At 39.9% G+C, this 144,179-nt stretch overlaps 1 pseudogene across 1 annotated transcript; it reads right to left on the bottom strand.

Annotated features, from left to right (window-relative positions):
• Window positions 1–63,048: 63,048 nt before the first annotated feature.
• On the bottom strand, window positions 63,049–132,538 carry LOC106145573 (syntaxin-18-like; annotated as a pseudogene). Its single transcript, XR_013432907.1, has 8 exons — window positions 132,493–132,538; window positions 119,197–119,264; window positions 102,930–103,045; window positions 101,118–101,195; window positions 100,886–100,954; window positions 89,038–89,153; window positions 85,027–85,115; window positions 63,049–67,825 (listed from the first exon to the last, which is right to left on the bottom strand). The product of XR_013432907.1 is annotated as a syntaxin-18-like (transcript).
• Window positions 132,539–144,179: the final 11,641 nt, after the last annotated feature.

Genomic DNA, 144,179 nt, shown 5'->3' with positions numbered 1-144,179 from the left:
TTCTCTCTCCCTTTCTCCCACCCCACTCGTCTCTGTTTAATGTTAATCTTTTTCTCATGCTCTTCTTCCCTTTTCTGATCTTAGTTGCTCTCTTTATATCAAAGAAGACATTTGGCATTTTTTTTTTAAAAATGGCTAGCTTCACTTAGCATTATCTTCTCTAATGCCATCCATTTCCCTGCAAAATCCATGATTTTGTCATTTTTTAGTGCTGTGTAATACTCCATTGTGTATAAATGCCACAGTTTTTTAATCCATTCATCTATTGAAGGGCATCTAGGTTGATTCCAAAGTCTAGCTATTGTGAATTGTGCTGCTATGATCATTGATGTGGCAGTATCCCTATAGTATGCTCTTTTTAGGTCCTCAGGGAATAGACTGAGAAGGGCGATAGCTTGGTCAAATGGTGGTTCCATTCCCAGCTTTCCTAGGAATCTTCATACTGCTTTTCATATTGGCCGCACCAATTTGCAGTCCCACCAGCAATGTACAAGTGTACCCTTTTCCCCACATCCTCGCCAGCACTTATTGTTACTTAACTTCATAATGGCTGCCAATCTTACTGGAGTGAGATGGTATCTTAGAGTGGTTTTGATTTGCATTTCTCTGACTGCTAGAGATGGTGAGCATTTTTTTATATACTTATTGATTGATTGTATGTCCTCCTCTGAGAAGTGTCTGTTCAGGTCCTTGTCCCATTTGTTGATAGGGTTGTTTGTTATCTTATTGTTTAATTTTTTGAGTTCTTTGTATATTCTGGATATTAGGGCTCTATCTGAAGTGTGAGGAGTAAAAATTTGTTCCCAGGATGTAGGTTCCCTGTTTACCTCTCTTATTGTTTCGCTTGCTTAGAAAAAACTTTTTAGTTTAAGTAAGTCCCATTTGTTTATTCTTGTATATAACTCTTGGGCTATGGGCATCCTATTAAGGAATTTGGAGCCCGACCCCACAATATGTAGATCGGAGTCAACTTTTTCTTCTATCAGGTGCAGAGTCTCTGATTTGATATCTAGCTCCTTGATCCATTTTGAATTAACTTTTGTGCATGGCGAGAGAAAGGGGTTCAGCTTCATTTTGTTGCATATGGATTTCCATTTTTCCCAGCACCATTTGTTGAAGATGCTATCTTTTCTTCATTGCATGCTTTTAGCACCTTTATCAAATATAAGAAAGTTATAATTTTGTGGATTGGTCTCTGTGTTCTCTATTCTGTACCATTGGTCCACCTGCCTGTTTTGGTACCAGTACAATGCTGTTTTTGTTACTATTGATCTGTAATATAGTTTGAAATTTGGTATGGCTATACCGCCTGATTCACACTTCCTGCTTAGAATTGCTTTTGTTATTCTGGGTCTTTTGTTTTTCCATATGAATTTCATGATAGCTTTATCTATTTCTACAAGAAATGCCGTTGGGATTTTGATTGGCATTGCGTTGAACCTGTAGAGAACTTTAGGTAATATTGCCATTTTGATGATGTTGATTCTGCCTATCCATGAACAGGGTACATTTTTCCATCTTCTAAGATCTTCTTCTATCTCTCTCTTTAGGGTTAAAGCAGATACAATTAAAAAAGCACTAGCAAATTTGAAAATTCAAAAAATAAAAAAATATATCAATTATATAGTATGTAATTGCAAATATAGGCATATATAATGATTTCTCGCTTTATGGAAATACACTCTGGAACATTTATCCTAAAAATCTTCTGCAATTTTCCAATTCTCTGAGTGCAATGACAGAATCTAGATGGTATAGACTAGTACATGGCTAAGATATTTGCTAGATCCATGGTTGTACATAAAGTCAACTGCTGACCAAAATACCATGATGCCACATGATTGATTTTATGAAGTAAAATCAATCAGGGTAAATCTCATAATAATATAGATGGTGGAACTACAGAAAACACCATCAACAAAACTCTTAAAACATGCTAGGATATTGGGAAAAGAGTGTGATAATAAAATGCTATTTTATCCCTTCACTCATAAAACATAACAACATATTTTGACATATTAAATGCAGAATATAAGTTATTAATAAATAATACTGAAATATATAAGAAAGAACAAAGCCCAAAAGTTTATATACAAACGATAGGGTGCACACCTGAAATATCTACTATTCTGGAGTCTAAGGCATGAAGTTCAAAATTTAAGGCCAACTGAAGTAATTGAGCAAACCCCATCTGGAAATAAAATTTAAAACAGAGCTGAGAATATGCTCAGCATTAAGACACTTTGGTTGAATTCCTAATATCATAAAAGAAAAAAATAGTTTTTTTTCAAAATTATATAATATAATAGACTTAAAATTATGAATTACAAAATATTAATAAAAAATGTATTCATCAAAATGATTACATTAAAAGCTGCAAAACTGACAAGGGAAAAAAACCCTAATTTCCTTACATATAATCAAATGCTTATAAGAAGAACAAATAAAACAGATTGCAAAAGAAAAACAAGAAATTATTGAAGAGTCACATTAAAAAGTATATATGTAAGTGTTCAATAATCATAAAAACTAAAAATCTTTAGAAATTAGATAACATTGAATAAAATCACATCATATAGATGAATTAAATAGTATTGATGAATATGTAGAATAAATGCATTCACAAAAAAGGAAAATAATAATTTAAGCTTTTATTATCCATTTGCAGAAAATATTTTGTAAATCATATGTATATGACACACCCACACAGTAATCAAAGACTAAAATTACAGCAACTGTACATGAGAATACAGCCACATTCTTCCAGAGTTGAAACCAAGGGGCATGGCTAAAGAGGAAGAAATAATTACTAAATTTTTTAAAATGTAAATTCTAGGAGCTAGAATATTTGTTGATATATTATATCCAGTTTGACAAATACAATAAAATACCATGTATATTTTATGCTGATGTCACATGAATGTTGCATTTCATATGCAAGTATGTTTACAAAAGAATATGCAGTATTTGAGAAAATAAAAATACAGAAAAGAACATAAAAGACTCAAATATTCAACATATTTACAAAGGATAAAACTATTATACAAATGATCACTTTTCTCAAGGTACCCTTTAATAAAAACTGGTCATAATTTTACCATTCTTTACTTTTTGTTAAAGAATAAATCAAAGCAACAACTTCTAAAATTTTCCTGGAAAGTTGACTGTATATAAAATTAGACAAGAACTCTCTCATATATAAGAGCAAATGTACTAGTGATCATTACCTGACAATAATGCATGTTAAAATATTACAACAGTGTAGTAATTTTAAGATAAAGAAATCACAATACAGAAAACTACTTAGGGCAATTTATATGTATGCAAATATCTTTTTACTGATAATTATTATAAGTGTATAAATCAAAACATATCAATAAAATATTTAATGTAAGTGAATGCTACAATCCAACCTCAAGGTAGATGTTAGAATAAAAGGCATAGATTACAAAAGCGACTTGTATGCAGAATGTGTGTGACACTGGAATTATAAAGAAGCATCCACCAAACATCAGATATAAAGAGAGATAATTTTAAATAATAAAATAAAAATAAATAAAAGCATAATATAAGCCTCCCTCCATTTATGGATACACCAAATAAATACATACTCCTGTTTTGAGTTCATCTAAAACCCATAAAGGATTTAGAGGCACACAAATTGGAAAATTGAAAATAAAAATATCGAGCAAGACATAAGTAGAGGGGCTGTGGATGTGGCTCAAGCAGTAGCGCGCTAGCCTGGCATGCGTGCAGCCCGGGTTCAATCCTCAGCACCACATACAAACAAAGATGTTGTGTCTGCCAAAAACTAAAAAAATAAATATTAAAAACTCTCTCTCCTCTCTCACTCTTTTAAAAAAAACCTCTCTCTCTCTTTCTCTCTCTCTTTAAAAAAAAAGACATAAGTAGAATGCACTTGAAGATTTTTCTAATTTGAGCAATATGCAAAATTACTGAAACAAAATGCCCAAATCCAGGGTTAATATAAATAAAGGAAGATTGATTTGGGTTTGAAATATATTATTTAACTCTAAATTGCCTGTAGTTTAAATGCTAATTTATCTGTACACACAGAGGAAGAAATAAGATATACATGAGTATTTGCTCCAGGAAGGAAAAAAAAATAAGTGGTTTTCTATGGCCATGCAAGATCCAGTGGCTTTATTCCATTAGATCAGAGTGAAAGAGGTGTTAAATCTTAAGGGAACCCCTTAATCCCTTAGAGGAATTTACCAACATTTTCTAAAAATGCAAATAGCTGTTGCTGACAGTTGAACTTTTATCTAGACATTACCAAAATATTAAAAGAGGAATACAGATCACAACTGAAAGCCAAAGTGGCAGTTTAGCACTTCTTGAGCGCTCTCACCCAGCTCACTTTACTAATAACATCAGACCTAACCCATTCTTTCTGTAAGCAATTTCTCCCGATATTAGCTTTTTCCACTCAATGGACTACACCTGAAACCTCAAAGCATTGAAAGCACTGGTAACTGTGCAGGTGCAAATCTCCCTAGCACAAAAAGAAGTGTTTTCACATTGGTGTGCAAACATTGTAATGGGCTAAAATCTTGATTATTAGTGAAGAAAAATGGTTACAATCACAGATGCCTCTTTATTTCTAAAATAGGTGTATATCAATTTTTTTTTTCCAGTGAGCATAAGGCACCCTGGAATCTAAAAAGCTTGCATCAGAATTTTAGTTCACCATCCAACTATAAGATCTTCTGCATGAGCACAGCTGTTAGAATGGCTACTCTCAAAAAGTGGAAAAGTAAGTAGTACTCCAATTATATGAATATGGAAGAAAGAAACACTGTACTAGACTATAAAATTAGTGAAGACATTTTTAATAAAATGGAAGATGAGAGTTCTATAAGTTATTTCTTGAGAAACTAAGCTCTCTACATTTATACTGCTCTTGAACAAGAAAAGCCCCAAGTACTGGTCTGGACTTATGAGAGACATTAGATATTCCAGCTGTGGCATCCTCATATTACATAGTTCTGAAACACAGTTCCAGGAAAATACCAGAGTATGGAATGAGAATGCTCTCATACACATTTCACAAATGAGCATAAAGACATTCTGACAGGTTGTCTGCCTTTGGAGACACAAAGGAAGAATAGAAACACATGATTTTTCCAAGATCAAGTGATTCTTCTTTACTTTTCAATTATGTAAAATGCTTATAAACAACAAAAAAATTATTTTTCTACAATACTGGGGATTTGAAAGAGCAGCATGTTAATTCTGGGCTACATACCCAGCCATGTTTTAAAATTATGAGACAGGTTTTTCTAATTGTCTAATTAGTCTACCTAAGTTCCTGATGTTTACCTTGAAATTGCAATCTTAATGACTTAGCCCACTTGAGTCTCTGGAATTAATATGCATGTATAATTGCACCCAGAGAGATAAAAATACTTTAAAGTCTCATCCAGTTTTTGGTCTAACAATTGAAAATACCATGTTCATTTCAAATATAATATGGGTAAAATAACTGATAATACTGCAAAAATGTAACTGATAATACTGGAAAAGGGGGAAGTTGTCATTGAACAGAAAGCTAAAATTTTATCTATACAAGCAACTCACAATACAGAGGCATAAATTTAAAATCACACTCTGCAACTGTCTGAAGATAAAAAAAAAAATTTAAAAGTACCAGGTATGTAGCAAAGTGGTACAGTACCTCTGGCTAAATCCACAATACCACAATCTCCAAAAAGAAGGAGAATGAATTAAGGAGAAAAAAAAATGAGATACCTATATAGTGTCTCACCCTGCTCCTGGAGGAAAAAACATATGGATTTGTGATTATGATGATCTCCTCACTCCAGAATCCACAACACAATCTGAGAAGATTTGGAAATATTGCCACAAATGTTCTCACATAGAATTTAAGATAGGGGCTGAAGATATTCTATAGGATACTATAGGACTTCCACTGTCTACTGTTAATATATGATCCAGTTGACTGGCCAGTGGAAATTCATGGCTGACCTTTCTCAGAAAAAGACACAGAAATGCAGAAACCAAAGATTACACCAGGGATTCTAGCAAACCATTGCCAGTTCACACCATATTCAGTGAAGCCAGTTTCAACCTGACTCACCATCCAGTCTCAGGATTTCACTGCACACTCAACATTTACTCTATTTTTAAAAACCACATGTACTCTCTATAAATCACAAAGTACCTATACAAGAGAAAAAAAATCATGTTCACTGAACACAAGTGATGAAGCCTAGAAGTGGATACCCACTCTGCCAGACTTGACACCAGATGGTCAAAACTTGCTTCTCTTTACTGAATATGTGTAGATTGGGCAATGCTTATATAAGGGGTCCTGATTCGACACAACTTATGTCTTCATATGCTCAATCTGAACCTAGTAAGTTTTTTGAGAATCAGGAGATAACCTCAAATTCAGAAATAAATGATGTCACAATTGTAAGGTCTTGTCTGTATATTTATTTATGTATGTATGTATGTATGTATTTATTTATTTATTTTGAGGATCTGGGAATTGAAATCCAGATCCTCAGGCTGCATCGAATATATGGCAAGGTATCCTTGGAGAAGTAAAATCCAGCCAACCCAGAAAAGCATTTGCATTTAAACTTGCATATTAGGCCTTTTGAGTGTGTAGATTATATATGAAAATATATTATTTATGGATGGAAATAATACAGTGACAATCTTGTAAAATTTCAGTTAACTTCTCTTGTATGGAAACAGATTGAACATTAAAATTATATGAGGTGGAAAGATAATTATTTTTTTAGAATTCATATAAAAATAGTAAAATTGAATTTTATAGTATAACCCATAATTTCCACTATGTGAAATTATGGGTTATACTATAACATATTACCATTATGTATTCAAAGTATTACTAATAAAGTATATGTATTTTTGGAACAGCACCCTCAAAACTATGTCAAGACTCCAGAAAATCTCAGTTCACAGAACGATATTTGAGAGTTATGCTTATCCTGAGTTCAGGAAGATGAAGGACATAATCACTTCTTTTTATTCTACAGGTGAATGATACATTTATTTTTTTACCAAGATTTCTCCTGAGATATAAAAAACTAGAGATAAACTGCCCTGAGTCAGGGCAAGGAGATTTCACCAGAAAGTGTATGGTGTGTGTGTGTGTGTGTGTGTGTGTGTGTGTGTGTGTGTGTGTGTGTATGTTTGTAATATATATATATTTCCCCAGATCCAAAGATTTTAGTCTATTATTTAAATTGACTAATAGAATATTCTTATTTTTATTACATGGCCTTAGACCCAATGGCCTGTCTATAATATTTTCTTTTTCTTTCTAGGATGAAATCCCCTCAAGAAAGTGAGCTTGAAATGAAGATGAATTGTGTTGCTATCAAGATGTCATACACCTGTAATCCCAGGTAGGGGATTTGAAATTTTGCTTCTTTAAGAATACTACTAAAGCACAAGAAATAGAAACAAGAGTCACTAGGTGGGATGAATTCAAACTGAAAATATTCTTCTCAGCAAAAAAAAAAAAAAAAGGTGAGGCGAAAAGTGATAGCAGAGATAGCAGCAAATTTTTATCACATGCACATCAAGTAGAAACCTAATTTCCAGGATATATAAAGAATTTAAAAAACTTAATACTAAAAAAACAAATTTGCTAATCATTAAATGAAATGGACTAAGGAACTGAAGAGACACAATTTTTAGAAGATAAACAATCAATAAATCATTAAAAAAATGTTCAACATCTCTAGCAATTAAAGAATTGCAAATCAAAACTACTCCAAAATTTAATCTTACTCCAATCAGAATGGCAGTTATTAAAAATACAAGCAAAAATATATGTTGGTGAGGATGTGAGGAAAAAGCCCCATTGTAACAATGTTGGTAGGACCCTAAATTTGTGACACCAATCTGGAAAAGAATAAGGAGATTCCTAAGAAAACTTGGAAAGAAACCAAAATTTACCCAGCTACCCAACTCCTCAGTTTAGACCAACCAGAGCTAAAAACCGCATAATACAGAGGCATATCCACATCAATGTTCATAGCAAAACAATTCACAATAGGTAAACTACAGAACCAATCTATATGTTCTTCAATAGATGAATGGATAAAGAAAGTATGGTCTATTTACACAGTGGAATAATACTGAGCATTAATAGAGAATAAAATTATGGAATTGGAAAGTAAATGGATGGAGTTGGAGAATATCATGTTAAGGCAAGTAAGCCAATCCTCCTAAACCAAAGACCTAAGGTTTTCTCTGCTAAGTGGATGGTGATCCACAACCACAACGAGGGAAGTGGGAGGTAGCATGGAAGAAATGAAGAAAGTTTGAATAAGACAAAGGGGAGTGAGGTGATGGGAGATGGTATAGATGGCGGAATGAGATGAAAATCTTGTTGTACACAAAGTAGAGTTACATGGGTTTTGTAACTATACTTTCTGTACAACAAGAGAAATAAAAGTTTGTGCTCCATTTGTGTACTATGAAGTGAAATGTATTCTGCTCTATTAGCAAGTTAGAACAAATTAATAAAATTAATTGATTTTTAAAAATTCAGGAAAGAGACTTGCATTTCCCTAGATCTATATATAAACATACATGAGGAGATTATATATATCATGAACATATTTAGTGTATATAATTTATAAACAAATTTTTTCATATTTATATCAATTTTTTAAAGAAATGACAACAGAAGCATTACAATTCTTATTTCTTGTATAGAACACAATTTTTCATATCTCTGGTTGTATATAAAGTATGGTGATACAACTTTGTGTCTTTGTACATGTACTTTTGATTATGGTTTGTATCACCTTCCACCATTCTTGCAAATCCCGTATCCCTTTTCTTTTCCTCCCATCCCTCTTCTTTATTGAGAATCCATCTATTTCTCTCATGCTCCCCCTCCCTACCCCATTATGAGTCAGCCTCCTCATATTTGGCATTTTTCTTTGAATTGGCTAACATCACTTAGCATTATCTTCTCCAATGCTATCCATTTACCTGCAAATGCCAGACATGATTATATACCTAGAAGACTCAAATATCTCCACCAGAAAACTTCTAGATCTCATAAATAAATTTTGCAAAGTAGCAGGATATAAAATCATCATTCATAAATCAAAGGCATTTCTGTATATCAGTGAAAAATCTTCTGAGAAAGAAATGAAGAAAACTACCCCATTTACAATAACTTCAAAAAAAAGAGTCTTGGGAATCAAGTTAATGAAAGAGGTGAAGGGTCTATACAAGAAAAACTACAGAAACCTAAAGAAGAAAAATCAAAAAAGACCTTAAAAGATGGAAAGATCTACTTTGCTCATCAATAGGCACAATTAATATTATCAAAATGACAGTACTACCAAAGCACTATACATATTTACTGCAATTCTGATCAAAATCCTAATGGGATTCCTCATAGAAATAGAAAAAGCAACAATGAAATTTATCTGGAAAAATAAAAGAGATCAAGAATAGCTAAAGTAACCCTTAGCAGAAAGAGTGAAGCAGGTGGCATCAGTATACCAGACCTTAAACCATACTACAGAGCAGTGGTAACAAAAACAGCCTTGCATTTGAAAAAAAAATACTGCAGATGAATGGTACAGAATACAGGTCACAGAGACTAACCCACAAAATTATAATTATTATATATTAGACAAAGGTGTCAAAACATGCACTGGAGAAAAGATAGCCTCTTCAACAAACCACCATCTCTCACGATGCACAAAACTCAACTCCAAGTGTATCAAGAACCTAGGAATTAACCCAGATACTCTGTGTCTAATGGAATAAAATACAGGCTCTAATCTTCATCATGTGGGATTAGGCCCCAATTTCTTTAATAAGACACTGATAGAACAAGAATTAAGACAAATAATCAATAAATGGGATAGAATCATACTAAAAAGTTTACTCTCAGCAAAAGAAACAATCTGTGAGGTGAAGACAAAGCCTATATTTTAGGAGGAATATTTTACCCCTCACATATCAGACAGAGCACTAATCTCTAGGGTACATAAAGAACTCAAAAGACTAAGCAAATAATACTAATAGTAATGATGATGATGATGATGATGATGATGATGATGATGATGATGATGATAAACCAATCAAGAAATGGGCCAAGGATCTGAACAGAGTTTTTAGAAGAGAATATACAATTAATCAACATTTTTTTAAATATATATGATTGGTTATGGCCCTCCCTTTTCAGTACCAAGAACACTTCTGGTTCAGTTTCTAAGGAGGGGAAACACGAGCAAGTATTATTCTCAACTCTCCTTTATAAATTGTAAAATACAATTATCTATGTCATTTTCTAAACATAGCTGGACATCGGAAATATAGGTTTAGAGCAGAGAACATTTTTATTAGAAATGCAGTGTAAAAGAAAGAAAAAAAACATAATTATTTGTACCACATTGAACCACAAGAGAAATGGAACCTGGAATTAAGAAAAGAAAGATTCAAACTTTTATACTTTGGAATGTGGATTACATGGATGCCTAAAGTGAAAAGGTTATTACAAGCTTTTGAAAGAAAATTTATGTGAGTGGCAGATAACGGTTAACCAAATAAAATCTGCAGTGTATTCCAGGGGCTTTGTCAGCTGTGCACTACAGAATATACAGGTATTTATAGCCTCATGAAGAGCATTATTCATCTGTGCCCTCTATAATTATTCCCATAGTACAGATGAAAAAACATGGGTATCTGGATACTAAATGGCAATTCAGCAGCCCAAAGAAAACTACCCAGAGACAGAACTGTATGGAATTTCTTCAAAGACCATCAATGTATTGTCAGCTCCTGACACAGGGATGTCAGTCTGGGGAAATATTATTTTCTCTGCATTTTGAAGAGAGTGCATTGAGAATATATTTCAGGGACAACATAAATACTTTTTTCTCTTTCATATTAAGAAACTCTTCAGAAACAGAGCTCACAAGACAGATTTCTTAGAAGGGTAAATGACTCGAGATAAAAAAAAAAAAAAAAAAACAAACCTCAGTGGCCCTGAGTGATTCAGTAAGGAAATAAATCTAAAAGGCTTATAAAAACTAAAAAGCAAAAAAGTAACTATTTCTAAAATTAAACATGTTCATTAGTTGCTATCTCCACAACATTTCATAAGGTAAACAACAAATTATGTATGAATATTTCTAGGATTGGCCAAATTTGTTCTATATGATTTTATATTAAATTCCAAAGTCTGCATAATAGAATTCATAATTCACTGCCAAAAATATTACAGAAAAAATTTTTTAAGGCGTGTATGTTTAGTAAATATCATTTAACAATTTTATTATCATATGATATTAAAGAAATTTATTTATTTTCCTGCAGCCATAGTGTAGAGAAATTTCTTATTTATTTTTCCTGTAGTAATTAACAAAGATAAGCCCTAGAATCCACTTTAAATAATCTACCCTTACAATTATACAAGAAACCTATAATAAATGATGAGTAAAAAAAAAGTCAATTTTAAAAAATAATTTAAAAGTTTTTATTTATTTGAAATCAATCTCTAGCTGCATTTTTGAATCCTTTTCTCATATTTTAAGCCAAAATTATATAAAAGACAGAAGTTTGAACTTCAAATTTATAAATCAGATGTTTCTTAACTATAAAAATTCAAAATCTTCAGAAATTTAAGAAACAAAAAATAAAAACCCATCATGAGAAAAATTAAGTAATATTGATGAACATTTAAAAAAATTAATAATCATTAACTCAAAAGGAGTTTAAATTAGTATCTATTTGTGGAAACTATTTTGCTATTGAATATACATGATACTCCCCATCACAGAGACTTACTGAAATTAGAGCATATGTGATCATGATAACATGTAAGTATGCAATGGTACTCATCCAAACACTTGAAGCCCAAGGGCATGGCTCAATACAATATACATCTTGGAAGATATAAATAATAATCTGTAGGAAAAATGGTCCCTTGGGATAGTCACATGTCATAATATATCCAGTTTAAAAAAGAGCATAAAACACTGTGTATAAATTTTACATAGGTGCCTTATGCAAGTGGTATTTCACATGTGTACATTTTTAGAAACAAAATATGTAGAACTTATGAGAAAATAAAACTCACAAAAAGCACATAAAAGACTGAATTATACATCCCATGTAAATAATAAAACTCATCATTACAAAGGTTATGATTTTCCCCCAAATTAACCGACAATATATCTCACCAAAACTTCTAGGTACAAATATGAATATATCACAGTGAAGTCTACTTTTATGTGTATTCTATAAAGCATTAATTCAAAAAACTATATATAAATATATGATAGAAGAAAATAGGAGAATAGGGAAAGGGGAACTACTGGATACTGAAGAGGAGCAAATTATATTTCATGTTTTATGGTTATGTCAAAATAAACCTTACTATTAAATACAAGAATAATGCAATAATAAAAAAATCATCAAGCTTTAAATAAAGTAAGAAACCAAAGCATAAATTTTTAAAATTTATCTACAAAGTTATATGTAACTTTAGCCAAAAACCTTTTCAATTATAAGAGCAAAAAAAAGAACTTATCATGGTCTACTATTCATATATGGTGTGAAATTATAATATTGCAATAATAAAAAAATTACAATATAAATAAGATCCCCATATGAATACATATGTATGTAAAAACAGTGTGCTTTATTGCAATAGCAAATACTAGATAAATCAAACCATAACAAAAATAATCTCAGCAACTTAGCTAGGGCCTTTCTCAAAATAAATGTAAACCTGCTAGGGCTGTTTACTGATGAAGAGTCCTTGCTTCCCCAATGCTGAAGTATAACACCAGAGTAGTGCACCAGGTACATTTAGAGTGGAAAGTAAAAGCTTTATTAAAGGACAGTAGAAAGAACTTCTTCCCAGAAGAAAAAGGGGACCAAAGAGGTAAAATCCATGAAAGGGATTTTTTTAAAACTACGGTCTTTTTAGCTTTTTTATACCTAAAGTCTTCCTTCAGCTATCCCACATTCCTGTCACATTTCTGTCCTTTGTTCTGTTATCTTGCAGTGTTGGAATGTAGGTGGGAAGACCCAAAGTGTGGAGGACAGGTGGGCTGAAGGAGTAATCTGGGCTGGAAAGGCTTTTGGATTAGCATCACCATGATAGCTGTGAGCTGCTTCATTAAAATTTCCTAGGGATGGGCTCAGGGCCTTGGGGACATTTTCAATTCCTGTTATCCTGGACTCCCTTCTCAATATGGTGTTCATTCTTGATTTTACTGGATATTAGACCGAATTTGCCTAACTGCACTAACTACCTATCTATAAATCTGGCTTCAATACCAAGGATATGGCTAAGTAGTACAGTATCTCTGAGTTCACCTAACTTTAACAAAATAATAATAATGAACAAATTAAAAATAAAAGAATCTCAAAATAAAAATTAGCTAGCTCAAAAGGAAATTAGGTACCTCAAACTGACAGTTCTTCTCCTGCAGGAAAATGGACCTTGGAGATTTGATTTTGATAATTATTCCACCTTTCAATCTCCAGCATCTGGTAAGACACTGGGATGCAGAAACACACCTGCTACATAGTATTTTATGCAGATTTTGAGAATTCCCTTTGAGTATAAGGAAGGCAGCAAAGAGTCTCTGCCACTGACATGTTCCCCATCTGGTTGGAGGAGTTAAGCCTGCAGACTCCAGAGACTGCCCAGAGTCCCAATCTGCTAGCTCCTGTTTTCAACACAGCCAGTCTTGTGGTTTCAATAGTCTTTCTTCACCAGCCTCCCTTGCTAGGCCAATGCACACTCACCATTTCCTGGTTCTCAGAAGTAGGGCTACTTGGGATCCTCAGTTTCTGCAAAGCAGAACAACATGTGACTCTGAAGAGTGAGACTACAGATGGCAATAATGGAGGACTCAGGAGATAAGAAGTGAAAAGCCCATCCTCCCTGATGACACACGATTGGACAATTCCCACAAAATGCTCTTGATTGGAAAAGGCTTCAGATCATGAACATTGAATCTGAGAGAAGTGAACAATTTTTTGAGTGACAGGGAATATTATCCAATCCAGGCATGAATAAAGGCTAGAATCTCAGGTCTTTGAGTGCTGTTTTTTTTTGATCTGAGAAATGTACCCCAGAGTCTCAGGCTGCTGTGATTTTAAGGCAAGGTTATTTCCCATAAGTGGGAACTAACCCAACCAACAGAAAATTTTCATTTAAACTTACATATAAAGTAATTTGAGTTTATGGGTTATATATGCTTGCATATTATTCAGGATTTAATATAAAATAATGACAATAATTATCAAATTTTATATATTTATTTTTTGATCTCTGTTTTTTTTAGGTGACAGGTTGAACTTTGAACTGAGAGGAAAACCCCTAAAGAAAAAGTGCCCAATAAAAACAACACAAAAGTAGATGGGATTGTGGCTGAGCAGCAGAGTGCTCACCTCCCATGTGTAAGATCCTGGGTTCGATCCTCAGTACTACATAAAAATAGATAAATAAAATAAAGGTATTGTGTCCAGCTACAGCTAAAAAGAACATAAAAAACATAAGGTAAAAGTGAAAACCAGCCTCTACCTCAGAGCAAAGACTGTCCAAAGAAGGGGGCATGACTCTTATCCTTGGAAAGACACACCCGAGCACTCCTAGGCTCATACCCACCCTGCTGAGTTGTTTATCTACAAATAACAGGAAAGATCTGCTGTGCCTGGTGTCCCTGACTCAGTCAGGCTAGGTGGGGATTCATAGCAACCCCCTAGCATCCACCAATCAGCATGAGACAGGGAAAATTCCTGGGATTCCAAATGACACTTCCAGTAGTAGTTTATGGTGGTTGATAACATTTTGGGAAACCATATAGTGCAGAATATACCCCCCTCATGGCCAAAGCCAATCTGTTCAAATGAATCCCCATCTTGTACTAACCAATCATCCTTACCCAACTTGTTCCCACCAGTGAATGTGCTAATCATATTATAGAGTTGTCTATGATTTTCCCAAGGTATGTGATGATTTGCTAAGAGATGCTATAATGTATGTGGGGTACCTGCCTTCCCCAAAGAGTTATAAAACTTCTGAAAACTCTGGGCTCAGGTCCTCTAAGCCACCAGTTGCTATGTGTGTGGAGGACTGACCTAGCTTGCAATAAAAACCTTTTTGGTTCTAACATTGATCTTGGTCTCTGGTGGTCTTTGGGGGTCCTTCATTTGAGCATAACAATCTCTCCTGAAATCCATGGGAAAAGAAATCAGCACTCCAGTTCTCTAGGACTGTAGGTTTATAGCACAAAACTCAGTCAGGCTAGGTGGGGATCAATAGCAACCCCCTAGCCTCCACCAATCAGCATGAGACAGGGAAAATTCCTGGGATTCCAAATGACACTTCCAGTAGTAGTTTATGGTGGTTGATAAAATTTTGGGAAACCATATAGTGCAGAATATCCTCCCCTCATGGCCTAAGCCAATCTGTTCAAATGAATCCCCATCTTGTACTAACCAATCATCCTTACCAAACTTGTTCCCACCAGTGAATTTGCTAATCATGTTTTAGAGTTTTTTATGATTTTCCCAAGGTGTGTGATGATTTTCTAAGAGATGCTATAATGTATGTGGGGTACCTACCTTCCCAAAAGAATTATAAAACTGCTGAAAACCCTCGGCTCAGGTCCTCTAAGCCACCAGTTGCTATGTGTGTGGAGGACTGACCTAGCTTGCAATAAAAACCTCTTTGGTCCTTACATTGATCTTGGTCTCTGGTGGTCTTTTGGGGGTCCTCCATTTGAGCATAACAATCTCTCCTGAAACCCATGAAAAAAGAATTCAGCACTCCAGTTCCCTATGACTGTAGGTTTATAGCACAAAATGTTACAAAAGGGGGGTGACTTGAGAACTTACACGAACAACAGGATTTTCACAAGCATAATACAAAGACATGTAGTAGGTTAATGGTCAAAATGGTTTAGCACTTAGGGAGCAAATTTAGATCACAACATCAGAATGTATGATGCACCACTAAAGTTTCAGAGTGAGTTGTTATTTGGTCAGGGAAAGCCAGAATTTATGAGTCATCACTAAAGATTCAGGGAGAGTTGTTATCTCATCAGGGAAAACCAGACATGGGTGAGTTCAAGGCACTGCTAGGGATTTCAAGCAAGTTTACAAATCACAGTAATTTATAATGAAGCAGAAATCAACTTTTCATGCCTTTATGATGAGATGACTCCAAGTCCTAAAAGGAAATTAGGCTGGATTTTTTACTTGCTATGGCCATAGCTTTTAAAATATGTGTTGCATACTTTAACAAGTATGATAATTAAATTGTTAATATTAATTACTACTAATTTTTTAAAAGAATGAATAAAATAGGAAATTAGATATTTGTTATTAAATGCATAAAAATTTTGATTAATATATTGATAATATAAACATGGAAAATATTGAAAATGATAAAAAGACATTTAATATAAGGGATTCAATATTATAAGTCCTTCATGTTCAGTGTGTCAGTGCTTCAATAATTTTTTTCATTTTTTTAGGTCACTTGAATTACACTTCTGCAAATGTTTGTTAGGTATACAAATTTAAGATTTTCTATTTTGTAAAGTAGAAAAATGGCAGATTTGAGCTCCTGTCAGGATTTTAAAACTTGTAAGCCATGTGGGGCATCTTAGCACTTTTTTTTTCATATTTGCACATAGTCCAATTCTAGAGAAGAATGAGTTGGAGACATAGTCTACTCTTCTGAGCAAAATAGAAATTGCCTTAGAATATTTCTAAAGCTTTTAACTTTTCTAACATTTCAGAATTTTTGGTGATTTAAAAAAAATATTTATTTTAAGAAATGAATTGTTTGAAATTAATTATTTATCTTTCCTGCATTATTTTTCACTTTCATCGATTTTTTTAGGAGAACTAACAGAACAGAATTCCAAAAGTTTTCCATGTAAATTTAAAAGTATGTTTCTAATAATCAAGATAGAAAGCAGAAGCAAAACATTATCTAGTTTGGTGGTTCTGCCTCAAAATAGATAGTTACTTATTTATTTCTGCTATTATTCACTAGGTTCCTAAGGTTGCAGAAATCACCAACCAACACAGAGAAAAGTCTTTTTAGTTTTTTTTCTCACAACCAATTCAAGCTAAAATATATTAGTATCACAGTAGTTTCATACCACAATGTGTTTCTAAATAATAAAATATGTATACATAAACATATAAATAAATATAAAATAAAATATAATATTAGATAGATTATTTTTTCCTGAATAATCATTTTGTACATATTTCCCTTTAGACACAGTTCTGGAACAAAGTGTCACAAATAAGACATAAATCCTACATTGCTACACAGAGTAATTAAAGAACATACTAAGAGCTTGGTATAAAACTTGCCATAGAGACATAAATAACTAGAGAACATTTTAGATAATTATACCTAAGTGCTAAGCAGCAAATTCATAGTCTTTAAGTATATGAAGAGACAAGTTATCATAGCAAATTTTATAACTCAGTTGCTGCTAATATAGAGAGATAGAGAGATTTATTAAGAGATGGTTTTATGCAGATTTTTGGTTTAAAAAGGGAAAGATCAGATAATGTAGGTGATTTAAACATGAGCAATAATATTTTTCTGCATTCAGTACCTTTTTTGCAGATATATGAATTATAATTAATTCTAATTATAATTAATTCTAACCAGTAAAATGCAGAAATAGTGTAAAGATTATTCACTAGGAGTAAAATTACTTAAAAAGAGAACCAAAACTTCCATTCCTGTCCAAATGTTTATTCCTGACAAAAAGACTGCTTTTTTGAACCATTTTGTAGATAAGATTTTTTGTAATAAATATTTTGGTGATGTTTTCACATATCATTTAATATATTTATGCTTCACATTTTCTCTTTTGTCCTATTTTACTACCTATATACTGAAAGTAAAAATTTCTAAATCCTAAACTTCCTTGATATTTGAGATATCTTTTAATTTTTAAGCTTACATCATTTCTATAATGAATACTGTGCTTTCAGTAAAAGAATGACTATTTGTATGCACCTGGGTCATTTACAGGAGTTTTACTCATCCCCAAAAATGGGGATGACTAAATAGCTCAGCTTGTAGAGTGCTTGCCTTCTAAGCATGAGGCCCTGTGGTCAATCCCCAGTACAGAGAGAGAGAGAGAGAGAGAGAGAGAGAGAGAGAGAGAGAGAGATTAAAATTGCATGTAATTTAAATTCAAGTTAGTCCCACTTTTATTTTTTCCTGCCACACCAGAAGAAAAGAGTTTCCTGAAATGTTTGGAATGTTTCTGTGAGTTATTTATTTATTTATTTTTATTTACTTATTTTTATGTGGTGCTGCGATTGAACCCAGGACCTTGCACATGCTAGGTGGGTGCTTTATCACTGAGCCACAACCCCAGATTGTCTGACCATAAATAAATAAATAAATAAAACAAACAAATTAATAAATACATAAACCCTCAATTGATGACCCATTACAGTTTTTAAAAATCCTTAATTGGGACACATAAACCTCATTTAGGAGAGATTCATTCTTTTTAATGTCACCTAATTTTATTCTGCTTTCTTCTCATGAGAAAATCTCAGAATGATAAATTAAAATCTTTTAAAAATGCTCTCCAGTTCTTGAAGAAAAACATCATAAATAATGCATACCTTTGAAATAAAACATGGGAAAATAATGATCAATAATGCTGAAAGTGGAGTTTTGAGATGAACCAAAATTTCTCAGTTTGCCAATTGAATCTGGGTGCTTGTCTCATAAATTTTGAACAAAAAAAAATCTATTTAAGCAAGAAGAAATAGAACATCCACCATGTGGTATGAGGAAAGGTACAAAAAAAAAAAAACCTCATATTTGTGTACAATCTTAGAAGTTTACAGATAGTTTTGGGCAGAAAATGGAGCATAATGCATTTAGAATAGGCTTTGGAAAAGAAAAGAAATCCTGACTACCATCTGGGTTCACTTTCATTCTTTCTGTGAACCATCCTTTTTCTTCAAATTCAATCAGGAATATCCCCTAGGACAAAGGACTTTGTTGAAGGCTTCAACGCCTTTTACATTTGAAATACACCTTAATGGTGCTCATTAACATCTTTCAGTTAGCCATCAGGTGTGTTTGAGTGAGGCCCATTATCCACATTACATGGTCATTATACTATCTATTCTATTTTATACTTATTCCCTGTGAAAAGAGAACCCTCGATTTGCATATGTGGACAGAGAGCTAGAAAACTAGGGGTTTATTCTGAGACCTATGGAGAGCTAAACTGAAGTTCTGGATTTCAGATTTTTGTTTTGGATTTGAGATACTGCTTTTGCTACATTTAAAAATCCCAGGACTCATGAAGAGAATGAGTTAAAAGCCAGCATCATCAAATTTGTGAGGCCCTAAGAAATTCAAAGGGACCCTGTCTCTAAATAAAAATATTAAAAAAGGGGGTGGGAATGTGAATCAGTGGATGAACACCTCTGGGTTGAATTTCTGGTACCAAAAAAAAAAAACAACAGAACACACACACACACAAAATAATAATTAGAAATAAATAAATAAACAAACAAATAAACCCTCATGAGAACAAGCCCTAAAATTAACAGCTTCTCTCATGCATGAATACAATAAATGGATTTGGAGTTCTCTCTTGATAATTATCTCAGTCTTCACCATGCAATCTGGAGACATGCTGGACTCATAGCACATGGAATCCCACAAAGGGCTTTAGAAAGAAGCTGAAAACACCATACAATTATGGAACAAAATGCCCAGGTTTTCAACTGCTGATCTCAGCCTCACTAGACTAGTCAGAGGGAGGTGAAGGCTAAGCTACCACAGAGAGACCCTCTTGCCACAGACTCTGGAGAGAACCAGGAGGAGTCCCTAGCCATGACTGCCAGTTTCCACCATTGCCACTCCTGTCAGCTTTAAGCCACCTTCCTAAGCAGTCTCAATATAACAAGGCACACTTACCATTTCCTAGCTCTCAGGGTTCTCAGCATTCTCCCTGTGGTTTGTTTTCAGATTCTGCACAGCACAGACACCTGGGCTCTAGATCCAGGACAGAAGCCTACAAAAAAGATTGAAAAAATGGCGGGTTCCAGACACCAAGGGAACAGAAGATTGTGGAAGCCCTCCCCCTCATCCCTGGCTGCCTGAGGATTGGACAGTTCTCAACTAAGTGTCTGACTGGTCAAGGCTTCAGGCACTGCCTCCAACCTGAGCCAAGTGGGCACAGAATCAAAGTCTAAATGACAGGTTGCTCCAATGTCATTGTTAACCGACTACAGATCAGGGCTGAGAATATAGCTTAGTCAGTAGAGTGTTTGTTTTGCTGATATAAGGCCATGGATTCAATCCCCTGCACTACACGCACACACTCTATCCCCCCCCCAAAAAAAAAGATTAAGTAAAGGACTTTGGGGACTAGGGTTTTGGATCATTGGTAGAGAACTTTCCTAGCATGCATGAGGTACTGGGTTGAATATGAAGCACAGCATTAAAAAGCCACCCAAGAGGGGGATGTGGCTCAAGCAGTAGCACACTCTCTGGCATGTGGGCGGCCCAGGTTTGATCCTCAGCACCACATACAAACAAAGAAGTTGTGTCCGCCAAAAACTAAAAATAAATATTAAAAAAAAGCCAACGAACAAACTACTAATGATACTGTGTCCATCTACAACAAAAAGTATTCAAGAAAAAAAAAGACTGTGTATTGGACTTGTGCACCCTCACTGCAGAACTCATACACACTTTTTATAAATAATATATACATATATGTCTTCAGACAATGTATAAATTTCTCCTGGGATGTCTTTTCAAGTAACTTATATTACAGGTATGCTTCACAACCTGAAATCCTCTTCACTTCACTTCTTCTTCTTCTTCTTCTTCTTCTTCTTATTATTATTATTATTATTATTATTATTATTATTATTATTATTAGCCTGTTAATTGCATTAAATGCCTCTGTATGGGGTTCTTTTAAGGAAAAGTTTTCTTCCAATAATAGGACCTAGCCCAGAGAGAAATGTATTGACACTTATAATTGTTTATAAAGTTATAGCAATTTGTGAATAAATATGTATATATTTTTTATGAAAATGATATCACAATTACTTTAATATATATTTTTTAAAATTTTTCTATTCTTTGTCTCATAAAAACAACAGTTTGAACTTTACGCTCTTTAGCAATGTTCTTATATCCCTTCCCCCAAAAAAGTGACTCACAAATATAATTCAAATTATTGAGACTCATAAATTTTTGATCTTTTATTTTAACTAGTAAAGTCTAAAGATTTTCTTTTTATTTTCACCTTTAAATGAAGTACACTTTTATAGCTTTTTTGTTGTTTAATTGACCTTTAATATTATGCAATTTTTACCCTCATTCTGATCACTTTGGACTATTGATATTTTCATGGAGGGGAACTCAAAGTGGTCATGCACAAGGTAGGAATGGATATAGTATGATAAGATTGGTGATTGCTGAGTATGTAGATTTAGCTATACAAAATAAGTATTGGTGGATGATATGGGGATAGAGAGAAAAAGAGCAATGAAAAAAAGAAGAAAAACTTGAACAGTAGAGGGGTTCACATGCCACAAGTCTACAATGATAGCGTGAATATAGAGGGTAGTGTTCTTGGAAGCAGCAATAAAATTTGAGGGAAAGAAAATGGTAATTTTTTGCACAGTTCCCAAGTGAGAGAGCCAGGTGAATGGGTTCTGTGTTCAACTCTTCCCACCTAGGAGTGGAATTTATAGTTCATAAGGTATGTCTCAGTAAGTAGTAAAACATCATTTCTATGTACCTTTACACTTTTTTATGGCTACAAGTTGACTTTGACAATTCCAGTCACATTACATCTTTGCACTTATTAGCTATTAATTAATTAATTCATTCATTACATTATTTATTTGTTTTTTATTAATTCACCTTTTCTTTAGTTGTCATTGTTTTTACATTACTAGTGATGTAAAAAAGCTAAAATCTAAAAGCTGTGTCAAAACTCCTCTTTTTTCTAATATACACTTTAATAAAGTATTTCTCTCTCACTTTTATATTTTGGAGAGTAGACTAACTTCCCAAGCAGTAGTTAATAACCTAGATGAGTTTTCCAACTAGCTCACTATTACTTTTAAATTATTTACATCCTTGACATTAACAGTGTCACTGATTACTTTTTTAAATTTTTGCAAGATCTCTCTCTCTCTCTCTCTCTCTCTCTCTCTCTCATATGACAAATTGAAATCAGATATGCTTTTTTACTAAGAAATACTCTCAGCCTTTAATAAAATATTCTACAAAGAAAAAGGGTTTCACTGATTTTCTTAGAGCCTCACTAAGTTCTTGAGGCTGGCTGACTTTAATCTAATGTTATAGAAGTATGCATTATATATATATATATGAGAGGGAGAGGGTAGTGTTCATTTGACTCTTTCTCTTTGGGACTGTGCCACAGTTACCTTCTTCTTTCACTTCTACCTTATTTCTGCCTCCAAAGAAGCTACCCTTTCCCCTCATACTATCATTGATCCACCATTGGACTATTTAAATATGAACTCTTGAGCTGGTCATTCTTTCCCTCTTTTCTTCACAGCACTTTTTTCTCTACCTGTACCTATTCCACCATTACTTATTCATGAATACTCACTACTACATACTCAGTATCCACCAATGTCACATCCTGATCCATCTCTGTTCTGCTTTTTCCATGGATCATTTTGAGATACCCTCCACCCATATTTCAATAGTTCAGAGTAAGGTCAGTTAATGGTGTTATATATAAAGGTTTTTAAATGTCATTTACATAACAATAAGCCTATTAAAATTGGGATGTATTTTGTCTTAGGTTAAAAAAGAAAATTTACAGACTGCACTGTTATACTCAATTGTTTAAAATTCATTAATCTCAATAATTTGGAAGAAGTAATTATATAAAAAGGAGAATAAAGAAAAGAACATAATACATATAATTGACAATTGATGGAGTAGAAATTGCTGTTATTTCATCATGAAAACTGTATATATATATGAAATACTCCTCACCAAGCAGCTTAGACCTGTGGAAATTATTGTATGTGTGTACAATGACAGCGTACAAGTATGTGATAGCATAAGACTAGAGCTTTGTCAATACAGTAGAAATCTTTGGCCTAGGAGGAAAGAGGAGGTGATTCAGAAAAATAAAAATAATAAATTTTGAGAAAAAAAATGGTTTCTGGAGCCCAGAAAGATTTTTGGTTTAATTAGAGTACAAAATACCACATAAGTATTATACTGAAGTTACATCTGTTAAATACATCACATGTATAATGGATTTCAAGGAAAATATGTGAAACTTATCACAAACTAAATCAAAATTTACAAAAGCACATAAAATAGCATGTGTGTAAATAAAACTAATCATTATAAAGACAACTATTTTAACTCAATTTAATATATAATATTTTCCTATCAAAATTTTAGCATGTTTTTCTTTGAATACAAGAAAAAAGCTGGACCTGTTGGTGCACAATTGTAATCCCAGTACCTTGGGAGGTGTATTGTGAGCTCAAAGCCAGCATCAGCAAAAGTGAGGCCCTAAGTAACTCAGTGAGATACCGTGTCTAAATGTCATACAAAATATGTTTGGGGATGTGGCTCAATTCCTCTGAGTTTAATTCCAAGTACCAAATAAAAGAAAAAAAAAGAAAGGACCAAAAAACTTATCTTAGAAATAAAATATATGTAAAATACCCCAAAACCTTTAATAAAAAAAATAATATACTTATTGTTATGAGACACATTTAATGTATATTATAAAACTATATTGCAATAATACAGACCAATATATTATAATATAAATCAAATCTGAAATCATATGTAGATCAATAGTATTGTTAAGAGCAATAGAAAGGCATATGTAAAACTGACCATATGAAAAATAACATTAGAAGTGAATGAATGAATCTATCCAACATAAAGTTAGAATTGGGACACAGAGGCAAAGTTCACTGTTAGAGTGTGTGTGCAGAATGTACAAAATAGTCAGTTCCAAACTTAGCAACACTATAAAAAGCAAATATTAAGAGGGAATAATGTTGAAAATAAAGCAGAATATTAAATGAGACACTCTCCCTCCATCTATAGATAAATTTAAGGAAAAAACTACTGTGAGTATCTCTGGCAAAATCATGAATGAGTAGAGAGATTTAGATACACTGGATATTACTCCAGTCTTAAGAAATGTACCATATTTGGGACAAAATTCCCAATTACCATCATCACCTCTAGTGAACAGAAATGTGAGAGAGGGGTTGAGGATGTAGCTCAGTTTTTAGAGTGCTTGCCTTGTATGCACAAGGTCCTGGGTTCAATCTCTAGCACCACAAAAAAATTTTTTTAAGAAGAAGGAAATATGAAAGAAATGATACAAAAAATGGTGATATCTGAGATCCATAAAATTTTTTACAAGTGCTTCATCAGCTGTGACCAAGACACAAAAATACCCAAATATCAAAGCTGTCAATTTATCTCAAAAAAATCTGCCAGCATATTTTCCCAATTGCTGTTGCTGACAGATGAAGTTCACTCTAGCTTGTATTATAGGTGAAATAGGGAGGAATCCAGTAAACTACTCTTAGCTTGAGAGAGATTTTAGCACTTCCTGAATCCTGCCCCAACCCTGATACACTACTAATAAGGCCAGAACTACCAATTCCTCCTAGAAAAATTTTTTAGTTTTTTTTGTGGGTGTGTGAATGTGTGTATTGAATGTTTCACATTTAACATATTTTGTTTATGTTTCTATGTCCCTGATACACTAGTAATAATGCCAGAACTACCAATTGCTCCTAGAAAGATTTTTGTGTGTGTATGTGTGGATGTGTGTGTCGATGCGTGTACTGAATATCTCAACTTTAACATATTTTATTTACCTTACTATGTCCTGAAGTTTCAAACTCTAGAACAAAAGGTGATTGAGCTTATGTCAATCTCTGTAGATTTTAAACAAATGAATTTACATTCTTTTCCCAGCATTTTTATGAACTATGATACCAAACAGTTGTTCAGAAAGGAGCTTAATAAACAATGATCCCTGGGCTGGGGATGTGGCTCAAGCGGTAGCGTGCTCGCCTGGCAGGCATGCGGCCAGGGTTCAATCCTCAGCACCACATACAAACAACGATGTTGTGTCCACGGAGAAATGGAAAATAAATATTAAAAAATTCTCTCTCTCTCTCTCTCTCTCTCTCTCTCTCTCTCTCTCTCTCTCTTAAAAAAAAACAATGATCCCTGTTTATTCCAACAAATCTGTACAGAATAGTCCTACATTGGCTACTTCATATAAACTTTCCTCAGGGATAAAATGCATAAGTCAAAGAGATTTTCTGTAGCCTGGGCAGTGTTGTTGAAAAGGTCATTATAATAATCTGAAAGAGCTAGGTGTGGTGGCCAATATACTAGAGGCTGGAGAGGCAAGTCAGGAGGATTGTGATTTGAAAGACAGCCTTAACAACATAGAAAGGCTATAAGCAACTTATTGAGAGATTAGTGATATATCACCTGTCTCAAAAAAAAAAAAAAAGGACTGGAAACATAACTCAGTGGTAAGCATCCACGGAGTTCAATTCATAGCACCAAACCACATCAAACTAAACAAATATCTGAAAGATAGTAGGGACTTCAGAGTATAGGTGTATATGCATAGATAAAAATTTTGGTTACAATATAAAGTTAATATAGATACTTTTGAAAAAAAATTTCATGGTTCTTTTTTTAAAGAGAAAGCAAGAGAGAGAGAGGGTGGAGAGAGAGAGAGAGAATTTTAATATTTATTTATTCATTTTAGTTTTCGGCAGACACAACATCTTTTTTTGTACATGGTGCTGAGGATAAAACACAGTGCCACACAAATACCAGGCACACTACCACTTGAGCCACATTCCCAGCCCCTATCATGGTTCTTAAGAGCTCAAAATAAAAATGCCATATAATCCACTAATAATAATTTTTTTGAAGCAGGGTATCATTGTGAATGTCTGTACTCTCAGTGGCTTGGGAGGATGAAACAGGAGGAACTTAAAAACAGCCTCAGAAACTTGGCAATGGCTTAAGTGACTCAATGATATCCTGTCTTATTAAAAAAATAGGGATGTAACACAGTGGTAAAGTGCCTAAATAAGTACAAATAAATAACAATAACAATTCTTGGTTTAAAAAATGCCCTATAACCCAGTAATTATAATTCTGGATAAATATCTAAAGAAATTGGAAAATTTTTGTTAAAGATATTACTTCACTTCCATTTTTATTGTAGGTTAATTCACAGTATCTAATAAAAGGAATCAAATGAAGTGCCTTTTAGATGCAAGGTATTGATGAAAAGGTTTCTTCCAGCTGCAGATCATCCATCTGCTTGCCTTAAAGGCTGCATACTTATAATTCAAACTGCTCCCTAAAAGGCAAGACTCAGATATGGATTCTTCTGAGTATTCCAAGAAATTTTGGTACCTCTGGACAAATTCTGTAAGACTTTTCCAAAACTAAGGAATAGGTAAATTTTGGAGTTTGAAATGTGGACAACATACAGTAAATTCCTCAAGGAGAAATCTTAATTTAGACACTGTGATAAGGTGTCTGGTCTGGGGAAGAAAGAGGAAGTAAAATCAGAGTTTGAGATAAAACTAGACTTTACTTCAGTGATTTATAGGTTATTGATTTAATCCAAACAAATATTGGAAAAGGGTTAAAGCTACTAATTAAAATTTATGTAAAACAGGTATTTAAAAAGTACCAGGAAAGAGCTGAAGGTGTGGCTCAGTTGTACAGTGTTTGCCTAGCATATACGAGGCAATGAGCTTAATTCTCAGCGCCCCATATAAATAAATTCAATATAAATAAATATTAAAAAAAAATACCAGGTAAGGATTTAAGGTCGTTGCTCAGTAGTAGAATTCTTGGCTAGTATGCATGAGGCACTCTGTTTGATACTGGACCCACATTAATAACAATAATAATAATAATAATAATAATAATAATAATAATAATAATAATAATAATAAAGATATTTTGTTTATCCACAACTAAGAAAAAATATTTTAAAAAAGTAAAACAGTGCTATGGCCTGTAACCTTCTAATTATCTGTGTTCTAATTAAGCCCTTGCAATTGAACTTTCTTGTTTTTTAAATTAAAGTCCAGTTCCACATTTATTTCCTGCGGCACCAGGACAAAGCAGTTTGCTTGAGTATTAGGAATGCTTCTAAATGTCACTTTAATAAAGTTGTTTTACATATTTAAAAACTCAGTTAAAAGCAAACTTGGTGGCAGAGGCCATAACCCCTGTGGCACAGAAGAATTATACATGGGTATCATGAGTTCAAAGCTACCATCAGAAAAAGCAAGGCACTAAGCAACTAAGTGAGACCCTCTCTCTAAATAAATACAAAAAAGGACTGGGGATGTATCTCAGTGCCCCTGAGTTAAATACCTGGTACAAAAAAAGAAGAAAAAAAGAAAAAATTCAATTGGGGACAAATATATTAAAGAAAGAAAGAAACAAACAAACAAACAAAAAACCACCTAAATTTTGGACAAATTAACTACACTATGGGCTGGGGATGTGGCTCAAGCGGTAGCGCGCTTTCCTGGCATGCGTGCTGCCCGGGTTCGATCCTCAGCACCACATACAAACAAAGATGTTGTGTCTGTCGAGAACTGAAAAATAAATATTAAAAAAAAACTACACTATTGTGAGGATGGCTTTAGGCCTGGCCTAAAAAAACTCCATATTAAAAACTTCAGTTTGAAACATGTAGCCTCACCAGGCATGCCTAAAGAAGCCTGCAGTATTGCCCTCAGACATAAACAAATCACTTCCCCTCACCTTGATAAACAGAGTGAGGCCTCTGGCAGGTTGTCCTCACCTAATAAGAGGAAAGGGTGAGAAGACCAAGGTGCAGACCACCAGACCAGATGTTTCTGGCCCTAGAGTAAATGATGTCATGGAAAAATCTGGTGGTAACTAACAAGGATTGAAAAAAGGGTAAAAAAGCTGCAAAATTCAGTATAAACAGTAGAGCAAATGAACAGATGTTCAGCCAGCTCAATAAAAAATGCACTTGAGCTGGGGAGGCTGATGAGGACTTGGAATGACATCTCATCACTTCTCATCATTTGTATTATCCTCACCACTCTTAAACTCTACAGCCACACCTTAGTGAGAGGGGGAAAGGTAAAAGATTATGTGATGTTCTTCTCATGTGATGAAAACTTAATTTCAGTGGGGAGAAACCCAATGGGGAAAATAAAACCAAGAGGCAAGATCTCCCACACACCCAAAATATATACTTTCATGACTAAAAATTTTATCAAAATTACTTTAAAATATCATTTAACTTTTGTGCTCTCTGGTCTTATGAGAAAGAAAATTTTACTTTAAACTTCTAAGCAATGTCCTAAGGCATTAATATTTTCCCAGAGAGAAAAACAATATAATGTATTAGTATAATTTAAAAATTTCTAGTATTCATAATAAAAATTAAGAAGGACAGCTTAAATCAATTTAATAACTTAAACTACTATATCTAAAATATTATTATTTTTGAAAATATAAACTGACAAATAAATAAATGTATTTTTCAAGCTTCATCCTAAAATTCATTCTTTTTTTTTTTATTGTTGGTCGTTCAAAACATTACATCTTTCTTAATATATCATGTTTCACAATTTGATTCAGAATGGTTATGAACTTCCATTATTACCCCGTATACAGATTGCTGAATCACATCAGTTACATCAGTTACATTTCCATTGATTTACACATTGCCATTCTAGTGTCTGATGAATTCTGTTCTCTAACCTATCATCTACTATCCCCCCACCCCTCCCCTCCCCTCCCCTCTTCTCTCTCAACCACCTCTACTGTAAAACATTTATTCCACTTGTGTACTTCTTCCCTTACCCCTTACTTCCTCTTGTATGTAATTTTATATAACCCTGAGGATCACCTTCCCTTTCCCTGCAGTTTCCCTTCTCTCTCCCTTTCCCTCCCCCCTCTCATCCCTATTTAATGTTAATCTTCTTCTCCTGCTCTTCGTCCCTACTCTGTCCTTAGTTACTCCCCTTATATCAAAGAAGTCATTTGGCATTTATTTTTTAAGGATTGGCTAGCTTCACTTAGCATAATCTGCTCTAATGCCATCCATTTCCCTCCAAATTCTATGATTTTGTCATTTCTTAATGCAGAGTAATACTCCATTGTGTATAAATGCCACATTTTTTTTATCCATTCATCTATTGAAGGGCATCTAGGTTGGTTCCACAATCTTGCTATCGTGAATTGTGCTGCTATGAACATCAATGCAGCAGTGTCCCTGTAGCATGCTCTTTTTAAGTCTTTAGGGAATAGACCGAGAAGGGGAATAGCTGGGTCAAATGGTGGTTCCATTCCCAGCTTTCCAAGAAATCTCCATACTGCTTTCCAAATTGGCTGCACCATTTTGCAGTCCCACCAACAATGAACAAGTGTACCCTTTTCCCCGCATCCTCTCCAGCACTTGTTGTTGTTGGACTTCATGATGGCTGCCAATCTTACTGGAGTGAGATGGTATCTTAGGGTAGTTTTGATTTGCATTTCTCTGACCGCTAGCTATGGTGAGCATTTTTTCATGTACTTGTTGATTGATTGTATGTCCTCCTCTGAGAAGTGTCTGTTCAGGTCCTTGGCCCATTTGTTGATTGGGTTATTTGTTGTCTTATTGTCTAATTTTTTGAGTTCTTTGTATACTCTGGATATTAGCGCTCTATCTGAAGTGTGTGGAGTAAAGATTTGTTCCCAGAATGTAGGCTCCCTGTTTATCTCTCTTATTGTTTCTTTTGCTGAGAAAAAACTTTTTAGTTTGAGTAAGTCCCATTTGTTGATTCTAGCTGTTAACTCTTGCGCTATGGGTGTCCTATTGAGGAATTTGGAGCCCGACCCCACCTCAACATTGTAAAAGCAATCTATGATAAGCCACAGGCCAGCATCATTCTGAATGGAGAGAAATTGAAGGCATTCCCTCTAAGATCTGGAACAAGACAGGGATGCCCTCTCTCACCACTTCTGTTCAACATAGTTCTCGAAACACTGGCCAGAGCAATTAGACAGATGAAAGAAATTAAAGGCATAAAAATAGGAAAAGAAGAACTTAAATTATCACTATTTGCTGACGACATGATTATATACCTAACAGACCCAAAAGGGTCTACAAAGAAACTATTAGAGCTAATAAATGAATTCAGCAAAGTGTCAGGGTATAAAATCAACACGCATAAATCAAATGCATTCCTGTATATCAGCAACAAATCCTCTGATACGGAAATGAGGACAACTACTCCATTCACAACATCCCCCCAAAAAATAAAATACTTGGGAATCAACCTAACAAAAGAGGTGAAAGATTTATACAATGAAAACTACAGAACCCTAAAGGAAGATATAGAAGAAGACCTTAGAAGATGGAAAAATATACCCTGTTCATGGATAGGCAGAACCAACATCATCAAAATGGTGATACTACCAAAAGTTCTCTATAAGTTCAATGCAATGCCAATCAAAATCCCAACAGCATTTCTTGTAGAAATAGATAAAAGAATCATGAAATTCATATGGAATAATAAAAGACCCAGAATAGCAAAAACAATGCTAAGCAGGAAGTGTGAATCAGGCGGTATATCGATACCAGACCTCAAATTATACTACAGAGCAATAGTAACAAAAACAGCGTGGTACTGGTACCAGAACAGGCGGGTGGACCAATGGTACAGAATAGAGGACACAGTAACCAATTCACAAAACTACAACTATCTTATATTTGATAAAGGGGCTAAAAGCATGCAATGGAGGAAGGATAGCATATTCAACAAATGGTGCTGGGAAAATTGGAAATCCATTTGCATCAAAATGAAACTGAATCCCTTTCTCTCACCATGCACAAAAGTTAACTCAAAATGGATCAAGGAGCTTGATATTAAATCAGAGACACGGCGTCTGATAGAAGAAAAAGTTGGCTATGATCTAAAATTCATTCTTGACCTCTCAGGGATATCTATGTTCACCACAGCTACATTCCATGTTTGAGATCTATAAATACCTTGACCTCAGCAAGATAAAAAAATTGACAACTCAGTTCTGTGTCATAGGTTATGGAATAAACATACCAAACAACATTCTCTCAGGGCCAAAGAACAGGAGAGACTCTGCACTTTGAGAGATAAGCCATCTACAACTCAGAAGTGTACAAAAGTGGAAACTGTTTCTCACAGGATTCTGGGCACAGATCCATTTTAATTTTAGATATAATACTTTAACCAAAAGAGATTGGTATCACTGGAGAGAAGACTCTAGGTCATCAGATCATCAGTAACCCAGTAACTAGAGTCTAAACATTTTTAAAAAATTATTTTGCAGTTTTGTCTTTAGCCTAATGCAGAGTTGTGATTTCATTTTTCTTCTTTAGTATGGGCTACTCTGAGAATATCATCAAACATTAAAGGCATAGAAGTCTACACATATTTCCATATAATTCAATAAAGCCTGTCAAGAGATTAGAGTTCAAATTTAAATTACTAAAATTTAACCAGTACCTATAAGGCACAATATATTTTTCACATAACTTCTGTTCCACATGTGATTGAATCCTGGCATTCAGCCCATGTTTAGTGAATTAGATATCTATCACTGAATAAGAAGAAACCATATAAAATTATTGTCTCAAGTGTGGGCTTATCATCAATTAAGCCTGGGTTCATATGGGATCTATTTACTGCATTAGGTGATAGTTGGTAAGGTTACTAAACTTCAGAGGGAGATATGGTTGCAAAAAAAAGCACCCTTTTTCTCAGTATCAAATAAATTAAGGTGGGCTCATTCTCATTGAGGTGACAGTGTTATGAAAGTAAAAACAAAGTATTCAAAGTGTTTCCTGACTAATACACTTTCATAGTCACAGATTTACATAAGTCACTCATAAAAAATAAGAGCTTAGATCCAAAATTTGGGAAATATACTCTGCACTTTGGCTACAAGAGGAGTAAAAACACATTGTCAATTTTATGTGTACAGATAGGGCTAAAGAATTGCTCATATGTTGACACTCGGTATCATTCTGCTTTTTGTAATGGATGAGGTTTACATAGCTGTTCAGTGTGAAAAAAATATTTGAAAGGTCTCCTGAATATTAAGCAACTTTACTGGAATTCAGGATCAATTCTCTGTGACCCCAAAGCCACAACTCACATCCTCTAGACTACATGAATTATAAATCTTTCATTATTGTTTTAGAAGTTAGATAGTGGCACAAAAAAGCAGAATATTTTTTTGTATCAAGGACTGGACTCAGAACACTTTATCACAAATCACATCTTCAGCCCATTTGTTTTTAAAGACAAGCCAAGTTCTCACTAAGATGCTTAGGCCCCACTGAGTTGCTGAGTCTAGCCGTGAACTTAAAATCCTTTTTCTAATCCTCTTTAGTCACTGAAATTATAGACATGCATTACAATATTGGCTCTTGTTTCCTGGTTTATGAATAGGCAAAATTGAAATGATAAGCAGAGAAGCAGCTGTTAAAATCACCCCTTTATTGATTCTGGCTTCATTCCTAAGGTTTAAATATTGCAACCCATATTTGAATGTATTCTGAAGGTAACATTATCTATTATAGTCAACAGTCTGTTGATCTCCATTTTATCCAGAAAGTTTTTAACTGCTTAAACTTTGATTTAATTTGAAAATGTTACTCAATATGTTTGAACTTCTGGTTTTTCTTCTGGCATTATTAGGATACTAGGTTCAAACCATACAGCCTATGGAAAATTATGGTGTGGTTATAGCTAAAGAGAAGACTATATGATAAATAAAATTTTAAACTCACGAGGATGATGTATTTTTTTTATTTTTATGTAACCTTGGTGAATAAGATACAGAGTAAACAACCAAACATTAAATCTTACAAAGAAGGCTCTAACTCTAGTTAATAAAGAAAAATATCAAATACAAAAAGTTGTGTTGCAAAATCACATAGCACTTGGTTTGTTATCAGCAGCACAGGAATGGGTTTCTGCCATATAATAATATCAAAATGACTTCAATACATATGATATCTTTAGATGCAGTCACACAGCAGTTGATCAATGATAAGTTGTAAGAATGATGAGCTTGTTTAGATACCATCTGGAGATGGCTTTTAGTGATCCTAGACAGGGGGATTGTGTTCTAGTCATATCACAATACAGCATATTTTTTGAGGCCTGAGGATGCAGAGTTCTTACCTCCTTGGTGAAGGTTCATTGTAGAAGACTTCAGGTGTGTAGATTTTTTAATGATGAAACCTGTAAGAGTGAATCATTGGAAAGGCCAAACATGGCTATAGCTACTCTGTTGTTGATTCTTCCAAAAGGTTACTGTTATTTTTATTATGATGATTATTATTAGTATTATTATCATTTATTTAAGTAATTAATATCTTGATTAAGTGTATACATTCATTGTCATAAACATTTTCTTCTGAGTATGTGTTCACTATGTAAAATATTGATCATGCACCTTTGTTTTCTGGCCTATGTATGAAAGGGCCTATGGAATGATGCAGGATTCTGAGGGCTGAATGCTCTGGGCTACCTGGGGGCTATTGTTACCTCTGCATAAGCATGACTACACCATCAACTCTTCCTCACATCTTTCAATTGCTAGAGACCAAAATTTTACATCCTGGGTCTCAACACCCACAGAGCAACTCGCATAGTCTTTATTATATTTGCAGGTGAGAGATATCTCAGTCCTGGTAGATTAATGGAGATTTTTAGGGGAATAGTGGCAACTATGGACATGAAGAAGCATACATCACTTTGTTGCCTCAGTCCAATTACAGTGAACTCCTGTGGAGAGCTGTTACATAGTGGGATTTGTTCCTTGTAAACAGAAATAAGGATTCTGTCTGCACTGTGTGCAAACATAAACCTTGGAAGTTGAACTATCAATGAACTGCTGAAGCCCAGGCCTCAGCCCCGGGCCAAAGAAAAAAGTGGCAGCAGTAGCATAGATGATTTGAAGAAGTAGTCAAATGAGTCATGTGCAGCTGCTCTGGTAATGGGATGAATGGTTTCTATAGATCTGACAGCAAAAACTGATGCAAGTGTATGAGAGACTACCAGAATGAGAAATTGCAAAATAATCAAGAAGTATAGGAATCCAAAGTATATCCAGTAGAGTAAGATCTCTGTATTTTTAAAATACCCATCAACCTTCTCCATTGTGATGATTGAGTCTGGGGAGAAGAAGAAGGATAAAGGCCTTCAAGTCAAGTCAATGGATGATGCATAAAATGAAACGACAGTAGCCAATGGCCCCAGTGAACAACTGGCATGGTCATCCCAGGTATCCAAGTTTACTCCATTTTAACTGTTAAGCAGAACTGGTGGACTTAAAAAATAATTTACCCAGGGGGCAAGAGAGCAAGATTATTATTTTTTGTCTGTAAGAATTAGAGATAAACAGCATTCTCTGTTGCACCTTAAAAATGGAGAGGTTAGCATTGCTCCTTACAGTAGAAGTTGTAAAATGCTCAATGCCATGAGGCATTTAAGGACAAAAAAAAGACCAAGTATGTTAGTACCTGGCCAGGCTTCCAGAGGGCTGTATTTTTAGCAAGTAACCAAGGTCTTAAACAATCATATTCAATCTATGTACTCAAGATCAAAAACATTTATTTGTGAACATGCTCTTACCTCAGTAAAATGTTGTTGATATGCCTTTTTTGTCTGACCTGCATTAAAAAAGTTCTATTTAATAATTTGGGTGGCTGAGGGATAGAAGCTAGAGTTTGGTTATGGGCTATTGCTGCCTTCAAAAGTAGCATGCCTACCATCCCAAAAGTTCCTCACATCTTCATTCAATTGCTTGAGCCCCAAACCTTGCTTTTTTGATATAAGCCCCTGCACAACAGCCACAGATGTGAAATCATTTTTAATTTGAGACTATCACAAATCCTCTGCTTTATTCAAGGGGTATTGTGTTGTTTTGTAGACATACTCCCAGATAAAATTCATATAGTGGATATTTAGTATATTATTTATTTTAGATTACACATATGGCCTTAATGTTATCTCACTCTCACTTTTTTAATGTAGTGTTTCATATTATCCATTTACAAAACTTTTGTGATACAGATACAGTCCTTTTGTTGCAGTTTCCATAGCATCCTGCATTTTCATCATGACTGAAATGAAATATGCCTGTTTTCAAATTTCTCCTGATAAGAAATTTAAAAAATATTGCTTGTTCTTGATTTTTCAATTCAATTTTCAGCAATTTCCCAAGTTTATTTTAATTCCTTGCTATAAGCTTTAGACATTTTTCTTAAACCTATTATCCTCATTGAATAAAAAGTTCATCAGATGTAAAAATTTTGTTTTTCTTTTTTTCATTCTTTCTTTTCTTTTTTTAAGGGAAGAGGAATGAATACTTAACCCAGGGTATTTCTACTAAACCCCTATATCATCAGGCTTTTTAAATTGTATTTTATTTTATTTTTAGTTTTCACACAAAGTCTTGCTTAGTTTCTTAGGGCCCTCTCATATTATTTAGGCTGAATTTGAAATTGTGATTCTTCTGCTTAAATCTCCCAAATTATTAAGATTGCTGACATGAGCCACATATGTGTGTAACCCCTCTCCCCTTTTTGAATAAATGTCACTACTTAAAAATGTCACTACTTAAAAATAATGATGAATCATGGCTTCTAAAGGAGGTAAGTTCTGCCTTTGTGTCAGGCATATTTGATCTTGATATGTACTTAAAAATTGTGGACACACAACACAGCATCTTTGTAAGATCCTGTTTCAAAATAAAGAAAAAGAAAAGAAAAAAATTGAGAATATAGCTCAGGATTATTAATTCTCTCAGTTTAACCACCAGCACTACACTCATATAAACACACTCACACACACACACACACACACACACACACACACACACACACACACACACACTGTACTTGTGGGATTTTGAAAATATTTTTTGACACTGAACAGCTGTATAAACCTCATCTATTACAAAAGGCAGAATTAGTGACATAATATCAATAGTCCTTTAGCCTTATCTGTGTACAGAAATTTGGTAATGTGATTTTACTCCTACTCTAGCCAAATGCAGAATACATTCTACAAACTTTGGGTCAGGGCTCTTCTTTTTTTATGGCTTTTATAAAGTTGTGGCTATGAAAGAGTACTAGTCAATTATCAAGTTAAGAAATATTTTTTAATGTTTTTGCTTTTTCTTTTAGAACACTATCTCCTCAATGAGAACAAGCTCACCTTAATTTATTAAATTCTGAGATATCATGTGAAGAAGATTCAGGGTGTTTTTTTTTTTTTTTTGGCAGCCAGATCACCCTCTGAAGTTCAGTAATCTTAACAGCTAAATATATGCAGCAAAAATATTGCAGATGAATGCAGTTCAATCCAAATGTGAACTAGTAAGTTTTAGAGTGACTTCTTATACATTTATAGACAACAATATACCCACTGGAGGAAAAATGTCAGGTTTTAATTATATGTGGTACCGTGAATATCTGGAAAACAGCAGATATCTTATATAAAGTAGTTTAATTTCTTTTATTTAAGTTCATATCCCCAGCCCTGATCCTTAGTCTTTTAACAATGAAAATGGACCAGCTTGCATTTTGGACTTGATTCTGGGCCCACTTGGCTTAGGTTGGAGGCAGTGCCTGAAGACTTGTCCAATAGTCTCTTAGGTGCCATTCTTTTAATCATTTTGTACGCTTTCTGTCATGGATCAGGAGCCCAAATTTCTGTGATTAGAAGAAGCTGAAAACAAATCACAGGGAGAACTCCGAAAACCTTGAAAGCAAGAAAATGATAAGTGTGCCTTGTTATATTGAGACTGGATAAGTAGGTTGTTTGAAGCTGGCAAGAGTGGCAATGGCGGAAAATGAAAATTGTGGCTAGGGACTTGTTGTGAGGGGGCAACAATTGTGATATATGCAGTACAGGAGAGAAAGAATTTCTATGCACTTCTGCCCCTTTCAATGCTTTATTCATTAAATTACTCAACATAATTTCACTGTATAGTTTCTTAATCAAGAAAACAACAATTCTTAATGCTAGGTACTGCAATAGACATAATCCATTTAGAGCTAACAATTATAAATTAATTCTAAGCCCTGCAAAGCACACGTGTTAATGACAGGCTAATTACAGACATTCCCTCTGCATGCTAAGTTCAAAAGTCTCAAGCATTAGGCTTTATGTCCAGCATATGCACACTCACTCAGACCAGGGTGATCAGGACAAAAACCAAGGCGGAGCTTTCTTGGTGTGGATCAGATGACTGGTTGAGACATGGCTCTTGATATAGCTAAGGTTTAAGATGTTCTTGAATCAAACAGTGCTTCAGTTTAGTGGGGATACCCTTTTCTTACCCTGTTCCACCAATACTTATGTGATGAACACAGAAAAGTACATTTTACAGCCATAGATTGTATCTTGATATCCATTAACCAGCTTTAAAAAAACAAAAACAACAACAACAACAACAAAAAAAAAAAAAAACCTTGTTTTAGGTTACAGGGAGGATTAGTCAAGAGGATGTGGAAAGTTTTGTGGAAAAGTTCATAACAGTTAACCATAAAGGAACTGAAAGCAAATTTTACCTAGTGCTCCTGGGCTGGTAATGTCATTGTTATGTATAAAGAGCAGAATCCCAATGTAATACATTTAAGTGGATATATGGTTGTAAATACTCGCCATTTTAGCAGAATCTTTTATTTATTTTTTCTTGCAGAAGCAAAACCATCCTTGACAGTTGCCCATACTTGTCAATACTGGCTCTTCACTGGTATCCTCAGCAAATCAATGGGCACAAGTTTGAAGGAAAGGAAGGGGATTATATTAGAATTCCAGAGAAGTTATTGAATGTCTCAGATGCACAAATAATGGCTGGGAAAAATTCATGTAAATTAGTCCAGTTTACAGAGTATAGCAGTCAGCAGTGGTTTATAACTGGTAACAATCTTCCTGCTTCCTGGTGAATGCAGATAACTATTATGAAAATGAAATATAGTTTAGTATGTGAAATTCATTCTTAACATTGATTCGAAAATGTCATTGAATTTTCTATTTCTTTTGTTATTACAGGTATTGTCTTTGAGTGTGAAAGATCAGAGTTCACAACTCCTGACTAACAACAATGAAGTCCTCTACAGGATTTATGCTGCTGAGCCTAGAATTGTTCCTCAGAAATCTCTCTGTCTCCTTTGGAATCAGGCTACAGCAAGGTACTTATTAACAACTTTTGAAGATTAGAGTTTAGTCCTTCCACATACCAGCACCATTAAACCTATTTTTTTTGAACTTGATATAGAGGTGGCACTCAGTGACCTAACACCACAGAATAATCTCTACAATAAGACAGAGGAGCATAGGGAATGGTCTAGTATCGTTCAGATGGCAAGCTTAGCCAAGTGATTTTACTGTGTGTAGCACATTTATTTGTTTATTATTGATCCTTTTGTAGGTTGTGACATGAGTCCTGCTCAATTCAGATAACTTTTCTGAAGTCATCAGTTAGCTTGCTGGAAAGGAAGGAAATTCATTATTTGTCTTCCTTTCACCTGGGCTTGTGGTTCAGGAGCTGACACTCTATGTTTAGAGAGAACAGCAGGATTTATAATTCTAGTCCAAACATGTTGGATATATTTTAGGATTAAAGCCAGGTATAGGAATGGGAAGAAAAGCAATTATTTTTTTTCTCTTGACCTAAGGTCACAAGTTTCTGAGTAGTTACTATCACTCAGATCTCAATCAATGGTGCAGGGCCAGGCAATGCTGGCCAAGAAGGTCTAGGATTGTGTATATTATTGAGTTTTAGCCACAAAAGCTAAAATTATAACTAAATTTAATGTCTTTGTTGGGCAACCAACTGTCTGATGAAACAGCAAAATTTTGGTTAGTCTCTTTTTTTTCTGTGAAAAAAACATTTTGAAGTGAAATTCCTATGCCTGAAGGCATATCTCAAACCTAATGCAGATGGTCCCTGGCTTAAGATGTTTCAACTTAGTATTCTTCTATTTTAGAATAGAGCAGAAGTGATATACATTCAGTAGAATTCATACTCAAATTTTGAATTTTGCTCTTTTTCCTTATGGATGGTATGTGGCATGATACTGTCTCATGATGCTGAGCTGCAACACTAAGCCATGGCTCCTGGTCAACTGCATGATTATGAGGGTGCACTGTGTAGCTAAACTATGATATGCAGGAGGTTGTATAGGTTAAGTGCAGTTGTAGCTTGTAATACTGTAGACTTATGATGGGTTTATCAGGAGTTAACCCCATCATATGTCAAGGAGCATCATTACATAGTCTGAAGTCCTCAATGTATAATTAGAAATAAAGGTTTCAAGCCCAAATGAAAAGTCTCAAGCTCAGATCCACAGTTGAGGTTATGAAGTTATATGTCCTTAGAAAAGTCATAGACTCAAGATGCATTAAAAGGGAAGGGAGCATAAACCTGTAATCTCTGGGAATGCAAAATGAGTGAAAATTTATAGAGTGAAGCATTTGAAGGACATTGGAAAACATATATAATTGGCTCCATTTTTTTTAAAAAAAAAAAGATGAGGAAGGAATCTTAGAATAGCATACAAGTAAATTATGTGGTTCAAAATACAAGAACTTATGAAATCATATGGAAGGGCAAGAACTACATATATCATGGCTATGTTATCTCATAGGATTTTAGAGTGATAGAGAAGAGTGGGTCTGTCTTACATTTATAGGCAGGGACTGGTATTACTGTCGGAAGACCAGCTTCTTTGGTACTGAGAATGCTGTGGCAGGTGTAGTTGTATTTAAACTGTTTCTTAAGGTGTCTGGTGGAATTTGTTGGCTCACATCCTGGACAAGATGTTCCCTTTGGTGTTCCTTCTTCAAAACATGGTCTGCTTAGGTCTTGAGTAAAGAACACTTAAGTTCAGCAAGTAATTTTTTCTTCAAAAGACATTTCAACATCTTAAGTACTGACGAAAGAGGAATAGTGACTATTGTGTTTTGTTCCAGTTGGTTGTCTGACAGTCAGTTTTGCAAAGTGGTTGAGGACACTGCAGATTATGTGAAATGTGCCTGTTCACACATGTCTCAGTATGCTGCCTACGCCCAAACCGACAACTTGTCTTCATACAACAAAGCCTTTTTCTCTTCCGGATTTATATGTATATCAGGTCAGTGATAGTGTTTTCAAGTCAATAATTTTAAATAATTGTGAGAATGAAGGTCTGTTTTTCCATAATTTTTCCCCAAAAAAACAATGTCAATTGATATTTAGAAAAAATATTTACTACACTTATTTCTGAGTTCAAATAGTATATATTCGGTTTACTTGTCTTTGTACATTATACAAATGAAATCATATAGTTAATTTTGGCTTTGACTTTTCCCATTCAATATTTTATCTGTGAAAACCATTCATGCTTTACATACGTGGGTTGGTCATTTAAAAAATATTTTCCACATTTTTATTGGTGTATCATAGTAGTACATATTGATGGAGATATTTGTTGTTACATATTTGTATGTGCACACAATTAAACAATATAACTTGACCAATATCACTCCCCAGCACTTTTCTCCTCCTTCCCTCCCTCTCTGCCACTCTATGGTTCTTTAATATATGCAAGATATGAATATCATTATTCATTTCCTGTTGTTTTTCTATTTGTTTTATTCATTAATTCACACAATAGATATTTATGGAGGGCCACTTATACTACAGAAAGAGTAAAAAGTATAGGACTTAGTCCCAACTCCTAAGGAATATATATAACACAGTATAAGAAGCTAGATAGTAAGAAAGGTTATAATTTGCTGGTTTAGAGGACAAGTTCTGTGAGATAGAATGTCAGGATTATTTGAGATAATCTAGTCAAAGAATTTTGTATTTGCAATAGTTAAAAAAAAAAAATAACCCTACCCTTTGGTTGATTTTTATTCTACAGCTTAACCATTTTAAATATGGCAAACACTGTATTAAAAAAATCATCTATCATTATTATCCTATGTACATATAAAATTACATAATTGGTGGGATTCTACATCATGTATAACCAGAAGAATGTGAAATTATATTTCATTATACATGATGTGCCAAAGGACATACTGTCATATATAACTAATTAAAACAAATAGAAATTATTTTAAAAATTATCTATCATTTTCCATATCCAAGCCTTAAATTGTGTTAGTACTTGTCAAACTAATCAATAGAATTATTCTCAACTACTATATTAATTATATGGTTGGAAGTTTGAGAATTCCTTACTGTATATTTCTGTCCCCCATCTTCAGCACTTCTGTGCCTTAATTCACTTTTTAAAAGCTCCACAACTCTTTCTGTGAACAATATGTTTATTCTACAGAGAACTAGGTATAGAGTAATGGTTTAAAATACAAAACCTGAAGCCACAGAATGTCTGGTTTCAAATACTTGATCTGCCATTAGTGAGTGTGAAACCTTGAGTAAATTACATAGTTTCCACATACCTCAATATCCTTCCGATGATGTATGATTATAAATGATATCTACTTAATAAGGTGGGAAATATATTGAATCAGACATTTCTGATATTCTACTTTGATGATGTTTTATCTGTAAATGTAATTGGCATTGAGTTTTTCTGGAGACAGAGTCAAGCAATTAATTACTGTTCTTAGTTCAGTTGCTAAAATATTTCTAATATAATTTGATTTTATATAGCTACAAATTTTCCTTAAAGTATCTTAATTATGAACCTAATTTAGATTCAATAGCAAAAGTTAATAATTTCTTATTCTTTTTAGGGGGTTACCCCAGCCCTATTTTGTGTTTTATTTAGAGAAGATAAGGTCTCACTGAGTTGCTTAGCACCTTGCTGTTGCTGAGGCTGACTTTGAACTCATGATCTTCCTGCCTCAGCCTCCTGAGCCACTGGGATTATAGGCATGCCCACACTCAGCTAGTAATTTCTTATTCTTAGTAATGTCTTTCATAAATTTTATAATTTCTTACTTAATAGATTCTTCTTTGTCCATTACAGTTACAAAATAGGTAAGAAATTCCATTTTACTTTAATGCCAATGAATTTATAAAGCGAAGAAATTTCATAGGCTGATGAAATGAAATTGAAAGGTACAATATTGGAATAAAAATCCTGTCATTTTACATTTCTCCATAGTTATAAAATTCAAGTGTTTTTATGACCCACAAAATTTTCTTGTTTTGTTTCAAATATTGATCATCAAAGCAAAGAGTTTTTAAAATGAAACAGAGAAAGTCATCCTGATTTTATGGAAACTAGCAGAACTATAACATTTTTCCTGGGAGAATTGTTAATAAATATTTCTTTTCTGTAGCTTACTCTAGAAAAAGGCAATATAGATTTGCTGATGTATTTGACAACCAACAAACACCAAAGCATCAGTATCTGCATTTATTACTTTCAAGTTGGAACTAATTTCAGTAATTTGAAATTCTTGGTTTTTCCCCCTTGTCCATGACACATTGTTCTGTAATTTGCATGATCTGTCAATAATGACACTTAAAGTCCTGTCTTTGTGCTTTAATTTTAGCTTCGAAAAGGGGTTTGTGGGAGGAGAAAGCCTATCCTCTGTTGGGCCTCAGGAACCAGAAAAGAGAATGTTATGTTTTATCTATGCTATAATTTGGGTCAGATCCTATTGAATATCCCTCTAAATTTGATAGTAATTAACTAATTATTTTTATGAAATATAGTAATATATAGTTATAAAGGTATTTAACCTTTCCTTGTTTTAATCACAGTAGATCAAAGTTAATATATTTTGTAGCTCTATGCAAAATCAGAACAACCAAAACAATCAATGTGTAAAGTAGGCACAGAGGCCAAAATGCTTAGCAATCCTCAGTTTAGAAAGATGAAAGAGGCATATACCAAGACTTAACCATTTAAACAATGCCAGAAATTTAAACAAGGGTCATTCCTTGAGGTGAGATGGATAGGAAGACAGAATGAGAAAATGAGTGCTGTGTTCCTTGAAATATAGCTTTATGGAACTTAGCCACAAAACAACATGGAAGAAATATAACTTAAAGCCAGCTTCCTATGATTATGCAATATGTTTTCATGTAATTATTCAGGAACTTCAGCATGGTTTGGGCACACATTACTATTTGGATGATAATGTCAAAAAATTTCCTTCATTGTGCCCTGCTTTGATAGTATATTATCAAAGACAGACTTTGGATTGTGTGTGTCCTGATTTTAACATAAGCCCCATCCATAGTCTTATATTCTCAAAGAGAACCTACAGTATTTCATATTTCATGTTTTAATATGAGTGAATATGTGAGGTGCTTTTGATATGCTTGCAGTAAGTCTCCCATGTTTACAGTGGTTTTAAGCAGAGGCAGAGCTGGGCCAGGCCTCATATGTATTTAACTTTTATTTTGTTCTCTTAAGGTAGAGAAATCCTTTAATGCAAATTAAAGCTTTCCTTTTTAATTGACTTAACTTTTACTTACCTTTTTATAGGCTACTAAATATATTATGCTATATATAAATGCCAACACAGTTTCAAGTTCACTGCAAATAACTGTTTATAAAATGCTAAATATAAGGCTTATAGGTTAAGTAAATTAACACAACCCAAAGTCCTTTGAAGCAACATATTTTTTTGTTCAATGCTTATAAAAACTGCAAGAATATTCAGATTGCACTTTTTGTTTTACAAACTAAGATTCTAAAAGTTTTTCCAAAAGAAAAAAATAACATTGCAAAATGTTACATATTTACTTCAAAATTGTTTTTAAAAATAAGATAAAATTTTCTATTAAGTTCTTACAGAAACTAAAGTAGATACTATAAATGTGATGAGTAATATATCAAAACATCTTTATTCTATTAAATGGATAAAATATGCTTAGAATAGAAAAATAATATCCTTAAATAGAAAAAAAAATATGTTTAGAGCTGAAAAAAACTACAGTTGAAGAAGTCAGAAAACATATTTTTAATTCTGACATGGCATACAGATGTTTGGTTGTTACATTTGTATAGGATATTGTTTAGCATGACTTTGGCTGCAAATAATAGAAAACAACTAAAAGGTTAAAACAGATTTAAGGTTCCTGGTTTAATAACTTGATAGTGTCATTAGGAGCCCAGCCTCTTCTCATATTTCTGTTTTGCTTTCCCCAAAAACATTTTTCTCCCCTGAGCCTTGTCCCTACATGGTCTTGAGTTGGTTGCAGTAGTGTAAGCATCACACTAACAACGTCCAGGCGTACCAATGGAGAACACTGTTTTAAAGCAGTGAGATCTTCCCTGAAAGCCACCCACAATGTTTTCCTCTACATCTCTTTGACTGGAATTGTGTTGTGTCAACTTTCATAAGCCAGTCTTTTTATGGAGGAAAATACAGACAGATTTGTAGTGAAACAAGCTCTCAGAGAGCAGTGAGTATCTTTTTGAACATCGCCCAACCCAATCACTGACATACACTAGTTTTCATAGATATTTGTTAAATTAATAAATAAATATTCCTCTTAAATTTAATATTATAATTTTTAATACTTTTTTCTGAAATAGTACATATTCATATTCAAAATAGTTTAACACAGTACTCTCCCTTAGAGCTTTCTGTGATGGGTGAAAATGTTTTATACTGTCCAATACAGTAGCTCCTAGCTACAGGTTGTTGATGAGCCCTTGAAATATGTCTAACACAACTGAGAAGCTGAGTTTTTAAAATTTTTCATGAAAATTTAAATTTAAATAGTCATTTGTGACTAGTGGCTATTGTGTTGAACAGCACAGGTTTAACACCCTGATGATCTGGAGGTGGGTCTCCTTGACAACCTCATCCCTCTGGAATAAATCCTTTCCCTAATACACAGTTGTATGTATTCCATGGTGCTTCATACAATGTTCCTATTAGAAATCTTTTCAGGGTTGACTATTTCCTTTTCCAGACCTTAGCTTATTGGTAGCAGTAACAAAAGGCATTGTACTCATGGAAGAATTGCAGAAATATGGGAATAAGTAGATATGAGTAACAAAAAAGTAGAAAGCATGCCAGGTACTGCCAGCATTAAGTGGGGGAAAGAACAACTAACCTAAAAAGCTGATAACTTATTTAATAATAAAATAATGAGAATTGGGCTGTGTTTGGATTATTTGTAGAGAATGTCAAAATTCATAAATTGATAGATTAGTAGATGATAAATATTTTAACTAAAATCTGTGGCAAAATATACTAATATTTATCATGTGATGGAATAAACTTCTGTTAAATGAAAAGTGTACCCCTTTTGTAAATGATGCTCAAGAACAGAGATGTTTTCTGGATATGCCAGTTTATATGCAAATAATAATATATTTATATACATGAAAACATTAAAATATTATATAGATAAATAAAATATTAAGTCAGGTGTGATAATAGGAAAAGACTAAAGGTAGTCTCTTGAGCTTTTCTTACCTAAATCAAACATTATCTATCTTATCATTAAGGGTAATTTATAATTTACCCTTATTAAGTTTAATTTATCTTCCTTCTCAATTTTGAATCATGCAGCAAAGTCATTTGTGTCAAAGAACTAATTAAATGTTCTTTTCCAAATGAACCAGGATATACTGCCAGGAAAAAAAATAAAGGAAAATTAGTGAGTTGCTTGTTTTTCTATATAATTGTGAAGAGATCAATTTTTAAAACCTATAAAGAGTAAACCTTTAGAAGTACCTGGAGTTGTTATACTTTATTTTGTCTAAAAAGTTTTATCCATGTTTATAACATTTTATACATTGTGATTTGCCTAATTACCTTAATGAATTTTAACAGAAAAAATTCTATGTTTAAAAAAATTAACTTATAAGTTTAAAGTTTATATGCTAAATGTAGTTATTCAACTTCAGGTAAGAAAGTAAATATGTTATTTGCTTAAATTAGTATGCTAGTATATAGTGTTTTAGAAGCTTAAATTACTATATGGTTTTTAGAAACCTGGTATCTAAAGTATTTATTTTTTAAAACCTTATGTAGTTAATATCCTGCCCAATGACAGCTAAGTTTCCTTAGTCTAGAACACAGGCTGCTTAAGGTTTGTAACAATATTCTTCTCTCCTAAATAAATAATGTAGCAAATAATCATGACATATTACAGTTAAGGCTAATAGAATCTAGCCTGATTCCCTGCCCCTGACTTTGGAGCTTGGTCTACCACCAGGTGTCACGTTAGCATTTTAATTGAAGCTCAGGATACTTGGTTAAACATTACTGAGCTTGTCCTATTTAATCCACTAAATTTGTATCATGAAAAGGGAATATGATGAGGAGCCAAATTTTTAGATAAAAAGTCTTGACTAATACGGAAACTTCCTTCTTGTGGGGCTCTTTGTCTACCTGATTGAAATATTTTTACCTTATTGAAATATAAAAGTATATGGGAATATTTCCCCCAAAGGAAATCTGAGAGGCGTTTTTGAACATAAAATGTGTCACAAGACCCCATGTGGGCATTTTGCAGATGCCCAGTCCATTTGTACTAACATGTGATATACTCTGAAAGCTTGCTCATATAGCTTCAGAGAAGATAATGGAAGAAAACAAAATGTTAAATCAGAGATCTGTTTGCCAAGGAAGCATTGACATAATTAAGTGAAGTGCTGCATGCAAAGTATGTTGCAAAACACCATGGGAATGCCAATTGTTGCAATGCTTCAGTAATTCTTAGACAAAATAATCCTTTTGAGGACAAGGCTAGGGTAAAGGATTTAAGTGAAAAGCACATGGTTGCTATAGGCAGCACATTTAAATTTTAAAAGGCAGAAAATATTTTAAAGTATGTATGTATTCTGCTTTTAAAATCTAGCATTAAAAGAAAAATATGTGTCAACCTGCTGACAGTGGACATCATGAAGATAGACTCAGCCCCCTAAAACCTGACCCCTTGCCTCATTTGAATAGCTTCTCCTCAATAAAAGGGGTCAGCATGTGCTCTCTCTCTCTCTCTCTCTCTCTCTCTCTCTCTCTCTCTCCTGTGGACCCTTAAGGTCAGATGAGCCATCACAGCGACCCTGATGAAAAAGAGGAAAAAATATGAGAATTGCAAAGATTGTGGATTAGTGCTGAAGTTCTAATCATCCTCTTGAAATAGTGTAAATAGGTGAATTCAAGTAGACTTAGAGATAATAAGAATAATTTTCTTCATACCACTTAGAAATTTAAATCTTTAAGTTAAAATTCATCCTGGGGATAGAACACATTTTCCCCCTGGTTTTGGAATGCAATAGTGTAAAGTTGACTTTAAAGTTCATAATTACCTTTGGTACAATTATTTACTGTTTCTAGTAGATTAAAAAAAAAAGGTGGAGGGTAATTGCCAAACCTGAGGTTTGGTAGTTTCCTTCACAATTTTATGCCTGAAAATCACCTCTCTAAACATCTCTATTTAGACAAGCCACCCATTCTTAGAAAAAAGATTAGAATTTGATTACTTTTTCTTAAACAGTAAAACTTGATGAATTTAAACATAGAAAACCAAATCCTTTTTAAAATTAATATGCTAAATTCATTATTTCATCAGGGATGCAAACATGTAGATATTTGAAAATTAAAGTCATTCTTTGGGCTTAATTGATATACACAAAGAATTTATACATTAGGTAAAATGTACCTTTTCCCAGGGGTGATGTGTTTTGCTATGAGCCATAGTAACAGATGATAGGCCTATGTGCTAAACTGTCCCAAAGATTTCCACTGTGATACTGTTTGCCTCTTCGTGGATTACAAAACCACACATGGCCTCTTTTGTTTACTCAGGTCTTTGCTTGGTGGTTCTTTCCCACATCTTCTGTGCCAGGTACTCCATGTTTGCAGCTAAACTTCTGACTCACATGGTGGCAGCCAGCTTAGGTACACAGGTAGGAGAGCTCTGGCATGTCTGATTTATATGAGGTGTATGTTTCTTCTGTAATCCTTGGAGTGACTAAATACAGTGAATCTCAACTGAATTGAAATAAGCTCATTTAGTTTTGCAGTAGAAGAGAATGAGGAAGGAGAGCAATATAAGGAAATGAGAAATTAAGGCCTAGAATCTATATTTTGTGAACTTCCCTCAAAGAGAAGTATCTTGATGTCACCTACAAGAAAATGACAAACATCTTATTGTCAACCAATATATTGATAACTTATATATGTTAATGTGAACATATGTTGTTTAATCTGGTGGAATAAAACATAACTCTGTTATAAATTCTTCACCTAGAGGGTGTTAAGATGATATGTACTGGGTTTAGGGGGTATAATTCAGCAGTAGACCATGCTTGCCATGTACATGGTTCTAGCTTTAATCCCCAGCACCATAAATGAATAAACAAGATGATATACACTTTAAAACATTGGCATAAATAAATATTGTTTCATTTGACCTAAGAGAATACAGTTTGAAAAAACAAACTCATTTGAAAAATTGTTCCATTTCTCAAATTATTCATTTTTGTGCAATTTAAAGCATCAGAATGAAAGCACAGTTGAAGACAGAGAAGGCAGATCAAAGGATGAAATTAAATTCCTTTTCTATCCTTGAGTTACAGTGTAGGAAGTATACGTACATGTATATAGCTATAATTCAGTGTGATGTGGGAACACAGCTATTTGCAAACTACTCTGTGAATATCATGGATAAGGACTTAATCCATTCTGTGAAGGTCAAGACATCCACACAGGAGATGATATTTGAATTAGACTCAAATGAGTAACCAACTCATTCACACAGTTTACTGATAAGGGGAAAGAAAGGCATAGACATTTATAAAGACAAAGGGAAATAAACATAATCATTTGTATGAATCTAGCAGGTAAGAATATGCTATGTAACTCTATTACTGAGAGAACTATTCAATAGTATATTTATTTATATATCAATACTATTTTATAAAATTAGGAACTCTCCTTGTCTGAATGGAGGACAGTTCTAGAAGACAGACAAGGCTATGCTTTTTGACTGGGTGCTGGTTATACACAAGGCATCCAGTTTGGGGAAATGTGTTGTACTATTTACTTACAATTTGCTTACTGGTTTTTAGAATGCTAAAGTGTACTTTATTGAACTCTGAACAGAGCCTGAAATTTGAAATGGAAAGTTATCTGGTACATTGGCATTCTGTTGCCTTTTTGGATCCAGGGACCTATTAATTTCATAACTTCATATTTCAGAGAACAATCAGGTGCTAGATTCCAAGTAGAGGGTCCCAGATTGTGTTTTTTAACATACCTGTGAACTACAGAAGATATCAGCTAGGGGGCTTGCATTGAATTTGACAAGGCTATTTATATTACCTCAGTAGCCTGTCTTAGCTCTCTGATCTTGCCTTTCTTCTTGGATGTAGGATCTTAGAAAATCCGCCTTCCATAATTAGAGTTTACTTGGCCTGTATTCACCACCCATTTTGGTGATGTTTTGGCAGCAGAATTTGTACAAGACTTAATTATAGCACTGCAGTATTATAGAAAATTCTTAGGTGTTCTAGCAGACAAATTTGCTCATGTCTAGGGATGTGAAAGACCAGAGTTTATGTGTTGAGGCATTGCCTTCCGATTCACATTGTACTTAGAACTGATTTTAGAGAAAATAATTAGTTGAATGCAGATTTTGAGCATATTTTTAGAATAGACAAAGCAATGTGACATGAAAAAAATCATATAATGTATGACTAGTGTTATGAAATAATTAAAAAATAATTTTCCTATTTTGTTTCTGGGAAACATTGGTATGTGATTGATAGAAAGTATTGTTTTCTTAGCATGCTTTACTTATCTCCTCTGATTTTTAAAAATACCCTCAAAGTCAAAAAGAATAATTATCTCCCTTAAAATATTTTTTATCTAAGGCTTTTAAAAAAATCTTAGACCCTCCAAAATACGAAATGAAATTGATTGCAGGAACTAGGCTCCACTCTTTCTAATGTTAAAGTTGTTCACAACTCCAGTTATAGTATCTTTCCAACAAGGATGTATAGTTTCAGCCTTAGAACTCTCATTTGGGACCCTCCATCAGAGTTATGTCAATATCCTTAGAGTTTAAATTTACTGTAGAGAAGTATTCAAAAATACAGACTTGGTCTGTCGTTCTTGGTAAAAATCTTATGATGTTGACTTCAAATGTCAGAGTTGCACCTATACTCTGTGGACAGGTCTGCCAAGATAATTTGGCTTCAAATATTTAATTGAATTGACTAGTGAATGTGAGGCCATCCTACTTGATACTTAGACCTTCATTTTTCTCAGCACCCTCTTGGAACAAAGAAGTTATGGGCAGGGGGGTGGGGGGCTTCAGATGTTCTCCCATTGTTTTTCTGTACCTGTTGCAGGTACAGTGGTGCTTCATTGCTTGGTCTGTGTCAGTGCTGTGGGGTGCCCAGCAGAGGCAGAGGCCTTACTTGTACAATTCTCTTTCCTCTCCACAGTGGCAGTGGCTGTAACATTCTTGGCTAGGTCAGATGCTTTTACACAGTTTCTAAAACATTCTTAAGTGAACTTGTCTATGTTTAACAAACAGCCATTTGGGGGATCCATAGCTGCCTTCATAAATTGTTTTCCACAGATGAAGCACAATGAAATAGAGCAACTTGAGTTTTTACCCAAGTACTACCTGTCTCAGAGAGAAGAAGTTTGAGAAATCACTCCACATTTTATCCCAGGAAAGGGTAACTTAAGCCCTATTTGGGGGTCACATTTATGGCCATCGGACCTGCCAATGAGTCAAACCAAGTGTTTTGACAGCCTGGTATCTGCCTGGTCTATTCCAGCTTGGTCCATGTGATGTAGCAAGTGACAGAGTGCAAAGTTTTGTGTCCAGCCCAGCTTTTACAACTGTGCCCTATGTCAAGCTCCTTTATGGCTCTCTGAGACTAAGTTTCCACACTGGGAAAGTGAAACACAGTAATGGCTTTGTAGCAGCCTTTAGTGATATTGGTAAACCTGTGCTGGTCACCAAGCAGCAAATGCAGATTCCAGTTCTACAGGCCCCAGGAGGTAGTTCAAATGCACATCTCCAGGTCCCGGGGCTGGGCTGGATCCATCATCCTTTCTGGCACCTAAATGTGGAATTTTTCATAGAATAGTAATTTAAATGGACTTTAATTAACCATTGGCTCATTTTATTTTGTAAGTGAGAATATTGAGGCCCACCATAATACTTCTCCAATCATATATGACTAGAGCTGATATCTATGGTTTATAAATTAATGCTATCAGAAATAACAGGTACAGGAAATGGATGTAGCTATGGACACATTAGAGGTTAGGGACAAGGGCTTCAACTCACTGGTGAGGCAAAGCGAGGCCTGAATCTCAATCCCAGTTCAGCTGCCTTTCCACTGTGACTTGGGACAATTCTATAACCTCTCCATGCTTCAGTTTCTCCTTCTGTCAAGTAGAGTTAAGGGGCTGGGGTTGTGGCTCAGTGGCACAGCACTTGCCTAGCATTTGTGAGGCCCTGAGTTTGATCTTCAGCATCACATATAAATAAATAAAAAATAAAGGTCCATCAACAACTAAAAACATATTTTTAAAATCAACAAATAAACTAGGGTTAAAATACATACATCGCAAAGGTATTGCAAAAATTTAAAATGAGATTTTGTATATGTGTTAGTTTGCTAATGTTGCCATAACCCACTCTCACAAGCCAGAGGAGGTTTAAACTTCTGACACGAATTTGCTCACAGCTCTGGAGGCTAAAAGTCCAAGATCCAGGAACTGGCAGAGTTGATTTCTTCTGAGGGCCATCTCCTCCCTGCATCATTACATGACTATCTTAATCTTCTTATTCTAAGGATACGGTTCATATTGGGTCAGGGTTCACTCTAATGTCCGCATTTAAAAAAAATCTTAATTACCTCCAAAGATAGTCATTTTTGTAAGTGCTGGGGTTGAGTACTTCAACCTATGAATGGGAGTGGGGCATGATTCAGATCCCAAGAATAAATAGCACTAAGGAAGCACAATACACATACATAATATCTGCAATTAACATATTCTGTCTTGTTCCAAAGAGGACAAAATTAGGAGGGAAAAAAACAACAATGATGAAAGCTAATATTCCCCCGAGAGACACTTGCAGACTTGATTATTTTTAGGGCCACACACTTGGCCCGAAGGCTCTGGGAAGCCTCTTCATCTGCACACCCAGTACATGGCCTGTAGGCTGTGTGTGTGGCTTTTGAGCCCTTAAAATGCGGCTCTTGTAAATTGAGATGTGCTGTTGTGACATTAGTAATAGTTTGATATTTTTTACATGTTGAATGGATAAATTTGTTGAAATAGCGTATAGGAGTAAACAAAATATATGATGAATATTAATTTCAACCTTTTAGATTTTTTTTCTCTTTTCATATGACTTCTAGAAAAAAAATTAAATGACATCCATAGCTCAGGGTTTATTTTTCTTGAACAGCACTGCCCTAGAAGGTGGCAAAGGTGGTATTAGTGAGCTATATTAGAATTCTTAAGCTTGGTTCGTCATCACAGATACTTAAGGGAGGAGGGGTGGGGAGATTATCCTAAATACTGATTCCCCAAAAATCCTCCCTTAGAGATTCTATTTCAGTAGGTTTGAGAATCTGCATTTCTGAATATGTGCCAGGCATTGCTAAAATATGCATGTCTTATCTCCCTGAACGCCCACAACCAACCCATGTAAACAAATTAATTTTGCAGATGAAGAAAGAGGGGTTAGGGAAGATTAGGGTATCTGGCCCAAAGCCTGTCACCTAGTAAGTCATGGAACTGGGGCTGATTCCAGAGACCCCTGATTTCACAGCACTTAAGGGGCACCACTAAATTCTAATGACCCTTGAACCCCATAAAATCCAAATCTCCTAATCCAGAGTGCAGGCTCCTGAGCCTAGCTAGCTGCAGTACACATCACCCATAGGCAGAGCTATACTTTTGGTGCTCTGGGCTCTCAAATAGAGGGCCCCTGTCCAGTTCCTACAGGGACATCTCTGGAGAAGGTGTGGAGGTTGGGTCCACACTTGGAATGATCGAATCATATTCTCATGGGGAATCATAAGGAGAGGGGTAGGTGATGATCCTAAGTTCCAATTGTCCAGATGGAAAACTGTGGAAATGAAATTTGCCAAAAATTACGACTGGAACTGGGACTAATTTCCCAGGTATCACCATGGGAAAGAAAGTCCAATGCCTTTTCTCCGCTCCTGATAGTGTTTCATGAACTCCTGTTATCAGTAGCTTCCTATTCTGAAAACAAAACTTCCCATGAAAACCCAAAATACAGCCAGGACTGATGGTGCATGCCTTGAATTCCAGAGACTCCGGAGGCTGAGGCAGTAGGATCTCAAGTTCAAGGCCAACCTCTGCAACCTAGCGAGACCCAATAAATAAATGAATAAAAAGGGATAGGGATGTGGCACAGTGGTTAAGCACCCCTGGGTTCAATCCCAGTACCAAAAAAGAAAAAGAAAAGCCAATATATAAAGAGTGTTACTGGTGCAGGAGTGGGCCGGCTAGATACCTGCCCTCTGATCATCCTGGATCCCCAGGCAGGCATCCTCTAGAGCTCTGCTCTGTAATGCAGTTTGAAGGCCCTAACCACCCTCATTTTTCCACCCATAACATTTTGTGTGTTAGATGCAAGGAGCACCCAGCACGTGCCAGACACTTTCCTATACATGTCCAACAGGCATGAATTCCTTTAATTCCTACAACAGCCCACAGTGCAGTCACCATCTGCATTTGGCATCCATTGGCCAACTGGACAAAAAAAATCTTTGATCTAAACTTCACGTCTTATAGATAAAGAATTAATTCAAAGTGGATCACAGATGCAAATGTGAAATGTTGAACTATGAAGCTTGTAGGGAAGAAATAATAGGGTAAAATCTTCAAACCTTGGTCTAAGGCAAAGAGTTCTTAGACAGGACTCAAAAAGCTTGATCTATAAAAGGGAAAAATTGATAAATTGAATTTCATCAAAATTGAAAACCTCTGCTCAGCAAAAACCTTGTTAAGAAGATGAAAAGACAAGCTGCAGATTGGGGAGGGAGAGTGTCGGCAAACCACCTATGACGAGATTAAGATCTTGAACGTGGCAAATAGGAAAGTCCACCTGCCTGCTGAGGGGCAGGGCATTGCAAGGGGCAGGAGTCCGTGGATGGTTCCTGCAGGAATCTACACAAGAGAGGCTAGTGGCTTGGACTGGACCAAAGAGTCTAGTCCAGAGAGTGTTGGGTCAGGATGCCTTTAACTGTGGAGTCGCAGGATTTCCCATGGCTTGGATGTGGAATGGGGAACATGGTGAAGAATTAGGGATGATTCCAAGTGTTGGGCTTGAACAGCTGGGTCCAGGAGAGGCCATTCACTCGGCTGTGGGAGCATAGGCAGCCAGGGAGGGAAGGAGGGGACATACACGACTGTGAGCTGCTGGGGATGAACCCCCATTCACTGACCACCTTCTCTGCATGTCTCTTGGTCTGACCTCAGATGGCCTAAGCCTTGAACAGGGCTGAGCTCTGTGTTCTCACTGTATCCTTAAAAACTTGACACAGCAGCTTTCACAATGTCTGAGTATTACTTTTACCAAAAATCGCCAGTGCGGCTCCCATGTGAGTGAATGGGCTCAGAGGATGTGACCACTACCCTAGCCCCAACACCTTCACCTACACACCTGTCCTGCATGCTCAGCCCTGTCCTGTCCATCCACCATCCCACCTGTCTCCAACCTCTCCCACAAACAATGGCAGAGTCAATATTGCCCTCAAGAGAGCAATGCCAAGGAACAAGCACACAAGAAGACCCCCGAGCAAAGCAGAAGTCCTGCAGCCAGCCACTCAGGAATGGTGTGGGGAGGAGTCTGGGACCCCTTGCAGAATTCTGCGGCCATGGGGCCTCAAACCAGGCCACTTCTAGCAGGAAATCAGTGGGCAGAAAAGTCGAACCCATGTGACCTTCAGAAAACTCTTTGAATGTAGGCAACTTGGGAAGCAGAAGCTGGGAGAAAAGTGTAGGATAATGGGAACCCACTCCATGCCCATCCAACCCAGTGATGGGTGACAGGCCTGAGTTTCCTTTTGGGACACAGTTCCTGTAATCCTCTTCCTATAATCCTGCTCATGGCTCACACCCCTGCTTGCCCTGAGTCAGGCCCTGTGCTAAGCTTCTCACACATGTTAGCTTATTATACCCATTTCACAGAGGACAGAACTGAGGCTCAGAGCAATTAAATAGCTTGACCTCAGCTACTTGGTTTGGTAGAGCCCAAGAGTCAAATCCAGGCTTCTGTTAAGTAAATAGCTGTTCAGGACAGAGCAAGTCCTGCTCCCTGCTGGGACCTCCCGTCTGCCCTGTGGACTGAGTCCATCACCTACATCCTGACTCCTGAGCATGGGCACCTCTGACCTTCCCCTAGTTGGGACTGCACCCACTGCTTGGAACCTGGTGAGATTCTAGGATGTTAAGTGACTGACCCATGAACATGGCTGAGCCTGGTTTCAAACACAGGTGTCTCTAACTCTAAAACTTGCTGAGTGTGCCAACTTGAAGTTGCTTTCCTGTATCACTTGGCCCTAAGTGGTGGTGGGGGGCTGTGTGTTTTTACCCTGTCTCCCCAAGAGTGAGATGAGTTTCCACTTCCCTCACTTGCTCTTTCTTGTGAGCTGGGGACACCCTGGCTTCAACAGGGTGGGCATGGATGTCTCAATAATTTGGGCAGGACAGAGTGTATCTTATCAGTGCAATTGGGGTCTTCCCCCCGCCAGGGGAGGCAGCATGGTCTGGCAAGTAAACACCACAGCTTCTATGACCAGACCCCTGTCCTTATGCCAGTGGTCACCCACCAGCTATGGGACATGGTGCAATCTGCTCACTCTTGGATCGAAATTCCCTGGTCCATACAACAAAGCAATGAGCGTCCTTTCACACAGGATGGTGTGAAGAGGAATGAACTGGATTTTAAGGTGCCTGAACACTGCCTGGCCAGTGAATTTTCCTTGTTGTTATGTTCTTATCACCATCTGGTCTATTCTATTCAAACCCCTTTGCTGCATAATCCTTCCCTCATCCTCACATCAGGAGGCGGGACTTTCTGCATCTGCTTCTCTTCCCTGCCTTCCCGCTGCCCACCCCCAGCCCAGGGATGCTGGAGAGGAGCTGGGGGTCTCAGGCCTGTGGGCCAGGAGAGCAGAAACCCCGGGGAAGGCTGGTTCTTCATTCCCAACACGAGACAAAGGCCTGAGCTGGCTTTGTATCTAACCAAACTAATTAAGCTGCATGTTAGCTGGGGATAAAGCGTCTTACCGAATAATTAGACTTTTGCTGAGCCAGGATGATAAATTCATTCTTAATGCATTGATAATAAAAAGAGATTTTTCTTTTCTCCCCACCCCACCCCCTGCCGCCTTCTGTTATTTCCCAGAGGCTTGGGGGCTTTCTCTGTGTGGAACACCGCCATCTAGAGGGAATATGGGGAATCACACTCCAGGCAGAAGCAATTTTTTTTTTTTTTAAGGAACATCAGAACTTAACACAATCCACAAGAGGTTCAAAGCAGACACCCTGGGAAGCCAAATGTGTTTACAAAATGACTTCCAGTAGTTACTTATTACCCTGGAAATTGCATCCTTCTGAATGTGTGCTCTGATGCACGCCTCAGTTATTCCGAGACCCCTCTATCAGATGCAGCTTTGGCTCCTGTGAATATCTTATCCTCATTGAAGCAGTTTTGAACATCTACTCTGTGCTAAGTACCATGCTAGCACTATAAGGCATACGGAGAGGAGCAAGGCATGACCCGTCCTTATGATGTTAAGATGCTAAAAAGTAAAAGATGACTTTAAAAATAACATAACTCAGAGTAACCTCGGTGCCTTATGAAGATGCAGATGGTTATCCAGAGAGGGAGCTTGGTGGGATCAGAGGAAGCAAGAAAGGAAGACGTTAACATGTCTACTCTATGGGTCTGGGTATTGTCTCACTTAATGTGCTCCTCACCCCATGAGATTAGATAATGTTCCACATATCCCCCCAAAAAAAAGTGCACAGAGGCTCAGAGAGGTTAAGTTTCTTGCCCAATGCTACCCAGATGAGAGATGAAGAAGCCAGAATTCCAACCCAGACTTGTCTTATTCAAAAGCTTTCTAAAATGCCAGGTTGCCCATTGAAGGAGAAGAAATGGATGAAGAAATTGGTTCTTGAATTATCTCAGTGGTGACAAGTATTTATCCCCAGGAAGTGAATTTGATTTTCTGAAATAATCAAAAAGTCTTTCTAAGCCAAGTCATCCAATGGATAATGGGATTTGAGGATGTATTTTTAAAGTGTGAATTTAAAGCACATTTTTCCCCTAACTCTTGATAAAGTGGCTAAAAAGTATTTCTTGAAGTCTGGCAAATAGCAATGGCAGGCAGAGGGGGTGTGGCTGGCGGAGATGACATTGACAGGACCATCCTATCAGGTGCCTCTGCCCTGTGTGCGTCTAGTTCCAAGGCAAGATCTTTTTTGCAAGTACTGATGGAGGCTCTGCAAACCCTTCATGTTTCCTCCCCAGATCTAAACAGGAGCAGCTCTTCTCTGTTTTAAAAATAAAGAAACGAGTTTGAAATGAGAGGGAACCCATGAGGCAGCTCAGTGAGGCTCAGTGAAGCCAACACACAGGGTGCAGAAGAAACCCAGCCTCCCTACCTCCCTCTACACCCCAGTAGGGGGCGTTGTAGAGCAAGGGAGTTTAACTCCCCATCCTAGGATCTCACGCTGGCACACACACCCCACGGTGGATAAGACAGTCTGTGTAGGAAGAGGTATTCACAGAAAGCTTCTCAAGAGGTGTTGCCAAAGTCCACCTGAGAGGAAAGGAACAGATGGTCACTGACTAGTGACCTCCATAACCCCAAATCTACTACCTGGGAAGACTTTTAATGATGTCACAAAGGCTGCAGATGTTGACCTTTTTTCCGATGTGCACCCAGTCTGGATGCTCATTTTCCATTCCAAGGTAGCAAGCCAGCTGGGGCGGAGCAGTCTGGATGCAGGTGGTGAGATATGGACCCTCTCTGTGCACAAGAGCCAGGTCTCCATGTAATTGTGATTGACCTCAGGCTGCAGCCCAGTTGCTCAATGGACATGCCATGTGAGCTGGGGGTGTAGGGTGGAAGTGGGGGTTTTCCTTACTACCAGAGACTGTACCATAGCAGTCATAGTAAGCCAAAGAGTAAGTCCCTGCAACTTTGCCCTTCAAATCCCAAGATGCTCCCTGTTGCCCATGCTGAGGCACAGAGAAGTTATCATGATGAAGGATGATAATGGTCCTGTGAACCAGTGCAGCATTCATACTGGATCCTTTCCCCATCTGTTCATCCATTGGATAATTCAGGGGGTGGAGTATAGGCAGAATCCCACAGAGGAGGGTGCAATTCATTCTGAGAAACTCCAGGAGTTCAGAAGGATCAGAGGATAGACCCGAGGGAGGTGGTGAGAGATGAGGTCCTACACAGACTGGGTGGTTTATAGACAATCCCTTCCCAAAGGCTCACCTCGGAATAACATCCACAGATACATTTGGAGGTGGGGCACAAACATTCAGTCCATGGTGTCTGCCTTGTAGGAATGGCGGAAGGCCTGAGCCAAGGCACCGACCAAGGGAAAGCACAGATGAGGGAGACGCTGATCTTGGATGAGACCCCTTGTTAGCAGGGCATTATGCTAGGTCACCCCACAGCTTCCTGAGTACTGCTCTTTGGGAGATGCCTCCTGTGGATTTTCTGTCCTTCATTTGGCTATCATCAGGGCCTCTCCCACTAGCTTGGATCCCCATAATCTGAATGTCCATTAATGATCCCTAATGAGTCCGAGGCTCAATATTCATTGATGAAAACATCATTGTACCCAAGAAGAAGTAAAGTGGCTGCCTTGTCAGATGACTGTTCTGTACTGGGGGGAGGGCCCTGAGGATATCCAATCCAGGGATGGTACACGTAGAAGACACAGCTGGTCTCTCCTGTTTCGAATCCAGATGGCACTTCTTTCCTAACAGAATCTTAGTTTTTCTGAGGTTTAGAAATGGAACCAACTAAAATGCTTCTTTCTCCAAACTCCCATTCAATGAGGTGCTTCCATGTCAGACAATTTTAGCCAATGAGGTGTAGAAGTCTGTTAGAAATTCTTGGAAAACGTTTTGTTTCTAGACACAAGTATTCTTCTCTTCTTTCTCCTTCTTTCTTTATTCTCATTCTTCAAAATGGAGGCAGGAGGCTGAGTGGGACAAGTGTGGTCATAAGCAACAAGGACAACAATGACACTGATGGCCCCTTAGTGAGCCCTCCTATCACCATAGATACACCAGAGGCAGACATCACAAGTCAATCCCAGCACTCTTTCCTTAGGAGCCTAGACATTACTGCAGACTCTCCTTCAACCCAGAACTCCAAGAAGTCACTACCGATTGATCAAGATTGGCCTTTGGATAAAATCCATTAGCCATATCTTGTTTTTTTGTTTTGTTTTGTTGTTGTTGTTAGAGCTTTATAGTTATACCCTAAAAAACTCATATATACATGGAAATTGATCTCATTTCATGATCCCCATTTCCCCCTTCCCTCCCTCCTCTCTCCCCTTCTTCTTCCGTTCAATCCTCTATTAATTTATATTTGATTGGTTCTTTATGTTTCCCTATCCTTCTCTCCCCTTTCCTTTATTTTACTCTAGCTTCCATATATGAGGGGAAAAACATTCAACCTTTGAGTTTCTGAGTTTATCTAATTTTACTTAACATGAATATTCTCTATTTCCATCCATTTACCAGCAAATGCCATAATTGTGTTCAGTTTTTATGAACTTCATTATGTGTGTATATACATATATATACATTAAATACATTATAGTTTTTATATATACATATATTTCAAAGTATATTAATTCATTCATCTATTGAGAGGCATCTAGGTTGATCCCATAATTGAGCTCCTGTGAATTGCGCTGCTATAAACATTGATGTAGCTGCATCACTGTGTTGTGCCAATTTTAGACCTTTTGGGAAAATGCCAAGGAGTGGGACAGTTGGGTTCATTAGCCAAACTTTGCCTTGGCCAAACTCAAACTTTGCCTTTACCCACATCTTGAATAAAAATGAGGCCTGGGGAATTAAAAAAAAAAAAAGCAATCCTGAAATAATGAATTAATGTTGTAAGCCAGAGTTGAAAATGGGCTCCTAACTCCTAGCTGCCTGATGCAGTGTGGGGGGTCTGAGTCTGGGAGACGGAGGGCCCCAGTTCTTATCTTGACTCTGCTGCTTCCTCTCTGTGTGACATTGAAAATGCCATTTCACCTCCCCGAGCTTTAGTTTCCTTAACTGTGAGATGGAGATAATGCCGCAGACCTTGCAGACTAATCCTATGGAAAAGGAATTAAATTGTAAGACATTCAGTAGATCTAAGTGAGTCTTTTTATTCCCCTTCTCTTTCCCAATCTGGTGCAATTCCAGAGAGAAAATGGCCAAAGTTAGAGAAGCTTAACGAGAAAGCGAGGAAAGAGATTGGTCTGATTTGCCCAAAATGAATTATATTCATTCCCAACCTGCCATCCTCCTGTATGAATTTGTGACTTTGCCAAAAGAATGAAGAAGCTCACTCCCTGATCAACTTGGCAACAGGCTCCCTGCCTTTGGAGGTTTTAATGAAAATCTTGGTATGAAAAATTGTTAGTAGGAAAGAAACAGCTCACCTCTGTTGCTCTTGCTTTCATTCCAACCACCCCACCTCTAGGATGTAGTTGACCACAAAAGCAGTTAGTTAACCATACACTGAAGAAAAAAGAAAAACAGCCACCAAAAAATAGTTAAACTCTGTCTCATTTTCTGATATATTTTCAACTCTTATGCAGTTTCAACTTATTAGGTACAATTTTTTTAAAGTTCCTTAGCGAAACAGATCATCCAGCAAAACCTTAGGAATTAGAAGCATCTTTCTGCCCATAAACTAAATGGCACTAAGTATGTAACTTACATGTACCCCTCTTCAACGTTCTCATCTGCAGTAGGGAGAGATGACAGCAGCTTCCATTTATTAAGCACTGACTGTGTACAAGGCACTATACTCAACACATTTTATTATTCTTAATTCTATCAAGCCATCTTTACCTCCTGCCAACAATCTCATTAGTTAGTAATTATTATTACATATCTTTCGAACAAAGAGGTTAAATAACTTCAGCAAGACCATACAGCTGAGATTTGAACCGTCATTTTTTCCAAAGGCAAGTCTTCCCATTGAGTGTGATACAGTAACATGCCTAGCTGATCCTTAACTCCACGTTCGTTCTCTTTCCTCTTCCTCTTCTACAGCTCAGGTAGTAGATGCACAAATGTGTAAAAGTGGTTTCTAATGCGAATCCCACCAACTGCTCCCCAATAACCTTTGCTGGGTGTGTGCAGGCAAGCGCCCTCTGCAGGCCTGGGCCAGGAACTCCTGCAAGTTCAACCCTCAGCCAAAGCAGATCCTTGGCACCCCAAGAGATGCTCATGGAAGCTCAATGGGGCCTCATCTTGGGACCAATTTGTACACACAGACACGAGCTCAAAGAACAGGAACACAAAAGGAGAGCGAGAGAAAGGGAAACAAGATATGTCATCTGGACATAGAGTCAAAGAGATGATACCCAGAATTCCAGAAGGCCCTGGAAAGGGCCCCTGAGCAGCATCCCTTATGAAATAACTCACACCATAACTGCCAACCTAAGTTATTAAGGATTTTAACTCTTGTCCTATCCCCAGAGTTGTGTGGGATCAAAGCTCTTAGTTCATTACATAATGAGCAATAAATGTGATTCCTGTCCCATCCCCACTGGTCCCTTGAGCAGGACAAGTCCCTGCTATCCCTCTTGCTGATGTCCTTCAACCCTGGGTGCACAAATCCAACCAAGGCCACAGATGCTCCTCTGTGTCAGAAGGCACTATCCCCTCCAGCCTGCAAGTGCAGAGCCCTGTCAGAGACCTCTCAATTAGTTTCTCTTCTGGAAGACAAGTTCTGCTATCATCCCAGGGGGGAAATTGAAAAACCAACCCTGCAGGTTTCAATCTGAAAAGCATTAATGCTATGAAGTATTTCAATCCTAACCAAGGAAAGTGATAAAGCTGTGAGCACCCAGCAGATGCAGGATGGGGAATTGCCGTCTCCACGGGCCTTGATTACAGAGAATTGGTTCCTGTTCAAGAAGCAGCTGGCGACAGGGGTGAGAGGCAGATTTACAACCTGGAAAATGTGGTGGGGTGCCTGGGAAAGAAATAAGCATCATCAAACAGCAGTCAGAATTGGCAAAGAGTGAACTTCTCCATGCCCAGAATTGTGGTGGGTGCTCTGTTGTCAAAGAATCGTAGTAGTGGTAACAACTACAACAACATCAACAGCAATGAGCTTATATTGAGCCTGGTCCTTGCTGTTGGTGGGATCAGCACTAGAAATCACTTTTACACATTTGTGCATCTACTGCCTGAGCTTTAGAAGAGGAAGTCCAGCGTCTTCCATTTGACTGAGGGAGATGTCGGGGTTCAAGGAAATGAACAGAAATCTGCAGGGATGGAGCTGGGACTCGGGTCTACCCCAGCTCAAAGGGTGGCTTTTAATTAACTCAGCAAATAAAGTCTCCATCACACGTACTTGGGGACAGAGAAAGCAGTCAACTTTGAGGACTCTGCTTCCCGCAGCCCATCACAGAGCTGAGTGAGATGATAGAAGGAGCTGGCCACATGTGGGATCCCTTGAAAAATCCTAGAGAACCAGCTATTCCATTTCTTAAACTCCTACCTAGAGCCTCATGTCGGAGAGTGCTCAGCAATGCCCAGTCTGCTATGGACAGAATATTTTTGTTCCCCACAGAATTCACACGTGGAAGCCCCAATCCCCAATGGGGTGTGTCAAAAGATAAAATGACAACAAACTTAGCTATAGATCCAATTGGCTTTTATTCATTTTCATGAATCAGGGGAAGCCCTCACTCTACAAAAATAGAATAAGAGCTCACATAAATCAATGGCAGGATACTGCGTTTTGAAAGGAAACAGAGTAATAGTGGGAAGACGTCGGTTGGTCAACGTGAGGTTGCTTCATGTTGCTTTTCTGTAAGGGCTGATGTGACACTGACTCAGACTGGAATCTTCTGTTTGGGGGAAAAACTGGCCTGTTTGGGGATCTGTCTGCTTCCTTCAGTATTTAATGTGGCATTTAGCATGGGTGAGTCCTTTCTGGTATGTTGAGACCCAGGGCAGGTGCTCAGTTCAGTCTGACACTGACTCAGACTGGAATCTTCTGTTTGGGGGAAAAACTGGCCTGTTTGGGGATCTGTCTGCTTCCTTCAGTATTTAATGTGGCATTTAGCATGGGTGAGTCCTTTCTGGTATGTTGAGACCCAGGGCAGGTGCTCAGTTCAGAACAATGGCTCCCCTAACTTTGGTATTCGGAGGTGAGCCTTTGAGAGGTAATTAGGGCATAAGGGTGGTGCCCTCAGAAGTGGAATTAGTGCCTAGAAAGAGAAGACGTGGAATCTCCTCCTCTGCTCCCCACCATGTGAAGGCCCAAGAAGGCCATCTGCACACCCAGAAGAGGCCTCTCCAGACAAGGTCTGCCCAGCACCTTGATCCTGGACTTCCAGCCTCCACAACGGTGAGAACTAATCAAGGTTTGTTGGTGAAACTCTCTAGTTTGGGCTAAATTGTTAGAGGAGCCCAGACTATAAACAGAGTCCAAACCCATTATTTGACAGATGAGGAAACTGAGGTCCAGAAGAGAAAGTGAGTTGTCAGAGGCCATCAAGCGAATCAACCACAGGTGTTGGGTGGCAGTGCAGGCCTTCTGTCCTCTAGATGTCACTCTTACTACTGCAACTCATTCTACCCTGTCCTGATCCACCATTTCCCACATTTCATTGTGAGAATTTCACCATTTCCAACAAAGAAAACAGAAACACCTCTCTAATCTGAATTCTCTGCTTTGATAGGGAATCACTTCTTTTCACACTTAAGGCTTTTTCACCCAGGAAAGAGCCACAAATTCTTCATTTCTCTGTGGACAGGCGAAGATGGTACATGCATTGCTGACACCATCTGCAGATGCCTGCGTCTGAACTAAGGGTCCATAAATACAAGAGTCCCAGCCTGAGAAAGAAAGAATACCGACCAGGCGTAGGTGTTCATCTCTGGGTCTCCTGTGCCCGTGGTGAGACCTGGGACAGTAAGCTTTCAACCCATATTTCCAAGGGAAGTGAACGTCAAATAGGCAGGCACTGCTGGCCTCTCTCTACACAGTTTCATCTCCTTGGTCGGAGTGCCATTTCTGGGCTTGTTATGGATTACCAGGAAAAGAGTTGAAAGTGAATTTGTGGTGTAATGGTTCTCTCTTTAAGCATCTTGCTATTGGAGTTCTGAGATTCTAGATCTCTTAGATAATGGAAACAAGAGTTGTGCATTGTGTTTTAAATTAAACTGTTAGAGTCACTTTGTTAAAATGTATATGTAACTTTTTTTTTTTGCAATAAGGAATGCCTTTAGCATGTTCCCACTTCTAAGAGAATCTATGCAGATGTTCCACGCTTTGAGTTAATTGGAACTAAATCAATGAAGCCACAATCCAATGGGTTAATTATCTCCAGACTGGAGAATTAAAATTCACACCTATGGCAAACAAAGTTTACAGACTTAACTAACACAGTTTTCGAAACAAATATTCTAATAAATGCAGTGTCTTAAAAAATAAATATTCATGGCCTTAGAACTTTTTAAGTCTTTCAATAGGTCTCACACTCTTTTTTTTCCTGGTAGTGTATAGAATGAATGGAATCTTTAGGTTAGGAACTAAGTAGAGATTTAAGGAACTAAGTAAAGATTTAAGTTGAATTTTATGAAAATTGGTATGCAGATATACTTTAATCTCTGTCATTATATGTGAGCTGTTTGTCAGTTAATTGATTCAAGGGTGACTTGAATTCTTAAAATTGTGTCAATAACATCTTTAAAGTTTTTCATATTTCTGGCTCAAAAATAAATTGTGACCTCTGATTTCAACTTTTATTAATCTCTTTTTTAATGTGTGTGTGTGTGTGTGTGTGTGTTGCTAAGGATCCAACCCAGAGCCTTGCCCATGCTGGGCAAATATTCTACCACTTACCTAAATCCTCAGCCCTGAACTTTTTCTTTTTATGATACAAACTAATTTTGATAGCTTTGAGGCTTTTTTTATTCCTACACTTATTAGCTGATGTTTAAACATATTTGTATGAAATCTGTCACTATATCACACCCACACACACAAAGCTGAGAAGGTTTTCTCCAAAAATCATAAGGCATGTTTCCAATGGTTTGATTTAAGATAAAGGTCCCAGCATAGTTCAGGAAATATACTTTTGAAAGCCTTGGCAAAGCCACAGAGACAGGAAGGCTAAAACTAAGGTTCATTAGGGTCGAGAGTGAGACCCTTTGAGAGGCTGTGCCTTGCATCATGAGGTATCAGAGATGGTACAAAAAAAAGACAACAAAAAACAAAAAACCAAGAGTTCTCAAACATGGGCCTCGAATCTAGGCACCTGGGCAGATGCTCTGAATCACACTTGCCAATTTGCTACTGAGCTACTTCTCCCATGAACTGCACTGTGCAGCCTGTTCCAGGGGAAAATAGCAGCAAGGATGTTTTCCCATTTAATGATGGCTGATAATTGTCATAAGCAAAACCTCCAGGTCTCCCCGTATGTATGTATATGTCTGTGTCAATGTCTATATTAATTCATCAGCATCAAAATCGACCGACCAATAAAATAAGCTGCCGAGGTGGCACTGGGCCAGAGTGGACTTCAGTACTGGCACCCAGGATGAGCCCAAACAGCTCTCATTTCTTACTGTTTCCACTCCCAAACAGAGAGCATAACTCTCAGCATATAGACTCATGTTTACTCATCTACCATCATTTTTCTTCCAATTTGTCTGAGAACCAATCCCACCATCAAGGTAAGAGAGTTAAACATTAGGCAAAAAAAAAAAAATAGTTCTGCAACTCAGAGTAAAGTGCTACATGACTCATGCAGGACATACTAAGAAAGCCACACACAAATACAAAACAATCCCAGCACCCTGGAGGGTGAAAGGTTGGAGCTTGAACGTTAGAGGGAATTCATTCAAAGAGAGTTGCCCTGGTAGGTATTAGGGTGTTAGCTAAACTGCTCCTTTCCACTTCAGAAGTGGATTCCAGGAGACCACTTGCAGTATAACATACCTCTGGTAATCTCCTGAGCCACCTACAATGGCAGGGACCTAAAGGGTCCCTGCTGAGAGGGTGACTTGCCCCTCTCTAAGCCCCTGTGCTAGGAATAGAAGCCAACATGGCGAGTGTCCCAAGGCCCCCCATGGGGAATACATGGCCCAGCTCCCCTGAGCCATGGACCCACAGGAGGGGACTGCAAAGACCTCACACAGGCACCCAGAAGGAAAGCCCCTTCTAGAAACATCTCCTCCGACTCCAAGTATTACATATTTATCCCATAAAAAAAGATCATGGCAGCACCCGTCAAGCAAAAATGTCCATGTTCTCTATCTTTTGCAAAAATCCGCTGACTTCCCAGAGGGACCAGGAATAATCCAGGCCAGGTAGAAAAATAAAGGACCAGAGCACGAAGCCACTTCCTATTCCAGGCTTCCAGGGGAGCTAGCGGGAAGCCTGACGTTCTGAAAAGTTTAAGAATTACAGGGGACTGGACATTTTATCACTGAAATCACACTATTTTGAGACTTCGCAGTAACCCAAGGACTTTTCATTTCCTGAAAGTGACAGGAAATTGAGATATCATCAATTTATCATGCCTGAGATATCATCTTCGAGTCGACAAAAAGGGTTGATAAAGTAAGTTTGCCAGACAGTCCAGAGAGGAGGGGGAAAAAATAAAGAAAGCTGCTTCACCATCACACCCTGTCAAGTTCCACTCTGTCACCCTCGAGGTAACTTTTGGTCCACAGCTCTTTCTCCGGCAGAGAGCAGGGATGACTGGGCAAGAGTGGGTGCTGACCCCAGTGCTGGCTGATGATAGTTTGATAGATGGGCCATCTTACAGGTCAGCACCAGATGATGTCCAGGAGGAGGGCGCACAAGAAGAAAGCAGAGATCAGGAGCCAGGGAGGGAGCTGGGAAGAGCAGGAGGTCAGGCGTGTGAGTGGATGCAGGGGGGCCAGGGGCTTGTTTTCATGATGTTCTCACGCTGAGGTTCCGAGGGCACTGGCTGCTCCAGCACAGGAGCTTCTGTAAGGAAGGACTCCTCAACTAGCAAAGACTAGAGAAAGGGGAGGAGGGCAGGGCCCAGGAGGAATGTGAATGAAGCAGCAGAAATCTCCTAGTGCTCAAAGCAAGCAAAGTAGTTAAACAAGGAACAGGACGAGGAAGACCAGCAGAGAGGCCTGTGTATGAAGCAAGGCCGGCTGTGCTGTAGCACCAATCCCCAGAAATCTCAGGGTCCTTAGCCATGGCCACAGTGGGCTGGCTGGGATTTCACCTGGGCTGTCCTCACTCTTGGACCGAGCATGAAGGAGCAGCTATGTTTTGGATCATGTTCCGTGACTACCAGCAGAGGGAAGAGAAATTGTCGAATCTTGTGCACTGGCTCCTAAAACTTCTTCCTGGAATTGTCGCATCTCACCTCCAATCACGTTTCTTGAGCCAAAGCAGTTTACTTGGGTGCACTCAAAGGCCTAGAGAGAGAGGAAGAAAAGCCAACCTAGAATGATGGATCTGAAAATGAGGGAGCCCTATTGCAATCCATCCCAGTGCCCAGGAAAGAGAAACAGGTCCTTCTGAAATTGGAACTGGAGAATGTTCCTGGACATAGTGAGGAAGACCTTGAAGATCTGAAAGCCCAGGGTTACAGATGGGAGCTAGCATCCCACAAGGGACCAGCCTGACCTGCCATTCAGGTGACCTGAGCTCAATGAACGGAATGGCCAGAGCCTGGTCCTAAAGCTGTGTTCCTCTCCATTCATCGTTTATTCATCCCCTATATAGGTACTTATTGAACTCATACTATGTTCCAGGCACCATGCTACTGCCTGAAGAGAGACCCATCACCAAGACACGTGATCTTTGACTTCTGAAACATCAGTCAGGAGACTCCTAACCCAAGGTCTCCTCTTGAAGTACGGAAATCAGGTACAGCATGACTGAGGGGGAAAGAGCCCTGGATTTGGAGACAGAAGACCTGATTCTTGCTCTAACTTAATGACATAACATGGGTCAAATTCATTCTCCTCTGTAGGTTTCATTTTCCCATCTTATGCCAGAAACTTGCCATTGCAAAGGATGGTGCCCCGGTCTACCAGCTTAACTAAAACAGAGCACTAAGGAAGAACAGAAAACCCCACAAGAGACCAGAAATCATGAATGATGTTCCTCTCTGTTGTTCCAGCCATGCACTGGAACAATGAGTTGCTGTTGCTCCACCCATCTGCAAACATCTCTCCTCCCCAAGTTTGTATCCAACAATGGCTGTTCCAGTGTGGACCCCTGGACATAGACATCCTCTTCAAGTCCAGTGCTAGCAAATTTCAGAGAGTATGTGTGTCCTGGACTGTCTCATATATCCACTGCTAGTGCCATCAGCTACCAGAGGTGGAGTCTTTTGTCTACTCAGTAAGGACTTTCAGAAAAGTAGATGCAGAATGGGTCTCTAAAATGTGGGGCTGAGGGGGAAGCAACGGGCATCATCTCTTCATGGAGCGACTGCAAAATGATGACAGTCCCATTCTGGTCGTCACAACCCTGCATTCAATGATACTTCGTTTCCGAATTCTGTGTTAGTCAGCTTTTCATCACTATAGAGAAATACCTGAGAAAATCAATTTATAAAGAGAAAATGTTTATTTTGGCTCACAGTTTGGAGCTTCCAGTTCATGATTGGTTGACACTGTTGAGCATGTTCTAAACAGTTGATAACTTTTCTGCCCTACTGTTGCTTTGGTCCTGTGGCCAGGCAGCACGTGATAGCAAGAGCATGTGACACCATCCAGGGAGCAATCAGAGCAGAGGAAGGGACCAAGATCCCACAATCCCTTTTGAGTACACACCCCCATTGACCTAAAGACCTCTCCTTAGGCCCCACCTTTTAAAGGTTCCACCACCTCCCCAAAGCACAGCACTGGGGACGAAGCCTTTGTTCCTTCAGGAGACATTCAAAATGAAAATTGTAGCAGACCCCAAACTACAACTTATTGTAAAAGTGACTTACTGCAGACCATATCAGTCTGTTCTCTAGAATAGCAGCTCCCATGACCCATCCCTTCACCCTTACCCCAATCCTTCCCCATCCAAGGGCCTGGACAAGGGGGTGTAGGCTGCAATCCCGGAGCATGTTCTAAATGGTTGATAACTTTTCCATCCTGTGTGGTCTCCTGAGTCCCCAGGCCCAAGCTGGGGTCAAACCCTCCCAATAAGTCTGTACCTTGGTGGTCCCACATCACCATTCTTCTCTGGCTGGGCCACCCCACAGCCCTCCAGCAGCAGACATGCCATGCTCAGCATCTGCTGTCCCTTGGGTCTGAGTCCTGCTGTGGGCACTTAGGACCTAAGGAGCCACTCATCTCTCCCTGCAGTTTAAGAAGGTTTGTGTTGCTGATGTTGGTAGTGAACCAGGATTCCATGCACACCCCAGGGAATGCTGACTGTCCTCACTCGGCTCCTTCCCATCGCCTGACTCACAGGAAGTTCAGGTCTCAGTGGAACTGACTGCTGGGCCTTGAAATTAGGCTCTGGAAAGGGAGCTGCAGGAAATGGCCCTTGGGCTGGGGAGGTAGCAGGATTTAGGAAAACCATGCTGTCAGCTATAGGGTGGAACCACAAGGGAAGGCAAAGAACAGTGAGCGTGAGGACAGTTAGGGTCGACTGGGCCCGCCTTCCGTCATGTGTAAGTGACCCCATGAGGTCACGAGTCATTTTGAAACCATAAGTTTTTCCCTTGACCATGGCGTCTTTTGAGCCATGGATCAGGTGTGCCACGAATTCTGCAAGCTCGTGTCTTCTATCCCCGGCTGAACGCTCTCTGACAGCTGATTGATCTGTTAGGTGGGCACCAGGCCATGCCATATCAGCAGCATGACCCTGGAGCTTATTGATTCAGCCCGATGCCCAGTCAGAGCGGGCATGGGTTCAGGTTGGGGCCCTGGGGTCCCTGCAGAGCCTCTTTCTTCAGCCAGCACCTGCTCCAAGGTGGCCAGTTCCCCACAGTTGCACCAGCAGATTCAACCCAAATGTAGCTCAGTTGCTTTGGAGTTTTTACCACCTGGATACGGGTACTAAATCCATGCTACAAAATCCCCTCAGCTGTGCCATCTTAGGAGATTCTATCCAAGGGAGAGGGTATGGGTCAGCAAGTGGGTGGCCGGAACCATGTGCAGAGAGGGAAAATGGAGGGAAAGAGGAGATGGAAAGTGAGAATGGACGTGTCCTAAACTACTAACCCAGGATTTAGATCAGACAATGCTAGGTGCACCCTGGCCTCGGGGCACCCAGGCCTCCCTAGGCTGCGATCTAACAGAGTGTGGGTGGATACCTCAGTGGGCCAAACCACTGCCCTGGAACAAAGACCAATAGTAGAGAAGAAACCTGCATCTTGTTCAGGCTCAATGCATAGATGGGTTTGTTACAAAGTAGAGTCCTAGGGATGGGTCCACTTCTAAGTGTGAGGGACACAAGCAAGAGAATGAATGACCACCCACAGACCACAGGTCTAACTAGCCAAGAGGAGAAAGTGGAGCCATCCTCCCAATAAATAAAATATGTCCTCTTCTTTTGATTTAGAAATATATTGTCATAATTACCTATTATTTATCTATATTGATAGATGAAGCAAAATTATATATATGTGTATATACATATATATGAATATATACATTATATATATACAAATGTATGCATATCTCTCTTGCTTTATATATAGATAACATAAAATCTTGCTATGTTTACATACAAATATGTGGTGTATGTGTATATATATGGACAATTCATATATATTATATATAAACACATAACTTGCTTTATATACACATATATAAGTAATCTGGCTTTGGTTTTTATCTGACTGAAAATCAACGAAACATCCAAGATGACTAAGTTCAATGTTTACTGCACATATCTGGGCTTTCTGTTGACAACCCACTGCTGTTCCGATGAGTAATATAGTGAAAACATACATTATTTACAAGTATTACATATTTATCCCGTAAAATTTATGTTTTCCTGTCTTCATGAGAGCACAATCACTAATTGTGTGGTGATAGGCAATATTTTTTTGTATTATATGTGTTTTATTGAAAGCCCTGTCAGATTAGACAGCTTTGCTTGACTCATTGGGATTTTTTTTTAATTCATTGCCATTTGGACAAACAGCTCTGCCGAGACAAGTTGGGACTGGAATTGTCAACCGAGGTATTAAAGCAAGGCCTAGGTTCAAAACAAGACTATAAATTTTATATAAGGGTTCAAACGCTGCAACGGGGCTGTGTAGGGTAATCACGTCTCCGAAAATATTAAAAATGTGAATTTCATGGAAGATTCCTGTCTCATATCCTGCTTTTCATTAGTTTTTAGAGCAAAGTCGGTAACGAATCTGTACCACACTCCACAGATGCTCCACCTACATGTGTACACACACACACTTGAGGGCAAGATAAACTCTGAGTTTTTATTGCCAAAAAAGGCGCTTGGGCTGGGGAGGTCACAAGATTTGGGAGAAAGGTCATGCAACATGGCCTTGGCCTCCACCTGCAATGCTCCTGGTTTTGTGACTACCACCCTCCGTCCTAAGCTCTACCAGAGCCACCCATGTAACCAAAGAGCAAGTGGGCAGATCTGCTCTTTACACAGAATCCACCATTTTCATGGTGTCTGGAAGGAAGGATTTGACGAGGTAATTAATTTCTCTTTCCGCTGGCTGAAGGCCTCTGCAGCTCATCCCCTCCTCTCCCTCGGGGACCGGCAGCCCTGCAGCCCTCATGACCTGGAATTCTACACAGCTCAGTCTGGGGGGACGCAGGGCTCGAGATGGGTGGGAAAGGCCTTTTTCCTGAGAGTGACAGCATTAGCCACCAATGGTCAGTAAGGTTCCACGTTGTTCTGTATCAATGCTGAGCCGCGCATCCGGAGGGCAGAGTACAGAACAGTGTTTCTAGACATTTATTTTTTTGTGCACCATTATCCGTGGGGCCCTGTGAAGTCATGGGTTCCAACACAGGCGGCCTAGGAGCTGTGTGGCCCACCCCTGTAAGAAGTAAGGAGCAGCCCCGAGTCTCTCTGCTATCACCAAGGCCACAGAGGGCAGCATGCATGGGGAGGAGGGCGAGACAGAGCAGGACTAATGACCAGCCATGGGCGGCGTGTCCATCTGTCCTTCAGCAGGAGGGACTGGGGGACACCAGGAGGAACTAGCAAGCCAGAAGATACCTTTACTTCATTCTCATTAGCACAGGGACAGCGGTTCAGCCACAGAGGAGGATCTGCCAGCGGCTCACTGCTTATACCTTTGCTGGGGCTGCGGAAAGGGGAGGGAAAGGCAGGTGGGTTCCAGCCACTGTAGGAACCTCATGGCAGCTTCCTGGAGCTCCTCTTCTGGACTCAGCACGGGAGTCCGCTCCAGGCTCCTTCATGAAGGGCAAGACCTGGAGGCTTGCGATACACAAACACCTGGATTAGAGAAGGAGAACGCCTCCGTATGGCTGTGGTTGGGGACTGAGTGCTTTAATGGATCATCCAGTGCCTTTGGGGGGGTGGTAAGATCTGCCAAGCAATGTGCTGGGCTTGGAGCGTACTGGAAGGTGAACCACGTTGGCCCTCCGAGAGCTTGCTGGAGAGCGGGGGTCAACCACGGGAGGAAGAATAATGATGCAAATAAGGATGTAGAGAGGATGGAAGGAACCAGTGATGCATCAGGGGACAAAGTGTCCGTGGACATCCACAGAGGGCTGAGCCTTGACTCAGGTATCCCAGGAGAGCTCCCAGGGCCCCCGTGTGGTGCAAGGTGGCTCCTTCAGTCTGGTGATGGCTGGTGGGCAGGGCAGGGGGCAGGGCAGCACGTGACCTGAAATATCTGCTCCTGTCTCGCTGAGCACACATGTGAATGGCCAGTCCACCCAGTGGGCAGCTCTGCTTCCCATCCCCCATGTAGTTGAAAATTATCCCCAATCCTCTGCCTGTCGGCATGAACAAGCTTGATCAATGATTAAGATGTAACTTTCCAATGGACCATAGATTTAAGGGGCAGGGCCTATGGAAGGCCTGACCATGGCTCATCAGTGACTCTCCGGAGCCTTTTGTCTGGTGACTGCTTATGTGCTTGATGCCAGCCTTCCTGCCTAGGGTGGCAAAGCCAGCCCTGGCTCTGAGACAGCTGCTGGCAGAGTCAGCTGTGGGCCTTCCAGACACCAGCCCCTCATATGCTGAGTGTGTCCCAAGCTGACTTGATGGGACTGTCAGATCAAGGGGCTGTGGCTTTAGGATTATGAGCTTGAATATAAGACCCCACACGTGGACCAGGGAGGGACCTCTGTCCGACATCAGAGCTCAAAACCACTCTTCATTATCCTGCCAGGTGCACACTTGGGAGCCCCCATAGGAGGGCAGGGCTCACTTTCCTGCAGTGGGACCCAAGAGAGGTTTGGGCGCCCTGGACTGGGGAAGCACCCCCTAGCCCTGACCCTGGCCTGGCCAGCAGGGATTCTGCAAGCTGGGAAAGCTGGCAGACTATCTGAGAACCTCTTTGGGAATCCACAAACTACACTTAGGTAGCAGCCCAGAGGGACCCCAGGAGAAGGACAACAGAATCAGGAAGACGCCATCTCCAGTGGAGCATGCAGTACTCATTTCCTGTGGTGGCAATAATAAATCATCCCAAACCAGGTGGCCTGATGCAACACAGATGAATTCTTTTGCAATTCTGAGGCCAGAATTCTTCCACAGGCCCCACGGGGCTAAAACCAAGATGCGAGCAGCACCCTGCTCCCTGCAGAGGTTTCCCACCCTGGCCCAGGTTTCCGTGGCTGCCACGTTCCTTGGCTTGTGGCCACATCACTCCATGTGTTCTTCATTTTGCCTTCTTTCCTCTGAAGCCTAATCTCCCCCTGCCTTCCTCTGCCTCTCTTCCATAAGGATATGGCAGTAGAATGACACATTACTCTAGATTCCATTATAAAAAGACTGCAGCTTCCATCTCAGAAGCTCTTCCTTGCTCTGTCTTGCTCTCCAGTATCATTTGCTCTGAGGGGAGCAAGGTGCTCTATAGATAAATGTTCTGTGTAGAGAAGAGTTGAGGGTGCTAACAGCCAAGATCAACTTTCTCACCATGTGAGTGAACTAACCCCGAAGTGGATCTGTTAGACTCTCAATGACCACAGCCCCATTCCACATGTTCCCTACACCTTCCTTACAATCCCGAGTCAGAGACTTCTAGTCAAATGGCTGTCAGAAAGTTTGAGATAATGTGTGTTGTTTGATGCTTTTAAGTTTTGGGGGTGATATGTTAGGAAGCAGTAGATGATGAATTTATCAGTATATCAAAAGCAGAAAATGTCATGTAACTTTGTATAAAAAAGCCTTCCCCACTCTACTTATTGCTTTTCTCCTAAAAGAAAAAAAATCTGGCTATATATTAAGAGAGACTGGTATTGATCTGACCTTTTTCTATACAAAATGAGAGCTTTTGGTATGGATACATGTGTGGTTAACATCTTCCACAATCAGCTACTTTAGTCAAAGCAGACAAACTTCATTAGTTTTATGGTAATGAAACAACCATTACTAGAGGTCATTTCTAATGAATTATGAAATTGATAAAAAAAATTACAAGAGGGGATTACCTTAGATTTTCTCCCTTGCTCCCTGGAATTATAAGGTTAAGACCAAGAGAACATGCAGAGAAAAAGAATGAAGAATCTATGAAGTGTCAAAGAGAGGTACTGGAGGCCAGGCTCTATCACCTGCCTGTGAGACCTTGGAACTGTATCCAGCCTGTTAGGCCTTGGCATCTGCACCTGATTATGAAGTTCTACATTGCATGTGAATGAGAGGGTTAAATAAAAACAGGCCTCGTTAAAGTCCTTTGAACTTCCAAAGCTTTAGGACCATCACCCAGGTTGTCTTGGTCCATTCCTTCCCTTAGGGAACCTGGTAGGGGAAAGTGGGTGGAGCCCAGTGGTTCAGTTTGCGGAGAGAATGTATTTACTCAGGCATTCCTAAATGTCCCCTTTTCAAATTACTGTCATACTGTATGAACTCAGCGCATCTGAGTCCAAACCTCACTCTACTACCTAGGTATCTCCATCTAGCTGATTTGCCTGATCAGTTATTATTCTATTATTATTAATAATATAAGTGATTATTAAGAGCTGGGCCTTTCTCCTCTTTGATGATTCTTGGTTTAAACTCTTTCTGAATTAAAGATACAAAAATCCCATAGAATATATGAACCCGAATCAGGATAGGTAGCATTTTTCACTTCAGTAGCTCCTCTCATTTCACTCTATTGCAACCACTGAAAAGGACAATACTAATCACAGCTGCCATTGTAAGATGATCAAGGTAGAGGTGACTTTCTGACATAGAACTCACGCTTTGAGAAACCCTTTGCAAGTGAAAAGTGTTAAACAAAACATATGTGCTCAGTGTTAATTATTGAGATAACTTTAATGGTAGACTATAATTTTTCCATTCTTGTGCTTCTTCCCCTCCCTACTTTTAGTATACATTAGGAAGAAGGAAGCTCAGGAATCTGCAGGTTTCCAGAAAGAGCTGATTAAAATTATCAGGCTGGCCTAACTAGTCATCAAAAACACCCACATAATTAGGATCTATTCATAAATAATTAATTGAGAAACAAATTTATTTATTTGTTTTCATTTCCCTTTGTTTTTGTCTTCCTAGAAATTTGTGTTTCTGTGTGTGTGTGTGTGTGTGTGTGTGTGTGTGTGTGTGTATGTGTGTGTGTTTGTTTTGGTGGAAATCAAACTCAGGGTCTCATCATTTTACTCAAATGCTGTATCACTGAGCTATACTCAGTGGCAAATCACCTTTTTTTTAAAAACAATCTTTGCAAGGGTATTTATTTTTAAAATGACTTTTTCAAATTTCAGCAAATTTTGTAATATGATCTGTATTATGAGCATATTTAGTTATAACTGTTAGATTCATTGATTGTTTAAGATGGTAAAATATTTTAATATGAAATATTTCGAAAACACAGAAAAGTCAAAGAATAAACAAACATTTGTGTTCACACCATCAAGATCCAACAAAGTTACTGCCTTTGTTTCAGATATGTCTATTATTTTCAGAAATTGGTTAGAATCATAATTATAACCAAAGCTTTTCTGATCCCAGTTCCCCATTCTCCCTTTTGCACACTTTGTCCTGAAATTTCTATGTTATAATTTTCATGTATGTCTTATTATTTGTTCTATGCACGTATGTATACAAATTGAATGAAGTTGAATTTCAGAACATCTTTGGTATATTATAGATAAAGGGATTTAAAGACTTGGGGAAATAGAAATCTGGAGTGAGTTTATCATGTAGACTGAAGAAAAAATATACACTTAAAAATTAAATTCTCACTCCCTGTAGAAGACCTTATCTCTGGGCACTAAATTTGGGGGCTTTCTATCCTCACAGTTTTTCAAACTTCAGCGAATTTGAGAAACCAAACAATTCTCAGTGTGCACTGTCAGGGTACCATTTACCTCAATGTGGTTGAAGTTAGCATTAGTCTTACAAGTGAGGGCCTTGGTCCCACAAACCACCCTACTTCAGATGCCAGTCACCAGGCCAGGATGTGACACATGCTTATAAGTCAGGGTTACCCACAATGCCCTTCTATGGCTTATAGAACTCAGGTAAACACTTTTCTTCTGTTTAATTGTTTATTATAAAGGGTCTCACAAATAACATAGATGTTCAGCTGGATGGAAGACTCAAAGGGCAAGATATGGGAGAAGAGCAGAGCTCCCATGCCTTCTCTCAGTGCACACCCTCAAGGCACCTTGAATATTCAGCAATCCAGAGGCTCCCCCAACTCAATAGTTGGGCATTTCTATGGAGGCTTCCTTATGTGAAATAATTGATTAAGTCATCAAGTGATGTTGATGAACTCAGCCTTCAGCCTTGTGCCCTCCCCTGGAGGATACAGACAGGTAAGAGAGAAACTGCCAATTCTGATCACCTGGTTACCTCCCCTGACAACTAGCCTCCCATATAGCTATCCAGGAGCCTTTGGCTCTTAGTCATCTCAATAGCATACAAAAAGAAAACACTTCGGTGATGCCAAGGATTTGAGGAGTTATGTGCCAGGAACAAGGGCCAAGACCAACTATTAGAACAAAAGATTCTTCTAGTGACTCTATCTATGAGGGTATTAGGAGCTCTGTCTCAGAAACTAGGGGCCAAGACTAATATATATTTCTTATTGTAGTTACCCACTTACCCACCCTTGGGTATGCCCAGAGAACACTCTTTTCAGCAGTACATTGAGAAATTTACTTGAAAGGAAAGAGCCAACATCTTCGAAAAGCTTAATATATTTCAGGGCAGTAATGATACTTAGAGATCATTCCTTCAAAATGGGCTCAGTGATTTCCCAATTTTCAGGGACACCTATAGGTGATTATCAGAATAGGCAGCATGACTATAGCACTAACCAAAATAGCTCTACCCACAGATATAACTACTAGCAGTTAATTAATTATGATATTCCTACATATTTGGACTATCATATTTTTTAAAAAAGCAAGAAACTTTTTTGTGAGCAGTCTTAACTTATCAATACAGTAGAGAATCACAACTTACTCAGTTCCAAGAATTGAGTCACTTCACAGACAAGAGATCCTCAATTAAAGGTAGGACAGATAGCCTCAAGAATATCCCCAACACACTACCACAATAAGGACATTTAAGTCTTATTCTTTGAATTCCAGTGAAAGTCATTATCTCTTGTAGCTGTGTATAGAATACGGCAAATAGATTCTTCACAGATGATTAGACTAATTTGGAGCTTAACACAACTTCCCATAGTTCCCATGGCAGGATGGTGTCAGTATGGTCCTGAGAGTGGGTGTGTGGTCCTGAGAAAGTAATAGCTCTATGTTATAAGGCAGAAGGAGTAAGAGTCACTCTTGCAGTAGACTGAGGGGGTTTGTAAACACACCTATGATTAGCTAAGAGGTCTGTGGATGCAAACACTACATTCAACAATGGGAAGCAAACTCACTTTAGCTCTTGGATCTATGGAGTAAGGGCAGTTAGGTATGAACTTCCAAGTGAAAGTTTCTATATTAGCCCCTCCATTTAATAATTACAAAATCAAAATAATATTTCAGAGATCAAATTTGAAAAATTAGAAATATGTCATCTCTCCATTTAACTATGTAACTATGCCACAAAAGATAGATCTTGGGGTGGGGATGTGGCTCAAGTGGTAGTGCACTTGCCTGGCATGTGTGCAGCCTGGGTTCAATCCTCATCGCCACATACAAAGGTGTTGTGTCTGCCAAAAACTAAAAAATAAATACTAAAAAATTATATCTCTCTCCCTCTTTTAAAAAAAGAGATATTACAGAATTATGCAGATTAACATAAATTTAATCACCTATAAGTGGGTGATGTTGCCTTGCACAGTTATTCAAGATATTGTCTCCTGCTAAAAGCCTGGTATGCCACTAGTAAATTTGTCAAATGCCTTTTCTCAAGACCACATAAAAACTTGCTTTATATGTCAGAGAAAGTTTTGGGGGTTCCCTCTATAAACTCAGGGATTTTGACAACTCTGGTTCTTTGTCATAACCAAATTCCAGGAATGTGGATCATCTAACCAGCCCAGCACTGTGATGTTAGGCCACTGTTCTGGTAACATCATTGTAGTTGCATCTGGAGTTAAATGTGTAGGAATATCATTACACTACTACTGAACCCCTGTAAGTTGTCATTCACCATAATAAATATTATACCTTTCATTCAATGTACATTCTCCTTTTCTCTATTTTGTCCCTTTACTTGAAAAAAATTATCTCTGGCCTCACAGTTTGACTCATTTGCCTTGCTTTACAGGATCTGCTCCTTTTTTTCCCTTAAGTTTCTGGTCATTTCTTTTCTACGTCTTTTACTGGTTTGACTCACTCTCCAACACACACACACACACACACACACACACACACACACATACACACACACACACACACAGTATCTCTTTCTCAGTCATTATTCATATCATGTTCACATGGAAGATGCTTTAGTCTCAGGATTCAAGAACATTGCCGGTTAGAAATTTTTTGTAGAATGGGATTCAGTACAAGAAATTATAAGAGTAGATGCCTATAGGACTGCTGGAAGAAAATGTTAGTCTAGAAGATAGTCAGAGTAAAAATTAGAGCGCCCAGCAGGGAAGACAGCAGTGAGAACTCAAGACTGTAGCTGCCCCAGGGAGAAGTAAGTACTGAGCCTTCTGAACTCCATGAAAGGGCCTCCTGTTAGAACAATATATCCTGAAATCACCCAAGGAAAAAATCTGAAAAATTGGATTCCAGCTTTCTTTCCTATGAAACATGACAGAATGAGGTGATAGGCAGGAACACTGGTGAGTTAACAAAAGACAACCCAATTGTCCCTGTGGATCTAAACCCACTACCATAGTAACCTAAGCCTCTAACTTCAAAAAACGAATTATCCTGTCTTGGCCAAAATGTTATCCAATGTGAATCCAAACCAAAATATTACCTCCCAACTCTTCTTCTGTCAATAGGGCTGTGTTGCCCAGAATGTTTATCATACATTTATTTATTTGTTTGTTTGTTTAGGTATAGAAGCTAGAACTTAGAGGGCTTTTCCCCTGAGCTACATCCCTAGCCCTTTTTATTTATTTTTATTTTGAGACAGCATCTGGCTAAGTTGCTCAGGCTGTCCACAAATTTGTAATACTTCTGCATCGGCCTTCTGAGTCGCTGGGATTACAGGGGTGTACCACCACAGCTGTTGTCTTGGACTTTTAAATCTCTGAGTTAAACTTGATTTTTTCTTCTTCATAAACTGCAAGTCTCTGGGTATCCTACTTTGTTGTTTGGCTTCTTCCTTCTCAATAATACTGCCTCCATAACAGTTCAAGTTATGATTATCAATTTAACCTGAGTTAAACCAAAGTGAGTAGTTTACCACAGTGCACGGCACACCGTAAGCTCTCAGGAAGCATGACCACGGGAGGCAGATTCTAGACGTGCACGGTGAGGGGCTAGATACTTCAAAGCCCCTCCACCTGTCTGGTCAAGTTCTAGAGGCTGCTATGGCCCTTTCACTCAGGCACTGGGAAACACGCACACATACACCCTCTTCTACTGTCCCTCTTCGAGCATGTGGCCACGTCCTCTCTCGACACAAGTGGGGACTTCGCCAGTGCAGTGCTGAATGAAAGGCCCAGTCAGCACCACGGGCAGGCTGTGTATATGCCCCAGAAGACGAATTTGGCTACAGTCTCAGGAATACTTACTTCAGTATGAAAGTAAATAAAAGAAGCACGAGAGTCCTAAATGGGTTGTGGGGACAAGTAAGGCCCTCCAGCAGGAGACAGTGGCAGCTGCTGTTCTGGCTCCTGCCAGGGTCTGCCTGCTCCAGACTGTCAGGTCTCCTAGTCAAACGTGCTTTCCTCCAGCCAGACCCCCTTCCCACCTCTGTCTTCTAAGTAGTGAGGCAGCATTCTGCTTCAGGGTCTAGGGAGCTAGGCGACCTTGCGCAGATGGCCTAGGCTCTCTGTAAGACAGGGCTAGCAATACCCTCTCTCTCATGTGGCTACATAAATTCACCTGGACCATGTGCACACAGCAGCACCTGGCACTGTGACAGCCACTGCGTTTCGCTCAGGGTCGGGCAGCCCTCTCAGCAGGGCTCTGCTGAAGGGGTTCTAATCTGGCTTCAAATCCCCAGCTCCACACTGTGGATATATCATTATAGAAATCCTTTTCTAATCTAATCCTTGTCACTATAGTTTTAAAAATATAAATCTCTTCTTCAAAGGCTTTGGGTATAAAATGAGGCTTGAGAAGAATCTGCATGGAAAAGAGCAAGAATAGCCAAGTGAGGACGCTGGGCCTCCTAGATGGCTGTCTGGCCCCTCAGCTCAGAGGCTCATGGCCAGGATGTTTCTCTATGACAAGCCCTTCAACATGTCCCACTCTGCAACCCTCTCCTTAATGCTCACTTGGTGCCCCTCTGAGCCTAGAGCCGGCCTGGGGTCTGTAAGCTGTATAACTCCTATGTCCCTGATGCATGAACGGAGCCTGGCCATGCATGGCAAGCCCTGCCAGCTGGCTGCCTGGGATTTCATGGGACAACACAGGCAACACTCACTAGGGACACTTCTCATGTAGATCCAAGAGACAGAGGTCACTTGTCTTAAACATTCCCAAGAAATATATCAATAAATGTAGGTGGTTTTGCATGAGTTAAATGACAAGAGGAGGACTTCTTGATATAACATTAGAAAACAATTTGGTTCCACTCAGCCTGACCACAGAATACCTGCTAACTAACAAGCTCTTGTATACCTGTATCAAGAGGCAGAAATGAAAATGCACAATGCAAATCATACAAACCGTTCTGCAACATGTAACCATTGCTCCTCTGAGTGAAATAATGAATTATTTTAATATAGTATTGGGTTTAATTCATTCTTTTACCCAGAGGAAAAACTCTGAAAGAGTGACTATGAATTATGACCAGTTTGCTGCACAGCTTTCCAATTTAGAAACCAACAGTAGGGTATGGCTTTCTCTTCATTTTCAGAGTTAAGTTTTTTGATAGAATTTGAGTTAGTCACACTGTAAAAAATGGTACTTAGCTATGAGTCCCAATGAGACAGACATTACCTAGACCTTAGCCTATCTCAGGAGCACTGCCTAACCACTCATAGTGACAAAAACATTACCAAGTCCCAGTGGCTTTAGTCACTGATGCCACCACACTGAAATACTCAGGGCTAGTGGGAAGGGTCCCAGGCCATGTGTTTAGTTGATGACTCAGGACAGGAAGGAGTGGAAGGAGGAACTCCCAGTCACAAGGGAGGAAGGGCCGTGCTGCCCTGGGTGTGTGGCACACGCGGAGCCTGAGTAACATGCCTCTGCCTTCCCACGTGTATCTGATGTGAGGTGGGTGTGTGCTGAGCCGAGACTCAGTGCCCGCTCCTGCCACAGGCTCCTCCAGGTGCCACTGCACCCTGCACTTGCCACGATGCTATGGGGTATCCACTCTGATTGGGCTGAAGGCTGATTTTCTTCCCCAGATTACAAGATTGCAAGTGACAGGGGGGATTCCTAACAGACCCTGTCATCAGAGCCCATGTTCTTTTGTCTCTGTGGGACTGTGGCATCAGGTGAGGGCAGATGGCCTCGCTGCCAGCCTTCCTTGTATCCTTCCACACTGCCAGACGCAGCACACCCCCGGGGGCTTTCCCACCCATGCTGCTCACTGCTGCCTACGGGGCCAATGCAAAGTCCTCTCACAGACAACTATGTGTACCTGGCTCTTTCCTTCACAAAAAACAGCGGTGTATGCAAAGACAGTCCAGCCCAGAACTTACAGCCACCCGAACAATGTGTTCTTTCTTAATGAAGAGCCAGGGCTGCACACCTTTGTCTCCAGGAAAGGGGTGTGGTAAGAGCATGATGTCTGGAGGAACACATCTCATCCTTTCAACTAATTAAATCATTTTATGTAAATTGATGAAAAACTACGAGATTTTAAGAAACTTTGACATCATTTATCTATAAGAAGGGAACATCTCCCTGTCGGCCCACTGTCTGTGTCCCCTTTCTCCTGATTGTCTATGTGAGAAAGCTCAGGCTCCTCTTTTCTCTCTCGTGCCCCACAATCACTAAGGTACCTGTCTCCATTCTCTCCCTTCAGTGCTGCTCCCTGGAGCCCCCATGCCAGCCTGGATGCATGTGCTGCCTCAGTGAGTCCTCACTGCAGTAGTCTCTAGCCACCTCTACACCTTGCATGCCACAAGGCTCCCAAGGCATGTGTCCTACTGGATGCAGTGAGTTAGGCATGTAAAGAAAGTCAGAGGGTAGACTCTGGACCTGGAGTGTTGCTGGAGAGGAAGATGGGAGTCTCATGGCCTCAAGGCGTCTGGGCTACTTTCTTAGCTCACAATTATTTCTGTCTGTACAGGTCAAAAACAGCCTGCTTATAACTGCAAAGAAAGTAGCTCAGGCAAGCCCTGGGAAGGTCACTGTTAACGATCACTGGGATCAGTTTCATTCTTCCAAGGTGAGGTGGATAAGAGTGTGTCATTCCACACCTGTATGAAAGGTGCTCCAAACAACTGAGGTTCAAGTGTTCAAGAGGCAGACACAGACTGGCCATCCCCTGGGTCTCAGCATGTTGGGGGCCCCAGGGGCTGTATGGACTCCTCTGGCAGCCACCCACGGCACTCTGCTGTGCTAGCCATGTGCGGCCCCACGCACCTAGGCCACAGAACCCACCAGGGACACAGTACAGAATGTGCCGGGTTTGGAGGTGAAACTTATGGCCCAGAGCTTGGCTCTGGTGCTCTGCTGGCCCGTGACCCTGGGCAGGGGTCAGGAGCTCTCGTGCCTCCTTTTCTTCATCTGTATTATAGTGGCCATTCCTACTTCATTGATCATAGTGAAGACTGAACGAGACAATGTGTGAAAGGTCTGGCAGATGGGCATTCACAGATATGAATAATCACTTTACATGAGAAGACAGCATGCCAGTAGTTACTACTGAGGAGCCTGTTTTACCTGTTAGAACAGACCATGGCTTTTACACTGTGCTCAATAGAGTCACTTATCTGCCAACAAATGATTCCCAAGATGCTGCCTGCGTGGCACCTGCATGTGGAGAGGAAGAGAAATAAAGTAGAGCACTGGGGTGGGGCTGGGAGCCAGGCCAGGGAGGCTGGTCAGGGAGGCTCTCTGAAGAGATAACCTCGGAGACCTCAGACATGACAGGAGTGAGAGAAAAGGGCCTTCAGGTGGAGCAACCTGTGGGGGTCCAGGCTGGGTGGAGGCCAGGCTGTCCTCGCTGGACAGGCTTTGGCTGCACTGCTCCTCTGCACAGAGACTAGAAATCTAGACTCACTCCCTATTTGTTAGGGCACTTTGGGAAGTCCCTTCCGAATTTTTGCCAAAGGCAGGAGGAGAAGGTGACACCCCACCACCTCTTCATGCCACTATCAAGAGCACTAAGAGGAAAATAGACACTAGAAAGCTCAGAAATCATGAAGGGGCTCTGACTGGCAGACCCTGCTACTGGAGCATGCTGTGTGGGAACTGTGTTCTCCAAGCTGGACAAGGACACTATGACATCAGGGCAACTCCAGGAAGCAGCTGGTAGCACAGGGGGAGGAGCCACAGGCAGACAGTGCTGAGGAGGAGCTGCAGAGCACTGGCCCAACCTCTTAGTGTTCTTCTAAACCCACCCAGAGATGACAAAGGAGAGCAGCCAGCCACAGGGGAATGGTAACCACACGGAGGTGATCTCAGCAATGAGGTGCTACTTAGCTTTCCCCTCATTACCATAGCATCAGTCACTCCAACAATTACAAAGTACCATTGTGGCAATTACAAAAGACCCATTTAATCTAAAGATGATTTTAATGATGGTGAAATAACATCTATTATTAGTAAAGTTATCCCAAGGCAATTTCTTTTTCAATTATGCTACTGCAAATTTAAAACACATGTAAAGCATATCAGGAATTAGGAAATCAAGTGGGAATGCATAAAATATATATTTATATTTTTAAAACTTTGGTACAAATATCATGGAAGGGCATTTAAGATGGCTACTACTCAATGAAATGGTCTTAGGATAACTCATTAAAAATAAATAATGAGGCAGAGAATGGCATTACCATTTGTATTTCTTCTGGGGATAATTCATCTTCACCTTTGCCATCTCTCCAGGTTCCTAATTCAGGCTGTGCTTTGGTCAAAATCTTTTCTGTTAAAAAAACAAAACAAAATAACAACAACAAAGAAAAAGAAAATAGAAGGCCAAATAGTCATGTTAGCATAGTGTCACTGAGGATACAGATGTGTTACAAACAAGAGACTGAATGTTATTTTGCAGCTCTGTCTCTATTTATCCATTGGTCAATATGCAGCAATATTTAGGCCTTAAATTGTGTGGATGTGTGCATGTGTATGTGTGAGGGTGGGGAAGATAGGGACAGTTTCAATATTGCACTGAATTCAACAGTGGCTACAGACTAAATGGACATTCTTCAGAACCAGTTTTTTTTTAGTACATTTCATTTTACAACACACTCTCATGCTAACATCCTCCCTCCACTTTTAAAAGGTTATTCAACATATGAATGCTTTCACTGGGAAAATAAAAAATATATATGAAATTCTGTTCCCCAATCTCATTCCTTTTCTTGAGAGTCACTGCTTTGATGTAGCCTCCTTGACTTTATCTAAGCATATTCACATATAGATATGCAATTCCTTGTATATCTCCCACACCCAGAAATAATACAGTCTTGTGAGTGCAGTGGCTCATTCTTCACAGATATCAATGATAACATACTGTCCTCAAACTTGCTTTTCAGATTTATCAATCTACCTTGGAGATCATTTTGCATCAGTTCAAATAGCTTGACTTCATTCTTTAAACTGCTGCTTAATATTCCATTGTAAGGATACAAGGTTTTCTTTGGTTTTGTTTTGGTTGTTGTTTGTTTTTGCAGTACTGAAGATGGAATCCAGAGCATTTCACATGCTAGGCAAATGATCTACCACTCAGCTACACCCCTATCCCTTTTTATTTTGAGACAGGGTCTCACTAAATTTCCCAGGCTGGCCTCCTACTTGAGATCCTCCTACCTCAACCTCCTGAGTAGCTGTAGGCATAGGTGTCTGACCAGATACAGTTTAGGTCACTGTAACTCCACTGGTAAACCTTCAGTTAGGTCAGTGTTCACTAGTCTAATACTGTGTGCCCCTGTGGAGTGTTTCTGCAAGACGGGTGCCTTGCCACGGAACTGCTGAACAGGAGGGTGTACAGAGTTTAATCTAGAGAACTTTTTGATCATGGTTGGTCAAGTGACGGCTCCTTGATGAAGTTTATTGAGAAGGCAGGCTCCTAGAAACGCCTGCTCTCAGCACAATGCTGGAGAGATCTGCATGGGTTGTACCCAGGGCTTGAGGACAGCAGTGAAAGGGCAGGGGCTACTCCTCCAGGAGGACTGTAAAAAGGTCTCTGCCTCCAAATGTGCCTGTGTGAATCTCAGCAGTATCTCTGAGCTTGCCATCAATTCAAAAGACAATACCATTTCTTTTCCCTTTCTTCCTCAACCTCAGTAAATTTCCTGTAGTTGATCTCAGTCCTAAGAGATGAGCAGAAGTCCAGGGTCTTCTGACATGAAAAGGACTCATGACAGCAGCAGGCTGGAGATAGCAGACCAGGCATGAAAGATGTGGTTGTCACTGGAAAGAAATCTTCACAAAAATCCTCCACTTCCACCACAACAGTGCAGGAAAACTGTTTTCACCACAACTGTCATCACAGGAAAAATATATTTATAAGGCCTGGCTGAACGCATCCTTACAAACCAAGCTACCATTTCATTGAGATGACATCCTTTGGGCAGGGGAGTTGCACTTTCCATCCATCCTACTCCACCCCTAAGAGCTTGCTGTCTCCTGTCTGTTTTCATTACAGTGCCCATTTCAATTTTTTAAAACAAAAAAATAAACCTTGTTCATGTCTGAACCAAGCAGTCTAGGTCTTTATAGCACTTTTGATTCCATGGCCATCTGAAGCCTTGTCCTGAACCCTGTAGCTCACTGCATGCCGCACCCAAAGTGGTGTCGAGTTCAGATGCTTGGTCTAGTGTTCAAGGCCTTCTGTGCTTTAGCCCAGCCCACAGTTAACTCCCGTTACTTTTGGGTTCTCCTCATCCATTCTTTCTCTCGGATGCATCCAGGCCAATGGCTGCAAACTGCCTATTTCTCAGGAACCCCCCTCCCCCACCCCAGCTCTAAGCTCTCCCTGCTCACTCCAACACATACTGTGTACATCCAAAGGGCATCTTAGAAGGCCTGCAGGCCACTGTATTGATTCTTTCCCACTCTCCTGAGCTTTAGTGCAAACCCCACCTCTAGCTGTGCTCACCTCAGGCAGCAAGGCCACCATTCCCCGTCCACCGTCTACCTATTGCTCCAACCCCAAGCCTGCAGGCTGTTCACCCCCGGTTGTTCTTATCCTTCACATCTCATGTTCCACTTACCAGATAAGCTCAGGCTCCGAAATGCAGCAAGTGCTTCTCTCACCCCTTTACCATGGCCTCCCCAAAGGCCCACACTACCTTGTGCCTGGGCTGTTGCAAGATTCCTGGCCCATCTGTCTGCCTCTGTGCTAACCCCTCACAGCAGTATCAGGGATTTTAGGAACTAACCCAGACCACATCATGCTCTAGCTTCAAACCCACCAGTGGCTTCTTACCGTGCTTCAACTCAAAGCCTAATTTTGCCACAAAAAACAGTCTTCTGCCCAGCACTGCTTCTCTGCACCCTTGGGGACATCTGATGCTACCTGCTCTTGCACTCTCCCATAGTCCTAGCAGGTGTGAGCTGGTTCTTTACTGGGACTGTCATTTGCATTTCCCTGATTACTAAGGATGCGGAGCACCTCTTCATGTGCTTACTGGCCATCTGAAATTTCTTTTAAGAAACTTAAGATCTTTCGCTGATTTTTAACTAGTTTGTTTTTGTAGTACTGAGTTGTAAAGAGTTCTTTCTATATTCTAGATACAAGCACCTTATCAGATATATAATTTGCAAACACTTCTTCCCATTCTGCGCGTTGTCTTCACTTTTTTGATGAGGTCCTTTGAAGCATGAAAGATTTTAGCCCCAGTGACTACCACTAATCTCCCCACATCCCTGAAAGGTGGGTACTATCATCCCCATTTTAAAAATGGGTGAACTGATATCTGAGTGCTGTCAGCGCTGGAGCTGGGCTCCAGACACCTTCAAAGGGAGCACTCTTCATATGCCCTCTGTCTCCAACATGCCAGACAGTGCTCTCCTGAAGGCCAAGAGAGCTGGGTTAGACAGGAGATGGCCTCGTGCCTACATGGACTTTAACCATGAAATGCAGCATTTTTTCACTCTAACCACTTATTTCCTACCCTGCAGACGCAACTGATTCCTCTCCATAGTAAGGAAGGCTCGTGGAATGTACCTGCAGGGGGCTTCTGTGAGGGTGACAACCATGCCTGTGAGCACGTGGGCCTGAGCCCCACACCCCAAGACAGACCACAACAGAGGAAGCAAAGGTGCCCAGCTTCTCCTGGCCCCAGCACCCCTGCCTGCGAGACACGTAGTGTGGATATCTCTGTGCTACGTGCACTAACAGGCGTCCTCTGCACTGGGTACACACAGAATGAAGATGTCCATGACAACAGGATATAAAGTCTAAGAAGTTATGGGGTACCTAGTATCCACAGCGACAGGCAGAACATAAACTCACTCTTGCACCTTGTCCTGCTGGCTTGACTAGCTACAAAAGCCACTGAGATTACACGCTCACCCTGGCAGGACTGGCAGGACGGTGCTGAGAGCACAGGGTTTTTCCTGGAGGGTAGCACTGCCTCCCTCGGCCCTTCAGCAGAGCCTAATCCCCGGGCAGTGTACAGCTCAAGCAGGCCCTTTCATCTGGACCCCAGCTCCCAGGTGACTGGATGGCTCTTTTCAGCCAACTGTGGACAGACAAAACCACGGCCACCTCCCGCCGGCCTTGGCTCGAGCAACCACACACGCAGCTGACAGGGGCTGGGCTGCAGCTTCTGTCCTTTGCACTCTGCCTAGTGCCGTGAGGAAGGAATGCAGGGCAAGGCTTGAACTTTAACTCATACCTGGATGCTCTTCAGTGGCAAGTGTTTCTTCAGAGTCTTTTGAAGGATTCTGTGAAACTTTCTCAGAGGATGTGGATTCTCTTGTCTTTGTACTTGGCTCAGGTTCCAGCTTAGATCTAAAAATAAACAATTGTTTGCTGTAAAACCTATGCTACTCTTTTTGACAACAGAAGAGAGTCACTGCCTCATGGACCAACGGCTATCTGGACACACCTCCACAGGGCACCTGTAAAGAGGCATAGGCATTGTTGCCTCAGGCAGGGGCTGTGCACCCTCCGTGTCCCCAGCCACAGCATGGGAACAGCATCAGTAGGAGGCTGAAGTCTGAAATGCCCCGGATGGACACCACACTTAGTGAATGGGCAGTGAAGGCCCTACCTTCAACAAACCCAAAGCCAGATGTTCACTAATCCACTAGTTTTACACTAATTCAAAAGTCTTGCCGAATATGTGTGTGTGTGTACATATATATACAGTAGAAACATAATTTTGACCCATATTATATACCCACATATAAGTAGAACTTAGTTTAACTATAAAAGCACAAGTCTTTAATACCTTCGAGGTGGAACCATCTCTGCACTTCCTTCCTGAACTTCTTCCCACAAGGGGTCTCCTTTTCCACCCAGGGGGCGTAGCTACACCTCTCCCTGCTACCCAAGGACCCTGCCACTCCTCTGCACCTGCTTTCTTCCTCCGCAGCAGTGATGAGTCTGTCATGCCTTGTCTTTTATCTGTCGTCTGTGAGAGCAGCTCTTTGCCTTCATGAGTCACGTTTGCTGCTTAGCCCTGGATCCTGGCATTCAGTGCTTGCTGATGGTCTAGATAAGGGTTTCCGAAAGGCCTATGTGCCGAAGGCCTAGTCCCCAGCCCATAAGCACCTTTAAAGGTGAGTCCTAGTGGGAAGTACTCAGGTCACTGATATGCACTTGAAGGGGATATTGGGACCTTGGCCCCTTTCTGTTTGTCTTCACTTCCAGGCTGCCATGAAGTAAACAGACTGCCTTTGCCACCCCAGGCCCAATGCAAGAGGGCTAAGTGACCAATAGACATTTTCTTCTTTTAAGTTGGTTATCTTAATTATTTTGTCACAGTAATGGAAAACTGATAGTGTTCAGTAAGTACACGTTGAATAAATGGATGCTTTACAAATACCAGTAAATGGCTAATGAGAGAGAAAAACTCTGCTTCCTTTGCTGAGAAGAAGCTTTTTAGAATCCATCCCATTTATTGATTCTCGATTTTACTTCTTATGCTTTACTACAGTGACACAGCCATATCAAACAACAGGCCCCGTTATGAAACAACAGGCCTTGTAACAGCTTTATATGACACTGTGAAAATCCCAGGCATAGTGCTAGGAGGGTCTGTGATAAAGTCCATGTTGCCAGGCAGGCTGTAAGTAAGGGAACAATGGAAACATGTGAGGGTGACTTATTAATGCCAGCTAATGTTTACTGGGGGCTTATTATATAATGGCCATTTTTCTAATAAGCACTTACATGGATAAATCTATTCAAATCCAAAACAATCAAAAGAAGGCACTAGTAGTAATGACCTTTTTATAAAGAAGGAAACCGAGGCCTGAGGAAATTTGGACACTCATAAGGGTCATAAAACACACGGCTGGTTTGGGACAAAACCTTAGGGACCTAGCTCTGGAGTCCACACTATGTCAATTCAACGAGGAAAAGAACGTCTGTTTAACAAACATTGATGGAATGAGTATATATTTATAAAGAATAAATAAACTCCAACCCCATTTCACTCCATCAAAAAATTAATCTGACACACACAGTAGACCTAAACAAACCATCAAGTCAAAAAGACTCTAGAAGAAAGCATAAAAGAATATTTTAGTGACCTTTGGGCAGAGAAAGCAAAAATTTCAAAAATCTGGCTTTCTCAAAATCATGTTTCTATTCATCCAAGATATTATTAGGAAAATAGACAAACCACAGAACAGAAAAAAATTATTTGTAGCACGTATCTGACCAAGGAATTGTATATACAATAGATAAAGAACTCAGCAAAAGGACAGATAATTCAACAAGAAATGGGTAACATATTGCTAGACATAGGGCACGTCTGTTAATCCCAGTGACTCAGGAAGCTGAGGCAGGGGGGTTGCAAGTTTGAGGCCAGCCCCAGCAACTTAGTGAGATACTCAAAGTTTAAAAACAAACAAGACTGGGGATGTGGTTCAGTGGTATAGCACACGTGGGTTCAATTCCCACAACTACAAAACCAAAACAAAACAAAACAAAAGAACCAAGAAGAAGAAAAAGAAAAAAGGGGGAGGCAAGTGGGTAAGATACTTAAATAGATGCTTCAGGAAAAAATATACAAATGGTCGATAACACACGAAAAGGTGGGACAATGAGAAACCCCCAAACATTCACTGGGACAGCTTAGGAAACAATCAGCCCCTGATCGTAGTGGGGACCTGAAATGTATGTAAGCACATACTGCTAGAAGGTATGTAAAACAGTGTTACTATTTTGAAAAACTTATGGCAATTTCTTACTAAGTTTAAGAAACATCTCCACATGGCAGAGCAACCCACACTTAGGTATTCATCCCAAAGAAACGAAAAGAGGTATCCACATGAAGGTCTGCAAATGCATGCTCACAACAGCCTTAGTCAAGAAATGGAAGCAACCTGAAGTTGCTTACGTGAGACCCGACAAGCCAGCTGTGGCACACGCCTGCGATGCAGCACCACTGGCAGCAAAGAGGGAGTTCCTGACAAGGGCAGCAGGGACAGACCTAAAAGATGCAGTACGCAAAGAGATCACACAAACAGCTCCAAGGACGAATCTATTTAAGAATAAACGTTCCACATTTGATTTTGTATATAAATATAATTATAAAATTTAACATCTGCTACTTAACAATTTACCTCAGATATTGCTAAAGATAATTTAGTAACCTGACACATTAGCCAATTTTGAAACTAGCTTAAAATAAGACATGTATCAACCAGAATTTTCAGGTTTTTTTTACAGTTACTAAATGACAAATGGCCTAACAGTTCCTAGCCTGTTTTCCCATCTATAAAATGGGGCTGTGAGGGTATCTTTCCTGTCCAATTCCTTGTTTATTTGCAATTGCTTCCTTAGCACAGCCAACAGCCACAGTACTAGCTATTACTGCTACTGTTCTGTGGTTGCACCTGCTGCCATTACTGTGGAAGGAGAAATGGTAGCGGTTTGATAAAGAAAATTTCTTCTGAAGTAATACGCGTCCAGCACACATGGCCACCGGCAAGGTGCAGGCCATCAGAGGAAAAGAAGTGATGAAATCCATTCATGACTCAGAGCTGAGAAGCGGGTGCACTGAGTGATCTGCACAAGTGACTCAGCAGGGTCTTCCAGCGCTGGCGCACTCGCAGCAGATCCCTCGGCTGGCACACCAGTGGAAGGTCAGGAGGAGCCTTGACAGACTGGCAGGGGAGAGGTGTGGGCAGCCTTTTCCTTGGCCCCCGGTGCTCAGCAGATGACCTGCTGCCCTTGCAGACTGCCTTGGTCATCAGGTTCCTCCAGCAGTTCCACAGACCCCCACATCTGGAGGCTGGATCCTTAAGCCATCGGCAGAGAATGACAGATTTAGAAGAGGGCAAGGAGACAACAGAGGGCTTGGTCCTAGCCTGCCATTTATCTGCTGCATGACCTTGCTTCAATCCTCTTGCTCTGAGTTTTCTTCATCTGTAAAACTGAGAAAATGCCACCCTCCTCAAAGGGATGTGGCGAAGATGAAATGAGAAGGGGCCTAGCGTGGAGCCTGGTCCGCAGCAGGCACGTTCCTAGGGCGCCTCTTGAACTCTCAGCCTCCTTCCCTCTTGGTGAGGTGGCTCACTGAGGCTTTCTCACTCTCACCTCCTGATGGTGAGAGATCTGCTTTTTCCACTTTCACATTGGCCACTCAGAGTGGATACAAAGACTAACACAGATTCCAAAGGTGCCATGTAAAATATAAAGGCTTTATAAACTCTTACTACTACTATTTTAGAGCACAGAAATTATTGGAAGCTTCACAGGGTAGGTGTCACTTAGTTAAGATCTTGAAAAGGGTAAGACTTTGCCAGGCATAGGGGAGAAAGGATCTTCTAGGCATAGAGAATCTAGGTCGAGCTTCTGGGTCACAGGATGGCATTTAACTTTGGATAATTATATGGCTCTTTATAATACAGAAAGAATAACTTCATATTTGCATTAGCCACATATGAGAGTTCCAGTTGCTCCATGCCCTCCACTTCATATATCATTTTAAATTCATTCATTCTAATGTATGAAATGGTATTTTGTGGTTTTTTAAATTTTCACTATGAAACAACTATATGCAGCAAGGAGGTATAGTACAAAGAACCCTTTTTTCTGAACCATCAGGGAGTAGGTTGCCAAACTGATGCTTCTTTATTTTTGGCTATTTTTCCCCCAGTACTGGGAACCGAACCCATGGGTGTATTACCACTGTATTACCATTCCTTTCCCCCCCTTCTCTTTTTATTTAAAAGTTTTATTGGTTCTTTTTAGTTATACATAACAGTAGAATCCATTTTGATAAAATTATACAAGCATGGTCCCCATTTCTTCTTTTTCTTTCTTTTTTAAATTTTGAGACAGAGTCTTAAGTAGTCTAGGCTGGTCTTGAACTTGAGATCCTCCTGACTTAGCCTCCTGAGTCACTGGGATTATAGGTATGTACCACTGAATAACCTTTGACTATTGAATGTATTCTTTGATATAACCAGAGTATAGCCATCAAAATCAGAAAAGGCATATCAATACATGACTTCCATCTTTTCCTTATATCCCGGTTCATTTTTGACCAACTCAATAATCTCCTTTTGTTCAAAGGATCCAGTTCAGAATCACATGTTGCATTTACCTGTCATTTCTCTTCAATCTCCTTCATTTGAACAGTTCCTTCAGTGTCTCTTGAGTCCATGATTTTGACACATAATAATATGCCAGTTATTCAGCAAGATGTCTCTGAATTTGAGTGTGACGTTTCCTGGTGACAGGAGTCAGGCTGGGCAGACATCACAAGTGCTGCTGAAACCTCATGGCAGCCCACCAGGTGGTGTGCTCTCACTATGCCCACTGATCAAGGTGGCAATTGCCGGGCATCCCACCACAAAAATTAATCTTTTCCCCTTTGTAATTAACAAGCATTGAGGGGAGGGTGCTTTCACATTATATATTTCAAACTTTTAATTAATTAATTATTCATATTCCAATGGACTCATGATGTCTTATTTCATTAAATATTTTGTACTCTGCTGTCATTTCTTTTGGCTCTGGTGGTCTCCAAGTGGGCCAGGAGAAACCCTTTTACACTTTAGACATGTCCCTATCACTAGAGTCCTTCCTTGCTTTCTGATACAATCAAAAGTTCCAGGCTCATTTTGTGCTCTCCCTGCCCCAGCCTAAGAACCAGTCATTTCTGCAAGAAGGGTGGTTTCTTGACACTGAAACTCAGAAACCAAGATCTGCTTATTGCTACTGGGGTGTCACTGTATCCACGCCCTCCCAGGGAACAGAATTAAAAGACACATGCATGCATTTTCATATGTATGCATACATACATGCCCACAACCATATTCATTTCCATGCTGCCTGTGGAAATAAGATACTATCAGTTCACACTAGTACCTTTCCTTCTGTCCCATGACTACAGGGACAGAAGGAAAGGTACTAGCCTCATTCTGGCTTCTTCCCTTTCACTTCTATAGTGAGAAACCTGCCTATCCTCCTCTATTTCTTCCTTGATCAACCCCTCACAGGCACTCACCCCTCATCCTGCTGCCCGCCACTCCTCCTGGTGGGGATGCACCACTCCTCTTGTTGGGGCTCTGATTGCTGTGTTGACAATGCTGCTCAGCTTGACCTTCTTCTACTGGGAAACCTCAGCTGCCCACACTGCACCCCTCTTATCCCACCTCACTTCATGGCTCCAGAACTGAACTGTTTTGGAAGAGGAAGAGCATAATTGACTTTTGGATGAAGGTTCCTTTAACATCTGCCATCTCTGTATCCAGAGGATGGCAATGTACCAGTTTTCAATTTTAATGAATGAAAGCCTGCAGTGCAGTGGACTGAGACATAGGGGAGTGCCTTTTTCTTTTTTTTTTTCTTTTTTAACTGATAAAAACAGATTTGAATTATACACAGAGTATCTACTGAGATCCTCAGGGAAATTACAAATTAACTAGTTGAAGGAAATTTGAAAACAGCCATTTTAAGAGTTCTTGGGAGGATCAGCATCTACCCCATTCTGACAGACACTGACCTGGCTAGGCCCACCCCTGCCCAGTAGGCTTCCAGGTCCCACCTTGAGGACCTTAGGATTCTCTTTAAAATTTGAAAAGAACAAAAAGAGATGTAAAAGAGGAGGTGTAGGGAGGGAGGGAGAGAGATTTTTGGGCTTTAAAATAAGAAAACATGGAAGAGAAATTCTTTGCAAACCTTAAATAAGGCCCATATAAATCTTAGAGAGAAATGGCTCTTTTTCCAGATTTAAGGACTGCTCTTATGCTGTTTTCCTGCCCCAAACAAAGGCTCTGGGTGGAAGAGTGTTTTCAGTCTGTCACAGGATTGTCTGCAGCACCCAACATGGCTTCCAGGCAAAGGGCAATGGCTCCTGCTGCCTGGACCAAGTTGTCCCTCACACAGCAAAGGCGCAATGGGCACAGATAGGACCAGTCACACACTGCTCACAATGGCCTGTCATGGGACAAGCACAGAAAACAAGAGCAAGCACCTGCAGCCCTCTGACTTTGCCCTCCGATCATTTGTTTCACATCATTAAGCAGATTACACATCAGCTCAAGTGTCATCTGCCTGCTGGATTAGTCACCTGTGGCATAACCTCAGAACCTGTCACATGCTGTAGAACACACACCTCGTCCACAATAGACAACAAAATACTGAAGCAAAGAAATGGTTCTGAGGGACTCTGCTCTGAGCCAAGTCTACACAGACTTTCTGTAAAGAGTTACAGGGTGAATATTTTGGACTCTGTAGATTATATGTAGTGTCTGTCTCACAGCCTTTCTTATTATTTTACCTTTTAAAAATATAAAAAAAAAACTTTCAGTTGGAGGGCTGTACAAACAAAGCCAAGGTCTAGATTGGCCCATAGGCCGTAGTTTGTTGATCTCTCTTCTAGGCAATGATTAAGGCCCTGTTACAGAGTAAACAGTGCAACATTTCTGTCATGGGTCTGCTGTCACAGGGCAGAGCTTCTTTTTGTTCTTTCTTCATCTTGATCACTGCCACTATCATCATCCCCAATTACTGGCAAAACTTATGAGCTCTTACGAAGTATAGGGCCCTGGGTTAGAGGTGATGGATACAAAGAGGTAAAAGATACAATCCTCTCCTTACCAGTCTTACAATCCGGAAGGGGTGAGAGGGCTAAATTATAATATAAAGTGCCTTCTTCAATTACCAGGTAAGTACTGTGATATTATGTACTATAAAAGGAGGAGAAGAAATGAAATGCAGTAGAATGTTGATCTTTTATATCAATATTAGAAAGTAATTAATAATAACTCAAGATGTCCTGCCTAGCCATGGATCAACGCAGCCTTTTCTAAGGTGCACTGGCCAGCTGTCTGCACAGTTGTGGCTCCATGCAGGCAGGCCTGGGGTAGGAGGTTGCATAGACTCTGAGAACTCTGAACACTAAGTGCCTCTCTAACCTGTCTGACAATGGAAATAAATAAACCTACATAAGTTTTAGGTAAGATCAGATAAGTACACCTCACTGAAGTCACCAGGGTTTCTCCAGAGCTCTTGTCTTCCAGAATGCATAGTCCATGTGCTCAGCACCAGCTTGGGGCCACATGAGGGCCTTGCAGCAGCTGCAGAGCTCTGGCCTCCCAAGCTGCTGGTGTGTAACCTGCTCGGTGATGGGAGAAACCCTCACCTCCCACTAACGGATTTCAATCTTCTCAGCTCGCCCTTAAGACAGGAAAAGCAGCCCAAAGTTTCCACTTCTAAGAACATCAGTGTACTAGTGAAAGGTAAGTGTTTGGAGGATGGGCCAGAAGAGCAGACATAAGACCCCAATAACAGTGATCACTCTCCCTCTGTCCAGCTTGGCAGGTGCCACTGCCACGCCAGAAGTGAAACGCCTCGAGGATGGATAAAGAACCTCTATCTAATAATGGCACTCACATTTAAAAAAATAGACTCATGGTCAGAAAAATGCAGAAAGGTTAACTGACACTGTTTATGGCTTAATGAACAAAAGTACTTTCATCCAGTTTGGTACGAGAGCCCTTTGGAATGGTAGATTAACATGACAGCACCATTCTACGAAGATAATCTTAGCATGTAATATCTTTCTTCCTACACCATGAACAGATTACAGCAATCACGATGTTCCTTAACCAACATATGAGTGACAATAATGCCATAAAATATTTGCAGTCAGATTTCTCAAATAAATTTCATATGAACAACTTTTTTTTAACAATAACCACTGACAACAACAAAAAAGAAACCTACCGATTCGACTTGACAACGCACCAGTTCCACTACTGGCTTCCCCCAAGGACAGGCATTATGCTGTATAATGAGCTGAGGTGGCACAGGGACAAAGAAGCCAGTGGCATCTTGAAGAGACAATGTGATGCACCTGACCGTGAACAGCACACAGGGCACTTATGAGGAGAGCCATAGCACTGCCTGAAGGATCTGGAAGAGACTTTACAGAGCAGGCAATTTTCACTGGGGCAGGAAGGATGAGCAGAACTTTGTTCACCAGATGAATTGGGTGGGGGTGGGGGAAACAGAACATAAGCATACATGAAAGGCATTCTTGGGTGGAGAAACCAGCAAGCGTTAAGGCCCAAGAGCCTCAAAGAGCAAGGTGTCTTTAGGGCAAAACTGTGGTAGGGCCTGGCCGAGCATGTGTCACTGGGGACTGCCTAAGAAACAAGGCTGGGGTGAAGTTGCTGTGGCTCTGAATGCCTGCTGTGTCCGGGCTCTGTGAGACACAGCAAGCAAGGGAGTGAGCCCACCTCCTTCAGACAGAGCCCACTGCCCAAGGTGAGGAGCCAGGAGTAGAGGGCTGGACTACACTGTGGAGGGATGTACAGCTCCCCACTTCCCTCCAGGTCTGTGCGCAAAGTAACTGGTGCAGGGCAGGTAGCTGGCAGGAAACGGTGCTGCATTTCACTGTCTACAGAGGATTTCTTATCTGACTGATTTTAATGTGTATTTTAGTTGAAACCTCTGCCAAGGGCAGATGGAGGAGGAAGCAACAAAAGCCTCTTACTTTTCCTCCTATACCTGTTGGGTTTCCACCTGGCATTGTGCAGTGACATCTGCTGCTCCTCCTTGGTAGTAGTGTGAGTCTAGTGGCCACCTTCTCACCTTCATGGTCCATCACATGCCATCGGAGTCTGAACTGCTTCCCAGGACCTGATTAGACAAACTGGTCTCTTCCTGGGACGTTCTGCTCACCGGTTCCCCAAACCTGGACTGCCCGCTTCCTGGAATTTTCAAAGCCAACATGGATCCACTACTTGAAAATGTGCCCAATCACTCAGGTTCAGAGTGCAGTTCAGTGGGCAGCAAACTCAAATTTGCCGAGCCCCTGTTTCCTCATTTATAAAATGAGATACTAATATTTACTAATAAGGTGGTTGCAAGGCTTAAAGGAAATGAATTAACGTACTGCCTGACATATGGCAGGTGCTTGATGGTAGATGATAAGTTAACATTTATTACTCCAAGTATTTTATGTATCCACTCATCTTCTTCCCACAACACTATAGTTATGAAGATAGATACTATTAATTCTTCCCATGGTACAGGCAAGGAAACTAAGGCACAGAAAAATAAAGCAATCTACTCCAAGTCACATAGCTGGCAAGTGTGGCCAGAACTCTAGCACAGGCTGTCTGGCCACTGGGGGCCCCAGGCTCTGTGCTCACCCTCCACCAAGCCGCTTCTCTCTTTGGACTTCCTGGTGGCCTCACTGATTCCGACCTGAGAGCACTATCAGGGATACCTGACATGATATAAGTAAACCTGTCCCAAAATATTATGTCCTGATTAAGTTGGTTAATTTTTCAAGTTTTTATAGCAGCCCAGTCTGCCTCTAAGTTCCCTGAGGACAAAGACTTTATTTTTTGCTTCTCTCAAATTACCCTCTTGGTACATTATATAATAGTAACTATCTGCTGACAGATAACTTGCCTGATCTACTTATTATCATCCCCAAATGCTTCTACCCATTGGCATTTACTGTTTCAAATCTATTTAACCAGTGTGCAGAGAAAAGCTCACATGGAAGGCCTCAGACTGCCATCCTTAGAAGGGCCTGCTTGCAAGGCTTGCTCTTGGTGCATCTGAGAACCTGGACTTTCAGGGAGTTGTGCCATCTAGCTGAGAGGAGCAGCTCCCCGTGACTAAGCTGGGTATAAACAATGTGAGCTGAAGGGCTGTGATGCCCAACCCTGCTTTCCTGCTGGCATCTGGAGTTCTGATATGGCCAGAGAGAAGGTGTCATGTGACCAGGTGCCAGTAAAATCCCTGGGTTGTGAGTCACTCCTGAGCTTCCCTGGTAGACCACACTTCACCCACTGTCACAAGTCACATGCTGTGTGACTCCCCTAGAAAGTGTCCTGGGAGCTCCTAAGTGTTCTGGTCTCATAAGGATTTTGTCCCATAGGCCCCCCCTTTGATGTCCCTCTCTGTATATGTTCAATATGAGAAACCAGTCATGAGCAGAGCTGAGGCCAAGTCCTGGACCTGAGAGCACTATCAGGGGCACCTGACATGATATAAGGGAACCTGTCCAAAAATATTATGTCATGCTATCTTCTCATAATGTTCTAGAATATTTCCAAAGTTAGTTGAGAAGTGCTCAAGATTCAGAGTATGGACACAGTACTCACTGAGGTGTTTTATTTGTTTGTTTGTTTGTTTTTTTGTACCAGAGATTGAACCTGGGTGTTCAACCATTGAGCTACATTCCCAGCCTTTTTTTTTTTTTTTGGAGGTAGAGTCTTACTAAGTTTCTGAGATGGGCTTTGAACCTGTGATCCTCTTGTGTCAGTCTCCCTAGCCACTGGGATTATAGGCGTGTATTACCACATCCAGCCCACTGATGCTTTTCAGTCTCCATGATGGGCTGGGCTGCTGAGATTGCTGCCACTGTGCACTGTGCCCAACATTGTAGGAGGCTGTGTGAGCCCAGATGGGAAGGTGGACAGAGGCACACAGAGGTGCCACAGAAAATACTGGTGCCTGGTCTGCTACTTCTTGGCCGTGTGGCCTTGGACAAGTCAGAACAGTGCCTGTGTGAAATGGGTGCTGGGCTTGAAAACAGGTGTGTGCTCAGAGCATGTGGCATCTCACAAGTACATGGGTCACACTGGCCTTATGAAGCACTGGTCATTGTGCCAAGCTCCTCCCTCAGGAAAACTCTTTCAAAGATAATAAGAAATATGTGGGGGACAGAGATTGGGGTAAAATGGCTTCATAGAATAATTAAGAAGCAAACTAGGTAAGAGCACAAATTTCAAATCAATCCCAGCTCAGCTACCTCCAGACTGTGGGGCTATGGGTGAGTAGCCCAACCTGCTCAGCCTCAGCTGAGGAGAGTAACAGTACCTGTGAGCCAACAGAGGTGAGCATAGCACCTGGCACACAGCCCGCAGTAGGCACTAGCTAAGGCACTTTATAAAGAAATTCAATCTCAATATACATCCTAGAGGAAGTGCTCTGTGAACTTGAGTTACCACTATTATTATTATTATTATTATTATTATTATTATTATTATTATTATTATTAACTGAGAAATACCAACAGAGGCCATACTTACAATGTCTTCTTATCCACCACTCGAATTTAACTCGAATGGCTCTCTGTTCTGAGTAAAGTTTACACACTCCTGTTGAAAGGAAAATAGCAGAACAGAGACCATTTAAAATGGCTTCTCAGGCAAAGGTATCATTAAATATAATGAGACACTACCATCTTCAGCTAGCAAAGCTGAATTCTGAATTCATTTATTGTGAAAGGCCACATTTGACCTTTAAGGGAAGATGAAATACTTTTTAAGTAATCTTGAATGAAATCCAGAAGAGCAGTCCTGTGCTCCTTCACTTGCTGGGAATGTATCTCCTTGTGTCCTGTAACAGAAAAGACAACATTCAGGCTTCTGTATTTAATGAGCCTAAAAACAATGCATCAGATTCCCTTTCTTTATTAAAGGTATTTTTAAAAACACAACCACAGAGCAAGCCTTATGTAAGTGAAACTGTTTTTAACAGTAAGATAAGGCTTTGCCAGATGAAAAGATTAAAGCCAGAGGAAAACTAGTCAAATAATTCATGGTTTATTATAGCACTCAGGGACAGTCCTTGATGCAGTCCCTTCTTGAGGACTGACCCCATGTTTACTGGCAGCATCAGTACCCACGCTGACCTTTAATAACATGCTGAAATCAAGCCTAAGTCCTAACACCCCCTCTGGGCCTGTACTGTGCTTTGGCTTGGAAAGCCCCAGCTCTTCCCAGTCTCACACTCCCAGGACCCCTCAACACTGAGGTGAACTCTCCACTCTAGGAACCTTCCATGACGCCCAGTCACAGAGGTGCCTTTCCTGTTTGGACTACCACACAGAAGTCTGATAGACTTAGCAGATTGAAGTCTGTACCCATTAGTCTGGTAAGACAACTACCACTCATGGAGGGGACAAGTGCCTGCTGTATGCGGACACTGAGCTCACATCCTACACAGCCACCTTTTGAAGGGACCAGGTGGCGATTCTGATTATATCCACTTTCACATGAAGAAACTCAGGTTTGGAGGCCAAAAGGAGCCTCAGGTTCTGTGGTTTGATACTTAATGGCTGGTTTTATTAATGTTTACATACACTTTCTAGGCATCTCAATAAATGCAGAGGTGAAGAGTATAACCTTACGTAGGGCTGCAGAGCTGAGATCCCAGAGGGACTGAGGGATTCTGTGAGACTGCGCAGTGTTTTGTGTTTTCTAGAATGTCTACAGCTTCACCAGACTCTCTTGATGGCCCATCAGCTCTCATGGAAGCTTCCCCAGGAGAAGTCTGTGTCTTGAACACATGGCACCTGGACACTTGGAATGCTAGATCATTTCATGTGCTCTACCTGTCTAAACACATTTTAAAAGATGTGGGGAAGACACATAGCTTGGGAAGGCATCCCAGTGCTTCAATCAGAATGAGACTGGGCAAGAATGAGGTGACAATGGCCCTCTGGTGCCAGGGTCAGCTCTAGGAATCTAGCTCAGTTTTCATAGTAATGCTGATATACTTTCTATAATCACTTGCATTTTACAGAGGAAGAAACAGGCCCAGGAAGATTCAGTGACTTGTCTCAGGCCACAGAGATCAAATATGGCAGAGTGGGGATGCCTCTCTCAGCAGCAACAGCTCAGAACCTTCCTCTTGACTGCAAGAGAGTGACACCAGTTTACTATTGCTAGGGCAGGTGGAGCATAAGCTGCCTTCTTACTTTATTATCCACATGCCAGCCAACCTGCCCCACTAACTGCCACACACTGCAGGCACTCGTGGACATCACACACGCATGTATGCACACATATAATTTGCCTTTTCTGACCTTGGCCACTTAGTAAATTTCTGGTTCTGTTTGATAAGGTCCATCCATCTCCTTCCTCCCATCTGTTTAACTTGAGTGGTGGCCTATTTGTGATTCTGACTGGCTTAGTTTGTTAAAACATGGATCAGGAAAGATTCTGAAGTTTTAAACTCTGACTCTCAGTAAGAACTTAAGAGGGACTGTGGGTGGTTGCTCTTCATGAATCCTGTTGAACTACTTGACACATCTGTGGTTGGCTGTTTGCATCTTTCAGAGCACTTTACCTTCTGTTCTGAGTTGCTGGATTGCTTCTGAACAGGTCTGCATGAATATCTGAGCATCCTGGTCTATCTGGTCACGTTCTGCATCTGTCATCCTCCCATATTCAGACATGATATGGCTAAATAAGGACAGAGGAAGAAAATAAGAGGGAAGCAGAAAATGACAACCCAAGGGAGTGTGGGCAGGGGGAAGGGAACAGCTTCCCTGATCCACTGACACCAAGGCTGAGACCTGGAGGAGAAGGAGGAACCGGCTGGGCTGAGAAGTGGGAGAAAGACCTAGAGGGTGGCAAATGAAGGCTGTGAGGCAGAAAAAGCTTCCCAAATAGCCCCAACTGCAGGTCAGTTAAAGGAGGGAGAGACAGATGGTTTAGGCAGAAGCCTGCGGGGCTTGGAAAGAACAGAGGACTTGACTTTAGAACATTTGGGGGCTCCAAAATGGCTTTGAGCAACCCAATGACTGGCAGTTCATCCTGGGTACTGCCTGGAGAATAGGACAGAGAATGGATTTGGGGTTCTTGAAATATCTGTGAGAAACTGGTTTGGGATGCAGTCCTTTGATGTTGACAAACAGTCTTCACAACTCACAACAAAGGTGCTTCAAGAAAAAATATAATTTCCTTTGATATTAAATTACACCATCCTAAAATTGCCACTTTTAGTTACACAGCAGCTTGAAGCTCAAAATATGGTAGTTTTATTACAGCGCTCATGGTTGTGAGAGCCGAGCAGGAGTGGCAGCATCATTACTAATGATGATGCTGCTCTGTCCAATTCAACACTCTGGACTCCACATGAAATTCAGAATCACAATACAGCAAATTAAAGGGACCTTACAAATGTGTCGGTGCTAGCCACCAATTCTCACTGAGGGCAAAACGCCAAGTCCTGGTCATCCCACGCCTACCCATAGCCTCGCTTCCTGTGGCTCACCCCTCAGGCACTTCACACTGGCCACATACTGAGCAGCAGCGGACTAAGTAGGCTCCTGCCTCCCCTCAGACTGGGCCTCTGCTTGGATGGCTGCCCTGGGTCACCTTTCCTGACCGTTTCCCACAACACCTGTCCCCCCAAGGTTCCCCACAGCACTTGTCTAACAACATCTTCCCACCTGTGCTGGTCAGATTATTGTCTCTCAGTGTCAAAGCTGCCCTCTGCCTTCTCTGCTTTGTGACACGGAAGCAAGCTAGGACTCCCAAACCCACTTTACTGCCATCTATTCCTTATCCTGCTTTATTTTTCTTTATTGTATTTATTATTCCCTGAAAGAGTAAATATTTATATCTCTCTGCTGTCAGCAGAATGCAAGCTTCACGAAAGTAAGGACTGTGTGTGTCTTGTCTGGTTTTGTTTCCCTAGCACCCAGAATGGCAGCTGGCACAGTGTGGGTGCACTAGTATGAGCTGAGCACTTACTATACGCCACATGCTATTCTCAGTGTCTTACAGGTACCCTATGTATGTATTTAGTCCTCACAATGTATTCATTCACTGCCTTATATACTGAACCTACATATGTCAGGCACTAGGCCAGGGGCTGGGGGCTCAAAATTGAGCAAGTCTCAGTATCAACCCCTACAAAGGGTACTGAACTATAGGAGTGATTGACACAGAAAAAGGGAGTACAAGGAACTGTAGTGAATGGTGCTGGTGTGGGGGGTGGATGTGGAATCCAAAGTGATAGTAGACAGTTCATAAAGGAAAAGGAAAGTACCCACACAGAACACAGCAGGGAGGACCAGCTTCAAGTTTCCCAACCTTCAGATGGTGCTCAGAGTAACCATGTCACCTTTGCTCCACACCAGAGCACATCTGAGCGAAAGGAGAAAGGAGTAAACAGGCTGGTTCCATGGAAACCAAGCAATAGTGATGGACCTCTGGGGCACCAAGGGTCACTTCAAAGGGGCAGCACATCATACACATGTGGTCAGTATCTCTACATCAAATGTGTCTAGCATTATGTCTACACTATTTTTTAAATAAATATGGATGGTATTATGATGAGTATGTATATATGTATTTAAAATTGTTACTCTGTAATAGCTGTTTCTCCAATATCAATAGGTTTTCCAAAAACACAGTGGTCATACAAAATACAAATAGTCCACCGTCAATTGAATCAGGGTCCCTGCAATACCAAAGCTGGGATCAAGGGTGTATTCGATGGAAATAGCCACTGGAGGATTTTACACAGGGGAATTTGCTATTTGCATGGTTCCTTTGTGTGGGTGGCCTGGAGGCAGATGAAACCATGTGCCCTCAGCCCTGGATAAGAGACCACTGCTAAAAAAACCTAAGCCAGGTAGTGTCTAAAGGGGTGAGGACAAATCTGAGGCCTAGATTGCCTGGGTACACAGGCAGATAAGGAGCAGTTAGAGGGAGTTCTGGGTTTGCCTGAGGGCATGCAAAGCCATAGAAACAGAAGAGGGCACAGGTTTGGAAGTGTTAAGGTGCTGGGCCACATACAGGGACTCACACAGGAGACAGACTGGCTGGAAAAGGGATTCTAACTCAATGTTCCCATGATATTTTAAGAATAGCAGTAGGTCTATGGTGGGCACTTGAAAACAGTCATCAAAGTAATGAAGGTTGCTGATGATGCAGCTTCAAATTAGGTTCTAACAAAATTACTACTTTTTTTAAAAGGTTAAATATCCATCAAATATTTCCAGAAATATATCCTCATAAGATATGCACATATAAATTTATCAAAGTTTAATTTTATTTTCTTTATTATGTACAGAGAGATAATTTTATTAGAGATCTCAATTTCTCTAAAAATTAGACTCAATTAAAGGGAACTATGTTGGATATCAGTTTAGATTAGGCAATTACTTTAGGGAGAGAGGAGGAAAAAAACTGGGTGGTAAGTTTATTCCATAGTTCAGAAATTTAAAGGAACATTTATTTTTGCTATTTTGTTGACTAGTATTGTAAGAAAGGACAAGTTCAAAATAACCAAATACCATGAAGTTCTTCTATTATTTTTTAAAATATTTATTTTTTAGTTTTTTTAAGTGGACACAATATCTTTATTTTATTTTTATGTGATACTGAGAATTGAACCCAGTGCCACACACATACTAGGTTAGCACTCTACCACTTGTGCCACAACCCCAGCCCTGGCTATTAATTTATTATACAACTAGAGCATTCCTGAGGATAGAGAAGAAGAGAATGTTTAAGACACTGTTGTAAAGGTTCCTGAAAAGGTATGGGTGGGAAGTCATATACTACAACCTGATTTTTACTATAAATAATAAATCAACAGATTAATTTTATAATGCATATTGGGCATATAGTATGTATATTATGAAATGAATCTACCCAATATGATTTATGAAATTAAAGTTACTCTCTAAGACATAGAAACAAAATATAGACCCTGTTTTCAATACACTGTACTACAACAGGTAACACCTAAGGCTGATGTATGTGTTCATACAGCATAAACAAAGGCTGAGGCTGTGGACACTTCTCATTACCAACACTAACCACTGTTCTAGGCTTCACATATATTTGCTTACTAACTTCCCCAAACTCTATGAGGTAGGTACTACTATAAATTCCCATTTTACACATGTAGCAACTGAGGCACAGAGAGATTACACAACTTGCAAGGCTATCCAGCAGTCATCAGCAGAGCTGGGGTGTGACCCTGGGCAGCTACTCTGATCTCAGATGTTACAACTCTCTCTAAGGCATCTCTCATGCCATAAAATGCAGAAGAGTTCAGAAGAGTGTGCACTTACTCTCCTGAGGACACCTATAAACTAATCTTGAAAGGCAGGTGTGGCCATGAGAGGCAAGAGTAGAGCCCTGAGTTTGAAGAACCATGAGTGGTTCAAACTGGCTGGACATAGGACAGATGAAAGGGATGTATCCTTGGTGGCCTTCAGTGAGTCAGAGTTTTATTCTGTGACAATGGAAAAGCTGAGCTTGGTAAAGATAACTGTGGAAATACCATGCTGGAGGAAAAATGGGGAAGATCCAGTCCTGGGTTGAGGAGGTTAAGCACAGAATCTTGTCCTATTTATCTTTGTATTCCTAGCATCATGTGATAGGTATGGGCTCAATACATTTTTGTTCAAATGAAATTTAAGAAAGAGAAAAGGGAGGTGAGTGATTGGGAAGAGGAGAAGGATCCAAGATGTAAAACTTTCAGTAATTAAACAGACATTGGAGGTGAAGTATTAACAGAACGTGAGATCTAGCGTGTAGGTGAGCGAGAGGCAGAGTAAAGACACAGACCCAGAAGGAATAGAAGAAAGCACTGGAAACGGAAAGGAAGGAACTAATACTACCATTTGTCCTTATGATACAATTTTAGAAAGATAAGAAATAATGCTCTTGAGACCAAATGTTCCATAACCGATTCTTTGTTCTGAAAGAAGAAAGTGTGGCAAATGGTCTTTCAGCCATTTCCTGTTAAAATATTGAGAAATTAAAGGAGATTCTAAAGTTCTACAATTTATTAAGGGGAAAGGGAAAAGTTACTATGACATACAATGTAAGGGCCACAAACCTGAGCCTGAGCTGAGGATAGCTCTGATGCGAGTAAATGCTCGCTAGGCTTAATAAGCTGAAGTGAGAAAAACCTTTGTCGGCAAAGACTGCACAGCAGACAGCCTTCATATATTGGGCACTCAGAGCAACTTGTCTGCTTGGGTTTTGTCTAATTTATCTGGTTTTGTGTGTTCTAATCTCAGGGCTACCAGGCAGGCCTGGCCTATAGGAAGTAAGGAGTAGAGGCCATGAGAAAGAAACACTTGGGAGTCAGGGCCTGATGTGGCCAATAGCAGAAAAAGAATCAGTACTGAACGGCTTTCCAGGTAGGTGAGCCTAGGATCAAGTGGGACTCAGACAGACAGATCGAGATACTGCCTTACCGGATCACTCTGCTAAGTGGCCCCCTAATGGCACCTGGCAATAATGCTGGTGCCTTTGCTTGCCCCTCTCCTGAATGACCATTCCACATCTCTAGTCTCCTCAACTTGCCCTCGCCTCCTTCCTCATCTTCAGTGTCAGTGACCACTCTGCTTTCAGTTTTCTGAGAATTCCTGTAAGCTCCTCCTTCCCGCTTCTCTGGGTCCATGGACACCTGCTCTTCTGCTTCTGTGGAAGCATCTCCTAGTGACAGCAACTCCTTCCACCTGGGCACTAGAATGACCCTGGCAGTTCTCATTTCTCCTGTACCACTAAGCTTGGATGACATAATGTATGTATCCAATACTTGGACTTTGGCAGAGTGAACCTATATGAATTTATTACTTATTAATATCAAAATATTCCTACATGCTGGATATTTCCTACCTACATACAAACATGGTGTTATTTTCCCCAATTTTAAAACAAAAACAACTTTAAACCAAACCTCCACTCCCATTCCATCTCCCCTGCCAGGTACTGCTCAGTGTCACCCCTTTTCAGTAAAACTTCTCTCAGCAATGCTTCCATTCTGGGTGCCCACTTTCCTGGCCATTCTCTTTTGGACCTGATACAATCACGCTTTTAACCCTTGTCATTCTGGCGTCAGCAGTAATCACCAGCAACTGTCATGGTGCTCAGTACATACCTTACTTTCTTATTTCCCGTAGATTTGATGGCACTCATCCTTCCTCCTCCTCTTTGGCTGCACTGACCTCCATGATAACACAGGGTCCCATCCCCTTCCCTCCTTAGCCGCTTGTTTTCAGCCCTTCTTGACACCTCTTAACTGCCAACCACTTTACAATGGGCAGTTCATGACCTGGTTCCTGAATCTCTTCACTGTCTACCTATACTTGTTACCTTGGTGAGTTCACTAGTCCCATGGCTTCAAGCTGACCAGTCTCAAGTTTCTATTTTTAATCTAGACCTCTCCTTGACCTTGAGACACATATATCCAACTGCCTGTCCAACATTTCCATTCAGATGTAAAATCTGCACTGCAAGTATGTTCAGAACTGAGCCTCTCCTCAAACACTCCTCCAGCAGCCCTCTTCATCTGTGCCGGTGCCAATTCCAATCTTTCCAGTTGCACAAGACTCAAACCTTGGTATGATCTGTAGCTCTTTTTTTTTCCTTCCCAGCTCACATCTAATCCAAGAGCATATCTTATTGGCTCTACCTTTGAAACATTCCCAGGACCTGCCTGTTCTTATCTACAGTCGCATCCACCACTGCCTCTTAGGGCCTGCCACCAATGCCTCCCACTTGCATTACAATTGTGGCCTCCTACAGAGTCTGCTTCAACACACGGACCATGGACCATGGACCACAGACCACGCTGATTCTGTTAGAGACTAAGCTGAATCCTGTTAATCCTTTGCACAGACCTCCCAGCGGCTTCTCACCAAAGAATAAAAATCCAAGGTCCTTACAAGATTCTTAAAAGGAACTGTAAGACCTGGCACCCTGCTGTGTCTCTGGCCTCATCTTCGCCTCTACTCCCAGCTCTGGCTCCAGTTATACCAGTCCCCTCCAGCATCTCAACCTTGCAGGCACACTCCATCTCAGGACCTCAGTCTTGCTGGCTATCTCCTCCTTCTTGGATGCTCTTTCCCCAGATACCCCACAAACAAATTCCTCACTTCTTTTAGGCATTGTCAATGTCACCATTTTAATGAGGCCCTCCCTAATTCACCTTTATAAAACTGTATCCGTTCTGATCCTTCATATGCCCCTTCCCTTCTCTCCTCCCGACATTGATATTTATTCTGTTCAACATCTTACATTTTACTTATTATTTTGTTTCTTATCTGGGTCCCCTCACCCCACATCAAAACTTAAGTTCCACAAAGGCAAGGACTATTGTCTGCCTATTCACTGATGTATCTGCATCACCAAAAATAATGCTTAGCATTTAACAGGCTGAAAAATCAATAATCAAATATTTTCTGAATGAACTAAATAAAAAGATAAGGCTAAACTAGAGAATGTGGTTGATGTGTGGCTACAACTGTGCTCTAGTTAGGACTCTCCTGAGCGGGTTCCCCACCTTCAACCCCAACACCTATTGGCATCATCCTACTCTAAAAAAAACTTAAGACACATATAGCAGGGACCACGCTCAGCCTGAGGACAGGCCTGTCTAAAGGAGAAAGGGATGAGTGAAGCATGGGGCTCCTCTTCCCAGCCCCCACCATAAGATTGGCATCCTCTCCTCCTTGGTATGGACCCTTTCCTTTTCCTACTCCACTTTCACATTTTGGGGGGGGGGAACTAGAAGAAGCGGGAAAGCCCACAGTCTCTTGGAGAATTAATGTTCCTCTTCTCAGTGAAACTGAAGGGTGAGGGATAAGCATTTCCCCAACCCAATGTTCCTTAGCACCCTGATCTATTCACCTGACTGGCTGAACATGGTGAAGGCACAACTGGCTATTCTTCTAAGAGGAATCAGAGTGGTGAGCAGAAGCACCTAGAGCCTGGCACTTATCCCTGCTAGGAGCCAGCTCATCAGGAATAGAGGCTAAAGGGATCAGGGGCTCATAAACCAGAAGGGTACTCACTTCCAAGTTATACCCCTGTGGACAGAGCAGACCTATATATGACTGATTCCGAGGACATTAGATTAACATCCTCCTACTCTATTATTTTGATTTAATGGAAACCCAGCTCAGTGAATTTGAAAATGTCTAAAGGTTAATTTGATAAAGTTCCTTATTCAATTAAAAGGTGATGTTCATTTAGGATACATTGTTTATACACACATGCACTAACCTTTAAAATGACAGAATTCTTCTTGTTCAGTGGCAACAACAGAAACAAAGAAAGTTTTCACTAATTGGTATGTTCTGTTGCCAGGATATTTCAGAAAAGGTACATCTACTAGAATTGGGAAAACTATTTTTAATTAAGATCATTCAGAGATCCAGCCAGAGGCTACCCTGGTTGCATGCTGTTCTGCTCTAGTAAAATGTCATTATTTAAAAAAATTAAATGGGTCAATGAAGTCTGAGCTCTATATTCTGGAAAAAAATCATAGCTTCCTAATTATGTCAAACTACCAAAGGCTCTCAGGTCTGAAAGCAATATTTCTATGCATATTCTTTCAATTCCAGGATTGTACTCCATCTAAGATGGACCCAGAAGCAGGTCAAGGCCAGCACACTGTTTTGGGAGGGAAAGGTACTGAAAAAGAAAGGCTGCAGACAGCCTGCCACCTGCAGGAGGGAGATCCTGATGGGAGGTGACAGGTGGCCTCTCTCCCTCTGGAGGGGACAGGTCGGCAGTGGGATGTTTCTGGTGTTTTTGCATGGATCAGCTTGCCCAGATGAAACGTCCTCTCTCCTCACCTCTCCCCAGTGGTGGAAGCAGGAACTTCTAAAAGTGGTGCTCAGGGCAGAGGAACTGGACACACACCTAGCCACCACTCCTTTCTCTTTGCTGCCACCTGTAGGCAGCAGGTATTGTGCCCTATTCCTCTCTCAAGATGCTACACAGGGGCCTGGCCCTGCTCTCTGGGTTCCAGGAACTACACTGTTCAGTGGCACCAAGAGCTGAGTTGGTCTGTCCCTGGTTAAGAAGTGAGGATCACAAGGCCACCTACCTGCAGACCTCAGATGTCAACCAACCAATGTTGAAGCTGATAAAGATGCTGTTCTCCATTGTCTCTGACAAAGCTGATATCACTGGTGTGACTCTCGCATCCTCAGTCTTTTCCTCCTCCCTCCTCTCTTTCTCTCCATCACCCCACCCTACAGGAAATGGGTGGGTTTTGTTTTGTTCAATAATTCCCCTCCTCAAGTACATGGCAGTCAGATGGGGTTCCAGCTCTACTTCCATTCATCAAGGCAATTCCGTGTGCCAGGAGCTCTCACATACAAATCCAATCCTCACACTATCCACGTTTCATTAGAAAGAAAACAAGCACAAAGGTGTTGAGCTATATTCACTCATATGACTAACACATGACAGAAATGAGACTGGAACTTAAGGTATGATTCTTTAAAAGGGACCAAAGCCAGAATAGATGTGGATCTCAGAGTGCATGGGTTGTTAATGAACTGTAGCACAAAAAAAAAAAAAGTGCAAGAACTGAGTTTCTATAACATGGCCACAGACTGCTCAAGAGGAAGAAGGCTTTAGGAATTAAGAGTTCGATGTGATGCTAAAAGATGGGTAAGTGACGTGCTTAAGCCACACAGCAAGGAGTGGCAGAGCTGGTCCAGACCCACAGTTGTTGCAACTGCATCTGGGAAAGGGAAAAACAGTGTGGAGGAGCAGAGCTCTGGGTTTGAGGATGCCTGCCTCAACACTACTGCAGTTATGAAGGCATAGTGGTACATGTCTATAATTCCAGTGGTTTAAATGCAAAGTCAGCCTCAGCAACTTAGAGAGGCCTTGTCTCAAAATAAAAAAATAAAAATAAAAATAAAAAAAGGGCTGGGGGTGTGGTTTAGTGGTTAAGTGCTGCTAGGTTCAATCCCTGGCACCACAAAACCAACAAGCACAGTTGCAGAATCACACCCTGATTTAATTACACTATTTTTTCCTTTAAATTTCAATTATATTGACTCCTCTGAACCTCTTAAGTACTCCTAGTGATTATCATCCCCATTGTTAGCCAGATATAAATATGTCACACTTTGTGGGCCTTATGTCTGCACAGCTACTCAGCTGTACAGTTGTGGCCCAAAGCAGTCACAGACAATATGCAAATGAATGGGCTGGTTATGTGCCATTAAAACTCTACATGGATACTGAGATTTGAATTTCATACAATTTCTGTGTGGTAAAGTCAGAGTATTATTTTTTTTCCAACCAATTTACAATATGAGGCTATTCTCAGCTGATAGGATGAGAGGACACAGGCAGGGCTAGGCCTGGTGTGGCTGACCCTTGCTGACCTCTGCCTAGAGGAAGACACTGCTGTTGGAAGATAAAATGGTTCTCCCAGATTCATATGGCTTTCAAGGGGTGCCTCGAGCTAAGCCAACGTTCACAGCATTCACCCTACTCGATGCCTTTTCAAGGCAAAGGGAAGTTAACAATGGACTTGTATAAAAGGTCTCTATGACTGCATCTTTAACCTAAGTTGTTGGTATAAAGCTGTCAGGAACTGGAAACTGACAGCTTTATACCAATTCTATAAAGCTTCCACAAGTCACTGTAGCTTCCATTTTAATGACCTATTAAATTAGTATTTAATTCTAACAAAAGAAATTAAACATTTACACTGCCATCTAGCGTTAAACAAATCTTTTAACTAAGAAGCTAAACATAAGATTTACTTCGTTCTATGCATCAGAATAATTGTTTTAACGTGTTCCAAAATAATAAAAATAAAAATTGCCTTATATGAAGTTTAAGTAGACAAAGTATCAAGGCTTATTTTAAATTCAACTGGGGACTGGGGATGAAGCTCTGTGGTAGGCCAGTTGCCTGTCATGTACGAGGCTCTGGGCCTGACTCCCAGTACTTCAAAAAAATAAAAATAAAAAATAAAATTCACCTGGGATATATTATTTTCTCTGTTGGAGTATTTATATGAAGCACTTCCATGTTTGCATCTACTGATGAAATTAAGAAAATGCAGAGGATTTTTTTATATTTTCAAATTTTGTGAGAGAAAGGTTTTACTTTCCTTTTTTTTTTTTTTTTTTACTTTTAGATGGTACTCAGGATCAAACCCAGTGCTTCACATGTGTTAGGCAAATGCTCTACTACTGAGCCACGACCTCAGCCCTGAGAGAAAGGTTTATGAAGTAGAAAATACACTTTGTTTTAAAATCCTAGAGATGCTCCTAATGATGTCATCTCCTGTGTCAAACCCATTCTTCCACTACTACATGACACATCTGGAAAAAAGTTCCCATGGTGAGATGCTGCAGAGCAACCAGGAGGAAGGTGGCGAAGGGGACAGCTGGGATAGGGCCCCTTACTGCAACGTTATAGTGCACGCACAGGCCTGGACTCTACCTCAGAAGCCACTGTGGAAGCGATGATCAAAAGGCTTTCTCGGGGCTGGGGATGTGGCTCAAGCAGTAGTGCGCTCACCTGGCACGCGTGTGGCCCGGGTTCGATCCTCAGCACCACATACAAACAAAGATGTTGTTTCCGCCGATAACTAAAAAATAAATATTAAAAAAGGCTTTCTCTTTTAAAATCAACCTCGTCTTTCCAAATGGTGTTTTCTCCACCTGTTCAATAAATAGTCACTGAGTGGCAAACTGTCTTTTGCATCTCTGTATTTCACAAGAGGGCAGACGCTGTCTCCATAGGGCTACCTTGAACTCCATTCCCTCCTTCCTTTGGTTACTGGGCTAACCCCCACTCTTCCAGATCTCAGCTCATGCTATGGCTTCTCCAAGGACTCTTTCCCTGACAAGGCCGAATTCCTCAAAGTCATTCCTCTCCTCTATTTTTGTAGTACCTATCCTATCTGCAATGCTGCCCGTACGTATGAATCCTTTCACAGCTCTGTGAAGGTAAAGGAGCACAATGTTTGTCTGTGATCACTATTTTATACTCCATGCCTGGCACAGTGTATGGCATAGGGTAGATGGTAAAGATCTGTAGAATGAATGAAATGATGAATCAATCAATTAATCAAACCTCAGCACTGTCAAACACACAGTATAAAAGTACCTCACCCAAGAAGTGTGGTAGAAGAAGAACATGGAGAAATAACTCTTTTACCAGGCTCATGTGAGAAGCAGCCTAACAAAAGCACAGAAAAAGAGGTACCAGACTTCAGAGGCAGGGGAGATGGCTTTCAGAGAGGGCCCGGGATCTGGGAGAAGGTGGTGGTTAGAAGTGAGGCTTTCAGGGGAACAGGTGGATGCGTGAAATGCACGTAATGAATCAAAGAACAAAAGGCAGACAAACGGGTGAGTGAAGGCCTGGAGGCACCAACGCCTCTGAATGCAGCCATAGGAGGAGCGAATGGACGTGTGGTGAGGTGTGGTGAGGTCACGAAGAAGTATGGACATGTCTGCAGGCAAAGAGAAGGGATCTAAGGAGGAGAACTGAATGATCACATCTGTGATGACGACTGTAGCTATGCCTTCAGGAGAAACAGGGAGGGAGAGGCAAGGAGCAGGGGTTCAGAAGAAACAGATGAGGCCAGTAGCCAAGACTGCACTAAAGCACCTAGAGGGTATGGAAGAAAGTGGACAGAGCCACACATGGAGGTGGGACTGCCCACGTGGCTTATAGGTAAGACAGTGGCAAGTGGAACTGAAGGAGCCTGTGGCTATGCCATGCTGGAAGGCACAGTGGTGAGAGGACACTATGAAGGGTAAGAGAGCAGTGGTGAAGTGCCTGGCTCTGCCAGACCACTAAGCCCTGGCTCAGCAGCTGCCAGGTGGTGGTCTTCAGCAGGTCCCTTAACGCCTGTGTTTCAGTTTCCTTCCTGTCAAACAGGCTCAATGACAATGTCTCCCTCACAGGGCTGATGTGAGGACCAAATGAGATGAAATACTAATAGTGCTCAGCAGAGTATCTCACACATAGTAAGCACTCAGGAGGGGCAGAGAGGGGCTGAGTGTGTTGGAGGTAGATAGATACACAGACGAAGCCAGGGTCAGTTTTTGTAATGCAAAGTAGAGACAGACAGGACAAAAGAGTCAAACAGAGCTCTGGAGTTCTTTTAGGAAAAGATGGAAGAACAAAGAGGCAAAAAAAAGGAGTAGTCAGAGGAGCCCCCAAATACAGTGGGTCCTCCTCCATATTTATCTATGCATTCACACAGGATTCCACCAACTATGCACTGAAAATATTCAGATAAAAATAAGTGCAGCTGTAGTGAACATGCCCTGACTTGCTTGCCGTCATTCCCTACACAACTCACTGTAACAACTATTTACATATCATTTACACTGTATGAGGCATCATCCATAATCCAGAGATGATCCAAAGTAAACAGGAGGATGTGGGTAGTTTATAGGCAAATTCTATGCTATTTTACATGAGGGCCTAGAACATCCATGTTCAGGTTTCCTTGAGGGGTCCTAGAAGCAATCCCTTGCTAATACAGATGGACAAGCTATTAAGTAATGGCAGTAAAGGGAATAAGAAATTTCTCAAAACTGATGGTGGTCAGCAGGATCAAAGGCTGTAGCAAAGTGGAGAGATGAAAAGGGCTGTTAAGGTCTGCACTGTCATTATCATTAGAGAGCCGCATATTTAAAACACTAATTCATACTTTATTTCTCTACAGTGGTTAAAAAGAAGAGACCATCCAACACCACATGCCAGTTGCTCTGCAGCCCTATGCACTGCTAATGAGGCAGCAACACCACTTCGCAACTGGTAATTTAAGAACACACCTGCTGTGTATGTGACCCGGCACTTTCACTCCTAGGTGTTTATTCTAGGGAAATATATACATATATGCACAAAAAGCCTTGCAGAAGCTGCTCACACAAAGCAGCTTATTCATAATAGCCTGAAATTAGAAATAATCCAATTTTCCCTGTTAGTAAATGAATAAGCAAATTGTGGCAATTTCACACAACAGAATATTTCAAAAAATAACTAATAAAAAAGAACAACTAGTGATATTCTCAGCAGCATATTGTGTGAAAGAAGGTAGATACAACAAGAGTGTACTATATGACTCCACTTATACTAAATTTGAGAAAAAAGCCACCAGCTTTACTAATTAAAAAGCATAGATGAGCTCTGGGAGAAAAAATCTCAGAAAGTGATGAAAACCAAGCTCCACCGTTAGGATCAGGGAGGAGTGAATGGTGAGGAAGCAAAGGATCAGGTACCAGAGGTCAGTGACCAATAGCCAACAGGCCAGATCCAACCCACAGGCTTGGTTCTTTATAGCTAAGAAGCACTTTTTACATGTTTCCAAGGCTGTATAAAAACGATAAGCAAAACCAATAAAAGAAAACCAAGGTGAATGTGAGACAGCATATGTGACCCACCAAGCCTAATCCACTTCCTATCTGGCCTTTTACAGAAGGTTGGCTATTCCCTGATGAAGACTTTCTCCCCAAGTCTGGCACTGGATTGAAACAAAGTGACAGTGCACATGGCTTCAGGAGGAACAAGGTTAAGTGCATGAGCTGAAGGGAAGAAGAGAAAAGAGTGTGATCATCAAAATTAGAGGGGAATTGGGAATGCAGCAATGATCCAGAATCAGTCGGAATGATGAGATGAGGAACTCAAGTTGGGCAGTAGGACAGCGGAGGAGAAATAGGTACAGCAGGTGAAAAGAAGAGAGGAGGCAGAGAGGCAGAAGAGAGAAGTCCTACCAACACTCCAAACCTCAGAGGAGGCGGTGGCCTCAGCAGGGGCAGTCCCGACCACTTTGGATATAAACCACCGCCTTCCTCAGCAACCCTAGGTCCCATAACCTGACTCTACTGTGTCCGTTCCACAGGACCTAAGTGCTTGTCTTTGTTAATCCCTAGAATGCAAGCTGCAGAGAAGCAATATTTGCCTTTTTTATTCCATTATGTGCCCTAAGAATCTAGAATAGTACCAGGCACTGAGCATATATTCAACAAATATTTGGTGCATGAATTAGTTAATTTGCATAGATTGAGATGGGAAGACACTGAGAACATCAACACAACTGAAACTGTGGGCCAGATAGTTCCTTCTTTGTCCTCAGACATTGCCAAGTGTCCCCCACAAATCAGCTGTGGTTGAGAACCAATGGGCTCATCAGGGACCTTATGTATTTGGCACCAGGGATTGAACCCAGTGGGGCTTAACCACTGAGTCACATCCCCAGCCAATTTTTTTTATTTTGAGACAGGTTCTCACTGAGTTGCTGAGGCTGGTTTTGAACTTGTGATCCTCCTGCTTCAGCCTCCTGAGGCACTGGGATTACAGGCATGCACCACCACATCGGGCTCATCATGGACAACATGAGGAGTTCATTCATTCATTCATTCACTGACATATATTTAGTTAGTACCAAGTATGGGTGAGGCACTATGGAAACAAGAATAAAAAGCTGACAAGGTCTCCAGTCTCATAAAACTTAAAAATTATTCACAAAGATAAATAGTAAACTATGTTATTATTATTGAATAATCACAAATCATGCTTTGTCATGAAAAAAATAAGGTACAGGAACAAACAAAAACTCCCAGGTCTATTTTATAAACGGTGGCCCAAGATGGCCTCTCAGAAGATACAGCATTAAAGCTGAGCACTAACTTTTGAAAAAAGACCACCATGGGAAGAGGAGGAACAACACCAGCTGCCTGTGCCAGCATCAGGAACAGGCAGGGAGACTTCCAGGAAGGCTGGCATGCTCGCCACCATGGCAGGAGCATGGTGTGAAAGAGACGAGAACAGGCAAGGCCAGGTGTGGAGGCTGCTGCTGACAGAGAGCAGTGGGGCATTCATGCTGGGTCTCCTTAGGGGTGACTAATCCAGGGGATACTCCAAAAGGTGATGGCTGCCAAGTAGAAAGGGGACCTAGCCAGAGGAGGAATATGATCATGAGTTACATTAGAGGCTGAATAAAAGTACTTATAAGCCCCCCAAAATGAAGGCCAAGTCAAAGTGAGCTTGTTGATGTCTCTAGCAAGTGTCAGAAGCCTGGGAGAAGGACAAGGAAAGAGGTCATGAGGACTGAGACTGGAAAGGGCAAGAAAGGCCTGACACAGTGAAGTGAAGGCGCGAGATGGAAACATGCTCACAAGGGCACCACCCAAACAGCAAGGCCAGTGTCACAGGCTGGGACAGCAAAATACAGGCAAAGAGAGTCAAGCAAGAGCCTTGAAAACCTTGTCCCTCCTCAAGGTTCAGGTGATACAAATACACGTGCTCCCAGTTTTATGTACTGCTCTGATAAGAAATCAGAGTATCACATGCTAGGATGTAATGGCACCCATGGAGATAGAGACCAGAAGTTGTGATATCACATTGCTGTGGGAACACAGGCATAGCAGCTGTGAGTTTTCTTCGGTTCTGCACATGTTCTTCCACTGCTATGCTGATCTTCCTCATTACAGCTCTGAGTTGTCAAGTAAGAAGTGAGGACAAAAAGCTTAAAAGGGCCGGGCATGATGGCACATGCATGTAATCCTAGCGGCTCGGGAGGCTGAGGCAGGAAAATTGCGAGTTCAAAGCCAACCTCAGTAAAAGCAAGGCACTAAGCAACTCAGTGAGACCCTGTCTCTAAATAAAATACAAAATAAGGCTGGGGATATGGCTCAATGGTTGAGTGCCCCTGAGTTTAATCTCCAGTACTCCCCTGTACCTCCTCCCAACCAAAAAAAATTAAGCTCAAAAGGAACATAGGAACAAAAAAGAACACAGCCGTCCAAATCCAAGTCCCCCTCCTGGCCCCCCCTCCCCGCAAATGCACTTACCTGTAAGCATTAATATAATCTTTCCTGTGTTCCAGAAGAAAATCTCTCAGTTTGCCAATATGAGAAATCTAAAATTAAAATAGAAAGGATTTCATTAGATTAGATAGACTACACTAATGCCATGAAAATCAAATTAACAGAGAATGGAATGCAGCCTGCAGAGAATGGGAAGCTATGAACTGAGCAACTTGAGGTTTTAGTCATGCAGTTACTGACTTGCCAACATTCCTGGGCCTGGTCTCCTCTCTTATGAAAAGTTCCTTCCTTCTACCTCTCATTGCTGTGATCTATGACACTAGGAACAGGTGATCTCTAAGGAATACAGAGACTAGCTAAGATAACTCCTGTCTAGGAGTTATCAGACTGCAGGAACTGTGTGTCTTCTATCTACAAGTAAGCATTTCTTCTCTAATGTGTTGCAGAAGATGGATTCTAAGGGTGAAGTTAGTTGTGTAAGTAGGGCCCATAATGCTACAGGGTTAAAAAAAGATCTGGAGGAATGATTATCCCTGTGCAGCGAATCTCTGTTTTCCCTCTGATTTGCTTCTATGGATGAACAACAAGATACCAAGTACATGTACAAAGCTTTGTGCTCATGCTGGCCAACTCTTGCTGCAACAGAAATCCACTCTGGAGCCTCTACCATGTTCCATACTGTGTGTGGAGCTCAGAATTCAAAATTAAGTAGAGGCAGGGAGAAACTGGAATCATAGCTGCCAGGGACTGAAGTGTTTCCAGAAGGAGAGGGTGATGAACTGGAGGTCTGCTCTGTCCTCTGGACACTGATCCAGTCCCCATTCACATTCTCTGTACTCCTGCCAAACACTTGTGCTCTAGCCTTGAAAGGTCTACTGAATTTTCATTTCTTCCACACATAAAGTTTTCCTGTCAAGGCTAACTCAAACCAATTTTCACTTTTCTTTCAACTTAAAAGGACTTCTACACACCACCCACTTGGCACAATCAATTACATGCATCCACGTACTCTGACTTCACTTTTACACATGTGCCTCTCTTGGGACATTATGAACTCTGCAAGGAGGAGTTGCACAGTGTTCCCTACAATTCTAGGCACAAGAACAAAAGGTGATCAATAAATATTCATGGAATGAGGATATGTCTAAATACCAAATAGTACTTGTCATAAAAGAAGCATTCTCAGTTCTGGAGATAGGCTGAACTTGCAGGGGTTCAGTTAAATTTCCTGCATGGTCTAGACTATTTATTATAAATGTGGTTCAGACAGATACCCTAAGACACTTAAGAATATGGACCAAAGAAAACAAACATGGCTAAGATATTTTGTGCTTATTTCACAGATAAACAACACGTCGTCTCTTTTTCTTCCCAAGAGCCCTGCTGCATGTCTTGATTATTCTGGTCTTACTAGCCAGTGTGGGAAGGCTAGCCTCACAGAAGCTAATTGACTCACCCAAGCTCATACACTTGAATTCAAGCTCAGGACAGTCTGAGCTGCCTTCTACGCAGTCCTGCTCCTATTTTGCACTTAAGCTGCATCATGGAATCCGACTTTATAAGTTTGTCTGGAAAAAAATTTAAGAGATGTGCAAGCAATGTCTGACTACACTACATACAAGCTTCCATCAAGTGACTCTTCTTCAATGGATTCCATCTCCTTTCCTGCAACCCCTGCTACCAGGGGCCAAAAATTCTTTAGGGGCCTCAATTAGGGGTCAGATAAACCACATAAAGGATTGAGCAAGGGAAGCAGGTAGATAGGATACATGGGATGAGGTCTGCTTTCCAAATACACAGCAACCAAAGAAGCAGCTCTGCTGGCTGATTGGCTAAAGGGCCACTGAGGCCTAACCTCAAGGCTTAACTAATGGCAGCAAGTCCACTCCCATCCCTGGCACTTAAGGCCTGTGGAGAGCTGCCCCTGGGCTGTGTGGGACTATGTTGTGCATCATAGCCTAGTGACGGGATAGTCTGGCACTGGGAACCTCCCATGACATCCCCATAGGGATAGACCATCTGATTCAGGTGAACTTCCCCCACAAGCTCTGCCAAAGATCCCACACAGCACCTGAGATGGGTGTGACCTGCCAAGATGCCAATCAATCTGCTGACTCCAAGACATTACCAAGCAAGACTCCACCCTTAAAACATTATCCCTACCTTTGATGTACCCACTTAAATAAACCATCAGAGCCATCTTTCCTTTGTCTAGTTTTAGCTCTTGTGTGGACTGGATGTATCAAGGGCTCTGTTTTTGTAAAAATATTTCTGGCTTTTTATGTTTTGTTCTTCACTAATTATTTTAGACTTTTAAGTTTAAAAGTCCTCAGCAGGAAGAAGAACTACCCCCCACCATGAGACACTGGCTGTCATCCCTTTTAAAGGTAGGTCCTTCACAGTTGGGTCCCAAAGTCCCCAGTTGTATTGGCCCTGCCACGCTCCCTGCCAGACTCCAGAGTCCAAGATCTAGGGCTCCTGACTCTAGCAAGCTCAAGTGGTTCTCCTCCCTGGGATAACCCATGGCCATTCTCTCCAGGGCAAACCACTCCCCTTCAAAACTCCTGTTTCCTCTCCACACCCATGCCACTCCCAGCTACAGCCAGATCCCATCCATGATAAAGCACTGCCAAGCATCTGTCTCAGCACCTAAAAGCTCCTAGAGAGAAAATAGTCCTCTCTCTCCCTAGACATTGTCAGACTGAGTTCCTGGTACAAAGCAGAGCCTTGGAAACATTTACTAAATGTTGAATAAACATTGGATACTGAATAATCTCAGGAGGATTATACCTACTGTGAAAGGCAGAATAATGCTTTTTTGGCCTTCCCTTCTCCTGAAAGATGTCCAACTCCTAATTCCTGGAAACTGAATACATTACATGGCAAAGAGAATCAAGTAGCAGATGAATTAAGGCTGTTGGTCAGCTGATCTTAAAATAAGATGACTATCCTGGATTATCCAGGTAGCAAGGTAGTCACAAGGGCCCTTAAATGCGGAAGGAGGAGGCAGAAGAGAGTCAGAATAACGTGCGTGCCTCTAGTTGCGGGGAGGGCAAGGGCAGAGCCCTCAGAAGAGAACACAGACCTTGTGAAAACCAGATTTTAGTCCAGGGAGTCACCTTTTGGACATCTGAACTACAGAAGTACAAGATAATAACTCTACATTGTTTTAAGCCACAAGTTTATGATAATTTGTTACAGTGGAAATAAGAAACAAATATACTTAGAGCCTTAATCACCATAACAATATTTTTACGAATCATAAAACTTTGCATTAAATGTTTTAAAAGGTCCAAGGAATCTACTACATGGCTGGATCAGCTGTAATTTGCCCCTGCTACCCATTTTTAGTTAGTTTGGTTCTGCAAACTAGCAGACCAAATGGTGAAGGGATGAGTGCCAGGAACAAGAAGGCCCATGGCATCTGATAAAAACACAGTCGCAAGCGGTTTCAGTTAAAGTGTAACAAAATGTGATCCCAGCTTCAGGTGCTCTGTAATGGCAGATTTTGATAAAATAAGTTTATTAAAATAGAGTGAAGGCTGTTTAAAATTACATGGAATTCTTGGTAAATTAAGAGGTATTAAGTAATTACTGACTTAATAATTCATCAGTACAGTAACTCAAACTTAAAAGTATGCTGTATAAAACAATATTTTAATGCCAAGAATGAAAAGAAACATAGGAGCATTAAGATTTCTTCAGACATTTGAGAGCTCTGAATTTCTATTAAATTCCTAAAATCGTGTACCAAAAAAATCGTAACAAATCAATGACAAAGGAAAAAGCATCGTATAACAGGGTCATCTTTACAAAACAGGATATGACTGTTTAATCGCACACTACCATCATCTTTACAGAGATTTTTGGCCAAGTTCTGATCTGTTTACTATTAGGCTTAGACCTATGTTTTTGAATTAACTGCTGAAGATACCACATTATATTTCACACAATTCTGATAAGCCCCTTACAATTTTCAAATTTTTAGAGCAGCTGAACACTTGTATGCTTTGATTTTTAATGATTCTACCTACAGTGCTAGTTTTGAGTCACATGATAAAGTAGGAATATTCATACACTTAAGAGAATGCCTCTTTTAAAAGGAGAAAAAAACATTCCAGTGTGAAGTTTGGAAGGGGATCAGAGAAAAAGAAAGTACATTTTCCCTTTAAAATTAGTGTTCTTACAATTGAGATGCCAGAGACGGAGAAAAAGGAAAGCACCATTGGTGAACCCTTGGTGGGACCAGGCGGCTGACAAGATGCCAGGGCTAAGTATAGGGAGTGCTCGTAGCAAAGGGACACCCATGTCACTGCTGTGTACCTCCCTCTGCTTGAAGAGCTGACACCACTGCTTCAGGAGAAACTCTGCTCATTCTTCCAGGTTCACTTAATTGCCACCTCCTCCTAAAAGCTTCTTGAACACCTCCCTTTTTGACACCTGTTTGCACTGTCCAGATTACATGACAAGTATTTATCTGTGACCCCTAGCAAATTTTAGTTCAGCTCCTGAGGTCAGAATCTCTGTCTATACATTTTTTTATCCCCTACAGTTCTTAAGTGTTTAAAAACAAGGAAAGGAGAAAAAATGGAAGGGGTGGGGAGGAAAGAAACTCAACAAAAAAGGCCTCACGATCTGATGGATCCTGATACCCTGATGGGATCAAAAAGGTTTGAAAGGTATTGCACATTCTACACCCAGATATCTGAGTGAACAAGCAATTGAAGAGGGACAAGACACCTATTTGTGCAAATAAGTAGTTCTCTCCAAACTGCAAGGGGTATTCATAAGGTACTGCCAGACCATGTACAATCTACTGAGACTACGGTCTGATGCGCTTCACAAAATGATCATGTGCCCCACGAAGTGGACAATTTTCCACCTGACTGTCAGTCTGTTGTGGAAAAGAGTTTTTATCACAGCTGTGGTTTGATGGCACTGCCCCTTGATATTAACTATGTCACCAACAGAGGATAGGTATGGACAAAGACTAGAGAATCCTGTATTTCTAACACAAACTGTAGTTTAAGATAAAAATTCAAACTAGCTAAAAGAGAAAAGTAAAAAGGAAAGGGAATGAATATTTATTTTATATCTCCTGTGCCAGTCACTGCAGAGTGGGTTGTTTCATTTCATTCTGACCATGACCTGTGGAAACAGATGATTTTCTTAGTGGGAAGGAACCCAAACTCTGAGAGGTGAGAGGAATGATAGAGCTGGAACTGGCCCCTACCGGTGCTGAGCTGGCGTAGGCTCTCTCAGTGCCAGTATTAATGACATGCTGGTGTTTTCTAGTTTCCTTTGGTGTTAAAGTCATTTTAATGCCTGCTGGGCATTGTTGTCGTCATTTCACTGGTCAAGTAATTTCCCACTTAATATTTAATGATATTAAGAAATTATGATGAATTTTCATTTAGGTATAAAAAAGGCATTATATATTATGACTATGTTTTTATTTATCTTTTTTAGCTTTAAATTCCTTCTCCTTTTGAGATAAGTACTGAACAATTCATAAATGAAATCATATAATAACTGAGATTTGCTTCAATATAAGATGGGAATGCAACAGATGAAACAGGATCAGTGGTTTCAGCAGTGAGGTCACTGCAGATGGGCACAAGTGTACCTAGAGGTTCCTTCTACTATTCTGTCTACTCTAATAAACACTTGAAATTTTCCATAACAAAACACAAATAGTTTTCAAAATCATCCATGTAGAACCTTCTTACTTTTAACACTTTTAGTCATTTTGAGGCATATATTTTCTGCTACCAAACTAGTAATAATCCATACTTAATCCAACAACTAAATTCCAACAACCTCTAGTTATTTATTTCTACATACTTGCAATCTTCACTTACATCTATGAAATAGGATCAATGTCACTTTAAAAAATCAATGACAACAAAACCTTTGGTGAGTTTACTCTGAAGCTGACAGTTTCTAGAGCTTTGTATGCATTAGTTCATCTACTCCTTCCTGCAACCCCGGGGAGGTGGTAATGTTATCGTATCTATTCCACACATGAGAAAACTGAGTCAAAGATGAGTCCCTTGCTTGGGCACCCTGGGTTGAAGTCTGGATTGAAGCCAGGCAGTCTAAGTACCAGGATTGAGTTCTCTAGTTCTATATTCACAAGGAACATGACTAGGACCTGGGAAAAGCAGTCAACATGAGCAATTTCAGGCTGCTTTCTTCCTTCAGCAACTACAGCCAGCCACACCTTACACACTTGATTTACCCACAGAGATCAGTGCTTACCAAGAACCAGCCACAAGTATGCTAGGCAGTGCATAAATTACTCCACACATAGTCAATCCCACTCCCATCCCTCATAATAATCTCATGGATGAGACATTACCTACCATACTGCTTAAAAACTGAGGCCCACGCACGGTCACAAGGTCATTAAGTGGGCAGAACTGGGACTATAGGTCTAGGTGACTTAAGGGCAATGTTACTTATTCTATACTATGCCATCAAAAGATTAATATATTACTAATATTTTACCTATCTAAATTTGAGAGTTTTTTCATAGAAATATAAACTGGGTTTCATGTGGGAGTATTTCTGTATGCTGATTTAAAAAAAATTCTTTGCTTGCTTAACATGAGCAAGACTCTGGGTTTAATCCATAACAAAGGAAAAAAATTTAAACTACAATGGATATAGAAAGATCTGCAATAAAGGTATGACTTCCTAACCAAAGCCATCTTCTCCCAAACTGGCTACTTACTGTTCCCTGTGTTTGCAACACAAGACTCAGAATTGGCAAGGTCACATGGATGCTAAGAAGGTCCACACAAAAACAGGATGGCCAGAAAAACTGGTAGGACAATGTGAGCAGTTCATTTTGAATATCAATCATCAAGACACTTCAAAAGATGATTTCAACATGTAAGGAAAGAAATATACAGAATTGGCTTTCCTGCTACAGCTCCTCTATATCTGTCCTTTAACCTGGGATTGAGTATAGGGCAGAAAAAAAATCCTGGGTAAAAGACTGTGTGGGGCTTGGGACACTGCGGGCCAGGAAGAGAAATAAATAAGAAATATAGAGAGTTGGCAGGATTCAGGGTGGGATCCCTGCTGGGTCACCCCCAGCGGAAGGAGTCCTGATACCCTATGTGCAGGGACCTGGGCTAGTCTGGTTCTTGGTCTATCTCCCAACCTTTCCTTGCTCTTTCTCTTCCAGAGAAAGGAGCCAGAGGACATTTGGAGAAAAAAATGAGCTGCTACACTGGCCCCCACCCTCGCCCCGTTCTCAGATCAGCCCACAGCAGAGAGGATGTACTCCGGCCTGCAGTCCAACCAGAGTTGGCCAAAAATCTAAAGCCAGGTTCTCTACTTGGCTTTTTTCTCTTCTGTATATTTCTTTCAGGTAATTCCAACACTAGGCTGAGAGGAAAGGGCTATATTTTATAAGCGCCCCTAAGTTTTGACAACTACAATTTTGAGCAAATTGCTTAGTCTCCCTGGATTTCAATACTAAAGGAAGGGGAAAAAATTGTTTTTTTAAAACAGTAGTAGTAGCAGCACAAGTTAATGTTAATTCCCTGCACATCTCCTCTGCAGCATGCAACAATTTAAATCTATTCCCTCATGTACTTCTTCAAACAACCACAGAAAGTAGGTCCCATTCTCACTCCATTTTGGATGAGAATACACTGAGGTAACTAACGCATTATGTACAAATTGTTAAAAATGAATGGAAGACTGCCTGACTCCCACAGTGTCTGAGTGCCTCCAACTTCCACAGGTCTACCCGTGAAGGTGACTTTGCCATTTAGCCTTAGCATGATCACATCTCTAAGGGCTAGTTTTACCAGAAGTGTAGGCAGGATGTACTGAGATCAAATTGATTCAGGTGAAAGGCAGCATACTCAGCCCAGGGCAGCACAGAATTGACACCACTCTAAGCAAGTTAAACTCTACAACAACAGGTTTTTCACCCCCTTCTTTCTCTGAAGATAAATGAAATTCACTTTTCACTGGCTACATTTAAAAAAGGCTAATTCTCCAAAGCATCAAGACACTGAAATTCTCCACAAATTGATTATAAAATACAAGCAAATTGACTATAAAACAGCAGCAATGTGGGCCCTTTATTGGAGGCATTTGGCAGGGAGAAAAAAAAAGAGACTCTCATGTTCCTGTCCTCACACACACAGAGGTTCTAGTAGGAGGGTCCAAACAGAAACAAACACCCAAAGTGTACATATGAGACATCTGGTCACATAGGTGCATCTGCTGTTGACAAGGACTCAGCACCAGGGACTTATGACACAGGCAGTTTCCCACAAATACGTTGTTTGGTGAGGATAAACCCAGGCAGAAAGGAGGCTGGCCAAAGCTCTTGCCCAAAGTATGGGCCACGTGATCCACTGTGTACACTACATGCCGTGCCTAATTAAAACGGAATCCACAGGACTGCTTGTTGAAACACTAATGGCCCACTTGAATCAAATGTATGAAATATGATATGTCAAGAGCTTTGTAATGTTTTGAACAACCAACAAAAAAAATTAAAAAAAGAAACACTAATGGCTCTCTGGGTATTGCATGGACACTGCTTTCTTAATATTTTTTGCACTTTGAGATTTTCCTACATTAGTATTTATAATATTTGTAAACAGAAATGTTTTAAAATCTTCCCACATACTTCTCAGTGCCCCCAGGATCAAATTCCTGCTGCATTTTCCAGGCACAAAGCCCTTGCCACTGCCTGATCTAGGCTTCTGATTTGCTCCTGCTCATAATACTCTGCTCAGGGCTCACACTTGGAAAGCCTTCACCATTTCTAGGCCAGTTTAGACCCTCCTGCAAGTGTATTGATTCCAGAGGTGTCACAATCGTATCTGAATTTTTTTTTCATGTCTGATACTACTGTTCAAGCACGCACCCAAAGTGACTCTTAAATTTTTGTTTTTTGAGACAGGGTCTCACTAAGTTGCCAAGGGTGGCCTCAAACTGGAGATCTTCCGGCCTCAGCCTCCCTGGTAGCTGAGACTGCATGTGCTGCCACACCTGGCTTCTCAATAATTATTTAATGCTCCAGATAGATTTGATTTTTCTAGCTCCTTCAAGAACTACTAAGATGGGAGATAGACTACAAGCCCGGCAAATCAGCTGCATTCCTCCCACGCTCCACTAGGTGGCAACGCAAGAATTCGAGCAGCAGGGATCAATAATATAAGCTTGTTCAGAAATGTCACGATTCCCCCCTCCCCAAGGTTTTAACATTTCTCTGGCTCTTTCTTTTTGGTCTAGAATCAAGGATTAATCAAGGTTAACAGTTGTGCACATGCTGAGGCAGAAATGACCTAGATTTACACATCCTTGTGCACTCTGGATGGGTCCAGGAAGATTTAAAACCTTGCACTCTAGGCAGAGTCCACACAAAGGGAGCTCCAGAGCAAGGATGCCATCTGCCATCCCAGACGGCAGGCCCAGCTCTGTTTATGTGTGTCACCCACACAACAGCTTGGCTAGCTGCTCCTTCAGGGGGACTTTGTAAATTATAAGCAAGATAAACTGTAAAACAAAAGACTGTGCAAAACGGTGGGATTCTTCACAAAGAATGACTGCATTTTAACTGTAGGGCGAGTTCAAAGCAGTTGACAATTGTCCTTTACTGATCACAGCAGTGGTCTGACTTGCACCCCCTCCCCTTCCAGAGGTGATAGGAATTCTGTTCTGCACTCACAACACTTCCAACAAAGACCTGATTGATCATGAAACACTAAGTATGATTTGCATAATTTGCCTCTGCAAGAATCGAGCATTGTTCAAGATTAAAGAGACTCCAGTAGGTCCCTCTGGCATATTGTAAAAAGTTCCCTGTAACACAAAATCATTATTTTTTCATTCAATCAGTGGACACAGCTTGCTGCTCAGTTTAGTATGCAGCCAAAGGCGCAGCCAGAACAACCACTGCTGTACAAACGTTTGCCAACTACTGATAAGCTGAATGATTTTTCACAATTTGGAGTCCACTAACTACATTCCAAATCCACTCCCTTCAGCCTTAATTGAAAAATGCATCAATACCAATTACTAAAAGTCTGAATTAGAAGTTCAGACTAGCATACCTCTAGACCCTGCTGAAGTCACACTGCAGGGATGAGTCCTGTCCCTATGCAAGAGGACTCCCTGGGACCAGTCACCCACAGAGAGCCTGGCACAGTCACAGACATTCCACTGTGCTCTGAGCAGCCAGTTTTTTAGGAACTAATATATGAACCATTCCTTTCTTGTTCTTCTTTTCTTTCGACAATTGTTTAGCAAGCAAGTTCTAAGGGCTGGGCCCTCAGTGACTGTGGAGCCAGGAGGGGTGGCAGTGGCAGGGGCTCTGACCGGCCTGCTTTCTGTGATCACAAGCCTCTGCAGCTCTTCCACCCCCCTCCTGAAGCACCAGCCCCCTTGTCTTCCAGAACATCACCCTCTGCAGCTTCTCTCTTCAGCCTCTGCCTTCCTTCACAGGTTTCTCTCCTATGTTAACCTCTGACCTTTCCTTGGCAGTCTTTCCTTGACACTTGACTTTTTTTCCTTACTTAGCCCTTGGCTCTTTCCTTGACACTTCCTTGCTGCTCCCCTCATTCCAACCCACAGCTTAGTTTGCCAGGTCCGTAAATAGCCACCCAGCCCCCCTCTCTCCCATGCTCCGGCTCAGCGTGCTGCACATACCACTGTGGATCTCTCTGGTGTTCTGAAAGCAGCATGTCCCAGTGGGATACTAACACAACTGCTCACACTCCACTCTCTCGTGTCCTCTGTCCCTCCTGTACCCATTGCCCCAAAGACAAACCCTTGATCCTCTCTTTCCAAATTCCCCAAGTCAGAAAATCAAATATTTCGACCCTTCCTTCTTTTTTCACCCACAAATGAAGCTGGTCCACCAGTGCTACCCACTCTTCCTGTTAAACATCTATCTGCTCCAGGCATCACAAGGGCTCCTCCTCCTGTACTTGTGGCGTGAGCCTGCCTGTGCACCACAGCACAGCAAGCCACCTCCTGTCTGCCCCTGCACTCTGGTACCTGCTTCTCTGCCTGAGTGTCTTCTTTCTGACTTCCAACTTCTACTCCAAGGTGCAGGGCCCAGGGAGGTTCTAAAATGCAGGCTTCTGGTTAATTCCCACCCTGCCTGCATGCAGTCTTCCAGGGCATTCTCTAAATGTCTGCTAAATGTTAGCTGAATACATAAAGTACCTTATCCCATCAGTCTGGAAATCTTGACTATCTTTTTCATGTATAAGTCCCCAATATTTAGACTTATATATTAGATATTAGTGCTCAGAAAGCACTGCTGAAAAAAATGTGGCTGCAACATAATATAGACTGTATATTAATTCAAAAGAAAAGGATTCCAGAACAAAAAAGAATATTTCTTATGATTCCCTTTCTGATTATAGTCAGAACAAGAAAACAACTTACATATTCTTAAAAACTAAACCAGCATGGTTCATTTTGTATACATATTGAATCTACTACTTCCTTGCACTAAAGTTAAAATGCTTCTGTTATTTTACTTACCTACAGTTTCTAAATGCTTCTGAAGCCAAGGAAAATACATTCCTGTACCAGTGAGCACAGATGTTTCCACCTGGTCATCCTCTTAAATGGTCTTTGTCAATTCTTCACTGAAATCACTCATACCTATTACAAACTGAGAATATCAATTACTTTTGGTATATCTTAATCCACAAGTTTCTGAATTGTACAGAAAAAACAGCCAATAATAAATATGACTTGAGCAGCAAGATCCATTGCATTGTAGGTTTTTTAAAATTATATATATATTTTAGTTGTAGATGGACACAATACCTTTATTAATTTATTTATTTTTATGTGATGCTAAGGATTGAACCCAGTGCCTCACACATGCTAAGCAAGCACTCTACCCATTTAACAACTCCAACCTGCAACTGGCAGTTCTTTTAAAGTAAAGAATGAATTTGCCAAGGCCTGTAATCTGTTCAGCTCAGTAGGCTAAAGCCAGGTGGATCACAGTTCAGAGCTAACCTCAGCAACTTAGCAGGGCCCTACGCAACTCAGTAAGACCCTGTCTCTAAATAAAATACAAAATAAGGCTGGGGGAAGTGGCTCAGTGGTTAAGTGCCCCTGGGTTCAACACCTGGTACCCCCCCACATACCCAAAAAGCATTTAATTATGTCAGAAGCAGCCAAAATAAATAATCCATTACTCAACTATTACTATGTTCCAAGCACATAAAGATATTTCCCCTTAATTTTAAAAAATTCAAGCCTAGAGAAAGAAACAATAAAATGCAAATAACAAATACAATACAAATAGTAGTAGCTAATATTTATTGGATCTTTACTACATACCTGGTCTATTATTTAATTTGGGGCTAGGGATGTAACTCAGTGGTACAGTGCCTGACTAGTGTGCATGAGGCCCTGGGTTCTATCCCTCCCACACAGAATCACACACACTCACACTACATACTAATTGTTTTCTTCCACATTATGTTGAAAAAAACTAAGGGAGTGAAATTATGAAACTTGTCCAAGGTCACATACACACACACAAAATGAGGACAAGGAAATTCAGAGAACATAAAACTACTAGGCATGACTAGAACTAGGACAAGAGATAGGTAGGAGGCAATGATATTGCAGGTGGCAAACGAAACTAGAAATACATATGCAAAAGCGAGTTTGGAATTAATCCTCAAGAGGCTCAGTGTCTCTCTCCCTCATTTCCCACATCGACCCAAGCATTAAAGCTTCTGATCCTACCACCTAGAATTTCTACAATATTTCCTCTTCTCTGGAATTCTACAACACCCTGAAATTGTGTTAATCACTGCATTAGCTTTCTAACTAGTTACCCTGCCTAAAATACTGCTTTTCCACATTACTACCAGAATTAAATCCTTTAAAGTCAATTTCCGGGGTTAAACACCTAAGTTTGAAATAATATGTGACTCTGAATGCGACCCAGCATGTACTTTGAGGAGTTATAACACAAATTCTCTTTTCAAATCCTCAAAAACCAGAATCAGTAACACATGGTTGCCACAGTAACCAAAGCTTCTCCAGCTGGCTCTCATTTCCCAGAACCCAAGGTTTTAGAGCATAAGGGGAAAAAACTCGGAAGGAAAATCCTCAAAAACCAGAATCAGTAACACATGGTTGCCACAGTAACCAAAGCTTCTCCAGCTGGCTCTCATTTCCCAGAACCCAAGGTTTTAGAGCATAAGGGGAAAAAACTCGGAAGGAAAACACGGGTAAATCCAAGCAAACCCTTTTTGTCTTCTAAACAAGTAAGCTCGCAATTATACTCGCAGCACTCACCCACCTACCGTCGGAGCTCCGCAGGAAACCGCCTCCACTCCAGAAGAAAGCTCTCACCGGAAATTGTTAGCGTGCACTTGCTCTGAGCATGCCCCAAAATCTGCCTTGGGAGCATGCGCAAAACCTAGCCCCGCCCCAACTCCTCCTTTGAAGGTTGGAACGAAGTTGCCCGCCCCTTGAGCCGGTACCGGCAAACGGAAGTGAACCAAGAACTGACTATAGGCTGCTGCCTTCCCATTTGTTTGGCCAGAGATTTGCATCATTCTGTCCCATCCAGAAGGTGTAAGATTTCCATTGCAAATAGAGATTGTGGAGAGGGGACGGCGGCTGGACTAGGGGAGTAAGATGTCACTTTACCTGGTGGTCCTTTGGATTTTGCTTCGCTTTCCGACGGGAGTGGTGGTGCACACCTGTAATTCCAGTGGCTCAGGAGGCTGAGGTAGGAGGATTTTGTCAGTTCTACCTTTGGTTAAACAATCCCTGCGAAAGGAAACCACATAAGCAGTAATAAATACCTAGAGCAAAGGACTCATCAGGTTATGTAAAGCCAAATCATAGAATAAGGAAAAAATAACAAAGAATTTTTATTTTAAACCATTAAGTTTATTACACAGTTAACTAAAACACACAGTGCATCTGTTTCTACCTGATGGATCATCTCCTTTTATCCTGAAGAGGTTCTTTTAGCATTGTTAATAGTAGAGATCTATTGGCATTGAATTTTCTTACTTTTTATTTATTTTAAAATGTCTATTCTGCTTTCAGTTTTGAAGAGATTTATCCTGGATTAGCAGTTTTTGTCTTCTAGCACCTTAAACCTTTCCATTAACTTTAACCTCTCATTTCTGATAAGAAGTCAGCTATCATTTTAGTCATTTTTACCAATGCATAACACACCACTTTTTTCTAATTGCCTTCAAGACCTTTTTCCTTCTAATTGATCATTTACAGTTGACTCTGATGCATCTAGATGTGATTTGCTTTGTAACTAACCTTAGTATTCACTGAGTTTCCTAAATCTCTTGACATCTTTTTTGTTAATTTGGGATAATTTTAGTCATCATTGTCTTAAATATTTTTTTCTGTACAATTTATGCCTCTATTCTTCTAGAAATGTAATTATATGTATGTTAGGTCACTTTGTATTGATAGTAACCAAGTCTCTATTTTTTTCTTTCTAATTTTTAGACCAGATAATTTTTATTGGTCTATCTCCAAATTAACTTTTTGCTGTTTTTGCACTATACAATCTGATGATAGATTTGTTTCATGAATTTTTCGTTTCCAATACCGTACTTTTTATTTCTTTTAAAAGAAATTTTTCATTTATATGTTGACACCCATATCTACGTATTCATTATGATTAAGCTTTTCTTTAACTCCTTGAAATTAGTTATAAAAACTATTTAAATTTTTTCTGCTAATCCTAACATCTGGGTCAGCTCACGGAACTTTTTTTATATGTGATATTTTCTCTTGTGGTTCTCATTTTTCTATCTTCTTTGCATTCTGGCAAAATTTAATGATATTCTACATGCCTATAATCCCAGCGACTCCGGAGGCTAAGGCAGGAGGATCAAGAGTTCAAAGTTAGCCTCCGCAACTAAGGGATGCACTTAGCAACTCAATGAGACCCTGTATCTAAATAAAATGCAAAAAAGGGCTGAGGTTGTGGCTCAATGGTTAAGCACCCCTGGGTTCAATCCCTGGTACCAAAAAAATTTTTTTAATTATATTCTGGTCATTTATAGATGATACATCATAGGAAGTCTGGATTATGTTTTCTTCCTATAAAGGATATTCTGTTTTATGTGTCATGCAGGCTAATTACTGGTGAATTGTTTTGATCATATTAGATTTGGTATTATTATTATTATTATTATTATTATTATTATTATTATTATTATTATTATTATTATTATTTGGTTCCAGAGATTGAACTCAGGGTACTCAATTACTGAGCCACATCCCCAGACCTATTTTGTATTTTATTGAGAGACAGGGTCTTGCTGAGCTGCTTTAGCACCTCTATTTACTAAGGCTGGCTTTGAGCTCGTGATCCTCTTGCTTCATCCACCTGAGTCACTGGGATTATAAGCATATTCCGTGCCTCACTAGGTTTGGTATTTTTCTTTATTTCCATATTTCATGGTGCATTATACTTGTACATAATGGTGGGATTTGTTGTTATGTTTTCATACATATGTACAATATAGTGATAAAACTTAGCCAATATCATTCTTGAGTATTTCTCTTTTACCTGCTTTCCTCTCTCCCCTAATCCCTTTCCTCTATTCTACTGATCTCCCTTTGATTGCCCTCAGATTCCTTTCACACACACACACACACCTTTCTTTTCCTTTTTCCTTTCTGGCTGCCTCATACATTTTCAGCATGAATCAATTTTGGTTTCAAATTTAGGTCTACCATTTTCCCTTTACACTTTTTTGTGTGGTTCTTTTTGCTAAGGCTTATTTATGAACTCTTAATTAAGTACCTGATATATTAGTGAAGCTGCTGCAACCTGACTCTGCTGAAAACCTAATTTCTTCCAACATTGCCATTTAGCATCATCTTCAGTCTCCTTTATAGCAGTCAAACTCTGCTAAGCCTTAAAGAGTCTCATCTGGTACATTCATATCAAAAATAAATTTCCTCCAGGCTTTTAGTATTCTCTCTCTCTAACACACACACATAATCACATTGCACCCACCATAAATAGCTCAGACATTCTTGTCCACAAAATTCCAACCACTATGATAATCTTGCACTTTGATAATTTTCTCCTTAACTCAGTATGACCACCATCTTACTTGAGCTTCATCTCTCTGAAATTAATACCTGAAAATGTTTAGTTTTTCTAGTTTTATACTCTTTTGTGTCAGGAAAACAAATCCCGTACAGTAGAACTATAACAGTTTCAAGTAAAAGTACTAAATTAGTTATATCCTTGCCCATCAATAGTGGTAGAAGCACTTAGGTGAACTTACATAGAAACTGCAACATCTTACGTACTCAACAACAATTTCATTGCCCATGGAACCCAAAATTAATTGAAAGAGTAAACCCCAAAATGGATATCTGAAAAATAAACTGGTCAAAATTAGTAAGGCAATCAGAGTTAAATAATCATATATTTTACCAATAGCACTAGCTTAAAAGTATGGGTCTACAATAAGTAGAAAAATACAAGTTAATGGCTAGAGTCATAAAAGTTTCTATTATGATAGGCAGTCTCTTATGATGCTTTAATATTATATGATAGTTGTGAAATGATTACAAGCTAATAATGAACATAATCTATTTGCAGATTAAAATGTTCTTCCCTGTATTATCTACAAATTTTAGATACACCTCAAAATGCCCTGGAAAAGAAATTTCTTAAGTCTCATCAAAATGAACTGCCAGGTTTTTTCCTACATTTGACATGACACAGTGCCAAGATTTCTAGTCCTGAATACACACTTTCTATAGGGAAGAGACATATATCTTGGCAATTAATAGATCATTTATCTCATTTCATACAGCCGATTTTAGTCGTAAGAAAAGAAATGTTTATGTATTCATTCTGCTGACTTTAGTCTATAATCTAATCATGGATCAACAAACTTTTTCTGAAAAGAGACTGATAATAAACATATTAGACTTTGTAGGCAAGTCTTAATTGCCACTCAAATGCCAGTGTAGCACAAAAACAGCCTAGACTATGGGTAAATAATATAAGCTTCTGTGTTCTAATAAAACTTTGTTTACAAAAGCAAGTGTCATTGTTGGACACCGTGGTGTGCTCCAACAGTCACAACTACTCAGAAAGCTGAGGCAGGAAGATTACTTGAGCCTAGGAGTTCAGGCCAGCCTGGGAAATAAGAAAGAAAGAAAGAGAGAGAGAGGGGGGGGAGGGAGGGAGGGAGGGAAGGAGGGAAGGGAGAGAGAGAGAGGAATGAATGAAAGAAAGAAAGAAAGAGAAAAAAGGAATGAAGGGAACAATTTAAAAAAACAGTGTCAGGCTTACAGCTATGATTTGCTCAACACTGTTCCAGAGTATTAATGTTATGCTCACAATAGATGTTTGGCTAGGCTGTATACATACATACATACATACATACATACATACATACATACATATATACATGAAAGCAATTCTGTTCTTTTGTTTGCTTTCTTTTATTTTTTCCATTTTTTTGTTGATACATTATAGTCGTAAATCATGGCAGTATTTGTCGTTACATATTTCCACATGCACAATATAACACTACAGTTTGGCCAATATCATTCCCCAGTATTTTCCCTTCACTCCTCCCTCTCCTGGTCTCTTTCCTACACTCTACTGATCTCCATTTGATTTTCACTTTTTTTTTTCCTTTTTCCTCTCTTGCTTCCACATCCGAGAGAAAACATAGGCTCCCTTGATCTTATGAGTTTAGCTTATTTTGTGTAACAGAATGTTCTCAAGTTTCATCCATTTTCCAGCAAATGACATAATTCACCTTTATGGCTGAATAAAGCTCCATTGTGTGTATATGCCACATTTTCTTTATTTATTCATCCTTGATAAGCACCTAGTTTGGTTCCATAGTTTGGCAACTGTGAATTGTGCTGCTATAAACATGGGTATGCATGTACTACTCTAGTATTATGACTTTAATTCATTAGGATAAACATTGAGTAGTTGTATAGCTGGGTTATATGGTGGTCTCCTGCCTAGTCTTTTGAGGAACCTCCATACTGATTTCAATAGTGGTTATATTCATTTATAATCCTATCAACAGAGAAAAAAGTGTCCCTTCTTCTCCACATTCTCTCTAGCATTTATTATTGTGCATATTCTTTTTTTAAGTAGTTGGACACAATACCTTTATTTTTATTTATTTATTTTTAATGTGGTGCTGAGGATCGAACCCAGGGCCTTGCACGTGCTAGACAAGCAATGTGCTGTTGAGCCACAACCCCAGCCCCATATCGTTCATATTCTTGATGGCTGCTATTCTGACTAAAGTGAGATGAAAGCTCACTGTAGTTTTGATTTGCATTTCCCTAATTGCTAATGATGTTGAACATTTTTATAGATTTGTTGTCCATTTTTATTTCTTCTTTTGAGAAGTATCTCTTTAATTCATTTGCCCAATTAAGCTAGGTTATTTGAGGTTTTGGTGTTAAGTTTTTAAAAGTTTCTTATATAGTTTGGATATTAATCCTGTGTCAAAGAGTAGTTAGCAGGGCTGGGGATGTTGCTCAAGCGGTAGCACGCTCGCCTGGCATGCATGCAGTCCAGGTTGGATCCTCAGCATCACATACAAACAAAGATGTTGTGTCCGCCAAAAACTAAAAAATAAATATTAAAAAATTCTCTCTCACTCTCTTAAAAAAAAAGAGTAGTTAGCAAATATATTTTCTCCAATTCCTTAGGTTCTTTCTTCATGTTACTAATTGTTTCCTTTGCTGTGCAGAAGCTTTTTAATTTGATGCCATTCTGTTTATTAACTTTTGTCATTATTTTCTGAGCTTTAGGAGTTCTAATAAGAAAGTCATTGCCTGTACCTATATGCTGGAGTCTCAAATGTATATTTTCTTCCAAGGATTTGCATAGTTTCTGGTCTAATTCCTGGGCTTTTGATCTCTTTCAAGTTTGTACAGGGTCTAATCTTATTTGTCTACATATGGATAACCAATTTTCCTGGCACCACTTTTTTAAAGCCTGTCTTTTCTCCCAATATGTTTTTGGCATCTTTGTCAAGAATCAGATGAGTGTTAACTGTGTTGGATCTTTTTCTGTGTCTTCTCTTCTTTCCCATTGGTCTATGTATCTGGTTTTATGACAGAGCCATGCAGTGGTTATTTCCATAGCTTTGTAGTACAATTTGAAGTCAGGTATTGTGATGATGCCTCCAGCTTGCTTTATTGACTTAGAATTGTTTTGGCTATTCTGAATATTTTATTCTTCCAAATGGATTTCAAGACTGTTTGTTCTAGTTCTGGAAAAATGACATTTATTATTATTATTATTATTATTATTTTAAATTTATATATGACAACAGAATGCTTTACAATTCATATTACATATATAGAGCACAATTTTTCATATCTCTCATTGTATACTAAGTATATTCACACCAATTCATGGGTATTTTGATGGGAATTGCATCAAATCTGTATGTTGCTCCTAAAACCAATTTCAAACATATACAATCATATTAGTAGTGATTTTAGTGTCCAAAAAGAGATCTACTAAACAATAATTACTGGGCTGGTTTGGTGACTTGTAGTCCTAACTACTCAGAAGGCCAAGCCAGGAGGATTGCTTGAGTCCAGGTGTTGGAGATCAGGTTAGGCAACATAGCAAGACCCCCATCTTAAAAATAATAATAATTACTGATGTCAAAACACATCTCAATCATTATGTTAGTCACCAACTCTTCATTGTTTTCCTTGAAACTCTAATATACAATTAGTGAATGTCAATTTAGGACTAATTGTGCTGTTTTATAGAGGAGAAAGCTGATTATAATAGTAAGTGAAATCATCTGTCATGAACTGATTTGTGTTTATTTAATCACAATTATCATGCTGATGACTCTACATATTAAGTCTCCACCTATAGTCCCCTAGGTGCTAATTTTAAAAAACGTGAGTTTTCATTAAAAATAAGAAAAGAAACCCCTCCATATGCATTTCAATAATTCAAATTGTATCATAATTTGACTATTAACACAAGGGAAAATCAATGCAACTAATTCAGATTTAAATTCAAGATTACACAGTGCAAAAGAGGGAATAGTCTTGGAAAGGGAAGTAGAAAAATGTAAGATCCCTCTTAGAGGTCAGAAAAAATAAAATAAAATTTCCTTCAGAATAACAACTAGACATAAAGCTTTCAAGAAATGTTAGCTACTAGCTTTCTTCTCTGACAATCGGTTTTGTCAGTTGGTTCCCACTAAGTTGTGGACTTTTTCTGACCAGGACCAGATATCTTGTCTTTTGATTTTCATCCACTCCCACACCATGCTAGGGCTTTGGTAGCACAAAATGAGAATTAAAAATATGCTTTTGAATTAAATAATTTCTTCCCTTACGGATAAAGATAAGAATCTCAAGATCTTAGCCTGAAGACTAATGTCCATCTCTCTGCCCCCACCTGTCCCCGCCTTAAAAAAAAAGCAGGCCACTGTCTCCAGTTTACACCCTCACTCACAGTTCCATTCACCTTCCCCTTTCCTAATCAGAGGGATCTTGGGGTGGGGCTTCAAGGAACCTCAAGGAGATTGAAGGGGAGGGAGCCTGGAACCATAGACTAGCTGTGACAAGTCATGGGTGGGATTTGGTAGTTCAGAAAAGGAGGTACCAGACCAGGAATGGGGGATGGGAGTGATGGTGAAGTGGAGTGGGCTAGTTTAGGATGGACCAGAAATGAGACATTAAGGAAAGCCAGAAAGGACCAGTTGGCGGGGGGGTGGGGGGTATGGGTGGGTGACTACTAGAATCATGTGGAGGGTTGCTTGTGAGGTCACAGAAGCAAAGGCAGGTGATTGGACGAGAAGGAGAGTTCTAGTTGCCAAGGCAGCGACTAGAGGAGAAGGGCTTCAGTCCATGAGAAAGTCTTGACTAGAGAAGGACGGAGCTCCAGCTCCGTGTGTTCTCCAGTAGAGTCTGTGGATTGACCCCCAGATATCCCTGCTGAGGTGTCACCCGGGAAAGGCTTAAGCCTTCCCGGGCGCCACCCCTCTGTGCTTTGCTACCCACCCCACCCGCCCCCCTGAGCCCCGCCTCCGCCCCCTGAAGCCCGCCACAGCCTACTCCACCCTGTCACCGATTCCCCAAGGTGACCACAACATGGCTGCAGCGCCAGTGCTGCTCTTCTTGCTGTTCGTGCTGTGGCTGACCTGGCGAGTGCCGGGCCAACTGGACCCGAGCACCGGCTGGCCCTTGTGGAAGCACAAACTCTGTGCAGACGACGAATGCAGCAGTGAGTGCACAGGTGGGCGGGCAGCCCAGGGTCTCCGTGGTGGCTCTATGGGGCCGCATGGGGCTCCGATCCCCCGGTCCTCTGCCCCGTGGGCTGGGCTAGGGGGTCGTAGGATGACGGGTGGGGCGCAGGAGTGACAGAGCCTCAGGACCCTGCGTGTGTCCCCTCCGGCTCTGCTGGCGCCTCAGCCAGCCCGCTCAGGTTGCTGAGATGCTGAGCCAATGGTGCAGACTTCACCAGCAGTCAAATTCATAGACCAATAGTGAATGGAGGGCCTGGGGTTGTAGCTCAGTGGTAGAGCGCTTGTCTAACATGTGAGGCACTGGGTTTGATTCTCAGCACTGCATACAAATAAATAAAATAAAGGTCCATCAAAAACTAAACTAAAAAAAATTAGGCAAAAGCTTAAAAAAATAGTAGTGAATGGGAATCTCAGGGTTGAGAAAGACCTTAGAAGCAACTGGTCCAACTTCTTAATAACTGCATGTTGGACTCCTGCTGTTTAATCAAACGTACCCCAGGCTGTAACTCATACTGAAATTCCACCCCTACAAGCTCTCAGTTCTTACTGGAATTCTACCTCATTCACAGAGCCTCAATGCAGGTCTGTATCCAATTCCCTTTAGTCTCTCTTGATATTACTGTGTTCTTTTTAAATAGCTGTCATCTGTCCATTCAATAAGTAATTGTTGAGTATCTCTGCCAGGTGCCAGATACTGTGTTAAGCCTTGGCTCATTCCACCTGCAAATCTGCAAACCAAGACTCCCTCTCTTTCAGCTTTCCTAAAATTTTAAACACAAGGTATCACCAGCACTAAATCCATGTTTGTTGAATGTGACCCTGGTCTATATATCTCTGGTTTTAAATTTTCCCTTGAGTGAATATTGTTCTGGTAGCAGTTGTATGGCCATTGAAGTAGTGGAGAGTAGACTAGAGATTGTTCATTTTATAATTGAAGGGTCTAATAGCTCTAATTAGGATTTTGAAGTTTTCTTCTCTGTGTTAATTGTCTTTAGGAGAGCCAAATATTCCAGGCACTGTGACTCATATATTTAGTGAAACACTCGATGAATATTGAAACTGAAGAGAGACAATTCTTATTCTATAGCATAAAATAAAATAGCCATTTCCCCTTTCAATTTTAGAGCTACTTATAACAGAAGGTACTCCTGTTGATGCTGCTGATACAGAAAACCAACTAGAGATAAAGGTCGAAGAGCCAGAAGATGCCACCACCATACTTTTCTTGTTACATTCATTCTTGCTTTATTTGTCTAAGATGGTAAGTTTGACATAGTTTCTTCAATTAGAATGTTGATTATTTATTAGTTTTTAAGTGGCTTCTGGTCATGAAGTGAAGAACTTAAAATGTCTTTATGAAAATTACTCCTGATCCTTTGAGTAGATAGCTCCTGAAACAAAAGCCATAGGGGTGTGGCTTTAATGGCTACTTGGTTTAGCACATGAGGAAGATTTGCTGTCTACCAAGGCTAGACATTTACACACCTGTAAAAACTTGGTTCTTCCCCTCAGAACCCTTCATTCTGGCAGGGAGATAACAGCATTCACTTGAAACACAGTAAGATAATGGCAGAAAGAGAGGTATTTATTCGATGGTAGAACATTATTGTCCATAAATGCATTTATTATGGTTGGAAGGGTGATAAGTAAGGTCAGAAAGTGGTTGAGATGTGTTTGAAGCACAGGCAAAGGGCAAACAGGAGTCTGACATGTGGTTTGTTGTTGATTAGACAGGCTGGGGTGGTGGGGGAAGCTGGCAGTCAGAAGAAATGTGTTCAGAGAAATGGAAACATGAAGAAAGGATATTTGGGGAGGGCAGGAGAATGTGAATAGTTGGTGTTGTAAAGTGTGAAGTTGGAGGGGGATGGGCCTGTTGGAGAGGCCAGCAAATCTTAACTGAAGTCATGAGCCAAAGTAGCATTAGACCATTAATAGTGGGGATCCTTAGAAAGTTTTAAGAATGAAAAGGAATTAGGTTAGATCTGTTTCTTAGAAAGAGTCACTTAAGGCTGATCTTTCTAAAGAAAATCATGATTCAAACAAGACATTTAATCTGTCTAGAAGCTTATCTAAGCATTTTAGGACTTACCTCCCCCCCATTGGTATTTGTTGATATTGGACTTTTAGAATTTAATTATAGGAATGAGAAAGCTTTTAGAGGTTGGAGGTCCTAGGGCCTTTGTGACAGTAATCCTCCTCAACTGAAGTTGTTTCCTGTAGATTGTGTTATTTCAAGGCTTGTGTAAGAAAGATGATGTTGTTGTTTTCCTTGTAAAATGTATAGATTTTGAAGCCAGGTAGATGTGGTTTCAAATCCCAAGGTTATCATTTAGAAGTTTGGGCAAATAAGTAAACTTTTGAAAAAAGTTTTCCTCATCTGAAAAATGTAGATAATGCTTACTACAATCATAAGAATTAAATGATTTGACAAGGTAAAATGTCTGGTGAGGTGTCTGGCATTTTGAAGGGTTTTACCCCTACGCACCCCCTAATTCTCATGTAGGCAGTCAGAAGGTGGTATAAATCAATGAATACCTGGGGAGGAAAGACCACCAGGGTGGAAAAGATGTGGTGGGGAGAAACAAATCATTTTTCAGTTGGCTCCATGTTTGTTCATGATGGTGGCAGCCACCTGGGTAAGGGGTATGTACAAGCCAGGCAGTTAGAATAATGATATTTCTAGTGATTAAAGCAGTCTTCCACAGTCATAATTTGATTATCAGAATGAATCAGCATCACTTGGAAAGTTAACAGCCTCATGATATGGAAAGGATTTCTTTATTCATATTTTTAGGTATGCACAGAGCCCTCCTCTAGGTCTAGGTCGGGGGACACGAATGTGGTGCAGGTGTGTCAGTGATTGTACGGTGATAGGTAAGACATAGACGTGAGTGGCAAAGAAGAGGCACAATGTTAAAAGACTGATTTGAAAGGAGATTTCAAAAAGGCATTTTGATGGCCCAGTATGTACAGGACATTGTGTGAGGACTAAAAGAGTCTAACAGGTATAAGGCATGATTGTGATTTTTGAAAGCCTTAAGAAAAGGACTTAACAAATATATGCAAAAATTATGAACAAATCAATGTAAAATCTTAAACAAGTAGTATGATATCTGATAGGACTGGAGAGTAATAGGCTCTGATGTGTTTGGGAGATGTGCACCAATCAGGTTCATTGATCAATGGAATCTTAGTAGAATCTTAGTGTTAGAAGAAACCTTGGAAGGCTGTTAGTCTAGTTTCTCACTCATTGCTGTTATTTTCTTTACTGTGGCCCTGACGAGTAGTTATGAGGCCTGTACACCAGTATTTCCTAGCATGAGTCACTCTCTTACAAGGCTATATGTTCTTCTGTTGTCTAGTTCATCCTTGTATTGACTCCAAATTTTCCTCCACATGATTTCCTCTATAAAACTGAATTCTTTTCTACATAGACATCCTTTAAATATTTGAAGTTATATCTTAATTTAAAAATTATTTTTAGTATTTTTATCATGGAAACTTTCAAATAAGAGCAGAGAGAATAGTAGGGGACTATAGGTAACCATAACATACTGTACATTTTAGAATACTAGAAGAAAAGGTTGTGAAAGTTTTACCATAGAGAAATGATGTTTGAGGAGGTAGATATATTTAACTGATTTAAACGTTACATAGTGTAATCATGCATCAAAATGTCATGTTACCTACTTCAATAATTATAAT

This window comes from Ictidomys tridecemlineatus, unplaced genomic scaffold, assembly GCF_052094955.1.
Source record: "Ictidomys tridecemlineatus isolate mIctTri1 unplaced genomic scaffold, mIctTri1.hap1 Scaffold_270, whole genome shotgun sequence".
NCBI classification, from domain to species: Eukaryota; Metazoa; Chordata; class Mammalia; order Rodentia; family Sciuridae; genus Ictidomys; species Ictidomys tridecemlineatus.
Note: the sequence above shows the minus strand (reverse complement) of the source record. Positions and strands in the feature narration are given on the sequence as shown.